Genomic DNA, 144,179 nt, shown 5'->3' with positions numbered 1-144,179 from the left:
GGCTTGGTTTTGTTTTTTTACATCACAAAAACCTGACATTTTTTTGGGGGGGTAGACTTTTTATATCCACTGTAATATTGATCTTGTGATTGTGATTTCCACCACTGTAACAAAATTAGAAAATCTCAGACCCTCTGGCTATTCTTCATGTCCCCTGGGGGTCCCCAGATTCCACTTTGAGAACCACTGCAGCAGATCTTTAATTGAAAGTGATGGCACAACTGCACTAAGATGAGCTATACACCCTTGAAAATAGTACCTCAAGGGTTCTTTAGAAGGTTAGGGCACTTAATGATGTTTAAAGCTGTTTCTTTAAGTGTCCTTAACTTCCTAAATGGGTACCTATTGTGTCTTTTCTACACACATTCAACCTTGGCGAGGCTCAAGGAACACTCTGGCTAATTTAGCCACCAACAGAGCATGCAGCTTTCTTTTTCTTGCACACACTTGCATCTGTCAATTTATACATTTGCATCACATAGATATAGCAATGCACACTACTGACACAAACAATAAAATTGTGTATAATAGACCATACACAATAGTACTGCTTGGAACCCCATCTGATTGGGAAACATACTATTGCAGAGTTATACATAGAACCTTTAATGGTTCCTCCAAAAGGGCAAACAAAGAATCATACGTTTTATTGATTTATTTATTTATCTCCAGAGACAGTGGAGCTGGACCTTATTTAGAGCAATTTAGAGTAGAGAATCCACCCACACCTATGTTTATGGGAGGTGGGAGGTAACTGGAGAACCCTCAAGAAATCCACACAGACACAGAGAGAACGTGCATCAACCCGGGTACCCTGTAGCTGGGGAGTTCATGATCAACCCGGGTACCCACTGCACCACCATTTCACCTATAGAATTTTAATATAAAATAAAGTCAAACACAGGCATATCACTCATGTTCTGTGCTGTATTCTTTCACTGTGTTTCATTCAATTTAGTATTGTTCCACGAAACTTCTCTCTGCACATTTACTAGAACCTGTTGGAATTAAACCTGTAGTTTGAGGAGAACAGAGTCAATTTACTATAACATCTTTCAAGATCAATAGATGTTTTTGGTTTCTATATGGTTAAAGGTGACATAACAAATACTGCTTCCTGCCTTTATTACTGCACTCATAAAAAAAAAGTTCTAGACACCACAGGTCTCCTTTAAAGCATACAAAGGACAGGCTGACTTATTAGTGGCACAGTAGTTAATGGTTATTGGACCACATCCATCCATCCATCCATCTTCTACCGCTTACTCCTTTTCAGGGACACGGGGAACCTGGAGCCTATCCCAGGAGGCATCGGGCACAAGGCGGGGTACACCCTGGACAGGGTGCCAATCCATCGCAGGGTTATTGGACCATAGTCATTTTGAATTCTCAAATCTGACTGGTCAGAAGGTGTTGATTAAGCTTTATGATATATATGATATAAGCTTTATATATCATTGCAAATCATAGGTTTATATTTAATGTGTTTGTATTTGTAATTCATAGGGACTGACCTGGCAGATGCTCAATTTAATCTAAATCTAATAATTTCATTTAAAATCTGTTGTTATTTAACAAAGTAAACATATAATTGTTGATACTGTGAAGCTTTCTTTAAAGAGCCATTTAGTTAACACTTTTTGGGACTAGTCTCCAGTGTCAGAGCTTCGTAAAGTTTATATATATATATATATATATATATATATATATATATATATATATATATATATATATATATATATATATATATATATATATATATATATATATATATATATATATATGTATTGCTGTACTTAGTCTACTAAGATGGTTCTAGACTTCTACTTACAACCTTTAAGGTTCCCCCAGGAGGGCAAAATGAAAAAAGCCTGTTAGGTTTCAAAATAAAAATTTTCAAAGAATATGTAGCCCTTACTCTAGCACAGGGGCAAAATTGACCCCAATGATGGGCTGTTTTGTTTTCTATCAGTAGTCCCAACCTTTCAACTGCTGTGCTACCATTTGCTGGAACCTGTGGGAATTATGGCTACACCCTGAGGAGAACAAAAAAACCATTTGGTAATTAACTACCTTCAAGATCAGTAGGAGTCTCTGTTTCACTCTCTCTGTCTTTCTGGGGTTAAAGGTAACAGACCACTCACTGGCATATACTCTGTAGGAGCCAGCAGTCTTCAACAAAATGATCTGTTTCTAGGACAGGACAACATTCCTTTTTTTCCGTTGGTTCCTGCGGTCACGAACGCTGCCATTAAAACCTAAAGAAACCCTCACTTTCAATTCATTGCACAAAAAACAGCCATGTGGGTGTTTGGTTTCTATACATTCCCTCTGTTTCTGTTGACTAGAGAAAACAACACAATGCATCTGTTTGTATGTCTCTGGTGCTGTTTTTTCATAGTTCACATTGTGACTCCTTTAGGATCATGAAAACAATGAGGTGCCTATAAAAATAGACTACCATGCTGGAAAGATGGTCTTATGCCACAATGGAAGAAATACACACACCGCACACATACACACAAATATGAAAGGTAACTTTTTTTCAATCAAGTAGACGTTTACTTAAAGTGACATTTGAAAAAGCAATGTGGCATGCTACATTCATGATTTCATTAAATCAAAATCACCCTCAGAGAGTGAGCGTATTAACAGAATTATCTGTATTTACATGGAGATTGACCTTCTTTAATCTGGTTGTTTAAATGCTTTTGTAGGTGTGCATGTTGAATACACCTGACGTGGAATGACTTTTGCATGGCGGAAGATGATCATAAGCCCACACTCCAGCTTTTAAAGTAAATGCATGACAGGACCATATTGAGTACATACCCTGCCTTGATCATGTTAATGAATTCATAGTGTCTAGCTCTGTCTTTCCACTAGTTTTTAGTAATATACAACACCTACTCTTTAGTTCAATAGATTTGATGTCTTGGGAATGCATTTTTATACAGTGTTGCTAAGAATATCTAAGTGAAATGTGAGAACGTGTGAAGACACCGTGTGAACTGTACCCAGAGGGTGTATTTAGCACATTCAAAACCAGGTGGCTTGTTTTAAAGCCCTAACAATGTGTTTCTTGCTTTTTGTTATTTTTGTTTGTTTGTTGTTTTTTTGTTTTGTTCCCTGGCTTTTTCATGTTAGTTAAATTAATATTCATAAACTGTTATTTACAAAGTGCCGGAGTTTAAAAGATTTATTTAAGCAGATCCAACATATTCCAGCACACAGATGAAACAAGCGGTGTCATTTTCCAGAGATGCACAGCATGACCCAGGTGTCAGAGGATTTTATCCTGGTCTCTGCTCATCCCCAATTCTGCCTTTGAATTCTTGTCTTCACCTAGAAAGATTTTCCTGTGTGAACTTGAAGATGCTCCCAACTTTATATCGCATAAACTCTTATAAGCATAAATGCCAGAAAATTTGACTAAAGCCTCATCAATGCAGTCAAGCTCCTGAGGAAACATTTAGCTTTTATTTACTATAAAGCCTTTTAATGTAGCCAAAATGTTATATTCCTCTGTTTAATATGGAGAGAGTTCTGGGTTTGCTTTCTTTTGTCACTTGAGGCTGTTGGGAATCTAGCAGCAAGCTTTAATCCCACAGTTCTGAAATCCCCCTGTGAAGTGTTCTCTCTCTCCCCAGAGGAAGGCTATAAAATTCCTGCTCTTACTTAGCAGGCTGCAGTTCATCAGCAGCTGCACACAGCACTGGGTAAAGAAACATTGTGTGGTGGTTTTGTGCTTTAGGACCCTCAGGGCCTTTTTGCATCGGTCACTTTTCCTGAACCAAATGGTCACCTCTGGGGTCGTTTGGTCACTTTATAAAGAGAGTTTTTAATGGGCTGTGTGTATTTTTTATGTTCTTCGACATTCATGGTCAGCAATATGTAAATAATGGTGCTGTTTTTTGTTGCTTCTGCATTAAATCTATGTTGAGTTCACTGAGTCATCATTTACTTCCACGTTGACCAAAATGTCCAATTTTTCTATGTAGGATTGTTTAATTATTTAGAATGCCCTAGAAACTTCTAAAACAGGACTAAGACCATCTCTGCACATTACCCCTGTAAAAAGGCTTGGCTCTGTGTATTTATGAGTAGCAATGGGGTGGTATAATGGCATGCCTAAAAATGATCACATTATCAGTACTTATACCACAGCACTGTTAAATTCTCAAATCTAATTGGTCAGAAGTTGTTGATAAATTTTCTATATCTATTAATACGTTTATATTAATATGCTTACTCTAAGACGTTATTTAACAAAGAAAAAACATTTAGGATATGGTGGAGTTTTCAGTAACAACATGTTTATTTAACTTTTATGGAAGGAGTCTCCAGTGCCAATGCTTTGTAATAGACAATAAGTTTTCCACCATGGGAAAGTCCTCAAAATAGAAGATTTGTGCCTTCTGGTTTCTTGGTTTCATTTTGAAGCGCTAACTGCTCAGACGGAGATTCAGTAGTTTATCTACAACTAAAGTAAATGAGACACTCCTTTCGTGACATAATTTAGACATAAGACACAACTGGTTTGGAGGAAGTATGAAGGAGGCCATGTATCTAAAACATGGCTGAAACATGGATACCTGAATGGGAGCACCTGACCGTGCATCTCATCTCATTAGAGGTAAACTGCCTCCAAAATTATACCATCATAAGTCCAGGCATTTTACCGAACATTTCAAATGATCTGGATGACATACATGAATAGAGACAGAAGTCTGCAACACCATGTATGATCTGCTTATAGTGCAATCCAAACATGTTCACCCTGTTTCACAACCCCCCACACTAATGACTATCTTTTGACCATAACAAGTTTCATTTCAAGTTTCAAGACTAAAAATATTGAATATTGAATCTTGTAATGATAAGCTGGATGTCTTATTAACTTAAAGAAAAAAAAAAAAAGCTGGTGAGAGAATGGCTGTTTATAGCCATGTGGTAATAAGAACTAACTTGTATCACAGTTGTTCCACAATGTTAGATATAACTATAAATGGCTAAAATGCACTATAATAATAAATTATTAATACATTTTTAATGAATTGAAAAATTGAAACATTGGAAAATTGCTGTGGTATAAGAGGAATAAAACTGTTTGGGACACGCTATTAAAGCACGCCCTGTCATTGATTATTCCTTACTTAAAGTTGAACCTGTTGTCGAATAAATATTTGAGATCATCAAATGAGAGTGATGGATAATTTGCTTTGGATAAAAGTGTCAGGCGCATGTAAATTTCTGATTTGGTGTCAAAATATAGCTTTGCAAGATAATGATTCAACTGTTCTGCAGTTTGTTCTCATCCAACAGGGCAACTGGACTTTTGAAAAGATAATAGACACCGCCAAAACTCCCAGGGTTTCAGAGTGGATTAAATGCTATTCCACTGAGTCATGGGATCTGAGTAGAGCATCCAACAGACCCTTGAATCCATAGCTGTGCTGGTCAGAGGCTGGTTTGGACAGCTTGGGATGCCTGCTGAGCCATGCTGTGAATGCACACACTCAGGAAACCACTAAATTATAGATGCAGAAACAGGAAATTCCTCCAGCCCTCAGCCACTGTCATTCAGCCAATGACCTTCGACCTAATCAATTACCCAAGCCAGAGGCAGGCAGCAGGGTTACTCCTGCACCACACTGAGCATAGTTTTAATTTATGAGAGACTCGTGGACCTCACTGGACTGACTCTGAGAGGTGGGTGGCCACTCTTAACCAGGGATAAAACCATGCATTAAGTATTTCCATTTGCACAAATTTTCCAAAATTAGTTTGATTATACTTTCATCTTTGTAATTTACATTAATGCTTCTTCACGCAGGCCTTGAGCATTACACAAGTTCCCTTGTTTACTAGAACATTTTACAAATATGGCTGTAACAAAAGATTACCAATTAATATAATTATCTAGGATCTAAAACAGCGCATTAGCAGCCAGAGTTCATCAGAGTTTCCTAAACAGCTACTTAATTGAACTGGAAAACATAATAACATTGTGAATTACCCCTGTACTTCAGGCTGTTTCTCTACCAGCAAAGTTTAATGCTAGTGCTTCATTTTATCTAAGCTCAAGGAAACAGCTCATCAGTGATTCAAATCTCCAAGCACAGAGGTCAAAGCCCTGTAGAATACTCCGAGACCAGATGTGAGCAGCGTTTACTCGCAGCTCAGAGACCAGCTCGTTTTACAAGGGGATACGAACAATTGACTATACAGCTTTACGGTCTTTGTGTGAATAGACATAGTTTCTATTGATGACCAGTGAGCCTCTGTAGTTTGTTGTGGTCTCAAAGCTTCCTCTAAACACATTTTCAAACACAGGCGAGGAGCAGGTTGAACAAACTGACACATTTCACCATTCAGTCATAACTAAATATGGTATAATAGATGTCTTTTATGGAGCTGATCCTGAATTGTAAAGACACAACAGATGAAAAGAGACTCTGTTGTGGGTGTGTGGTTAGACATGATCAAAGATATTATCATCAAGAGAAAGTAAATACTAATAGGAGTAGACTTAGTAACAATCAGCTTAAGAGTTTTGTAGTAATGGAGAAATAACTTTAATGCATGTTTAAAAGCCATTTCTTCAGTAAGTAAAATGTCTTTCTCATAGGCAGCCGAAGGTGAGAAAAAATCTTCCATTCAGGACAAACTCTGGATAAATGACACAGTTTCAGCAAAGTCTTCTCCACCTTCAAGAGCTTAATGAGGTTAATTCTCAGCTCGGCGCTAATGCACATTGTGTAATTATACCAATTAGTTGTAATTGGATTGTGTACTAATAGTTACTCAAGGCGTCTGGACTTAACGTTTCACCACTTACCCAAGTGTCCACCTCTTGATTGATGTCATGAAACTCGTTATGGTCACATGATAGTCATTAGTGTGTGGGGTTATGAAGCAGGGTGAACATGTTTGGATTGTGCTATAAGCAGATCATACATGGTGTTGCAGACTTCTGCCACCATTCATGTATGTCATCGAGATCATTTGAAACATTCAGTAAAATGGCTGGATTTGTGATGGTATAAATTCAGAGACAGTTTTTGTCTCTTTTGGTTTTGTGCCAAAATCTTTCTCAGTTAAATGTGGAAGGAATGTACCTGGTCAAAATGAAGATTGCATGGATTTTATTTTAAATGATGTTTACCTTTGAGCTTGTTTTGATCAAAGGTGTGGAAGTGGGGCTTGAGTGAAGTATTATGGGGGAAGACATGCAGAGTTTGATTACTTGCCGCGAATGCTGTGTTTTTGACATCTTTGATGATTACTTGCACTATTGTGCAGGACAGTGGGGGCAGGGGACCAGGGACAGGGGCAGACAGAAGCTGACAAGCATGCTGTTTAATAGGACACACTGCAGCATTTCACTTCAGTTCAGTTCAATTCAATTTTATTTGTATAGCACCTTCAACAATAGACATCGTCACAAAGCAGCTTTACAGAAATCCAGATGCGGATTTAGATCTCTAATGAGCAAACCAGAGGCCACAGTGCCAAGAAAACATTCTCTGATATGACATGAAGACAAATTTTGTGAGGAACCAGACTCAAAGTGAACTCATCATCTTCTGAGCGACACCGGATAGTGATAAACTGTCATATAGATAAAGTGCCAGGACAAAGCTCCAACTCTAAGACCGGCATTAAATATAAAAAAAAAAAATTAAAAAAAAAAACAAATTTGCATGTGATCACCAGTCTTTTGGAGGAGTGTTCTCAGATCAGATGAAACAAAAATGCAAGTGTTTGGCAATAATTATCATGCCTCACCCTTTTTATGGAGTAAAAAGGGTGAGGCTTTTAACCTAAGGAACACCATCCCAGTTGTGAAGCATGGGGAAGTAGCATCATGTTATGGGGGTGTATTGCTGGGAAAGGGATGGGTACACTTCAGGAAATAGATGGCATCATGAGAAAGGAGGATAATCTACAAATACTGAAGCAACACCTCCAGCAAGACCATGATCCTAAGCGTACCACCAACATTGTAAAAAAAAAAAAAAAAAAATGGCATAAAGACAACAAAATGAAAGTATTATATTGATCATCACAAAGCCTTGACCTGAATCTCAGAAAATTTGTGGATTGAACTGAAAAAGAAAAAAAGAAAAAAAAAAAACACGTCTGTGCAAGGAGGCCCACAAACCTTGCTAAGTTACAGCAGTTCTGTCAGGAAGAATGAGCAAAGATTTCCTGCAAAGTATTATGAGAAGCATATGGAAGGCTAAAACATGGAAGCTCAAGCAATTAAACAGCAATGTCACCAAATACTAACTAGGTGTATTTAAATGTTTGACCCACTGAATATCTGATATAGTAAATAAAACCTGAAATAAATCTGTTGTGTTTTCAACAATACTTTTTCCATTAGAAGCTGATTATGACTACTTATTCATTTATTCATCATCAGTAACCACCTAGTCAGGGTCATGGTGGATCTAGAGCCTGCTAAGATAGGAGCACACACTGGATGGGTCGTAGTACTACAGGCAATTTAGCATTGCCAATCCACAGACCAGCATGTTGTTGGTAGGTGGGATGAAACCAAAGAACCCGAAGGAAACCCACAAGGACATGCAAAACTCTGCACAGGCATAAATCCAAGCTTGAATCAAGGACCTGGAGCTGTACGGAGGCAATGCTACTTGTTAGCACTGCACACCCCAATGATTAAGCAGACATTAATTTAGCAAAAACAAACCAATCAGGCATTTTCCAAATGTTTTTTGTCCTGAACATGAATAGGCCACCACCTAGTGTGAGCCCAAGGCTGAAAAACTGGACTTACCCCTGGCAAAAACACAAAAATTAGAGGATTTTTTTCTGTAGTTCAGGAGGAATGATACATTTAACAATTATTTATTTAAGGTTGTAGAAGCAGATAGCCTAAGAACATTGGTTTATTATTTATAGTGCTCCGTACTCAGCAGTCTGGAAAGTTTTCTACAATGAGTTTTCTGCTTGGCCCGTCAAGAGATATTTAATGCACCATGTATGACCTGCTCTTGTCCTGCCCATGCTTCTTCTTTCCCACATCGATCCACCTGGATGTGCAGTCCTTTTTTAATATTTGTTCTGGTAAACCAACACACACAGGAAGCTGCTAGAAATGGAGTGCACATGTAGCACAGCACCCTATTTTAACCTCACCATACCAAATTAATCATTGCTAGGAATCTGTCTTTACAGCCACCTGGGTATTTTAATAACCTTCTTGATATTTAATGAAATCAGCCATAATGGATGGAAGGGAAACAAGGGGATGGAATGGATAAAAAAAAAGGTTTATGTGAACTGATTAAATGACTGTTGCAATGTGAAGGCCATCTGAAATCTTAGTATAATGCATCAGGTTTTCGTCATCCCTCCATGTTGAAGGAATTGCAAAGACACTTTGGCAGCATTGCACATCACATCATTCATGAATGTGATTCTCAAAATTATATAAATGCTCTGGGAAGCTGAATGATAATTTGCTAGCTTTTTTTTCTCTGCATGGTTTGTTAATCAGAAGCTTCTGTAAATATGCTGATGAGCAAAACCTCTGTTTGGGTACTTTGTGGCATCCACTTCAGGATGGCAGACTCATTATAAAATGCAAATGCATCTTTCTTCTTAAAGCGCCGCGGCTTTCGTCTCGTTCGCTTACTCGCGGGTCTATTAAAGACAGGGAACTGGAAAACAAAGAGGGGAAAAAATGACATTTTGAAATGATGTGGCAAGTGAAACATCAATAGTTTTGATGTCAAAGAATGAAATCGAGTGTTCTTGTGAGGATACTTTAGCCAAAGTGTAATTGAGAGTAGGGACATTTACAAACATTTATTTCAAAAGTCTCATATTATTTTGGGTAAGTCTTGGTTCCAACTTTCACCAAAACCACATGCTTTCTTCCTTTGCGTTGCGGTTATGCTGTTTGCTCAGCACCCTGTGCTGTCCTGATCATGTTTCCCCTCTGACCTTTGACTCTACATGCTGTTCTCTCCTAATTTGGATAATTGCAACATGCACACGGACACGCAGGCCCAGCCCACCCTTCTTACTTCACACAGCTGTGAACCCAATTCTAGGTCAAATCAGTTGTTCCACATTGACCACCATGATGTCCACGAATGTGTCCTGCAGCTAGTGACCTATAATTCACAATCTGGGTTAGTATATGCATCTGCCATTGTACAGCATGGCCTCTGGGCTTTGGATCAGTTCAGGGTCTTGGCCCTGATGCGTCCCGTGTAGATTTCTTATAACCTTTAAAATGGTGACTGGTGTTGACTCAGGTGCCCTCTGATTATTTTCAGCCTGAGCATGATCCAACCTTTACACCTCCTATAAAGACACTGAGGGTCCCATTAGAGAATATCTGGCCTGTAATACTACTAGAGGAACCTGATATGTCTGAAAATGCCCACGTCATGGTTAATCTCTTATTAGATGTGCAAAATCTGAAGAAACTGAGAAGCTTTATAAACCATTCAATGCTGAGACATGAGACAGAGCTTTTATGTTTTATATCTGCTCTCCAGCTGAGACAAAGAGCCGTTCTGTTTGCAGTAAAGGACAGACGGAGTCAGCGTTCAAAGATCTGCATCACCACAGCTGCCCTTGTACAATGCCAATGTTTTATGACTGCTTGTGTAATTGCATGGTGTCCTCTATTTCACTATATAGGTGTATGGAGGAGTTATGTACTCTGTAGATGCCTGTGTGCTTAAAGAACTATACATGTGCAAGTGTAGAAGTGTTTATCCACAGCTGAGAGTCCTTGTGTGTGAATTTAGGGTGCAAAAAGAAGACTATATTTAAGGACAAACACAGCCAAGGCACTGTAACCCAATCTTCCACATCCCGTATGTGTGTGTGGCTAATATGCGCTCCATCTGTCTCTGTGGGAGGTGAAAAGGTGATTACATGCTTGGAAAACCAGCAAGAAATCTCCTCACATTGTAGGCACAGTTCTATCCTTAAAGTAGGTGTTTAATACGTTCTGTATTCTTTAAGAAAACGGTAAGAATAATGTAACCTCTTCACTAAAGAGGGCAAGAAGGGAAACAATGGCCCTGTTTTTCTCATCCATGAGCAGGCAAAAATATGAAATTAATTTCCCTCACGTGACAGGATCTTCAGATAATTTGGGAAGAAAATGCATATGTATGGGTTAAAATGGCGGGTGAGTCATTTACAGAGTGAATACTGATTGTGTTCGTCTTACACAGCTCCGTCAGCAGCTCTGTTGCAGAGAGTGTAGATAAGAAAGTTACAGATATTTCACACTGTGAGTAGAGAGCAGGCACCATGCTGGGTGCAAATGATCCCTTTCTGTGACATCATCATCGTGGGACACAAAGACACGCTCCAGTGATATTATGAAGCCCTGAAATATGCCTGTCCACACTTCATCTGCTGCTTAAAAGCACATGTTCCATTTATTTTCTCTTAAAGCCAGGAGAAAATATCTGCGATTTTAATGATTATTGAGACCCGCTTTCTGAAAGGCTTTGTACTGTTGACATCATCTTATGCATTACGATTCACATTCACAGTGAGTCCTCTACCTTTTTACATTAATCCATGGGCTGTCATGTTTTGAAAACCTGGCCCCTTGTTGCATTCATTTGCCCAAGCAATATTAAGAGAATTAACTCTCAACTTTAAAGCGCAGAGTTGAGGACATGGTAAAATAAGTGTAGCCATCAATAATCCTGACATGCTCACATCTGCGCTGGGTAGAGCAAAATGGATCCTGAGGGGGAAAAAAACTGAAAGAGTTCATCATCTATTACACATAGTAAAGTTGTGCAGACTTTGAGTGTTTCACGTCAGGCTGTGTGATTGTGTATTGTATCTTTTGTCTGGCTTTTGTTGAATACCGTATTGGAGGTGATGAGGTCAAGGTAAGTCACATGTAGTAGGGTTTGAGACAAAAATAAAAGCTTCAGTATTACCACTTAGTGAGGAGATGGCGTCTGCGAGGGTTGCATGAAGACAAAACCACCGTCACCACTTTACAGCTCGCGTACTGCCTGCGGTTTTGTATTTACTGTTGGGTACGAGTGCTCCAGTACTGCAAGTGGCGCTATTAAACTTTCATGACAATTTCCATGACTGATAGAAGATGTTTACCTACCGCAACGATGTAGGAGTTGGAAGTATGTACAAACAAATGATAGAACATGAGGAAGAGGAAGATCTGCTGCTCCATATTTACAAAAAGAAAAGGAAATGAGAATTAAGATGCTTGCAGTACTTGAGAACTACTTGGAATGAATTGTCTTGGGCTTGCCTAGTTTGTAATGATCAGTCACTGGCTTGGTCATGCAGTGTGTTTTACAGCAGAGTTCTCGCAGCTGCCATTTGCACGAGATGGCCAGCAAAGTCCCTGCACAATGTCCGTTTGCTTCACAATTACACCATATTTCTGAATGCTGTCTCCTCACAAAGAAAGTTGAGGCCTTTATCTAACAAACCTTCATACAGCCGTGTCAACTTCTTACCAATGTATAAAACCAGACCATCTCTGAGATTTTAGAAAATGGTTTGTACCTCCTTGAAACTTTTACCATCAATTTGAATTACAAATTCAAATGTATGCTACATGTTTGGACCCATGCTGAAAGATCCCAAAGGCAGTTTTTAATAATTCATATAATATCCTTAGACCTCATTTAGTACTGTGTCAGTGAGGCTCACCACCTTGCTGGAACTGTCCACTTGTGTTAGAATCATCGTGTGTGTTTTACATAGGTGAGTGTGGTCTAACAAAAGATTAAATACTTTAAATGGTGAAATATAGAAGGACAAGTATCCATTCACATCATAACAACTGTTATGATCGGTTTAACAGCTTATAGGAAACTGAGAGCTGGGTGTACATTCAATGTGTGTAATGTACTTTAAAAAAATTTCCTTGTAAGTCCATTAGGTTCCTGACGTGAAAGAAAGTCTGGTGTTGAGTGTAGAATTATTGATGACTTCACCAGTTGAACAGTCTTAAAACAAAACTCTAAGGTGCTATTTTTTTCATGCAATCATTTGAGCTCAACTGCACTTAGCACAATAAGGCAGCTCTTTTCTACACTATTCACTAAGCCCTGGTGTATAACACTATTCTGCAGATGCGCCGTTTCGATTTTCAAGTAATTGCTTATATATTTTTTTTAGACCCTCTTACAACCTGCTGCCGCACCCCTCTCCTTTCATGTTCAGTGCCAGCTTGAAATACCACCTCTTATAAACCATCCAATTTCGCAAGATGTCTCCGTCTCCTTTCTCTTTTTTAAAAAAAAAAAACTCCTTGTCAACCAGCAGCCGAGTCTCCAGCACCCGTGTCCTTGTGCCAATTCAAAGCATGGTACTCTACAGAGAAGACTCTCATTCAGATCCTTCCTCTGAGGACTGGCAGCTGTGCTCAGCTCTGTGATCTTCTGCTTCAATGCATCTGCAGTGGAAATCTCAGGGTCGAGCTCAATCCTCCATGTAATCCTTTACTGACCAGTAGTCCAATAATCCAATCCTTTTTTTTTTTCAATCCTCTGCTGTTGGGTTATATTTTGTAAAATGGTCCTATGGCTGATAGTCTGGAATATTCATTTTTGGGATTGTGAAGACAGAGTGAACACTGTTGTCTTTGCGCCAAATGGTTTGGTTTGTAAAACTCGCAGATGTGATTAGGTGATTATCTGCAGTGAATGAAGCAGATGCTGCCGGCCCATCCCACACCTCTGTTATTCAGTCAATGACACACGGTGAATACGTGATGGAGAGTTATTGCCAGAATGGTCCACATGTTGGCAAGAATTAAATCACTGAATACGAATGAACTGCACTGGCGATGCATTAGACTCTGGTTGTCTAGTAAGACCTATACCTTGATAACATCTAATATCTATTAACATATATTAATCAATTCTTTTCTTGACTGTTTAGCTCTTTTCTTAGATATACAAAATGTTTAGTGTGCATGCACAGGTGACTCATGCTCAGCTGCTGTGGATCAATTTACCTTGTACCTAAAATCTTCTGCTGTAATTATAAACACTATGATTCTCACATTGAACATCTTTTCAACTCACTTAGTATTGTTGGGCTTTATATTATACAATAGCAGAAGTGTATTCATTTATAATAACTTTCATAATAGCACTATTCAGTATCAACAAGAAGGGAAAAGGGTTCATCTCACCTTTAAGTTTTTTTCCTCATATGCCTCAGGGAGTTTTTCCTTGCCACTGTTGCCTCTGGCTTGCTCCTTAGGGATCTAAAACTATATCCAGAATTCTGTAAAGCTAGTTTGGAATAAGTAGACTGGGTGTGGGGGCATGGTGGCTTAGCACATTTACTTCACACCTCCAGGGTTGAGGATTCAAACCTAGCCTCTTCCCTGCATGTGAGTTTGAATGTTCTCCCCATGCTTTAGGGGTTTCCTCTGGGAACTCTGGTTTCCTCCCCAGTCCAGCGAGATTTTAGGCTGACTGGCACTGACAAATTGTCCATAGTGTGTGAATGTGTGTGCAATTGTGAACACCCCCCCCACGACCTGTATATGATTTGACCACCACTAACATGAGTCCATTAATATAACAGTGGTAGCTCAGTGGTTAAGATGTTGGACTGCTGATTGGAAGGTTCAAATCTGAGCACTGCCAAACTGCCACTGCTGGGCCCTTGAGCAAGGTCCTTCTTCCTCAACTGCTCACCACAAATATATCCATGCTGTGTGGATTGCCATGAATCTGTCTAAATGATAAAGTTCTGCCTATTGTTTTGTAGCAAGCCTGATATGCATTGGCAAAACCTGGCTCGATCTATGTGTTGTGACAGCAATATTAGATTGTTGCAGCATCAGTGTTTAACATATGCTGATGTTTTTGGACACTCTGTTTAGTGCATTGTTGAACCAAAGAGCAATGGATTCAAGTTTTCAGTATTTCTTTATATTCTTAGTGTCTACATGTCGACAACTGCCTGAGTCCACAGCTAAATTATGTGATGTTTTTTGCAGAACAACTGAAACATGGGACAAAAAGATATAATACTCGATACACAGAGCAATAAGAAATCCATGGGTCCAATAAACAGATGTCATGTCTCTGTCACAGTTGATCTGTAGTTGGAGCAGCATTGGGTTAGTGCAAAACTTTAAAAAGGGGCGCATTCTTGCTAGATGCATCTGTTTAGTATAAATGTATTACAGACAGTAGAAATGTTTGATGTAATTGACTATACACAGAGCCCAATCTTGTACAAATTATGAGAATCCTTGTTACATTTTATACACAGTCGTGACAAAGCAATGCTGATCCTGCCTCTTGGCCTCTTGACTTTGCATATGTTAACCCTTTAAAATCAACTCCTTCAGCAAGTCCAGATTTACATTGATCACTCATAGGTACATAGCATTTCCATTTGTTTAAGGGTTTAAACCTGTGCTTATTACCCAACAGCTTGACCAGTCTGAACTGGATGCAACAAATAGGAAACAGACACAGCAGGATGTAAATTCAGACCTTTTTTTGTCTAAGCTGTTCCAAAAATCAAAGAAGGGTATCATTGTAGTGTAAGAGTGCAAGAGTCCATGTACATCCCTATCCTTAGCATAGGGTCTAGATCCTTCACATCCCTGACCAGGTTAAAACGCTATTTCCATTTAAAGATTAGACTAACAACAGAACAAAACACAGGTGAGACAATAAATTAAAATTAATGATCAGAAGGTGTGGCCAAGGCCAGGCTAGGACACTGGCAGATAGAAACAGGTGGGTGATTCCATAGTTGTGGTGCCATTTGTGTCCCACTTAATTAGAGTACATTACATTTACGAATATATAAATGTCATTTTAAACATTGGCAAAGTTTCCTTCATGACAAAGTAGGTTCATCTATCCATCCATTCATTTTCCATACCACTTATCCACACAGGGTCACGGGGAGCTGGGAACCCATCGCAGGGCACAATCACACACACATTCACACACTACAGACAATTTGGAAATGCTAGTCAGCCTACAGTGCATGTCTTTGGTCTAGGAGAGGAAACTAGAGTACCTGGAGGAAACCTCCAAAGCACAGGGAGAACATGCAAACTCCATGCACACGGAGCAGATGCGGGATTCGAGCCCCCAACCCCAGAGGAGTGAAGCTAACACGCTAAACTGTTAATGTGTGAATCCTGTTCACATCTCACGCTGTAAACATCCTTTTCCACAAATCATCCATTATAGGTTATGAAAAATTTACCTTTTATTTCCACAGCACTCACTCAACCCTATTACATAGACACATTCAATATGTTCAACAGGATGTTGCATCATATGAATTTCCTGGAAATGATAAGAAGAAGAAAAGTAAACCCTTTCATTATTTTTTATTTATTTTCAATGATATTGTGTTATTGACTGATGAGATCACTTGAGAGAGTATATTTTAAGTATATCATTAGAATGTCCTTAACATACACGGATGCTAGTTAAGCACTAATTCGATGACTAAAACACTCAAACTTGTTACTTTCAATCCTGGTATTATTGTAAGAGCAAAATGCAGCCATTGTCAGCAAAGAAACCTTGTTAAAAAAAAAAAATGAGATTTTGATGTTTTCTTAGATTCAGTGTTGAAATTTTTTTGTTAAAATTATTTTTCATTTTCATATGATTCATTTTCTTGTGATTCATTTTCATGTGATTCATTTACATGAATTCATCTAAGTTAGGAGCGTATACAATACCTGTCTTTGCATTAGAGTACCAGCAACTATAATATATCTACCATTCGCATCAGCAATAACGTTAGTGGACGAAAACTGTAAACCTTTTGTCAATTAAAATAGCGACCCCTCCTACTTTCAAATTAAAGTTCGAGTGGAAGACGTTTCAAATATGTAAAAACCTTAGATCTCTTGACAGGATTACCTCTGACATTCCAACAAATAAATCTTAAAGGCGTGCCTGTCCCAGCCGGAGTGGGACCCCCCCTCCCCCCAACACACCCAAAGTCTCCATAAAACAAAGGGAGACAGCAGTGTTTCCCACCAAGAGTTGTCCACAATGTGAAAACAACTCAAACAGTAAGCCGAACTAACCAACTAAATTACCTAAACAAAAAAAAAAATTCCAGTAATAAAAAAGTCCCCTACTGACTTCAAATCTGATAAATAGTCTGCGCACTTTAACAAGTATAATTTCCTTACCTTTTAAAGACTTGTAACAAATAATATAACACGGTGTACCACGTAAAGATGAGGAAACAACATTAATAAAATGAAATAAACTCTAACCAAGTCAGAGCATCAAAACAGAGAAGCACATTAATACAGAAGTAAATCTTAAAATTATTATTTTTTTAAAAAGACTTTTCATTTTGATGAGTAGCAAGGCCTAGGTGGCACAGTAATGGTTGAATCACCCAGGAGTATTACAGTAAGGTTTTTGGACCCTAAGACCTACCAGCCCAAACCATTTGTGCCAGGGCCCTATTAGCCCATCATTTCTAACAAACGGTGGCTGAACTGTTGAGTCCTTCAACACGCTCAGAGGACGACATTCCAATCTGCTGCAGCACTGTGCAGATGTATAGCAATAAGGAGGACAAAGACTGCTCTCTTTCCTTTCAGATGAGCTTTCAGACAGTCACGTTTCCTGGCTGGCTGCACATGAAAATGAAAATGCACGACTTTAACACAGGCCAGTAGTAGTGCAAACCACTGCACTGCTAAAAGCAAAAACACATATTTCAAGGTGTCACCAATGACAGAAAGATTACACGGAGTTGCTAGTTTATTAGGTACACCTATCTAGCACATAATAAACTGGGAACTCCGTGTAAATGAAAAAATAAAAAGCTATAAAAACAGAGTTGACGGTTTATTAGGCACTAAATATGTGTATCCAATAAACGAGCAACTCACTTTGTTTCAAGTTGTCACCAATATTGATTGATCGTGAGCTGTTTTAAAATGCTGAGATTGAAAAGTATTGCCAGGTTTTGTAGTTGGATTTGTTACATTCATTATAGAAATCTTTGTAATACAGTACATAACAAAATGCATATTCATGTAGTTCTGCTCATCTCTGTATAAAATGAACAAGCTGTGGCTAGACAGATGGAACACAGCTTAAGGGTTCTTATGCCAAATGCACAATGGTATGTAAGTTGTTGTTTCTTTTTTTTAATTTTTTTTTTTAATTTTTTTACTGAATATGACTATGGACCCTCCTCAACCCCCTCACTAGCTACAATTGTGACTGTAAGTTTCTATAGCCTTCTGGAGTGGCTGTGGCTCAGGTGGTAGAGTGGGTTGTCCACTAATTGTAGGGTTGGCGGTTTAATGCCCGGCCCACATGACTCCACATGCAGAATTGTCCTTGGGCAAGACACTGAACACCAAGTTGCTCAAGATGGCAAGGTAGCGCCTTACATGGCAGCTCTGCTACTATTGGTGTGTGAGTGCATGGGTGAATGAGACACAGTGTAAAGCGATTTGGATAAAAAGTGCAGACCATTTACCATAGTTAGTTACACCAGCTGAAGTTTGATTGTAAATCAGGGGGTAAAGTAAAAATCTTAATTCATACATTGAGAGTAGCTCGTTTTTTGGAATTTTGCTTGCACCACAGACACCGAAAGAATGCTGTAAATAGTACTGCAAAAAATTATTGTAGATCAAAACCTTTTTGCACAGACTCACATATTTCACCATCACCTGCCAATCAGACACAATCCGAAATCAACAGGAAATACTACATCCATAATTGGGAAGCAGGGAACTGATTAGCGGTTTGCATCTGTCCTTCTCAGTATAACATTTAGGCTACTTCCAACATGGCCTGTCTGTCACTTGAGTGAGTCATTTAATCAAAATCCGAACAGATTGTGCTTTAAAATAATGTGGAGACTCAAATTGCAATTAACTCACCATTGCAACAAAGCGGCTGTAATCTAAATCAGAATTCATGTAAACTTGATTTTGACGTAATTGTAAAATTGATTTTGACATTCACGTAAATGTGACAAAATAAAGTATAACATTACATTAAGAGTACAATGTTTTACATATTTTCTGATGTACCTTTCCAGGAATCTCAATTTGACATTTTTATGCAACCTGAGTATAGTTATAAAAAAGATATATATCTAGAGATCAAAGAATAAAATATATATTATATATTATACATACCCGTGACCCTGAAGGAAGGATAAGCGGTATAGAAGATGGATGGATGGATGGACATTATGCATACATTTGTATGTGCTGTTACAAAAAAAAAATTTAAGGGGTGAGGTGGCCATGTCTGGCGATCATAATCCACAAAAATACTGTTAAAAAAAAAAAAAAAAAAAAAAAAAAATCATTTTACTCTGCACAACATAATAATTATAAAAAAATGTTTAATATGTACTTTGGACAGTATAACTGGGTAATTTACAGCAGATGTTGCAAGTTTTAAAATATAATTTAAGGCTACATTAAAACTATGCTACTTGGTCCAACAGTTAATTAATTGTAGTTCATTAACCTGAATGTAGTGGCCATTTACATTCAAACTAGGCTACGACAGAGCTTATGTTTTACTAGTGCAACCATCTGTTACTTGAAGTCTCAAGTCAATTATCCTGATTTGTAAATAAATCTGTAATATTCCCCTTTAACTGCTCAGTCACAGCTCTTGTTTCACAAAGACATCAGCTAGAGAACATTATTCTCTAACATAGCTAGCTACAGGTCATGCTAATAATGACATATGTGTTATGCTAATGTTATTTGCTACAATGTTCCTGCATGGTGGTGATTCTGTGGTATCCTTGTAAACTGATGTAATGGTAATGAACAAGTCAAAATTCTTTTCCCAATAAACAATCACATAAAATTGACTTCCATAAATTGTATTCCAGGTTCTCTAAGAGGTGGACACATTTCTGTATTCTCTCAGGGTTATTTAGCATGGAAACAATAAGCGAGTTATGGATATAAAATTAAACTCTTCACCCTCCTGCCATCTAGTAAAAGGTACCGAAGCATTCGGGCCCTCGCGACCAGACTATATAACGGTTTCTTCCCCTAAGCTATCAGACTTCTCAATACCCAGAGACTGGACTGGACTGACACCAAACTAGACATATATACTCATACTCAACTGAACATCATTCCACTACCTCTGCAATTTGTGCTCATTTCTTTCTTAAATTGTTGCTACAACGCAGTAAAAAAAATACTGTATTGACCACTTGCATTTTTGCTGCTAATTAGTATGTTATGTTTACATTTAAAACATTTATTTTTATATTGTCATATCTCTTTACAACGGGGCACACGGTGGCTTAGTGGTTAGCACGTTTGCCTCACACCGACAGGGTTGGGGGTTCGATTCCCACAGCTCTGTGTATGCGGAGTTTGCATGTTCTCCCTGTGCTGCGGGGGTTTCCTTCGGGTGCTTCTGTTTCCTCCCCCAGTCCAAAGACATGCATGGTAGGCTGATTGGCATGTCCAAAGTGTCGGTAGTGTGTGAGTGTGTGTGTGATTGTGTACCCTGCGATGGATTGGCACCCTGTCCAGGGTGTACCCCGCCTTGTGTCCAATACTCCCTGGGATAGGTTCCAGGTTCCCTGTGACCCTGAAAAGGTTAAAGGGGTATAGAAAATGGATGGATGGATGGATCTCTTTACGCCTTATTCCACACAAGAACTGTATACTGGTCGGCACCGCACTGTCTTTTACTGTGACTTGATATAAACTCATCTGTGGAACATATGCAAAAAAAAACAACAACCCAAAAATCCAAACTAACAAAACAAAACAAAAAAAACAACAACAAACAAAACAACAAGCCAGTGAGTATGCATATGGCCTTTACTCTGAACTCAAACTGGTTGCAACATGTTTCTTTATGGACTACTGGCAGGAGAAAGAACAGCAGCACACTTTGATTTGAATGCATTTTAGCAACTCCAGTATTCAATTATCACTTATGAATAGGTGATTTTTGGAGAGAGATTAAACAGTTTAATGTTTATTAATTCATGGAATAGTTGAAGAGCTACCTACTCAGTGCACAAAAACCAAAAGGACAAGAACTCATACAGCTAAGTCTTGTTTGCTCTTGAGCCTTCATTATTAAGCCTACTTGGTCTATTGCGATCTACCAGCTGTAATTATAAAACTGCTCATCTAAAAATGAGACAGAAGGACAGTGAACAATTAGTATATTTGTATTTCTTTCCCTATGTTGGTGTAAAAATCAGAAAAATATCTTACAATCATGTTGATATGCAACTACAAGTTGCACGGTCATGACATTTGTAGATATGTTTTTTGGAAAATAAAGTGAACACCATATAGTGTACAGCATATAGTGAGGTTTTGTGATTTTTAATTGATTTCTATGGAGTTTATTCTTCACTCATGCCCACAATAAAATAAACAAAATAGACACAACATGGAAAACAGGCACAGTCTGATATAGAGGCTCTAGCATGATGCTAACATGGCTGGTGTGTATTGAAACACACGTTAAAATGAAAACTGAATGTGATCTTGAGATGACTTGTGATATCCAGTGTGAACTGGCCTTTACACCAAACTGATCACAAAAAACTTTGCACTAATTCAAAGGATTAAGGGTGATGATGTGCAAATGCAAACAATACCTTTAAGACTAAACATAAATATGTGTAATCTTTTCATATAAAATGAGTCATTCGAGGAGTTGTTGTTGTTGTTGTTATTGCTGTTACAAACTTAAGCTATATAAGACCTTAAGCTATGTAAGACCTTATTAACTACATCACTGGGTCTACATAACAAAAAATATACATATTCTTCAGGGACACTTTATCTATAAATTATATTAAACAACTTTTTTTTTTAAAGACATTCTTCTGAAATTTTAATATATTTAAATGCCTGCTTAAATGTGATGCCTTATTTGAAATAAACTGCATTTAAATGTAACCCATAGGTAGATGTTTCTAGGACAAACTGTTAATCATCACTTAACAACCAGCAGACTCAATATTTTTCTCAGTGATATTGCAAAATGCACACTTACTGTATTACACAGTATATTAGGACTCTAACCTTGAGGAAGTAGTATCAGTAGCAAGGGTAATCTTTTTGATGTCGTGCTAATGAAGAATGATGGTATTTTGTTAGAGACATATAATTTGGCAAGACATTTTGTGTTGTTTTTTTTCTTTTCAAAGCTGATGAAATTAGAACAGTTATTGGTAGTAGACTCAGATTATTGGACTGCACAATAAATTAACAACCAAGACAGGCATACTGAAATACACATCCACACTCACATGTGCTATCCACTTCTGGCTAGAAATCAATTGTAGACCCACCTTTAAAAAAAACAAAGCAATCAATTTAGTTGCCTAAGGCTGAACTTGCAGAGCAGTTTTATTTATGCTACCCCACAGCAAGGAGACTTAACTCCATACAGCAGCAAGTTTAGTTCATAATGAAGCTGGTCTTGTGCTACAGTGGCCTAAAACCGGTGCTGATTATCAAGGGTATTCAATTTGAAAATGTAGCACATTCTGCTTCTGCGTTCTCATAAGTACATCAGCAAACCTTTTCATGGAATCTGGTCTCCAAATCAAGATCCAAATCACCACGAGTTGTCAGTGTAAATCACATGGGCTAGATCCAGACCACTTCAGCAGCTGTCCATTTGTACGTATCCAACGAACCTCATCAAATGTCTTCAGCAGTTTTGATGTGTACTGCTGACACATCTTTCCTAACCCTTTCATCATAATTATAATTTGCAAGCAATAAACATGCATTGAATTGCAAAGGTACTTGAGACATCTGCCTCACTGAAAGCCCACCAAGGACAGTATAGGAAGACGTGAAAATGTAAAGTGTGGGCGGAAAAGGAAAAATGTTTAGTTGCTAAACATATAGAGATTCAACATAATTCGGATTTACACTGTAGGATTTCACTGGACATTTAATATTGTACGAAATTATCTCAGTAAAGGTTTGGCTGAATTCTATAACAGATAAAAAATGAAGAAGTCTTTATTTGTCACATATATATTATAGCACTGTGAAATTCTTTTTTACATTAGGAGGCTGGGGTCAGCCATGATACGGCACCCCTAGAGCCCATGGGGTTAAAGGCCTTGCTCAAGGGCCCAACACTGACAGCTTGGCAGTGCTGAGGTTTTAAACCCCCAACCTTCTGATCAGTGACCCAGAACCTTAACGGTTGAGCCACCACTACCTATGTCAGCTTATACAATGAAGATCCACTGGTAGACCTGTGATTTAAGAACATCACTATGTTCTACTTACATCATTACAGAATGATCTGGGCTTGAGAAAATGAGCTTGAGGTAATAATGATATATTGTTCTCTCTGAAATTGACCATCAGTGACAGAAAGATGCAGAATTGTCACTGGGGGACATGTGATGTGTCTGAATGGTAGTTAATGAATTATAATTTGTAAATACTACAAGGTGTTCCAAAAGTCTCCACACATTGTGGACTATGGTTGCCAGCATCATGTCGGTTGTGCCTTCGTCAGTGGACATTCGTGGACGTCCACTTCTTGGTTGGTCCGCAACACCGGCAGTCTTTTTGAATTTGTTAATAAGTTTGGGAACAGTGTCTTGTGAGATGTGCTCGCCCTGTTTTCTGTTAGAGTCCATCGCAACTTTACAACAGCTTCCTGATCCAGCAATGAAAATGATTTCAATACGTTCTTCTTTGGTCAACGGCTATCTGAAAAAAAATATAGAATATGTACTAAGTATGGAAAAATTTTGGAAGACATTTTGCTAAAAGTCTTAATGTCCACTATGTATGGAGACTTTTAGATCAAACTTTAACTGAGCAGTGTTTCAGGTGTTCATATTACCATCTGACATCTCTGGTTAATGACTAAAATGTAGTGAAATGTAAATGTAAATAAATGGAATCTTTAACATAATTAGTCTTAAATAGTAGGCAACTGACAAATAGTAATTCCTTACTCTTACTGATGGAGAAGCTCCAATAGTGTTTAAAAACAGACTCACATTCTCCATCAGTCTGCGGTAGCAAGACATTCCTGGCATCAAACAGCTTCAAGTTGGTTAAACACTCCTTCAAAACATCACTCCAGCCATTTTCTCTACCTGGAAAAAATGAATAGTGTACAGGAAACTGCTCTGATGAACCATGGGTATGTCTCAATCAGCTACCTAGTTCAGTTGTCAGGGCACTGATCAGGGAATCGGCCATTTTAAGCTCTGTCTCAACCGCAAAATCCTTCCAGTGCAGTGGAACATTCACTCCATGAAGAAAAAAAAAATCACTATGTTCACTTATTGGAAATAACCATGTTTTCTGAAGCCTCTCAGTTTGAAAAAAAAAAGGGGGTACAAACTCTCAGCCAACTTCGTCTACAAATGTAAGTAGCTTATTATCATTGTTGTAGCGCTCAAACGATTACTTACGCTAGCCATTTTTAAGTTTATTTTGATATTCTATATACGGTTTGTTTGAGTCTAACGACTTTTAAGTGTTTAATGATTTTTTAAAAATTTTAAAAATCCAATAGCTAATCTACGATCCTGCATGAAGTACAGTACTACGACAGAAATCTGCGTGTTGAAGCAAACAAATTTATATGACATGTAAAACTGAAATGTTTGTAACATTTTTCAATTTTCATTATGCAAGTACGTAAACATGTCGCCAGAAACTGTGTTATGAATGTCCCAACGTGTAGTGAGGCAGGATCCTTACCAGTTCCGACCAGTTCATGTAAACAATATATTGATTCACGATCTAGGGAGCTAGAGGGCTGATCAAGACACACCCCATGTTTGCTGCTAACAAGCTGCTACTGTAGAGCAAGTGGGCGGGGCATATGCCTGCTAGATAGCATTTAACTAGACAAACACAAGACTAGCACAGGATGAGTCATAAAAAAAAAGCATTTTCTCTGAAGTGACAAATTAAACAAGAATATGTCCAATACTTTTCGTTCTTCTTTAAAAATTTATATATATATATATATATATATATATATATATATATATATATATATATATATATATATATATATATATATCTTAATTCCAGGTATTAAATTGGTGTCTAAAACACTTAGGGACTGATACAAAAAGCCCTGAAACACCTATTATGATTTCAGGGCCACTTTCAAAAAATTTGCAGTTTTCGTCTAAACTTGCTACACCTGTCTTACTTTCTCTCCCTGCAGTCACACACGCTTTCTGTCTCTCGAGCTCTCACTCTCTCACATACTCTGCTTATGCTCTCTCTCTCTCTCTCTCTCTCTCTCTCTCTCACACTCTCTATCTCTCACTCTCTCACACACTGCTTGCTCTCTCTCTCTCTCTCTCTCTCTCTCTCACACACACACTTTGCTTGCTCTCTCTCTCTCACACACTCACTCTGCTTATGCTCTCTCTCTCTCACTCTCTCACACACTCTGCTTGCTCTCTCTCTCACACACACTCTGCTTATGCTCTCTCTCTCTCTCACTCACATACTCTCTCTCTCTCTCTCTCTCTCTCTCTCTCACACACACACACACTCTGCTTACTGTCTCACTCTCACACACTCTGCTTGCTCTCTCTCTCTCACACACACTCTGCTTATGCTCTCTCTCTCACTCTCTCACACACTCTGCTTACTCTCTCTCTCACACACACACTCTGCTTAGCTCTCTCTCTCTCTCTTTCTCTCTCTCCCTCACTCTCTCTCTCACACACACTCTGCTTGCGTTCTCTCTCTCTCTCACTCTCTCTTACACACACTCTGCTTGCTCTCTCTCTCTCTCTCTCTCTCGCTCTCTCTCTCTCTGTGATGAGTTTGACGGCGTTGCAGCTGTGATGTGCTGACAGTATGAGATTCGCCTCGTTTGTGGCTCTGTGTATCATTAAGAGTTCTTTTTAAACCCCAGCATGGGGAACTTTCAGTAAACCTGTGCAACTCTGCAATCTTATTCCGTCAGAGAGTCGCGTGCGTCTGCTTCGAAGCGCTCGGACTCCGGAGCGGCTCCAGTCTGTTTCTAATCTGAAGCCAGTCGGACTTCAGCCGGTGTCGTGATTATATATGAGCGGGACATATATGAGGATTAGAGATCCTCAGTGAAGCCACAGAGAATGGACCTGACGGGCTTGTGCTTCATGCAGCTGCTGTTCTCAGGTGAGTGGCGCGAGCGCTTTCTGTAGAAATAACCACGATACGAACAAAGTCCAGCACCTGAAACACACACACACACACACACACACACACACACACACATCGTATATAGTTCAGGATGGTTGCTCATGTGATGGCGAGATGCACCACAAATGTTAATGTCAACGCAAATAATCCTGAACTCGTTTCTTTAAATAATCATTTTGCAAATGAGATTTAAATGTGTCCGAGAGGTTAAGGGAAGTCATTTATTAGAAAACAAGTTTATGATTGTAGCTGGACTGTTAAATTACAGTAATAAAAATCCTTTAAGATAGATAGATAGATGGATAGATAGGTTACAACAACAACAACAACAACAACAATAATAACAATAATAATAATAATAATAATAATAATAATAATAATAACAACAATAATAATAGTAATAATAATAATAATAATAATAATAATAATAATAGTATGGTGAATTGATGGACAGATATAGTAGACAGAGTCGACTCCAGAATTATTGGCACCGTTAATGATTTCTCATCTGATTTGATAATATATAGGAAACAAGTTTTCTGACAGCTTTGTGTCATACACGATTGATATATAGATAGATAGATAGATAGATAGATGAGGTGAATAATGATGATGATGATGATAATAATAATAATAATAATATAGTGAGTTGGTGGACAGATAGCTATAGTAGATAGATATAGTTGACTCCAGAATTATTGGCACCCTTACTGATTTCTGAACTGATTATATAGGAAACAAGTTTTGTGAAATAGCTTTGTGTCATATATGATAGATGAACAAATAGCGAGATAATAGATGTGAATAATAATAATAATAATAATAATAATAATAATAATAATAATAATAATAATAATAGTGCATTTATGGACAGATAACTATAGTAGATAGATATAGTCGACTCCAGAATTATTGGCACTCAAAAATATTCAAAGAATGACATATTCAGTGAGTAAGGTTTTGAGGTTTTGCACACAGAGATGCTGTATAGTTTAACATGTATTTCAGCTCAGCTTTTTCTTTTTTCTCCAAACAAGTTTCTAAAATAATGCAATTTACTCTGCATATCATTGCGCTCAAATGATCAGCTCCATCATAATTTTTTTTAGTAAGAATCATTAACAGCACTGAGCTTCTTTCTTTGTTGTATAACATGATTGGAGACACTTGTGGAGGACCTTGAAGCCTCCTCCATGCAGAACATTACAAGTTCATTTATATTCTCAGGTCTGTGCATATTCAATCCACAGGATTTCAGTTAATTGAGAATGAGTGACTGAGATGGTCATTGCCAAACATTGATTTTGTGTTCCTGTGTTGATTTAAATGTATGTTTGAGCTCATCTTCTTTTTGAAAGATGTGTGGTGACATTAATCTCCTCAGAGAGGCAGTAACATTTTCTGTTTTGTGTTAAAACCTCAGAACATATACAAGAGCTCCTGTCAACTAGCTGCAAAACAGCTCCATAGCATCAATGTTATTTTACAGTAAGGCTGGGTGCTCTTCATTGTTGTTGTTTTTTTTGTTTCTGGTTAAATGTGCTGATGGTGTTCATGGTGAAAAATGTCTGACACATGATTCCAATTGTAGTTGTAATGATGCTTGTTGAATTTTACATGCAGAGTTTTGCAGGTATTTATTTCCTGCAACCATTTCAAACAGATTGCTATTATGTATAGTAGTTGATTTAGAAACTTTGAAACAAACTCAAGAATCAGCTAAACTGTACAAACTGACTTTGACTTTATTGCACATACACACACACACACACACACACACACACACACACACACACACACACACACACACACACACACACACACACACATCAGTTTCACAAAACTGAAATATGAGCACTTACATATCCAAATAACAGATAAAAGAAAAGCTATTTTGTAACTTAGTTCTTATTAAACATTGTGTTAGGTAATTTTCTTTACCATTCAGTGCTCGTTTTTGGGGATCTGTAATTGAGTATACTTCCTGGTTTGCCAGAATGGCATCTAGCTCTTAAGGGGAGTATTCAGCATGCTTTTGGGTCCAATTTCTGGCACTCTTCAAGACTTTTGAAACTTCTTATTATGGTACCATTGTGTTTAATGGTGTCTTTAACTACCTACCTACCTACACACACACACACACACACACACATATATATATATATATATATATACATACAGTATCTCACAAAAGTGAGTACACACTTTTTTTTTAAATAAATTTTTTAAACAAAAACACACTGTCACCCAAGATTATCATAATTTTTCTCTGTAACCAGAAACTTCATTTTTGCCTTTCATAGAACATAACGTTGCAAACATGTAAAATCTTTTTGTCAGCCATTACTGACAGGAAAACTAAACAGCTTTCAACATAAGAATTACAGGTGGTTTTTGACCTGCATACGTTTGATAAAGGAATATTTAAAATATATATACAGTATCTCACAAAAGTGAGTACACCCCTCACATTTTTGTAAATATTTGATTATATCGTTTAATGTGAAAACAGTGAAGAAATGACACTTTGCTACAATGTAAAGTAGTGAGTGTACACCTTATGTAACAGTGTAAATTTGCTGTCCCCTCAAAATAACTCACCACATTAATGTCTAAACTGCTGACAACAAAAGTGAGTACACCCCTAACTGAAAATGTCCAAATTGGGCCCAGTTAGGCATTTTCCTTCCCCGGTGTCATGTGACTTGTTAGTTTTACAAGGTCTCAGGTGTGAATGGGGAGCAGGTGTGTTAAATTTGGTGTCATTGCTCTCACACTCCCTCATACTGGTCACTGGAAGTTCAACATGGCACCTCATGGCAAAGAACTCTCTGAGGATCTGAAAAAAAGAATTGTTGCTCTACATAAAGATGGCCTAGGCTATAAGAAGATTGCCAAGACCCTGACACTGAGCTGCAGCATGGTAGCCAAGACCATACAGCAGTTTAACAGGACAGGTTCCACTCAGAACAGGCCTCGCCATGGTCGACCAAAGAAGTTGAGTGCACGTGCTCAGCGTCATATCCAGAGGTTGTCTTTGGGAAATAGATGTATAAGTGCTGCCAGCATTGCTGCAGAGATTGAAGGGGTGGGGGGTCAGCCTGTCAGTGCTCAGACCATATGCCGCACACTGCATCAAATTGGTCTGCATGGCTGTTGTCCCAGAAGGAAGCCTCTTCTAAAGATGATGCACAAGAAAGACAGCAAACAGTTTGCTGAAGACAAGCAGACTAAGGACATGGATTACTGGAACCATGTCCTGTGGTCTGATGAGACCAAGAAAAACTTATTTGGTTCAGATACTCTCAAGCGTGTGTGGCAGCAACCAGGTGAGGAGTACAAAGACAAGTGTGTCTTGCCGACAGTCAAGTGGTGGTGGGAGTGTCATAGTCTGGGGCTGCATGAGTTCTGCCGGCACTGGGGAGCTACAGTTCTCTGAGGTAACTGTACTGTGACATACTGAAGCAGAGCATGATCCCCTCCCTTTGGAGACTGGGCTGCAGGGCAGTATTCCAGCATGATAATGACCCCAAACACGCCTCCAAGATGACCACTTCCTTGCTAAAGAAGCTGAGGGTGAAGGTGATGGACTAAACCCTATTGAGCATCTGTGGGGCATCCTCAAATGGAAGGTGGAGGAGCACAAGGTCTCTAACATCCACGAGCTCCGTGATGTCGTCATGGAGGAGTGGAAGAGGACTCCAGTGGCAACCTGTGAAGCTCTGGTGAACTCCATGCCCAAGAGGGTTAAGGCAGTGCTTGAAAATAATGGTGGCCACACAAAATATTGACACTTGGGCCCAATCTGGACATTTTCACTTAGGGGTGTACTCACATTTGTTGCCAGTGGTTTAGACATTAATGGCTGCGTGTTGAGTTATTTTGAGGGGACAGCAAATTTACACTGTTATACAAGCTGTACACTCACTCCTTTACATTGTAGCAAAGTGTCATTTCTTCACTGTTTTCACATTAAACGATATAATCAAATATTTACAAAAATGTGAGGGGTGTACTCACTTTTGTGAGATACTGTATATATATTTTAAATATTCCTTTATCAAATGTATGCAGGTCAAAAACCACCTGTAATTCTTATGTTGAAAGCTGTTTAGTTTTCCTGTCAGTAATGGCTGACAAAAAGATTTTACATGTTTGCAACCTTATGTTCTATGAAAGGCAAAAATTAAGCTTCTGGATACAGAGAAAAATGATGATAATCTTGGGTGACAGTGTGTTTGCATTTATTTAAAAAAACAAAAAAAACAAAACAAACTAGAATACTAAAAATACTACTTTGGTTTTAATAATTAATTTAGTCACTTATGTAAATATGAAATTTTATGAAATGTTACCTTTTATTGTTTTTACCATTTCTCTGTAAGGGAGCAGTAATGATGATAGACAGACAGATAGACTGACTAACTATTACCCAAGTTAGTGAAAGTTTGTCTTTGACTTCTCCATACATTAAAAAGACATAAAGCACATATTACAACCATACAAAGCATTTTGTAGTGCAAATCAGTAGTCAAGCAGCATCACAATAGTGTACTCAGTATTCAAATGTCTTAGCTATAGCTATTCAACACCTGGACAATGTGGTGAACAAAGAGACTTTTATATATGTCCCTTCTGGTCCTTGGAATGTAAAAACGTCAGCCAGATGGGAGAGACTCAAACTCCAAGGAGCTGAGAGGAATCTTAAATTATGCACATTGCTTTCCTGTGCATATTGCAAGAAAAAAACCACTCAGCTGTTTCTGATCACCTTTATTATAATGGGAAACTTTGAATGTCACTGTGGTAATAATGTCCAAATAAATTGTGGATATGCCCTTGAGTAGATGTCCAATAAACAAATCTGATCATAAATCAGCCAACTTGGGTCTTAATTAGGTAACAGGTTTAATAAGGTGTGTCCAATCAGGATTTAGTCTCATGCCTTTTTACTGTAGCTATAGTGTTCCTAGTTTTTGCTCACATTTATCAAACTGTAAAAAAAATTTACACAAGAAATGTGGTGTTCATGAAGATCCAGTTAGTTTGTAAAAACGTTTGTGTTCTATGAGAGCTCATCAATTTACGTACAAGGAGACTCACTAATGTGAAACTTGAACAATTTTGAATTGTATAACTGGCAATGAGTTACTGCTAGGCTTGTGAGATCATGTACAAGATGCCCTCATTCTATCGTGCCCCCTAACTATAACAGATTTACAGTAGTATCACAGTGGCTTTGGATGGGTGTAGGATGTAGTGACACCGAGGAAGCAAAAAAGGGGGCGTGGCCAGACATACATGCTGTTACCTCATTGCAGCTAAAAAAAAAGAAGGTGTTTACAAGTTGACTGTAGCTGCTAGATTCTAGCATTTGCATATAGGCGGTGTTTTGTAATACTTTTTTTTTTTTTAAATTAGCCAGTAACAAGGTCAGCAGTGCTGCAAAACTGAAGCTGGAAATAGCTAATAACCTAATGAGTTATTAGCTCTAAGTAAGCTCATTATAACATGGAAAGAAAAAAATATATACACCACACTGACTACATTTACATGCACATCATATATATCAGATTTTAATTGGAATTTGGAAATATTCTAATTAGTGTTGAGTCATGTAAACGCCGCAATCCAATTGCAAATCAAATTAAGACAATATTTTGATGTGCGTGTAAACGTAGACGTTGTTTCATTTTTCTCAATTTAATCCCCTGTTCACTTTTTGCAAGCAAAGACATTCACAGCTTTATTTCTTTGGCAGCATGGACAAGGGAAGCTAAGATGCATCAGAGACAGATGTTTTGTTGCTCAGATCCAAAGTCAGACAACAGGTTATTAAGGTTTGCATAATATACAGTGAGGGAAAAAAGTATTTGATCCTGATTTTGTACGTTTGCCCACTGACAAAGAAATGATCAGTCTACAATTTTAATGGCAGGTTTATTTGAACAGTGAGAGACAGAATAACAACAAAAAAAATCCAGAAAAACGCATGTCAAAAATGTTATAAATTGATTTGCATTTTAATGAGGGAAATAAGTATTTGACCCCCTCTCAATCAGAAAGATTTCTGGCTCCCAGGTGTCTTTTATACAGGTAACGAGCTGAGATTAGGAGCACACTCTTAAAGGGAGTGCTCCTAATCTCAGCTTGTTACCTTTATAAAAGACACCTGTCCACAGAAGCAATCAATCAATCAGATTCCAAACTCTCCACCATGGCCAAGACCAAAGAGCTCTCCAAGGATGTCAGGGACAAGATTGTAGACCTACACAAGTCTGGAATGGGCTACAAGACCATTGCCAAGCAGCTTGGTGAGAAGGTGACAACAGTTGGTGCGATTCACAAATGGAAGAAACACAAAAGAACTGTCAATCTCCCTTGGCCTGGGGCTCCATGCAAGATCTCACCTCGTGGAATTGCAACGATCATAAGAACAGTGAGGAATCAGCCCAGAACTACACGGGAGGATCTTGTCAATGATCTCAAGGCAGCTGGGACCATAGTCACCAAGACAACAATTGGTAAGACACTGCGCCGTGAAGGACTGAAATCCTGCAGCACCCGCAAGGTCCCCCTGCTCAAGAAAACATGCCCGTCTGAAGTTTGCCAGTGAACATTTCAGTGATTCAGAGGACAACTGGGTGAAAGTGTTGTGGTCAGATGAGACCAAAATGGAGCTCTTTGGCATCAACTCAACTCGCCGTGTTTGGAGGACGAGGAATGCTGCCTATGACCCCAAGAACGCCAACCCCAACATCAAACATGGAGGTGGAAACATTATGCTTTGGGGGTGTTTCTCTGCTAAGGGGACAGGACAACTTCACCGCATCAAAGGGACGATGGACGTGGCCATGTACCGTCAAATCTTGGGTGAGAACCTCCTTCCCTCAGCCAGGGCATTGAAAATGGGTCGTGGATGGGTATTCCAGCATGACAATGACCCAAAACACACGACCAAGGCAACAAAGGAGTGGCTCAAGAAGAAGCACATTAAGGTCCTGGAGTGGCCTAGCCAGTCTCCAGACCTTAATCCCATAGAAAATCTGTGGAGGGAGCTGAAGGTTCGAGTTGCTAAACGTCAGCCTCGAAACCTTAATGACTTGGAGAAGATCTGCAAAGAGCAGTGGGACAAAATCCCTCCTGAGATGTGTGCAAACCTGGTGGCCAACTACAAGAAACGTCTGACCTCTGTTATTGCCAACAAGGGTTTTGCCACCAAGTACCAAGTCATGATTTGCAGAGGGGTCAAATACATATTTCCCTCATTAAAATGCAAATCAATTTATAACATTTTTGACATGCGTTTTTCTGGATTTCTTTGTTGTTATTCTGTCTCTCACTGTTCAAATAAATCTACCATTAAAATTATAGAATGATCATTTCTTTGTCAGTGGGCAAACGTACAAAATCAGCAGGGGATCAAATACTTTTTTCCCTCACTGTACATAATAAGCTAAAAGGAAACACATATAACATGATACAACACAATTGATCAGACATTTAAATTGTCATGATAACCATTGTGATAGTTGGAATCTATCAGCGATTCCCTGATGCTATTATCAATCAACCCAAATCTACTGCAATACTATATACGTTAAGTTTATTCTTATTGCATTTTTATTCCAATTGCACATATGAATTTAGTAAACGTTTTAACATTAATGACTTGAAAGAAAGCAAATCCATAAATAAAGACAAACAATACTAGGTATTCAATAAGGAGAAAAGTAATGGCACCCTGCAAATGGTGGAATTGTCAATTGTGTCTACGCCAGCCGATGCAATACAATGGATAAGGTGCATTACAGAAAGATTCAGTCCATGCCATGTTTAAGAGGTGCTCTTTTATTGTTAATAGTGAAAAGTAGTCGATTGTCATTCTCAGCTCTCTAGGATCTTCTTCTTTTTGAGACATTTGTGGGTTTCACTAAGTGTGAATGAGTTGTGCTGTGAATGAGCTTGCTAAATTTCGGGTGATTTGCATTTATCAACATAGAAATAGCACACAGGTATGAAACGAAATCAGTATTACTGGGACTTTTTAGTTCGGATTGGCCTACGAAAACACACACATTTTCACACACCTTTACTGAAATATTTATAAATAAGGCCAATTTCAACTATTGAATATACTGCTCTACATTCCCCTCCAGAGTGTTCCGAACACTGAGGTCTGTAATCTGACCTGAATGGGTATGTGATTTAGGTGTGTGCGTGTGTGCGTATGTGTATGTGTGTGTGTGTGTGTGTGTGTGTGTGTGTGTGTGTGTGTGTGTGTGTGTGTGTGTGTGTGTGTGTCTTATGTTTTCTATTGAAAAATAAGTTCAGTGGGGACTTTGGAAAATGAATGTTTGACTATAGTAATTGTGTGTGCACACGTTTGGGGCTTGTAGACCGTATGGTTTATCACAGTACAGCAAAGCCTCCAGTAATTGCATACTAACATTAATTTAATCTGTGTTTAAAACATGAAGAAAAAACCTTGGAACATTTTATTCTCAAATGTATTTTTTTATGGAGCCAGAGTCATTTAACTAAATGATAAAAATTAAATAACTTCTCATATTAAACTCTATTGTTGACCATTACAAGACCTGACATCTCAGGAGGTTACACTTTATTTCCATGTGACTACACAAGGCTGTGGCAGGGTGAACACCGAAGGCAGAGTGGAGGCAAAACAGGAGGTGCTTTTATTTTTGTATGTGGAAGAAGGGGAAAAGTGCGGGTGTGATGTCCCAGTGTGAGGGCTGTGCATAGCATGGTCTTCCCGTAGTGGGGAGAGCGGACTTGCTGGAACAGGCTCGAGGCGGCAACCAGAGAGTGTTGTGTAGGCAGCGGGTATCAGCTGGGAGAGCAGCGGAGCCAGGGAGTGTCTTCATTGGTGCTGTCGTCTTCTACATCAGCTTCTGCACTGTATATGGACAAGAATATCAACATGACCAATATCGGAGATGTTTCTCTCCTCTCTGTGCTGCCATGGTCCTTTTATTCTCTCTCAGCATCTGCTGGATGGTGAGCAGCTGCCACTCCACTTATTGATTGCTAGCCATGTGTTTCTGCTACCTCGCCTCGCAGCCATGTGCTTTTGTGCTGTCCAAAATATTCACAGTGCTGAAGTGGAGCTGTCCATTCAGCTCCCAGGTGGCAGTCGTGCGAGGAGCACACAGAGGCGTCAGTGTGGACCGTGAAGGGCATATCGAACTCTGGGTTCTGTAGAATGGGGGAGCTGGTGAAGGCCTGCTTGTGGGTTTAGAGTGCCTACTCCGTGTCCTCTGTCCTTTTTTCGTAAGGTCTGAGCGGGTGGGGGCTAGAGAGGAGAAGTTAGGCACGAATCTTCTGTAGTATCCTGATAACCCACAAAAGGCACATACCTGTTTCTTTGAAGTGGGTTGGGGGTACTCGTTCACTGACTCTGTCTTGTTCTCTTGAGGATTTAGGAGGCCCTGGTTGATTCAGTACCCCAGGTACTGTGCATTGGTCAGCCCCAGATGGCACTTCCTTGGGTTACCCATCTGCCTGGTTTTTCAGAGGCTCCCCAAAACTTCTTCCAGATCGTGGAGGTGATCTGACCAGGTGGAGGACTGGGTGATGACATCATCCAGATAGGTGGCTGCAAATGGCCAGTGTGGTTTTAGGACGATGTCCATCAGTAGCTGGAACGTCGCTGGGGCTCTGTGGAGGCCAAAGGGGAGAATCCGGTACTGCCAGTGGCTGCTGGCGGTGCTGAAGGCAGTCTTTGGTTTGGCCTCAGGAGCTAGGGCCACTTGCCAATATCCTTTGATTAGGTGCAGGGTAGAGATGAAATGGGCTCTCCACAGCCTCTCCACCAGGTCATTCACTTGGTGAAGGGGGTAGCTGTCAAAGTCTGAGACCTGGTTCAGCTTCCAGAAGTTGTTGCAGAACCTGATACTGCCATCAGGCTTTGGCACTATGATGATGGGGCTAGACCAGTGGCTGGCGGACTCCTCTATGATGCCATCATGGAGCATCAAGTTGAGGATGGACCGGGGGAGGATGCGAAGATGTCGGCAAACTGGTCTAATCGCTTTGTCAGCTCTTGGTGCTGCATGGGGTAAGGTCCTCTCAGAGAGCACTCAGACACCACTGGGGCAGGTTCAATCCATTTTTTAATAGATTAATGTGGTACAGTTGGGGAGTCTGCATGCTTTCCGGGCTGTTGCAGTCGGTAATTGACTGGGCCAACTCTCTTGAGGACCGTTCGGGAGGCTTTCGGGAGCAGAAGGAGCACCTGGTCACCCGGCCGGAACTCTGTGGGCTGGGCTGGTCGGTTGTACACCCTCTGCTGGTCCCATTGGGTGGCCTCCATATGCTCCTGAATGATTTATGTTACTCTGTGAATTTGCTCCTTCATTTCCTGCATATACTCTACCAGGGAGCAGAAGGGCCATGTCCAACAGTCCTCGGGGGTGTCATCTGAAGAGGAGCTCTAATGGGGTGAAGCCGGTGGATGTTTGGTGGCCTCTCAGACGACGAAGAGCATGTAGGGCAGGAGGAGGTCCCAGTTCCTATCATCATCATCTACCACCCATCACAACATCCTCTTGAGGGTCTGATTAAACCTCTCCACCAGGCCATCAGTCTGAGGATGGTAGACGGATGTCTTTAGGTGCTTGTCCTGCAACAGCCGGCAAAGATCGATCATTAACTTTCGCACAAATGGCATACCTTGGTCTATCAAGATGTCATTGGGGATCGCCATGTGGTTGTACAGGAGCACGAGCCCTTTTCTGATGTTGCAGGAGGTGGCTTTCTGCACCTCGGGGTACTTGGTGGAAAAGTCCATGATGAGCAGGATGTACTCATGACCCTGGGTGGATTTTAGCAGTGGCCCTATGTGGTCCACACCAATCCTTTCAAAGGGGACGCCAATAATGGGCAGAGGAATAAGGGTGGCGGGTGCTGGGTTTCGGGGCTCAGTCCACTGACACTGGTGGTGCCTTCTGCAGAACTCTCGGACTGTCACATCCATACAAGGGCACAGGAACCTGTCCTTCAACTTCTCCAGAGTGTTCCATGCCCCCAGGTAACCCTGAAATTTCCTTCTCAAGTGACCTGGTGAAATACAGACAAAGCAGGCTTAGTGTGTGTGGGTGTCTCACCTGAGGCAGCTCTCTCCATGGGCCAGGTAGGTCCACCGGACCTGCAGTTGAGGAGCTGTTGGCTTCCAGTGTCATCTGTTGTTGGTGGGCTGAGGGAGGGTGGTCATGGGGAACCTTGGCCAATCTTGCCCAAGTAGTAATGGGACGGGGAGCCCTGGGATAAGCCTGACAAGGAAGGGCCATTCTCTTGCTGTGGTTGAGACCCTGACTTGAGCCACTGGAACTTCACGGTCATCCCCATATATGCAGGAAACCAGGAGAGTTCCAGTCTTCCGGGGGCCCTGGCCTAGAATGCTGGGCTGGGCCAGGGTCACAGTGCTCCCTGAGTCAAGGAGGGCAGAGACGGGCTTGACATTCACCCTGATGGCTAGGGTGGGGGCATCTGGAGGCTCTAGAGCATGGAATGCACACCCAGCCAGCCAGGGCTTGTAGGTCCATTGTATCATGGGCGGGTCTGGCTCAATGGGCATGAGCTTGTCCAGGGGCATTCAATAGGCAGGGCAGCTGTCCAGCCGTCATCTCTCACACTGGAGGTCCACTTCCATTCATTGAGGGGGCAGACCGTGGCGAGGGCCTGGGGGAACCTCTCTTCATTCTTCCATGCCAATCTCCAGGGTGGCTAAGGCACAGTCTAGCAGTTCCAGCATCTTTTTTGGGGTGGTGGCGCCTCGCATACCAACAGCCAATAGGCGGCAGAGCTTGCAGGAACTGGTCCATCATCACCCTTTCAACGACCTGGGCTATGGTGTGTCGGTCTGTCTGGAGCCGCCTCTGGGCAATGCGCAACAGGGTGTCCATCTGGGCTCATGGGGTGACTCTGGGGTAGGACTATTTGTGAACTCGGCCATCGCTTTGGTGGGGGGTAGGCCACAGCGGACCAGAGTTTAGTTTTTGAAAGTCTCGTAGTCTGCCACTGTGGCCAGAGAGAGAGAGTAGTAAGCCAATTGTGCTTTCCCCAGGAAAAATGGCATGAGGATGTTGGCGCAGGTGTGCTCCTCCCACTTTACTCTTAGGGCGACACATTCAAAGATCTCCAGGAACGCCTGAACGGCTCGATGCTTTGTGATAGGAGTCTGGAAGAGGGATGGTGGTAGTGTAACAGGACTTCTTTAGCTGCAGGAGCTCTTGTGTGGTGGTCCACAGACTCTGGGCCAGGTAATGGGTCACCACCTGCTGTTGGAGATTAGTCAACAGTAAGCTTTGCAGAATGGGGTCCATACAGGTGGCCTAAGCAGGTTCCGTGGCCATGGGCTCCATGCAGGGGTTTGGTGCTGGGTCAATGTTCATGCCCACATTCTCCACCACTGTGACTACTCAAGGCTGCATCAGGGTGAACACAGACACACAGAAGGCAGAATGGAGGCAAAACTGGAGGTACTTTTATTTTAGTATGTGGAGGAAGGGGGAAAGTGTGGGTGCTGAGGTCTCAGTGTGAGGGCTGTGCGTGGTGCGGTCTTCCCATAGTGGGGAGCGGCGGACTGGCTGGAGCTGGCTCGAGGCAGGATGCAGGGAGCCTGGCACAGGCAGCATGTATTGGCCAGGAGAGCTACGGAGCAGCGGAGACAGGGAGTGTCTTCGTTGGCGCCGTCGTGTTCTATGTCTACTTTTGCAAGTTCAGGAATATCAGACGGACAAGAATATCAGCATGACCAATATCAAAGACGTTTCTCTCCTTTCTGTGCTGCCATGGTCCTTTTATTCTCTCCTGTCGTCTGCTGGATGGTGAGTAGCTGCCACTCCACTCATTGGCTACCAGCTTTGTGTGTTTCTGCTACCCTGCCTCGCAGCCATGTACTTTTGTGCTGTCAAAAACATTCCAGGTGTTGAGGTGGAGCTGTCCATTCAACACCCGGGCGCCAGTTGTGCGAGGAGTGCGACGATGCTTCCCTCACCAAAATCAGTCTGTCACTTCAGCAACAGTGAGTGATTTGAATTAATCAGTGTGCTCTGAAACAGTACAGAGGCAGATCAGTTGGAGACAAAATTCGAAACAGGTGGTGGAAAAATCTAACGAAGCATAACAATGGCCGAAGACTGACATACAATTATCCACTCTGAAGGCCATTTCTTGATGGGAAAACCCGTTTTTTTCCAATTTGTCTTCTCACAACTGAACAGTCAGTTTTCATTCTGTTGTTTCCTACAAGAAAAAATATCTATTAGTCTAGGTATTTGGTCACGGGCTGAATTTTTAGAAGAATATAACACTAACCTTCATTTACACCCATCTATTCCAAAACTAGATATATAATGTAATAAATAAATAAAATAACCGTAATGTTAACCAATCATTAGGTTTTTTTTGATACCACAGTGATGTTGAATTCCAAAATCTCTAGGGGATTCATTTTCTATAACAGCAATTCTGACAGTTGTGCCAGCTATAATCAACTTCAAGGGCGAGAAAAAATTAGAGTATGTTGAGAAAATGACTGTTTATATCTGTTATAAAGTTATAAGTACAATAACAGGAACTGACTTGAGGACTTTACACAACATTAAATGTAACCATAAATGTATGAAAGTATGCTGAATCATTCATTGATAAACTTAAAGTGTAATCATTCGCAAATCAACATGGATTATGAAGAATAATACACTTCAGGTCATGCTGTTATTGGAAAATGTTCATGACAGTACATTTACAGTATACAGTACTTCCATGAGCATGAGCCAAGTGAAATAAAATCTATTCCCATAACGCTTTTACAAACAACTTTCCCTGAACAAACTGCTGTACAGCCGTAGCTAATTCAAGGATATGGAGATTATACTTGGAACGCCCAAAAAGATAACACCAAAGTCCCAGTGTTTTGCTTTTTTCATCTCAGGTTCTGAACTTAACCTGGATGTAACCTGTTGTCTGGGTCATCTCTAAGTGCATATGTAGTCAATGAATAGCCATACGTGCATGGAGGATAGATCACTCTAAATGTGTCGTTCATCCTGAACAACATATAGTCAGACTCGGTATAATTAGCCTTGCAAGCTGATGCTGAGGCAGGAAGTATTAAACACCGGAATGCCAATAACTGTGAATCTGTATAATATATCTTAGTAATGAATTATTCATTTCACTTATTCCCTCCTTATTTTCATTAATGGTATAAATAAAAAATGGTTCTTATAATATCCTAGGCTTTGCACTATAGTCTGTAATTGCACCCCTGAGTAAGGTATGTCCCTCAGCAATGATGCAAAAATTTTGTGAACTTTTTGGTGGTAGTTCTTTAGTGAATCTCAGTGAAGGCACAAAAAAGGTTACCTTTGGACAGCTTTCAAACACAGACACCGATTTGCCAGCTATTGTGTGAGATGAAAATCCACAAATATCTGCGTGTCTCTAGTGTAGTAAGTTGTACTCATATAGAATTTCAACATTTACATTTTATCTTAACATGGCAGGCATCCTTGGTCCTGATATTTATCAGTTTGTCAAGTGCATTCTATTATTTACATTATATATATATATATATATATATATATATATATATATATATATATATATATATATATATATATATATATACATGTGTGTGTGTGTAATCATCAATAGCGTAGCTCGTATAGTCCTTGGACTGCTCACTTCCATGACGTTTGCAATCAATCCTAAACTCACCACTAAATGGGTTGAACTAAATAAAGAAAACCAAAGGAAGAGCTTATTTTAAGCTTGTTTTCTCTCTGCCCAGCTTGAGAGATTGGATTAAAGTTAATGCCTACCTAATATAGGATTTAATTCAATTTGTCTTGAGGTAATTCCATTGTCAGCAGAGAAGACAGACAGGCAGCCACTTCCCCTCCAATTAGCTGAGCCAGGGGTCGATTTGTGCTAAAGGAACCTGTGAAGAAGAAACTCTATCAGTGTCCATTATCCAAAGGAATGACTGTCACATGTTAATTCTGACCTTCTTATTTCATTATTGTTAAGTACACCAATATTGATAGCTTTTTTCAGCTTCTTGCAGCAGTGTATGCTATAGCATATATCACACTGTTGTTGATGGTCCCGTAGTCAGAGGAAGAAACACTTGTATAATAATTAGGAAAGTATGAGATCTTGCTGTAGGGGAAATGCATTCATTATATAAAAAAATAAATAAACACTTATCCAGTCTCACTAAAATGTGTTGTAGTTGACAAGATTTAGTACATTAGTACTTTATTTACTGTAGTAAATAAAGGTTTTGCTGTAGTACATATGTCCATTAACCTATTTGTGTTACATATTTGTAAAATTATAATTAAATATCTAGAGTAAAATAAGTAGATTAGGTTATAAATGTAGAGATAGGGGGGGCTTGTTTAGTTTAATTGGAGTGAAATATTTAAATGTGATTTTCCCTTTTCACCTTTGGGGTTAACCAGACTTTAAAATGCTAAAACTCTGCTTCTGGTTGAAATACAAACATATGTCTGTTCTGGAAAACCTGTAGTTTTTGAAACTGTATATATACACACTATATGGCCAATTGTTTGTGGACACCTGATGTTGACACCCATATGTGGTTCTTCTCCAAAGTGTTGCCACAAAGTTGGAAGCACACAATTGTATAGGATGCCTTTGTATGCTGTTACATTACAATTTCTTTTCACTGAAACTAAGAGGCTCAAACCTGTTTCAGCATGACAATGTTCCTGTGCACAAAGTGAGCTCCAGGAAGACATGGTTTGCCAAGGTTGGAGTAGATGAACTAGAGTGTCCTGAACAGAGCCCTGACCTCAGCCCCACTGAACACCTTTGGGATGAACTGGAACACTGACTGCACCCCACACTTCCTCTTCCGACATTGGTGCCTGATCTCACTAATGCTCTTGTGGCTGAATGATCACAAATCCCCATAGCCATGCTCCAAAATGTCTTCTTACCAGAAGAGTGGAGGTTATTATAACAGGAAAGAGGGGATTAAATTCAGAATGGGATGTTGAGCAAACAAGGGAGCACGGTGGCTTAGTGGATAGCACATTTGCCTTGCACCTTGGGGATTCAATTCCCGCCTCCGTCCTGTGTGCGTGGAGTAGGTGTGGAGTCTCCCCGTGTTTTGGGGGTTTCCTCCAGGTACTCTGGATTCCTCTCCCAGTCCAAAGACATGCATTCTAGGCTGATTGGCATTTCCAAATTGTCTGTAGTGTGTGAATGGGTGTGTGAATCGGTGTGTGATTGTGCACTGCGATGAGTTGGCACCCCATCCAGGGTGTCCCCCACCTCGTGCCCAGAGATCCTTGCAAACCCTGTGTAGGATAAGCTGTAGTAAAAGTGGATGGATGGATGTTTAACAAGAATGTATGAGTGTAATGGTCAGGTGGCCACAAACTTTTCTCCATATAGTATAGTAGAAAATGTCAAGATTTGATTCGTTGAAGGGTTTTCCCAAGCGGCCACACATTTATTACCTTATTAATTTATTATTTTTTATTAATTAATAAACCTTTTATTTTACTTTTATGCTCCATGTTGGTAAATAGCTCTATATGTGCATTAAACTTCTGTTATGATTATAAATGCAGTTAAATGAAATTGTTAATTGGAATAATGCGTTCAACAATGAATCAGCAGTGAAAAAAGTATAATTACTTAGTTTTAGACTGTTTCTAAAGAAACTTGGGCTAAACAAACATTCCTGTAGTATGAAAAAAAAACATTGTAAGCATCTGCCTGCCCATACTCGAAAATCTGAAATATAGTCTGCATTTGAGTAGAGTTTCTCTCATCCAATACAGCATTTCCACAGTGGTTACCCAGCGGATCTGTGCTGGAGAATTCACAGCTGGGAAACGCAGCCCGTGCATTGATCTTATCTGCATGACAAATGTGCAGTGGAACTCATCATGACAGACCTCCAAACGTTGCATGATATAAAACTAAACGCGTTCACATAAAGTGGGCCCTTCTTGGTTTCTAATTATTTGTCAACCTACTATAGTTCATCATAGTCAAACCATGGCCATTTCGTCTTAAACAGCTAGTCTAACTTTAAGGTGAATGTGAGTGTATTGAATATTAATGGCACCGTCTGCAAGGATAAGACATGATTCTTGGTGGGATCCAGGAAAAAAAAATCCTTCATCAAATAAGTGATAAGAAGACAATCCTAGGTGAGATCTATGGCAAAATAAAAGGATTTTGCTGAAATTTCCCCCTCACTGATAACATGACTGACAGTGATCTCTGATGGCTTGGCAAGACTTATCTGTATTATTAAAAAATCTCAAAATCAAAGTACCATCAGCTGGAGAAAGGACCGTTGTCTTTTATAATTCCATTATAAAGGCGTCTTTGTCCTCACATTTTCTACAGTGGATGGTGGATTGAGATCTGTATCTGTAGCTTAGAGCAATAGGGAGACAGATAGACAGAGAAAGAGAGAACGGTATCAGCGAGTGTATTCTGGCTCCTTCTGGAAGGAAAGTGCAACAGAGATCATTAATGAAGGGTGTATTAGATGTGACATGTTCTTCAAATGGCACAGCTATTAGAGTCACCTCACTTTAGGAATATATAACATGGATAAGATATCTACATGGATCAAAGCTTATAACCTACAAATGTAAAACATTTATTATGCACAGTATAGGCTATCTTTATGTTGTCATTTCGAGCAGTATCATTTTTCTTCTTTTTTTTTTCTTTATGGGGTTAATTGTGCTTTATTAATGGAGTCATTTAGCATTAGGATTCCTGATTTACTTATTTTTTTGTTTGACTTTCATAGTTCACTTTGGATTTTGGCAGGGGAACTGATGTGTCTTAACTTCAGGGAGTACTTTCAGACGTAATAGAGTTTGATCATATTGTTTGCACTAGCAGAGAGGTGTATTAAAAACCATAGGGAACCGATGTGCAGCACTGTGTACTACCTCACTCACACTGCCCCTTCTGTTCCCCTGCTATATCAAGATCCTTTAAATTTTTTTCCTGATGTTTAATTATAGATGCCTTAAACCTTGCTGTTGAGCATGCTCTTTGCCATTCAACTAATGCCAGTCAGTTTGATGGCTTTGACCTTTCATCCTGACATTATTCAATACTGCACACAATCATCTGCCTACAATATTAAACTATAATAGCTCCAAACAGTACATAATGTTGGGAGTAAGATGGAGTCACAGTTGAGAAACCTAAGAGGCCTTGGCCAGGATTAATCTTGGTGACAGGTCATTTAAAATGTTCGCTGCGCAGTGGGCTGGAAATTACCGCTACAGACTGAAACAGTGCTTTCAGAAGTGCTGGCATTTGGTTGGGATGAAAGCCAGGTCTTTTCCCACCAGTTGAGAAATGCAGGGGATGCCTTCAGGATTTGAGAACTATGATGTCCTTGGAGAGCCAAAAAGAGGTCCATTAATTGACTGACTGCTGCATGAAAACATGTCAGTATGTGCAAAAAGGAAAGAAATGGGTGGTGCCCTGGGATAACCCTTCACATGGTGAAATTTTTAATTATACAAAGTTCTGAAAACTATTTTCTGAACTGAAATTTGCTTTTCTTTTGCACATACAGCATCTCGACTGTCGTTCTAGCATTTTAAAACTTGGTTACCTCCGAGAATGGAAAAGGAAGAAAATTCCATTTAAGGATTTCAATCCAATTCCACTAACTGACACAAACACACTGAGTAATGTAATAATAATAAATACAATACCATATGTAATAAATACAACATAGAAATAATAAATATGACCATTTATAGAAGCCTTTATTCATAACTTACACACTAACAGTCTATTCAGAAGTCTCACCCATCCATCAGGCATTCGATGTTTAATAATAATATCCTTCATTTTCTTTTTAATAAGGGTAAATACATTTTATAGATTATTATAACTCATTATAATATTTATTTTAGCAAATAGATTTGGCATCCTCTATAACTCCGATCTCATTTCTATATTTTCTCAGTTGAAATCTTAACACGATTTAATATTAAAACAAACGACTCTTCTTACTCTAAACAACATTTAATCTGTTTATGAAAAGCATTAGTGACACTTTATCAAAGATTAGAAGGAAAACGACTCATCAGTATCATCCACATCAGACTTGCTAGTCTCTGCCATTCATGACATTTGACAAACTGGAGCCTCACTGTTGCTCTTCACATGACTGATCACTGTCTGTCTCTTACATACGCGTTGAAATAATCACCGATTTAACTCAGTGAGTTTTGTTCTGTTGGCTAAATTTTCCATTTTTGAAATCTGGCATTCAAACATTACAACTTGTCTACTGCCATCTCCACAGTGTGAGCAATGGCGCACGTGCATCATGCATAATTTGACAGCTGGAACTTATACACATATATCCTGCAAGCTAGCAATTAAAAGATCTTTAGGCAGACTGAATGTTTTTACAGTCGCATTTGTTAAACTGTCTCCTTATAGGCAGATAGTGTAGACTAGGTTAGAACGTATAAAAAATGAAAACATTTCTGCAACATCCATCCATCCATCCTTCCATCTTCTACCGCTTACTCCTTCTTCAGGGAACCTGGAGCCAATCCCAGGGAGCATCGGGCACAAGGCGGGGTACACCCTGGACAGGGTGCCAGTCCATCGCAGGGCACAATTACATACACACTCCCACACCCATTCATACACTACGGACACTTTAGACACGCCAGTCAGCCTACCATGCATGTCTTTGGACTGGGGGAGGAAACCGGAGTACCCGCAGGAAAGCCCCGCAGCACGGGGAGAACATGCAAATTCCCATTTCTGAAACATACAAAATGTATTTTTATTTTTTAAAGCAGAAGTATCAATGTGTGTTATAGGCAGGAAAACCAAATTTTAGTCAAAAACCACGGCTGCATACGAAATCGCATATTGTGACACTACCTACTGCATTTGATTCAGTACTTACTGCTTGGTCGTTGATACAGTACGTACTGATCAGTAAGCATAAATACAATTTGGACATACTATGTGATGCAGATTCTGACAGATCTTGTAGGCTAGTCCCATTGCATTATGGGATAGTGCAGTATCCACAGTGTCCAGTGGTTCCATACTGCAGAATCAAAGAGGAAGCAGTAGGTCATCCATGTATTTCTCACGTACTGTTTTATGAATACTGAGAATTCGGACATACTACTCCTTTGGCGTAGTATGCTTTTTGCCTACTGCAGGCATGGTCTGGCTAGTGGGAAGTTCGGGAATTTTCCCAGTGGGCCGGTCTTGTGAAGGCCGGCCTTTTTTCCCAACCCCGCCATTATATAGCCTATATACAGATATTACATTTTTGCTTCCTGTACACACAAACATGGTGAGGAAAACCTTTAAAAAAAATTCGTTTCATCGTTTTACATATTAGCTTAACACAAACAATACAAATGAACAGATTTGTGTTTTTTTTTTTAATGAATGATTTGTTGATTGAGAAGCATGTTGTGTAAGTTTGAATATGGTGTATCAAATTGGGTCTGCTTGACAGCAAATTCCTGGGCTGCTTTTTGTTGCCAGTCCGCCCCGGCCTACTGTGCAGTAGGGTAGTAGGAATTTTCAGACATAGCTCAAAATTCAGCTGCAGCAACATCCAGTAGATTTTCCTAGACCACCACACAAACAGGAAATCGACTTGGTGTCTTCTGCTGCATAGTGACAGCATCTCATCAAATCAAATAGAGGGCTTTAGCTATTCCACAGAGAACGTGGCAGTTTAATGAAAACAAACAAAACATGCTTGGCAACATCAAGCTGCACTATTTGTTAGCATAACTATTTGTTAGTTATGAACATCCTTCATAGGATGTTTGGGATTATGCATCATTCCAAGGATCATGTTTTTCCAGGTGGTCACAGTGGAGAAAAAGTATATTTTAAGTGTAGTAAATCCTGACTTTTACCTGTGATGAGCCCTTGTCTCTTAAGTTTATAGCAAATGGCAGGACCTCCAGGTCTCTAAGCTCTTAAATTAAGTGTCAGACTTTCCTCAACTAGAAGCTGTCAGTTTTATTTGTCAGATGTACACAGGGGTCAGTTTTCACTTCAGCTGCCTTTTTTACACTTGGTCAGCCAGGGTTTGGGCTGTTGGCCAACTCTTTGCCTTTTTGCTGCCCTTATGAAGAGTTGTTGTTTCCCAGAATCATCCTGACACAACCTTTTGCTCTGTCACTCATGCTTGAGCTGATCACCAGTTCATGTCCAACCTAGCCTCTGTCCAGGACAACTATCTGATGTATTTTTCACCTGGTTGTTAAAGAAACAGATAGTCATGTCTGGCAGCACTTTCCTCGCTAGATATTTTCAAGTGAAATAGACTGGTGTGTGTGTGTGTGTGTGTGTGTGTGTGTGTGTGTGTGTGTCTGTGTGTGTGTGTGTGTGCGTGTGTGTGTGTAGGGCAACAAACTTTAGAAGTGATATGAAATGACTGAGCATAAGAGCGTGAGAGTGAGTGTGAATAAGAGTCACAGAGAGAAAATAAACTAATAGAAAACACTAAGTGGATGCCACTAGTAAAGCAGTGATGGATGTGCCTGTCTGATTTCATTGTAGTCACGGCACGGCATGTCCGACAGCCAGGATGAATGAGCTCCTCACACAGAACAGGTATTATATCTGTACGATATGCACGTGTTATTTCCGTTTTAATTTTTTCATTTCTTTATTATCCCTTCCTTTAATAAAAACCAATTCAGGTTCAATATCTTTAGCATTTAATTACAGCCGCCTATTCAAATGTTTGCTCATATTTTCAGGAAGGTAACAGCACTTGCAGAATCAAACACCGTTTTATCAGCTGGTGCAGGCCGCCATATATACAGCCGTATGTGTTGGTGCCGGAGTAAGTCGAGTAAAGGCTAAAGTCTGAGAGTGCTGCTGTTTCTTCACTTTTATGGATGGACTTTTAATGAAACAAATCAATAAAGCCAGTCCTCCCATGTGATAAACTCTGCCTGGAAATGTTTCAGTCTCAGTGGTTGTTTGACAGCTGAGCCGACCTCTGGGACTTGTAGGCCCTTGGAGAGATCCTGAAAACTGGTCCCACTAACATTATTTTACCCCTATAACCCATTGCAGAAAAATATCTCCCAACCCATAATCAATGAATAATCAGTAAGCATAATCAATTAATACCTAAACAGTAGATTTGTTCTTTCTTATTTTATTAATGTTGCATATTCAGTACAACTTTATTTCAAAAAGAAAGGCAGAATTAGTGTACGTGTGAACATCACTTTCCCATCAGTGCCAATTAACAATAAAATGTATACTATTACTATTATATAAATGTGTAATATTAATATATGTATTGGAGCTACAATATACAACACGTTTATGAGGTATACCTATCTACTATCTCAGTCACTGACTACTGAATACCTGTGCACCTACTCATTTATGCAATTGTCCAATCAGCCAATCATGTATCAGCAGCGCAATGCATAAAATCATGTAGATACAGGTCAAGAGCTTCAGTTAATGTTCACATCAAACATCAGAATGGGGGAAAATGTGATGTCTGTGACTTTGACTGTGGCATAGTTGTTGGTGTCAGATTGACTGGTTTGAGTATTTTGGAAATTGCTGATCTCCTGGGATTATTACACACAACGTTTTCAGAAAATACCCAGAATGCAAGAAAAAAAAAATCAGTGAGGGGCATTTCTGTGGACCGAAGCACCTTGTTGATGAGAAAGATCAACGGAGATTGGCAGACTGGTTTGAGTTGACAGGAAGTCCATGGTAACTCGAGTAAACACTCTTGACAATTGTGGTGAGCCGAAAAACATCACAGAGCACACAACATGTCAAACCTTGAGGTGGATAAGCTACAACAGCAGACGGCTACATCAAGTTCCACTGCTGTCAGCCAAGAACAAGAATCTGAGGCTACAGTGGGCACAGACTAACCCACACTAGACAGGTGAAGATTGGAAAAAACAAACAGGTGTTTTTTTTTTTCCAATCTTCAACTGCCCAGTTTCACTGAACCTGTGCGTACTATACTCTCAGATTCCAGTTTGTGGCTGACAGGAGTATTTGAAAAAAGTTCTACAAAATACAGCACAGTGCAGCACAAAAACTGTTATATAACTGTTATATAACACAACAGCCAGTCAGTATTTCTTTATCAGTGTTTCAACCACAAACATCTTTGTAATATTTTCAAAATGTGAACATCAATGTGGACACAATGAAAAAATTAACAACTAATTTCCTCTTTCGCCTGCTCCTGTGTGGGATCGCCACAGCAGATCACTGTTCGCATATTTTCGCATATTCCGGCACAGTATTTATGCTGGATGCCACTTCTTGTGCACCACTCCAGTGGCTGGGGTTTGTTGGGAATCAAACGGCAATGAGAGCACCGCATGCAAGCCACTAGTCCACCAGGGAACAATTAACAACCTATAACCTTTTTTTTTTTTTTTTTTTTTTTTACTAAATGGCTAAAAGACAAGCCGGCCTTGCATGACTCAAAAACTGACATCCATCATCACATCACATATGCTCAGACCTCTTTAATGATAAGAATGAGGAATAAAGGGGGAAGGTTGAAGTTTCTTTTAAACCTCAAAGGCACTTTCCTGCTTCCAGGCTTTTTTTTTTTTTTTTGGAAACCATATCATGATGCAATTCAATGGGGAGAAGTGACACTTCAGTCTAATTCATGCTCAGCTGAAAATCTAAAATTAGTAAAGATGAGATGATGGGGCAACAAGGGTTTGGGGTTCAAGTTGATTTTCCAGAATACCAAGAAACATACCATTAACAGAGTAGTAGACAGGAACCGGCTGGAGGGCACCTGTCTCACTGTGACACTGTGGATTTACAGCTGCTGCTCTGCTGGAGAGAGCCTGCCACCTCTTGTGATTAATTATTGCAAGCAGTAGCAAAAAGAAGAGCACTACTTGCTAATGCCATGCACACAGTGCTTGTTTTCAATTTCCACGCATTTAATTTTATGACATCTGTGATTGAATATTTATTTGGCATTTCCTTGTCCTGGCTATGTCCTTGAGGACTTTCTATCAAAGCCAATTAATACATCTTCAAAAGCCATATAGTATGTATGAGACAGTATTAATATCAAATGCATAACAAACATAGCTGAGTGCAAAAGTTTACATAGCCTTAGGGGAAAAAATAGGAAGGCAAAATAACTTGCAGCAACAATTTGTGTGGTAGGTTTCACAGATGTTTCTTCATTATGACAAGCAAGAAGAGTGGTTAAATAGTCTTTGTTACAATATAGTGAATATGGTATCATAGTTTAAATGTCCATCTTTTCCTGTATAGGTTTCCTTTAATAAATTGTATTTTTTATCATATGAGCAACGTTTGAATCCTCTCAACTGTAGTATTCACCCCACACCTCCCCTGCACATTATGTTTTATAAAGCTGTTCGAGCGCTACCAGACTGCTTGGCAAATCTTCACTATTCTTCTTGACATATCTGTTATAACTCTGCTAGATGTCTTCTGCTTTTTGAAGACCAGGAAGACTAGATTCATGGCAAAACTTCCTTTTTATTTTTTTGTGTAGATTTGGCATTATGCATTAGATTCGTGTCTTGTTACTGAATACAGCTCCATTTCATTACTTTTTTATCAATTTGGAATTGTGTTTTTGTAGATAAAATTTAAATATAGAGGTATGTTTCTGGTCTGTGCATGTAGCACTCATTCGTTTGTTTATTTTTTGTTGTTTTTGTTGCTTCAATATGAAAATAAAAAAATAAGGAACACACTAAAACAGGAAATTATAATTTTTTTCATAAATTAATTATTTTTTGAAGTCCAAGTCTAGAAATCCAATATTCATGAATCCAATTTTGAAAACTCCTCACTGCAGTGTATTTATGGATAAACAGAGTGGACCTGGAAGTACACTACACAATTTTAAATGTTCTTTCTCTGGTTAAGATGTGTTCTCTGGACCCTTATTCTGTTTCTATTAAAGATATGATAAAGATGGGATCAGTACATGCAGAAATTATTTTGGGGCAATTAAAATGTTCAGAAATTGCATTTATTGGGTCCACTTACTTTTGCGACTCACAAATATGAAATATTGACTAATTTTCCTCAATAAATAAATGACCAAGTATAATAGTTTTATCTCATATATTTGATTGAGTTCTCTTTGTCTACTTTTAGGATGTGAAAATCTGATGATGTTTTAGGTCATATTTGTAAGAACTCCTCACTGGACTGCCTTGGACTATGTTTGTAAGAACTCCTTACTGGACTGCCTTGGACTATGCCTCATCATTCAGTCTTGAGACAATGTTAATAGTCTTGAGACAATGTTCTTTTTTTCCCTTTAATGTTGCTCTTTTCGTCAGTAAAGACTCTATTGTGGATTATCTTTGTGCATTATTATTGGGAATAGCTCTGCCAGTAAACTCAGTGACTTTGTATATGAGAGACCCAGGTTTGATTTCCCCTTAACACAGCCTTGTTACAGCAAAACTGAACCAGAAACATGAATCCAATGGAGACTTCACCACCCTCTAATGTGGATCGCATTCTGTCAGCCATAGTAGAGCACGCTGCAGATCCTGTCTGAGACTTCAGTGCTTAACTTGACACAGTACTGTATATCACCCCCAGGAAGCCACCACCACTGTTGCATCACCTGGGAGACTCAATGATTTGGAGGAACCCGTTAACCCGAAAGGGAGCAGCGGATGAGGGAGCGGCATTGTTTGTACTGTGCAAGGACATTTCTGATTTGACTGCCCTGAACTGTCGGGAAAAGCCAACTCTCATCTGGGAAGGGGGGAACTGGAACGGGAACTCGTCCTGTCTCCTCTGGAGTTATGATCGCAGCCACTGTCCTCCACAAGAACCAGCATCACCAGATTGGCTCTTTCATTGACTCTGGGGCTGCTGGAAATTTCTTGCATCTAGGTGTAGCCAGAACTTGGGGCATACTGTCAGTGACCCTCCAAAGACCTCTAACCATCACGGTCCTAGATGGCCGACCTCTGGAGTCGGGACAGGTCACTCACTGCACTCCATCACTTCAGTTTGTAATTAGAGGTCATAAAGAATGAATGCAATTTTTTTCTGCTTCAGTCACCTGAACTACCTCTCATTCTTGGATTTCCCTGGCTAAAGTTATACAACCCACATATTGACTGATCCAGGGGGATGATTAAAGGGTAGGGAACTAACTGCCGTGTTTATGCTTTCTCCTTGTGTCACTCCTAAAAGATACAGTTGGTGTCCCCAGGAGCTTTGTCAACTCCCCCAAGGGGCCTGCCACGCTCAACCTAGACATATCTAGCACCCGAGGGCTACTGGTTTCTCAGCTCAAGTCTGCCAACCACAGGATCCCAGTCCTTCACTTGAACCATTTCAAGTTCCACAGTCTAGAGTTCCCCCAGAGTACATGGACCTTGGAGAGGTCTTCATTAAGTCCTGAGCCACCACCCTTCCACCACATAGGCCATATGACTGCGCTATAGACTTGATTCCTGGAGTATGCCCGCCGAGGGTTAGAAATTACTCCCTCTCTGCCGCGGAGAGGGCTGCCACGGGGAAGTACATTAAGGAGACCTTGGATAACCTTGGGTTCATTCATCTGTCAACCTCACCTGCTGGAGCAGGGTTCTTTATCGTTGAGAAGAAGGAGGAGGACTTCAGGCCCTGCATCGACGAAAGGGGCCTCAAGTGCCTCACCATTAAGAATCGCTAACCCCTGCCCCTGATGGCCACTGCCTTTGAGATTCTGCAGGGTGCAACCATATTCCCCAAGCTAGATCTCCATAATGACTACAATCTGTACAGTATTCAAGAGGGAGATGAGTGGAAGACAGCATTCAACACGCTAACAAGCCACTATGAGTACAGGGTAATGCCCTTTGGCCTGGTCAATGTCCCAGTCTTCTAGGCATTCATCAATGATGTCCTGTGGGAGATCCTGAACAGGTTTATTTTTGTCTATCTTGATGACATCCTCATTTTCTCATGTAACTATCAAGAACATAGAACCTGTCGGACATGTTGAATATCTCAGTTACTTAAACACAGCCTCTTCGTTAAGCTGGGGAAAACCAAGTTTCATGTGTCATCAGTCCCATTTCTTTGCATCATCGTTTCCAAGGGCAGCCTCCAGATGGACCCTGGCAAGGTGCGTGCAGTGCAAGAATGGCCTCAGCCCCGTTTGGTGAAGCAGGTACAAAGAGTTGCCCTTTGTGGTAGAGGTGGATGCTTCAGATGTGGGGGTAGGGGCAATCTTGTCCCAAAAAGCCAAGGTGGACAACAGGCTCCACCCATCTGCGTACTTGTCTTGTCAACTAACAGCAGCAGAGAGGAATTACAACATCGGCAACTGGGAGCTTTTGGCAGTCAAGGTGGTTCTGGAGGAATGGAGGAATTGTTTGTAGGGGACTACACATCCATTCTTTATCTTGACAGACCACAGAAACCTTACCAACATTCGGGAGGCCAAGAGACTAAATTCCCGCCAATCACACTGAGCTTTGTTTTTTCACTGGTTTGAGTTTGACCTCTCTTATCGCCCAGGTTCCAAGAATTTGAAGCCAGAGGCACTCTCCAGGCAGTTTGATTTCCTGGAGGAATCCAGACCAGAACACATCCAACCCACCTCCAGGATAGAAGCAGCCTTCCAGTGGGCATTGAGGCTGCTGTTAAAAAGGCCCAGCGGCAGCAACCTGATCCAGGTAATGGTGCACCTGGACATCTCTTTGTGCCTAACCAACTATGCGAAGATGTGTTGCAGTGGGCGCATGCTTCCCTTCCCTCGGGCCACCCTGGAGCCACTAGAACCTACAAGCTCATCGGGAGGAGGTTTTGGTGTCCAAAGCTGCAAGAGGAGGTCTGGGAGTTTGTTGCCACTTGTATGGTGTGTGCCCAGAACAAGGAGCCTAGAACCCGCCCTCAAGGACTACTGCACCCTCTGTGGATCCCTAAACGCCCTTGGTCACACATATTCCTGGACCACATCACAGGTTTGCCTGAGTCCAAGGTAATGCAGTCATTCTGGTGGTGGTGGATACATTTTCTATAGCATGTCACCTCTTGCCATTACCCAAACTTCCCACAACAATCCAGACTGCAGAGCTCCTACTGGGTGCCTGCTCGAGATATTCTGGACCCTACAGTCATTACGGCCTTTCAACGCCACACCCAAAGACTCCATCAAGCAAATGTCAGGAGCTGTTCCTAGATGGGGGACTCCTTTGAGAACTCCTCACTGGACTGTGATGCCCCTCCTGGTTGGCAGGGGGTGCCTCTCTCTAGACTCATGCTGAACTCTGCAACTCATTAGGCCTGATTTGCTGCTCCTGAGTTTTCTCCTATTTAAGCAACTTTTGACTATGCCTCATTGTTCAGTCTTGAGCCAATGTTACCTGTTGCCTGCTGCAAGCTAGGTCTGTGTAGTTCATGTTTTTGGGCCCTTGTGTAAGTTTGCTTTTAATTTTTGTCCCTTTATTGTTGCTCTTTTTGTCAGTAAAGACTCTACTGTGGATTATCTCTGCCTCCTTGCCTTTTGCCACCTCTGCTCTTGGATTCATTACTTGGGGGATAGGTCTGACAGTATACTCAGTGACTTTGTACAATTACAATATTTATGTAGATATAAGAATATACAGTATCTCACAAAAGTGAGTACACCCCTCAAATTTTTGTAAATATTTGATTATATCTTTTCATGTGACAACACTTTGTATACTGTATATTAGATACTATATATGTATATATATATATATATATATATATATATATATATATATATATATATATATATATATATATATGTGTGTGTGTGTGTGTGTGTGTATATGTGTGTGTGTGTGTGTGTGTGTGTGTTTCAAAACAAAGAAAGAATAAATTTATCGTATATATGAAACAAACAATTTCTCTTTTTCAATTCAGAACCTATGTGAGATGCTTACTCTTGCACTCAACCATATTATCCCTTCTCTAACCTGTTGAATATATCCTATGTCATTACGAATTTTTTTTCTATTAATGAATGACTCAAAAGTCTGCATTAGGTATTAAATTTATTTCAAGCTCCAATGATCTACCCCAAAATGCTATCAGTGCTATCTTATTAGTACGTAAATGTATTGCTGCATGCGAGATGACGCATTTGTCATCATTTGAGCCTGTGACTCTCCCTTGGCTTGTTAGAGCCAAATGAACTGGATGGTGGGAATGTCAGTAAGCATTTGACAGCTTCCTGTGAAGAGTGCTTAAAAAGGCAGGGCTCCGTGCCAAGAACCTTCCCCTGGAGAGAGATCACTCTATGTTAGGCGTGTTTACACTCTCTCTCAAACGTCAAGGGGAATTAGACCAGGTCTTAAGTTAAACATCTGAATAAAAGTGTGCATTTTAAAGGAACACTAGCCATGCTGACCTTTATGCTAATTAGCATCAAACAGCATTCACTACTGAAATATTTAATGACCACAATCGTGATAACATGACCATTATGTTAGACTTTCATCAGATTGTCCCTGATGGGAAGTCTGTCCCAGCTTCAATGCTCATCAGGTGGGTAATTGGTTGTTAATTAGAGTAATTACAGTGTATGCAATGGCTAATAAAAACTAACCAGGGTTGTTTGCGCTGTTGAGTACCCACAGAATTTTTGTACCTGTGTACTTTAACCTAATGGGGTATGTGTTTAGCCTTGGTTATCTTCCCATTGGCTCACTTGCTTGTAATTTTTTGTAGTCAGGTTTCTGTGTCTGTTGACTGGAGCACCTCTTTCAGTACTTTTAGTGCATGTTTGCCTTTTACTCCAATACCCATCCGGCGTTCGTGGGAACCTGAAGGTTAACACACGCTTCCGTCTGAGACAACTGAAGCCAACAACTGCGTCTACTCAGAGCAGATGAACATGCTAGAAGGAGAGCATTCAAGGAAAAATCCACCCTAAATGACATGTATGGCATTGTATAATAATGACATGTATTATGGCTAAATAATTTTTTACCATTTACAGTGGCATTCAATCATCTTTCAGTGACACGTTGCTCTGTTTTTTTACTTCCACACATTACCCACAATGCCATTTCAACTACCTGCTGCTTGTGCTGAGAAAAGAAGCTCCTGCTCTTTTTTTCTTAAGAGTTGTGACTGTTATTTATATATGGGAACATTGAGATTTTATAATCCTGTTGAATACCATTGCAACCGCGCTAACAATGTCCACCTGTGACATCAGGGCAGCAGAGAACTCATAGGAATAACAAAATAACTGCAATGACCAACAGTATTAACTAATTAATATCTACAATTGGCAAGCTTCAGAATGATGGAAAAGGGGAAAGGAGCAGGGGGCAATTAGCCTGGCCCTGGACTTTCAGACATGCTATTCATGTTATCCGTTATATTTTGTTGCATGACATTTTAGTTAAGGTTGTAGATTAGAGTCACTGGTATTTATTCTGTGCAGGGCTGCTTTTGTTCTGGTGTGCAACTACCAGATTGACTGAAACAAAATTTAATATGTTCAGGTTTTTGTATGCTGTAGTATTACAATTTCCCTTCACTGAAACTAAGAGACCCAAACCTGTTCCAGCATGTCAATGCCCCTGTGCACAAAGCAAGCTCAATTAAGGCAAGGTTTGCCAAGGTTAGAGTGGAAGACCTTGAGTGGCCTACACAGAGTCCTGACCTCAAGCCCACTGAACACCTTTGGAATGAACTAGAATGCTGATTGTACCCCAGGCCCAGCACCAATGCTTGATCTCACTAATGCTTTTATGACTGAATGAGCAAATCCAGCCACAGTCACACTCCTAAATCTAGTGGAAAGCCTTCTCAGAAGAGTGGAGGTTATTATAACAGCAAAGGGGGAATAAATTTGGAATGGGATGTTCAGCACAAAACTTTTGGCTGTGAAGTATAGTGTAAATTATGTAAATTCAGAAATTCCAAGGCTATATTTAACTTGGTTTCAACTCAGACAGCCATGAGTGGTTAATGGGGGTTAAAGTTTGACTTTAAGCTTCATGTTCAATTTCTCTGGTACAACACTGGCTTTACGATACTGTTAGTTATAGTCCATGAACATCCTTTCATGCCTAATAGTTAATGCATGATGTATTTGTGTATGACACGAGTCTGAAAAAGTCAGTAGGCTGGAGTACATGCCTATAGCATGGATTAATTAAATCGACTGTGTTAGTGCTTGGCTCATTGCATCATGAAAGCGCTGCTGTTTTGCTTCTCTAAGAAGTCTTTGTTTTGTCTCCTTAAGGGCCTTACATTTTGCCTCCTTTAGCCCCTCTTTATGGAGCGTAGCATATCCTTTTCCTCATTTAGAGGCTCTTGTTTCTATCTTTAACAGGCTATTTTTCACTTTTACTGGTTATTGGTTGGCTTTGTTCAATATTGGTTGATCTGTTATTTTTTGGATTCCCTGAATGTGTTTGGTATTTGTAGCATGTTTCACAGCTCCTCCAGGCAGGGTTTCTACCTTATGTGTTTTGTGACCAATTGAATCATTGTTATGAGTATTAGCATATAATGCTTCTATTGCCAGAAGCAATAGGCCAGGAAACAACATTTGCTTTAATAATTATTTTATGCTTTGTGATGGACTGGAGTTGCATCTAGAAGTGTAGTCCCACCTTTAGTTTTCCCAGTATAGGCTCTAGCTCGACCCTGACTGAAGATGAGTGAAGAATGAAGGAATGAAAGAATGAATGAATGTTTGAATGCGCTGCTACCTAGATTTTTTTTGCTTTGCCTTCCTAATTATAGTAGGAGCTGAATGCTTCTAGAGCAGACTCTAGTTTCCTTGGGTGCATGAATCCATTTGTTCATTTTGCTTTGCTATGCATACACATGTGGTTGGCGTGGTTCTGGAATATGTCCCTGGATATTCTGGTCCCAGCCTCTTTCCTTTTTTCCTTCCTTCCGTCTTTCCTTCATTCATTCATTAGTTTATTTATTCATTTACTTTTTTCCCTTTTTGGACTTTACTAGGCAACGATTTGGAAACACCAGATCATAAAAGGGTTTTCTTCAATATTTACTATTTTCTACTATTTTAGAATAATAATTAGAAAATAATAATGAAAACATTGACACTGTGGAATTGTGCAATGACCAAGAAAAGTGCTAATCAAACCAATTAAATACATTTGGATTCAGACATGGACATTAACTTCACTAATAAAATAGGAAACAACCCATAAAGGCTTCAACCATAAGCCTTTATCAAAATGTCTTTAAGACAGTAAAAATATGTCTACTGTGTCCAAACATATGGCTGGTAGTGTACATTAACAATGCATTCAGTCATACAGCCATACCCTTGTCAGCCATTCTAATTAAAGAAGCTGTTTTTGTGAATTACTGGTATATCTTGAAGTTTAATTCCACCACTACTTTCTAAATTATATTAAAGGTTTCTGAAACCACATTTCTTTCTTTTTGGTATAATGAGCCATTGCGACCTTAGTTTCCCTGGATGCAGTTCCCAGCATGGCCGCATAGTCAGCTACGATTGAATAAATGTCTCAATTTACACCCTGTAAACTTAAGTGCGGTCTATAAAATTTAAAATCAAATTTCAGCAGATCATAATAAGCACAGAAGCCAAACAAATAGCAATTAATGAAAACACCTCAACATGATTAAATCCTGGTCTCTTTCAACAACAAATCTGCATCCAAATCCTAAAGACGGTAGAGCACTGACATATTTAATTTCTCTTTTTTAATGGACTAATGAGGCCAGTTTGTTCATTTTCCTACCTTCTAAAACTAATTGCTAATGCTCTCAATGTCGCAATTATCTGTGTAGAAGTCTCATTATTGCCTAAATGAAGACCAACTAATGTTTTGGCCAAGTTAATATTCACAGTCAGTGACATATCTTTCAGATGCTTTCAGAAGGCCTAGAGTGACAGATTTTCCACCAAATTCTCTTTCCCATTGGAAATAAAGTAATCATGATTAATGGAGTTTGCTAAACTTGCTATCACACTTTGTGTGTGTGTGTGTGTGTGTGTGGGTAGATATTCAGATGTGGAAGTCCTTCTGCTCCTGAAGGAAATATACTAAATGGACAATTTTCTTTTGGCTGTTTTTTTTTTTTCCAGGCAAAACTTGAATCTATTAGCACAATTAATTTTAGTGAGATTAAATACAAGAAGCCTTACCTGAAATAAAAATGACGGGATACTACAGATACATATTACAGTCGTCACTTTTAAGATTTTAGCTCCCGGAGAAATCATTAGGGTTTCTCTGAAGGTCTGTCACTTCCCCTCTGGTAAACTCCACCTACCCACACCACAATGGGAAACAAGTGCCAGGACTACATGTAATTAACTAGCTACATTAGTGACCTTGGCTATGTCTTGATCAGCTCCCTAGCTCTCTAGGCCATGAATCAGTATATCGTGTACATGAGTTCGGGCACTGGTAAGGACCCTGGCTCACTACTGCACACATTGGGACGCTGATAACTCAATTTCCGGCAATGTGACTACGTACTCACATTGTAAAACATCACGAAAAATTAAAAACTTAAAAATATTTGTTTTATATGTCATATATATGTTAACGTAATGACATGCATTTCTGTCAAGGTACGTCTGGTAGGATTGTAGGCTAACTAGTGGCTTTAAAAAAAAAATCATTAAACTCATTAGGCTCAAGCATCAAATAAAGTTAAAAATGTAAGTAATCATTTGAGAGCTACAACAATAGTAACAAGCTACTTACTGTTGGCTGAGAGTTCTTTTGCCATTTTTTTTTCGAGCTGAGAGGCTTCGGAAAACATGGTTATTTCCAGTAAGGGAACATAGTGAGAAAGATTGGAAGGATTTTGCGATTGAGACAGCCCTTAAAATGTCCGACTCCTTGATCAGTGTCTTGACTACTGAACTAGGGAGCTGATTGAGACGTACCCCTTGGCTCAAGCGGGGTTGTAGTGCATAAGAATGGATTTTGTTTCACTTTGGAGAAGCACTTCTATCCGGCTGTAAGTAAAGTACGTTTCAATGTCTTCACCGAATCAAAATCCATCATTGTCAGTGATGGAAAAGACAGGAAATGATGGTGGCTGATCATCAAGAGCAATGTACTCCTGTTATTTTCACTCACCTAGGGTTATCTGTACAATTTTTTCTCACCAAACTAGCTTTCGCTGCACAGTTGGTTTCCAACTTATGTTTAATATGTTTTTATCAGGTGTTGTAGGAAGATGCTGTAGTACCTTCTCTTGATATTTTAGTGCAGTTTGTAGTCTGCTGTCTGCTGTATAAAAGCTCTAAAATAGGTATGCACTGATACTTGGGTATATAATGATACATTTATATATTGGTTATCCCTATGATACCATGCTCATAAAAATAGTATGTAAAAATATAAAAAATAGTATGCAAGATGTTAAATGCATTCACAGCAACATCACTATCAACAAGATACGACGATTGTCATCATTAATCAAAATACATCCAGATCGCTGCCATTAACTGTTTATGTATGTTTCTTTTATTCAATATACTTCGCATAGTATCACATCATATTGGCCTTATACTGATAGAGCATACTTTTATGACTAAAAGTATGAGTAAATGAGCATGTGTTAGACAGATATCCAATACTAGTATCAGTATCGATGCATCCCTACTTTAGAGTTCTGCAAAATTAGACAGAAGCTGTGAGTTTACAGAAAACATACACTGAAAACTTGGATGAGGAGTTTTAAGTTTTTAACACCTACTGTAGCAGAAGAGTAACGCTAGAAGCACCATATGTTTCAAAACGTTTATAGATGTTTCTGTTGATTCAGATGAATAGGCTGCAGCTGCTGGATTCTACCTTCTTATGCAGGAGTGCAGAGGCATAGCAGTCCCGTGCCATGCAATGCTTACCCTTCAGCATAGATTTGCTTGAGTCAAAGAGCAACATATGGTGCATGGTTGCTACCACAATCCACAGCCTTTAGAATTCTCCCTGTTTTTGCTTAGTTTGTTTGTTTGTTTGTTTTGTTTTGTTTTGTTTTGTTTTTATTTAAACTTCTCAAAGAATCAATGGCATAAAATCAAGAAGGTTCTCAGTTCTAGTAAGAACTGTAAGTAGATGTGAATTTTAGACAGAGATCGAGACTTTAGAAATGCACATATCAAGGGGTGTACACACATACACAGATTGGGCTGAGCAAACAACAACAGTCTGTTAAAACAAACTAGACGCAGATGATGCTAATAATAAAAATGTGTGTGTCTGATCCAAGGAGGGTTCTGCGACAAGGATAAGTCCATCGTCTCTCCCAGCTTGGAGGCTTTTTGGCCAGCACAGCCATGTTTCCTAAAACGTGACAAACTGTTTCTATTAGGGGCCTGTCTCTCCAGGAGCGTCCAATTCTTAAATAAAGGCCATGGGTTGGAGGTGACACGAGAACTGGCGCGGAAGAGTATAGACAGTGGTCATATTTTATTTGGTTGCTACTAGCTCATGAGCAAGACAGGATGATAATGCCTGCCTTTCTGCCTCACACACCAGCCATTTATCCACCAATGGATTTTTCCATTAAGCAAGAGAAGAGGAACAAAATTTCCCATTAAGAATATAGAGCAATGGCAACTCATTTACCAATGACATTTGTGCAGAGCTAGAAGCACCCTGGAAACCTCATTACAGTAAAGGCTGCAATATGAGAAATTTAACTAGCTACTCTAGTTAAAATTTATGAGCATATTTCATATTTCATAAGTAAACTTTGGGTTATTTAAATGAACTGGCTCTCTGGATCCCAAATGCCAAGAAATACCAAAAATATCAGAATGAAACAGTCAGTCCCAGACCTTCATTATTCAGTCAGTATCTGTTCATCAGGTCAGCAATTGCCTTGGGCCCAGAGCTACCAAGGGCCCCCAAAACGCTGCATAAACTTTTGGTTAAGAAAGTTTTTTTTTTTTTTTACCTTTCACAAATTAATTATGTTTTTCTAAAAATCCATATGCTAAAATGCCATCAGAATGCTTACTTTATGAGTGCATCAAACAACCTCAATCCCCCCCCCCCCCATCCCCCCATACCCACTACATTGGATATTAGTGTGTATCTCGAAAATAATTCAGGAATAAAGTAGCCAGCGCATGCAAACGTCGACGACATCACGTGTAGTGTACATACAGAGCAAAAATGAAGTGAAGCTACCCCAGCAGTGCTGAAAAAAGGAGAAAGCGTGAGGAAACCAAACGTTTTTATTAAAGCCTGTGAAGTGTTTTAAATGAACAGATTTTGCTTTTGGCGTGAAGGCATGTTGCAGTTCTGCAGGCGCTGACAGCTCTAGCATTACAGCCAGAGAACAGCGAGGCTGGGATAGGCAACAGGGTTCATTCTCTCTCTCTCAGCAGGGTTCACTCTCTCTCTCCTCATTCCTTCCAAAGCTCTGCTCACCTGTTCCCAAATGAAGCAGTAGGTGAGTTTAATGTCACATGATGATAGTGGGCCATTCAGATGTGGATTAATGTTCAGTGCTATTTCAAATAAATATGTTTAAATATTACCACAATTTAGAAAAAAAGAAGAATATTTTATTAAGCTGTCCTACTGTACCATACAGTGACTTTGTTTGCTCTTGGTTAGTGGTCGTAGTGAAACAGACTTGTTTATGAATGTAGGTGTAATATCAAGATTAATTTAATAATATTAATATTAGATAATAAAATACATTATTATATTATTCTTACAGTAGTAGTACTACTAGTAGTAGTTGTAGTAGTAGTGGTCTATTTTGGGGGGCTAAAATGATCAGATGTGGACTCATGTTAGTGCTAAATTATAAAGTTTCAGTCCTGATTCAGGATTGTACAGCTGAGTGGTGCAGCTCTCCTAAACTGCGCCCAGATGATGCCCCCTGACTAGCTAAGATGCTGTCTTGATTGTTTTATATTCTTTGTCACACTGTTCTTCTGTTTCTGTAAGTCTGTTTTCCAAATATGACTTCATATCTGTTCAGTGCTACTTTAAATAAATATATTTAAATAGCATGTATGTTTCTGTATTCTCGTATATTTTTATCCTAGTAACTGGTGTTAAAAATTGGTCTAAAAATCAATGAGCCGATGTGGTATGATGTGACGTATTGTTGGCCGGGTGTGGTGGTCCGCTCAGGGCCTGAAAGTCCAGGGCCACTTTTTGGACCCAGGCCACCCCTGATTATTGATATTAATGCTAAATAAGGTATGGTGAAAATTTAAATATCGATGTTAAAACACTGAAATGAGGGCCTCATTCCAATATTTTGCCTAGGGTCCCCAAATCACTAAATCTGCCCCTGTATCCATCCATCCATTTATTTGTCCATCAATTAATCCATCCATCCCTCCATCTATCCATCTGTCTATTCATCCATCCAGTCATCCATCCATTTGTATGTCCATCCATCCATCAGTTTACTGTATATCGTTTACTGTATATATTTGTCTGTCCGTCCATTCAACTATCTGTACATCCATCCATCTATTTATGCATTTTCATCTATCCAACATCACTTATTTGTCTATTCATCCATCTATCCAGTTCAAGATAATCAAGATTCAGTCTGCATTTTTACATGAGACCATGTAAAAAAGGACATTTTACATAAGTGGTGAATAATAATGTATGCAACGAGTTCTATACACCAAGCTCTGTATAGACACATATGAAAGGCTTAATGAGTTTTTTCTCTCGATGGTCCTAAAGTCTGGTTTTATGCAGAACACTGTCATGAGCTGGGAGGCTGCCTGAGTTCACTTAAGTTATTTCAGCCGATTTACATGGCTATTATCTTAGCCAGGAGCACTGTTACTGGCTTTTTATCATGGGAAACATTGTACATGTATGACAGCCTTCATGGAAAGTGGGTGAAATCAAGCATGAACATTGTGAAAATTTATTTTAAATCTTGTGCGCATACACACCCACACACAAACACATATGTAGAGACGTACGTCCTTACAGTGACCTTCATCAGTCAATTCAAGGCAGATCACAGAACAAGCTGGGTGAGGGGGCAAGAAAGAACTGAGAGCAGATTCAAAAGAATGCTCTACCTCCAGGCACTATTCATTTATCCATCATTCTTTCTTGGTTCAAAACAAACTCCACACTTTGTTTGCCATGATTCTGCTATACAATTTGTCAGACATCTGAATGAGTGTTTTCAGATGTCTTACTGCAACCTTGACACAACACAGCCCAAGTGTTTTAGTCCATTGGTGCCATCATAAAACCTTTTAGATGATGATTATAGCCTTAGTAATAATGAGACTTGGCATTCTTAATTGTGTTCATCTAGACAGACTGACCAGTGAGTGCAGCTTGAATGTTGGCAGTCTGGTCTTTCCGGCTTTCCAAACAGAACAGCTTGCCATGTGCATGTGGAATAGGTTATGACAGGAAATGCAGGTAATGTCCTTCACAAACTCTTCATCATATGTTTACAGCAACGGAATGAGAACTTCAAAGGACAGAGATTTATAAAGTCTTTGCAAACAAATTAAAGAAGAAGCATAAAAGAATTCAGATAAATGTGAATCATGGAAATTATTCTCTGTTACCCTGGCTTTACTTGTATTTATACAGACTTATACTGTCGGAGAACAAATGATCCTTTTAATACCACTATTAATGTTCTTTCTCTAAATGGTTCATTAGACGGTTATAATTTGAACAGACCACCTGTCCCGAGTTTTCAGGTGGCTGCTGCCACTTTTTCTCTTGCAAGTCACTGTCATAATAAGCAGTCATGAAGCATGTATATGAGACAAGGTATCTACCCATCTATCCATTTTCTGTACCACTTATCCTACACAGGGTCACAGGGAGCCTGGAGTCTATCACAGGGGATTTGGGGCACAAGGTGCGGGACACCCTGATCTCATTCTCTGATCTCAGGTGGTAAATGTTAGGTCTTATAAAAAGGACAGAATCAAATATTGTAGAAGAACTGACCAATGATTTAAAACATAGCAACTCTAGTTTTGTCAACATTAACCAGTTTGGCTTCTACAGCAGATCCTCTGTTGAGGCATTTATGTACATTATGTAACTGAAGTCAGGAGACTAGCTACAGGGTTAGAGATATTAAATCTGAAAAGGGAGATTTGTCCTCTCTGGTCTGATTAGTGAACTGATGACATGGCTTGTTGAAAAAAAAAATCAGTGGTAGAAAAAGACTGTTTAAAGACAAATAGACAAAGAAGTTCAAAACAGATGTCTCTTCTCATTATCCATGGCATTATCCAAAAATCTTAATATGAAGTGCCATTCCAAAACAAAACATAACCAATTTGAATTGTCTTATTTCTAGCCACCAATGGTTTGGCATTGAAAGGTAACTGTTATCGCCATTTAGTCATGCTAGTTGCTTATCAGGTAGCTTTTTCCTATAATACTGTTTTCCTCTATGAATCTTTATACAGTACATCAACAACCTTGATGTCCAGTTATTCTCGCTGTTAATAGAGGTAACCAAATTTATACAGGTCTTTGCAGAGTGAGTTTGCATTAAATTCATCCAGCATCCCACAATCCCAAAAAATGCTGATTGGGTCAGTATGATTGACGACCAGTGTATCAACACCTGGTCCTCCAGATGTCTGCTGTTAATTCATCTCCAGTTGCTGATGTGTGTGCAGAGGATGTCCGGATACAATCCAGACTGGTGCAAAAGTGATTCCAGTGCAAGTCTGTCTACCTTGAAAGCAAGACGGCATGACCCACTCAAATTCCAATCCCACATGCATTGCTAGCAACTAGAAAAATGGGATCGTGGGATGTTGGATGGTTATTCAGGGGTTACTCTCTGCCTCATCTTTAGCCAGCTGATGGAGAAGGCCTGGATGAACTCTTCGAAATCCATCATCAGCTTGACTTAAATGCATGCTGTAACAGGCATGATACCAGTTAACCACATTATATATATATATATATATATATATATATATATATATATATATATATATATATATATATATATATATATATATATATACACATATTATAGGCTATAATTGTATAACTTTGGCTGGGTTACAATGAGCCTGATTTATGGGATTCAGATCAGATGATGAAGGTTCTAATAATGGATAACTTCAAGATCCAACTTGAAGTAAAAGGTCGCATAGGCCCTATTGACTGTTATCAGTGCAAGACTACTAGACTATTGTTCAGCATATTTATTAGCTGTGTCTTGGATTTACATCATTGGGGTAGAAACTTTTTACGTCATTGGGGTAGTAACTCTGAAGTCTGTTTTTCTTTTCTTTAGTTATTTATTTATTTATTTTTTGCCTTACCATCCCATTTTCTTTAAGTATCCTGAAATTCCAAACATTATAAATTGCCTTCTTTTATCATTTTTTTCTCAGGTGACTGATCATATCTTTACATTTTGAATCAGGAATGCTCAAGGCAGTGATAATGTTCACATTACACATCTTGCTTGTTTGCTTACAGCCACAAATAACACAATACCTCCTACCCAAAATACTCCTGATTTAATAAATCATGTCCATGGTAGACTTTTTGATGAACAGCCATTGCTTTTTGGAGCCATAACCCCATATTTATGTCAGTATTTCTATCAATAAAATATTAAAATAGATTATAACTTTAGAATTTTATAATTAAACCTCAACTTAACCTCTAAAATGGTGACATTGGAAAGCACAAACTCAATGGGATGGAATTAACAGAAGGAAATCAAGGCTTATCAAGGGGTGCCCATCCTCCTTTGTCCAGCACACTAATCTAGGGATTCTGGACCATATTGAGGATGGAAGTGGGAACTTGTAAACCTTATAGACTGCAGGATTGAAGGAGATGTTTGTATAATAATGAGTCTTTATTTGTCACACATACATTAGAGCACAGTGAAATTCTTTTCTTTGCATACCCCAGCATTGGGGTCAGAGTGCATTGTCAGCCATGATACAGTGCCTTTGGAGCAGAGAGGTTTAAAGGCCTTGGTCAAGGTCCCAACAGTGGCAGCTTGGCAGCTTGGCAGTGCTTCCGACTGACCTTCCGATCAGTAAGGCTTTGTAGACCAAATGGTGGAAGCAGGAGCTTTTAGACCTTGTAGACTTCAGGATGGAATCAGGGACTTGTAGACTCTTATACCTCAGAATAGAAGCAAGTGGGAAGTGGGAGCTTGTAGACTCTTATACCTCAGAATAGAAGAAAGTGGGAAGTGGGAGCTAGTAGATTTTGTAGACCTCAGGTTGGAAGCAGGAGGTTGTAGGTGTTGTAGACTTCAGGATGGAAGCAGGAACATGTAGCCCTTTTAGACCTCAGAAGAGAAACAAATGCTTGTAGACCTCAGGATGGAAGCAGGAACTTTTAGACCTTGTAGACCTCTGTATGGAAGCAGGTGCTTCTAAACTCAAGGATAGGAGCAGTAACTTGTAGACCTCAGAATGTGTGAAGGAGCTTCTAGAGCTCAGCCTGGGAGCAGGTGTTAGGTTAGAAGCAGGTGCTTGTAAACCTTTAAATCGGAGCAGGAGCTTGTAAACCTCACGATAGGAGCAAAAATGTGTAGACATCAGAAAGCAAGCAAGTTTTAATCTTTTAATGTTGTAATCAGAAAGGAGTTTTTAAACCACAGGATAGAAGCAGGGTAGGATGTAATACCTTTGCAACAAGGGTCCCTTCAGTAATATAATATTTATTAGCAATAATTATTGAAGTCTCCAGGTATAAATATTGGAACTTGTTTACCAGGGAAACATAATATAAAGCTACCTTATGTTATGTTACCTTTGTAGAGCTTCAGTATGGAAGCATTGTGGCCCTCAGGATAAATATTGAGGTATGAGAAACCAAACTGTTTTATATAGTGTAGTGACGTATGCATAGCGTCTTTTAGTATTTTTAAAGGCCTAACTTATGCAGCATAAGCCTAAAAGAAGTGGCCTGCAGTCATGAGTGGTCCCTGAGATACCAGCAGCTATCTGTACCAACAAACCCGAAAGTAACATCATACCAATGCTTCTAAACTGCATTATTAACTACTCTGGTGTCCACTGCTAAGGCCTTGCAGCTTCTCTGATTTCTGATGTCTGCTTGATCCTTGGCTGTGAAGAGTTGTGATAAACTCTGAGGAATGCATGTAATCCAAATGGGGCAGATCACCAGGCCACCCCAGGAGACCTCTGTGATTGATCATGTCCTGATGGAACATTTACCATTATGGGACCTACCCACTCAGCAGGATATGACCCAGTGTGATGGATGGCTAACAATGATTCAATCATATTGACAGAACTTACAGTTATGCCCACGTAATGAGTGCGGAAAATATTTAAAAAGAGTCAGATCCTGTAGCCATGTGTTAATGATGTGTGGTTCAGGTAGTAGTATGACACAAACATTTGGCAATACGCACCTACCTAATGACCAGCATTTTATAAACTATCTGCGCTTAATTGTGTTGCTACATTATTTCATACTGTAGCTATGACTTGGGTCTTGACTTGTTCGTAAAATAGTTAATGGATTCTCATGCTTCACATATTTGCATTATTCTGAAAATACCCTCTGCGTATGGTTTCCCTCCAACCCGGACAGTTACTCATTAAAACTATCTGATGCTAATGATGTGTTGCTTTGTTTGGCAGCGAGCGCATGAGTCACACTGCTTCTTATACTCACACACAGTGAAGGACAATATGCTGATAAGTTAATTGCTACTCTTATGAAGCAACAGACACTGTTGCTGCCCTGCTGTCACTCAGTGCATATCTGGAGATAACCTGCTTTTGTAATGTTATGTTGAGGGTGAGTGTGATAGCCCATCAGGGTGAATGCTGAATCTGTCACCATCTGATTTTATCAGACAGCCCCATTAAGGCCTATTTAATACATTAAAAGATATGAAAGCTGTCTTCTTGAGATTGTACTTCCTTTCATTCATGTAGGAAAAGCATTAGCTCATGTTTGGCAGCTCTTTTTGTTCAGATATAAGTATGTTTTTTGTCATAGCATGAGAATGGCTTCAAACACAAATATATGTGGATTAGATATTCCTTGGTTGAGTGCATTTCCAGCATGCATTAGTTGTGCTTAAGCTGTAACTTGTCATATTTAGAACTTCAATCAATTCTCAACACAAATCTGGATGTCACTGTATTTATACAGATTCTGCTTGAATCTGTCCGCAAAGCACTTTGGCTCTGCAGATAGCAGATGTTTTTGTAATGTAAACCCCATGCACTCTTCTTGCATTAATAGTGGTTTATACAGTACACACTGACAGTATAGATACTGACTCTGTCCCTATGCATAGTGTCTCCTTCCATCTTCCTGCTTTTGTTTTGAGGCTAAGAGGCTGGGATAAATGCTCAGCTCCTACCTATTACCTTGGCTAAATAGCTGGAATGTTTCCTTTTGCTTCCTGAAGTGGCAAATTGTGTGTGGATAATTGTGAACTTGCTGCGTTTTTGTATCTGTGTGTGTCCTGCTTGGGGCTTGTCTCTGGCTCTTCCAGGTCAATAAATAAGAAAACGTGCTATGCCTTAAGATGGTAGCTGTTCAGATGGTGGTGCCTGTGATTGCTGTCCTACTCTTTCTATTCTGACTAGGGAATTTGGCAACTTGCCACAGGCCTTCCCCAAAAGCTATGTTTTCTGAGCCTGCTGTTTTGTCAAGGCCTTTGGGGTGACCTACAGTACATGAGAACTCGGATGCTCACCTTTGTCACAATGTCCGGTCATAAATAATTCCAACGGACTGCATTTATTTTTTATACTTGGTTTAACACGTTTTACTCCATTCCAGATTGAATTAGTTTTATACGGGGAGGTAATGTAAGTATTCCCAGAATATCTCAGGGATTTTAGTCCCATCTAAATCAGTCATGTCAGTAATTTTTATGGACTGTGAAGCACGCTTCTGGAAAGATTATGCTGTATTTTACCTTCTATAAAATGGCCTTGGGTGATATATATCCCGTCCAATTTATATGTTAGTAAAAAGTCACTCCAGGAAAAGGCCTCTCCCACTGAAACCAAAGTGAAACCAAGTACTGACTGAGTGTTAATACGTGTGCAACAAGCAGTTACATACAAAAAATGATATCTAAGCAAGTGTAAATATCTTAAATATGGGCAAGTTTATCTAATATTTCTTATTATGAGATTATTATAAATCAAATATAAGATTATCCATCCTGTTTCTCAATGATTTTAACAGCTTTGTTCAAGCTTGAAAGTTTCTCATAGTATAAACTAAATTTAATTATAATTTTTTTCTACAAATTATTCTTGAAATATCCAGAGAATAGAACCAATCGGAACAATTCAAGCTATTTCTAGAAATAGGTTTATTCGTCATTTACGCCATGGTCGGTCAGAATACTTGACTGGAAGGTGTTCGTTCAAACCGTATATACCCCAGATAGTTCCAGTGAGTCTAATTACCGTTCTAAATTAATGCGCCTTCTATAAACAACTGTAATGATAGTAACATACAGTTGCAGTTGCATACAGTAGTTAAACTCGCAGCTTCATTATTAGAAGAGACGTGGCACAGACGCACAGTCTCTCCCTCTCTCTTTCTCTCTCTAATAACTATTTACAATAATTCATTCAAATAAATCTAATCTTATTGCAGTACATTATCTGCGTGTATGATTTAGAGCAGGCAGAATTCTAGATCTTACGTCCCATATATAAAATAACTAAAGAAAATTAACCGCTATTTTTTATACTTTCAGTCAAATTTTACACTAGAGACATCAACGATAGCTTTAACTTGTCAATGCTGGCAAGTGACCATGGTATAACCAGGATAATCCATGATAATCCAAGTGTACGTCACACGATTTTAATGCACTCCGCTTCACACTGAGTGGTTCTTTGCCTCGACGTCATGTACTAAAATTGTGTAATGCACACCTAGCCGTGGGTTATCCCTTATATTAGATAAATATATATAAATATGACTATCTTCAAGATATATTTAAGATAAATCAAAACACTAGATAATAATAAAGGTCAAAATACTCAGTTTGTATAAAAGATGTACTGTATGTAGTACACATATAATTTTTTCCATGTGATGAACATGTGTAAATTATGAAGACACTCATCTCTGTAATTTATACAGAGATTGGTTACCCAATCCAAAACAATCAGAATTTCTGAATTACAGAATTAGATGTCTTCCTAACAGACATATATCCAGAAAATGTCTCACATCTGAACTGGACTTTATTCCGAGTTGTATTATATTCTCAGACGCTGTCTTCGTTGTGATGCATTCCGTTGTTTACTTTCACCTGCCCCACATTCCCAAACAACACTATAAAGCAATATGCAAGGTATTTGTAAATGTGCACTGAAGCTTCCCTTCTGAGTTGCCATGAAGCCTATCAGATTCAGGATGCCCTTAAGGAAATCACAGGCCATGCCAGATGGTGTTTCATACAGAAATGTTTGTCTTTGCATCACTCCCAGGGGGTAGCAGGTTGTGCATTTGTTATGGGGAGCTGCATGCCTGCATGCCTCTGTGAAAGATTATAGACGCGACATGATTCTACCTTTAGTGACGGTTACTGATAAATCACAATAAATAGCAATCTGCAAAGAGTAAACAGCAATTTGTGAGCTGATTGTGTGGATTCAGGGAGGCCAAGGTGTTCTTTGCATAGCGGCAGATCTATTAACCCATGTTTTAGGATGATGTGCTATGATGATATCCATACAGTGTGTGAGTTGATGTTTCTTGACAGCAGAACTCATGACCATTGCTGATTGTTTACTGCCAATACTCTAACTCACAATGGAGTCAGTGTTTCGGAATGTAGACTTGACTTGGTTTTCCGCTTCGTAGTTCATGAAGGAAATCATTCCTGTGTGTGTAACACATGCTTCTAACAAAACACCTGGCTTCACAACAAGAGACAAAAACATTAATAGTTTTACATTTCACTTTCTTGCTTAACATTCATGAGGCACTGTTGACACTGGCTTACTTCCTGTTTGATTGCGCATACTTTTTGAATATTAGATGCATTCCATTAGAACACTTTTCGTTTTAGGTTCTGGGTTTGCATATGCATTTATTTTTTCCCATCCCTCTTTTCAGTTACAAACCCAACAGCATACAGAATCTGAGACCATCTAAAGTAGTGGAGGCTGATTATTTTAATGATAACTCAGAGGCCAAGCCAAGTGGGTGGAAATGAAGTTAAACTTTCTTAGTGTGTGGAACAGCTGATAAAATATCCATTATTTTTCATCCTTAAACTGAGGATGAGGAAAAGAAGGACACATTTCCCCTGAAACTGACTTTCGCAAATAACTTTTCTATCAAAACATTGTACAAGCAAACCTGTCTTTGCTTTGGGCTATATCTGTAGTATACAAAAAAAGTGTTTGATGTCTTACATACAGATTATTTGAGCTGGGATTAGTACATTTTGGAAACAAAGTGAAATGTTTTTCTGTGTCAAATTTCCGAGAGCAATCTATTTGCCTTTGAAGTCAGTAAGTAGTTTTTGTGCCAAAATGACTAATTGTGTCTAGGCTCCCTGAAAGTGACAACTTCATTTCAATTTCTTAAGTTTTCCAACTTTGTTTTGGCTACTCTTCAATTTAATGTTAAAATCTGAGCCTGAAGCTTGTCTGTAACTTTTTAAGCTTCAGGGTTTTTTTTTTTTTTTTTTTTTTTTTGACTGATAGAATCAAACTACAAGGTCTGATTAGTATTAAGACTGAATAGTTAAAATGACATTTCAGACACCTGTAATGTCCTTCTATCTTCCGACTCATTGTTGTCCATCCATCCATCCATCCATCCATCCATCTTCTACCGCTTACTCCTTTTCCAGGTCACGGGGAACCTGGAGCCTTTCCCAGGGAGCATCGGGCACAAGGCGGGGTACACCCAGGACAGGGTGCCAATCCATCGCATGATACTGAAACTTACAACCGAAACTCTTACAATAACTACACACATTATTCATTCTTATCAATAGTTTTTACTTTTTAATACAGTTTATTAGCTTTTAAAGGGTTTTTTATTTTATTTTATTTTATTTTATTTAAAAAAAAAATTTTTTACCAGAAGGACAATCCAAAGTGCTTTAAATGTAACCTTTTTAAGAGTGTATAATCTTAGGCTGTTTTCACACTTGTATTTTATTTTATTTTTTCAGACCCAGGGCCATTTGGCCTGAGATTTCGTATATTTAGTGAAGTGTAAAAGTTGTTTTCAAGTCTGGGAGCTGAAAATCAATCCCTGATCCTCTTGAAAATGGTGGCCTGGGGTTCACATCCACAGAACTGTGTTGCAGTCCACATCAGGTGTGGAAGCTCTCTGCACTGCATGCCAAGTAATGTGATTACATGACAGATACCAAACGGTGAGGGTAAAGGCTAACACATGCTTCCTCTGAGACATGTGAAACCAGCCAACCAGATCTTTTTTAATTCAGGTTACCTCACAGGGCAGCGTAACCCACTCAGAGGAAAGTGCCGTGTGTCCTCTTCTGCATACATGAGCTCATGGATGCCCATGATTGACTGGTGTCTTTTTAATTTGGCAGGGGAGAGATCAAAATGCCATCCCTCACAACCAGAGAGCACAGACAATTTTTCTCTCTTCACTCCTAGCCACTGATGGTTTTTGGCATCATGGCGATTCAAACTGGTGACCTTCAGGACAATAGGGTGTCGCAAATTTGATAGATAAATATTCTCTTGTAAGGTTTAAGAATGTTGAAGGTTCTAGTGGGGAAAACTGATGAACCTTTTTTCCTTGTCTCCTGACTTCTTGAAGAGGTTCTACTTAAATCACACTGTTGCAACAATCTATGGAAAATCTGAGAAGAAAAAAAAGGTACTTCCATAGGGGTAGGCCAAACACCCCTACTGAATTCTCTAACCATTTCTCCCTAAGAATAATTTATCTTTCCAGAACAGTTCTATAATATTGTGGATAAATTGTGTAGAAGTGTTGCACCATCACACTGCTACATCGCAGTACTGTTGACACCAAACAGCGTGGCTCCGTGGACTCGCATTCTTTACACCAAATTCTGATTCTTCCATCAGCATGACACAAAAGAAACCTGGATCCGTCTGACCATGAAATACTTTTACACTCTTAAATTATTTCGCAACAGACTTGGCTTTGAGACAAAGTTTCTTTTGACCTCTCTGATCCACAGGGTGTTTTTTGGCTGCAGGGTTCATTGTTTTTGGCTTTTTGTCTACAGGGTGTCTACAGTTCATGGTTTGTGTTTCGTGATGAACGTTTAAAACTCTCACTCTCACTAAGAGAGTGATCACTCTCATTAAGATCACTTGTTTGGTCCATTTTGTCCAACTCTGAATTGAAAGCTAACTGATGCTAGTCAGTGCTTGTCAATTTGATCTTAATCACGACACACCACTGCAGTGTGTACTTAATAAACGTACCTCATTACTACTGTATTCCACTGACCTTATTAAACCATTTGGTAGTGTAATTTTTTTTTATATCCCTGTCATATGTTCTAAGCTTTTAAAATGAAGCTTTCAAGCAACAAAGTGTATTCACGTTTGTTCCATAACTTCACCATTTTTATGTAAGCCTAAAACTGAAGTACTTTTTTTTTTTTTTTTTTAGAGAACTCTGTCCCACACAGGCCTTTAACATAATACACACACACACACGCACACACGCACACACGCACACACGCACACAAACACAGTCAGCTGCACTACTTAAGGATTCTGGTCAGGCTTTGGTTTAGAAAGAAGTGTAACTCTTCTTTCCAGTATTATAAAGCAGGGAGCAGTATATCAAGTCCTACAAACAGTAAAATAAGAAACACGAGATTAGCTACTTGCTGAAGATAATAAATCTTCCACCGGTCACTGTAGAGCAGCATCACTGTATTTTACTTGCAGGAATTTTTCTATGGAGGTATAAAGGCAGTTTGTTGGTGTCATCCAAGTAGAGTTCATTAACTTTCATATCCAGCTTCATCTTTTCTAAAGTGGGCTATTAACTCCATGCATCTGGGTAACTGATCAACTAATCGGTGCGTGATTTATGTGCTAGGATACAGTAAGTAAGGATTTATCACAGGCTCAGAAAGTATTGATTACTGACATGGCTAATTGGCTAAATCTACCAGTACACTGAAACAGGCTTATTGGAGATGTCAAATCAGGCACTTCATTTGCATTCATGATGTACAGCATCCATTCTATCTCCTGCCAATGCAGCATAAACTGACACAAATTGCAGTGGAGATGGGGCTGAGGTTTCAGTCTGCCTTCTCAATCTTAGGACTGACCATCTGTCCTTGCGAGAGGTTTGCTTAATCACAGGCAGGGGTAAATTTCTAATTGCTCATCCAGATGTTCAAGAAAGGGGGAAAAAAGTTTTTTTTTAAAACAAAAAAAAATATATATCTTAGCACACTTGGTATAGTATTGAACAAACCCAGCAGATAGGATTTGGCATTTGCCCACCAGTGAAAGGAGTCTTTCTCTTTTCCTTATCTTCTTTTTATTTCTGGAAATGAATTGTTTTTGAAGGATGCCAAGAGGACCCATGTGGATTTGAACTGAATAATGAATAATTTTTTTAAGATTACGATATTTACATAATGGATAAAATTGTACAATTTATCCAACCACAGATCCCATGCTTTTTGCAGATACTGATGTGTGACACAGTTGGTAGATTGGGATCAATACAATTCTAATGGAGAAAGTTTGCATGGCAGCTTTCATGACTAAGCTAAAAGCATTGGTGGGTCTGTTTAATTATGCTGCAACAACATATGCAAATTTAAAGTGCTCTCATGTAGAAAGGCTGTGATTGATATGGTTCTGTTGGTGTAACAGAAAATAGATTACAGCACAATGTGAACACCCTCGCTGTTTTGCCTGGATTATTTATTGACAGGTTTGTCCCCTGACATCAAGCACTTTTAGGCGAGACGACTATAGGAGTCATGAAGTAGCCATAGCGTCAAATTCGGGCCAGGCATCACTCTATCAGTGATCTTGGGATATTACAGAGAATGTTACAGGAAGCTGATTACAGTAGATTATATATATATATATATATATATATATATATATATATATATATATATATATATATATATATATATATATATATATATATATAAATGCAATATATTATACAGTATATTCTGTCAGTCAAGCATTTTTTTCCCAGTTTTATTCCAGTTTAATCACTATTATTTCCACAGACACCCCCCCACCCCCCAACAGAAAGGGAGCAGAATTAGATTTAGTGGAACTTATTAACCAGTCGCTTTCAGCTCCTGAGGGACTCTGAGTGCTTTATTAAAAGCAGGTACATTTGGAGGATAAACCTGCTATAGCCTATAGCTAAAAGACTCCCACGCTGGGCTATAATTAAGTGTAAGTTATAAATATATGGTGTGTTACAGTGCTTAATTAGAGCGATACAGATTTTGGCCTTTTCTGATTAGATTAGATCAAGATTGTTTCAATAAAATTAAGTCATGTCTAACATTTCTCAATTCACCCAACAGTTAGTAATAAATATTTCTCAATTTGCTAATACCTTATTCTTAAAAATATATATATTTTTAAATGTTATTTAAAATGAGGTCCGTTAAACAAAAAAATGCCTTAATGTAAGGTGTTCAAAAGCTGTACATATATTGTGGTCTGCCAGTCATACTAAATTTTCATACATATAAAGTGAGCACTAATATATATGGAATGAACATAAACAATTGGACAACTATCAAATCATTATCCGTTTTAAGAATCAACTGGTTTCCAGTTCTACAGACAATTTGTGTGCACAGCTGATGAACGGCTTTTGTGTGAAGTGTCCTGTTTCTCTGTGAACTTTCTGTACTGTGCTTACCTTTAACTACATCACTGTATAAGAGGGTAAATCAAATGAAAACCTTGAAAAAGCAACATAGTACAATAGAGAAACAGACAGGTTAAGCTGTGGAACGCTTGCTTCCAGATAGCAATCAGCTAGTGTTGAATAGATACCAAAAGTCATCATTTTATTTAATAACCCAATTGTTTTTAAATTGTTTGGTTTGAAGAATAATTATGCAGGTACTGATCTGAGGCTGCACCACTTCTGAATCAGCTAACAGCTCATCTTATTAATGAAAATAACGTTAAGAATTTAAATTTATGGAATGACAGGTCACTGGCAGTTGCTGAATGTGAAAATTTCCATATCAGTACACCTGAATACACTGGCCTTGTCATTGTGGGCTTGGAAGATTTGATTTAATCTGCAATTCGATATGACATGCTTGGTATTATTTAGGTTTGCAGTTAGTCATTGACCTGGCAGAAGTCTGTGAAAGCCTTGACAAGACTGCAAACCTTTTCCCACTTTTTAAAAATTAATTGTATTAATAGAGGAATACAGTCCTTTTCATGAAATGTGTATAGAATTGATCTTTTTTGCAAGACTATTCAATTTAGAAGTTATTACAGTGATAGCTACTCTAATTACTTAATTAACTCTTTCCACTTGTACCATGTTGCTTTGGGTAGAGTATAGGATGTTTTCACAGTTTGGCAAAGGGTGTTGGCTGTTTTCAAAGTCCGGGAGCAGTACAGTAAACCGATCACTGATCCTGTTGAAAAATGTGGTCTTGGGTTTGTTAATTTATAACCGTGATGCGCTCCACATCGTTTGAGGAAGCTATCCACTGTTGGCACCACATGCAGAGTATAACCATTGGTTCAACTTGTCATAATATTTCCTGTTTCAAGTTTTATGGGGAAATGGTTGTAATACAAATATATTTAATAAAAAAGGCATTCTAATGCTGATGGATGCAACTCAGAACCTTCTCAGTGCTTGCACTGAGAACATCAGAGAAGCAAGCAAACAAATGAGAGGCTCATTGTTTACACATATTCCTGCATTATGACATTTCATGCATCCAAAAAATGCTGGTATTTATTGCTTGAGTGAAAGGAAACTAATACAAACTAGTAAACTGATTTTAGATTGAATGTCTTCCGTTTTACAAAGCTGCATGCATAAAAGTCATATATATATATATATATATATATATATATATATATATATATATATATATATATATATATATATATAAGTATGAGCAATTCTTCTATGTGAAAGCTAACCTGAGCTTATAGGCCCCTCCACCTAATGACCCAGAATCGAAAACACTCTTAATCATTAATGCCTTAATTAACATCACACATTAAAGAAACCAAACCCAAGGTCTCATTCTGAAGCACTTAACAAACAAAGCCCCCGCTTCCTTATTGAAATTCTGCTACATGTCTTTCTTATGAGCACATTTTCATTAATTAACATAACGCTCAAATAAACAGAAGACTGCATGAAAAAAAATAACAGTTAAAATCCAGATAAGGGGTTGAGCTGATTTATATCCCTCTATGTGTAAGATGGCGAGCAGGGAAGCTTAAGGGTCTAAATAATGCATTTTCTCATTGTGTCTTGTTTGATCGAAGTCTTGCTAGCCAGCTTTGTATCAAACACATTTATCCCTCCCTTAATCCCGTTCAACTGCTGATGCAGAACAGCGCTCAAGCACAATACAAGGTCCTATTTTGCCTCCTGTCATCTCCACTTATTCTCATGTGTGTAGTCATGATAGCTAAGCGTGTGCTGCCTCCGCAGAAATGTCTACACGTGCCTCCTCACCTGATAGAGGCTCTGGGACTTTATTCAATATATGGGATATTGAGCCTCCCTGGATGTGTCATGTCTGGAAATATTGAGCTATCTGTGAACAGTGAAACAAACTGTTTTTTTGATTGTTTGTTTGTTTTTCTTAGGATACAAACATGCAGAGACACATCTGTCTGTTCGGAAGTGCACACATGCATTAACATGTTTAAAATAACACATATTTTGTCATTCCTTTTGAACTTTTGCCCAGAGCTCATTTCTGATGCAGTTAAATTTATGAGGTGAATGATGGTGCTCCTGCCTGTAGTTATTTAGTATTTTCCGCCTTACTCCTGGAAGAAGCTGTTGTCTCACACTTTGAATTAAACATCATTAAAATGCATTAAAATGGGTTCTCTTTTGCAGAGAGGTTTATTAAATTATGAAAATTGCCAAAAAAAAATAAAAATCGACATACTTTACTCATGCAAATGTGGAAATATGCTCAAGAATTTACATGTCACCCATCTGTGAAGGACAAATAATCTCTATAACTGGCTTTTAGTGATTTTTTTTTTTTTTTTACAGATCCCTTGGGAGACCAAGAAATGAATCTTTTTTATTTTTATTTTGAGTACACAGTGTGGCCATGAGATTTGAAATTGATGTCACTGAATCATAATGCATGCACTATTTGCTTTATTCATGCTCTCAATTTGCTATTTCAAGTTCCCAATTAACAGAATTGTGCCTAGGTTTTGGTTCATTTATGTACTCCTTTAAAGATAACATCACCATGGAGTGCTGTGGTAGGTTACTGGGAGCAGTGTGCATAATAATAAAATGAATTTGCCAGTGGTGAATGTTTATACACCCCTAATATCTCTGTCCTCTTGTTCACAAAGCCAAAGGAGGTATGTGCTCTGAGTATTTCTCCATAGGGAATCCCAATGGAAAAGTATACATTAATTAAACAATACATTACAATTCCATTACAATAATTAAAGAATATAAAACATAATATTAATTTAAAAAATCTCTGTCCATAAAGGAGACTGATGATCTAAATTTGAGTCGTAGCCCACAGATTAGTTTGTCCATTAGAATAAATCATGGGCATGTTCTTTTTAGAGGGGGCACATATTAACCTAGAAAGGCTGCTTGTTGGAAAATGGAGCGTAAATGGCACCTTACTGGCTTGAAGATCTATTGTCAAGCTTGGATGGATCTTCTGGGTGACTACAGAGCATTAATTGGGACCGAAAGATCATCTTATTTCTCTCAGATTATTGTAAACAATCAAGGAAATCCCAGACGCTTGTTCCAAACTATAAATAGATTGCTTCAAGTTAATGCTGTTATCAACTTGCCTGTTTCTCAACAGCTATGTCATTCTTTTCTTCAGTTTTTTAATTCTAAAATCTATAATGTTCACAAAAATTTTTGTCACATCTGATTCCACCGCTTCATTCTTTCGTCCATCTGGGTTCGCTGGTGTTTCCTTTTCTCATTTTTCACAGCTTGATTCTGAGGCTCTCACAAGGGAGGTATCTAGCATGAAATCTACCACTTACTTGCTTGATCCTATTCCCATAAGCTTATTTAAATCTTGCTTCGACGTTTGGTGCCCTGCTATCCTCAGTATTATAAATGAATCATTGGAGACTAGGGTTGTTCCAGCACCATTAAAGTTTGCTGCTGTAATACCTGTGCCAAAAAAAAGAAAATGCTGCCCTGGATGATTTTAAGAATTTTTGTCCCATCTCAAATCTTCCGTTTTTGGCAAAAATATTTGAGCGCGTTGTTGCCTCTCAATTGTGTAATAATCTTAAGATTAATAACCTCTTTGAACCCCTTCAGTCAGGTTTTCAAAAATCTCATAGTACTGAAACAGCTTTGGTCAAAGTTACGAAAGCTAGACTTGTTGATGGGTTCTAATTCTGGAGCAACTTCCATTCTCATCCTTCTTGATCTTAGAGCCTCATTTGATACTGATGATCATGGTCATTTTCTTACCAGCCTTGAAAGAGTTTTTGGTGTGTCCGCGGCAGTTTTAATCTGGTTTAAATCCTATTATACTGCCAGTTCCCAGTTTATTTCTATGGGTGGTTAGAGGTCTGACATTATCTTTGTAATCACTGGTGTTCCTCAGGGCTCAGTTTTAGGCCCTTTACTATTCAATATTTATTTATCTCCACCTGGGCATCTGCTGAGATCACCAAATTTATATACAGTCAGGGAAATAAGTATTGGACACGTCAACATTTTTTTTCAGTAAGTATATTTCCAATGAGGCTATTCACATGAAATTTTCATGTGAAACATCAGTATTAACTCAAGAAATCTGGAAATATAAAGAATTCACTACATTAAAGGCCGTAAATAAAATTGTGTGTAATAAAGTGTAATGACACAGGAAAGAAGTATTGAATGTGCTAACTGAAATTTATTTAATACTTTAAACATGGATGAATAATAATTTTTCTCTGACTGAATAATAGTAAAACTGAATTTATGCTTATACGTTCCCGCCATCAAATTCTCAAAGCTGGTTTATTGTCTCTGTTGGTTAATGGCTCTGTTTTGGAGACTCAAAGCAAATTGAGGAACCTTGTAGTCATTTTTGATGCTAGTCTTACATTTGGTTCTTTTCTACAGAGTACTGTTAAAGCATCCTGTTTTTCACCTCTGTCTCTCGGATAGATTCCTGTAACACTCTTTTAGCCGGAGTATCTAAATCTACAATCAATAGACTCCAATATGTACAAAGCTCTGACGCCAGGATCCTGACTGGGACCAGGACATGCAATCATATTACACCTGTTTTGGGGTCCTTGCAATGGCTCCTGGTCAGGTTATGTGTCGATTTTAAAATTATGATGCTGACCTACAAAGCATTAAATCGCTTGGCTCCTCATTATTTATCTGCATTGTTAATCCCTTACCTCCCAAATCGCAGGCTGCGCTCCTCACAGTTTAATTTGTTGACTGTTCCACAAACCTGCTTAAGATCTATGGGTGACAGGGCTTTTTCTGTCTGTGCTCCTACCCTTTGAACTCTCTTCTCTTGAATTTAGGGAAGCTCAGACCTATGACATTTTTAAAGCTCAACTCAAGGCATACTTTTTTTTAACTAGCATTTGCCTGTTGATCTTTGCTTGTATTTTTATTTATTGTGCTATGTACTGCTTATTTTGTGTACAGTGCTTTGATAAGCCGCTTTTAAAGGCACTCTATAAAATAAAGTTTACTGTTACTATTATTATTATTAACCAAAATGTGCAAACAATTTTTCTAATGCAAAAACTTCAAATGAGTTGAGAACATGGATCAAGGAAATCATGTATTACAATTTCATGTCCTTTTTACCTATGGCCATGTAAAACTAAACTGTGCCCACAATTAAGTACATCATGTGCACCAATTAAAAAGAAAACTCTTTTGGGGGCCTCCCCAGAGGTCATTAAAAAGTTCAGTATTTTTTATTTTTATGCAGAGAAAAGAGATTTGTATCATAGCAGTAACTTTTAACTTATAGGTTCTGCACTGATGACATTATGTGTGTTTATGTTACAGCCCTGCAGGTGGTATTATGTGTAGGAAGGGACTGCCTCCTGGCTGGGGACTCATGCTCCAGTGATGAGACATGCAGCCCGCGCCTCAGGACCCTGCGTCAGTGTGTGGCCGGAGACGGCAGCATGAAGCTGGGCCCTGGTGCACGCAGCCAGTGTGCCAATGCTGTGTCTGCTCTGCTGTCCAGCCCGCTGCATGGCTGCCAGTGCCGACGTGGCATGAAGAGAGAGAAGAACTGCCTGAGTATATACTGGAGTCTCTACCAGTCTGGCATACATGGTGAGATACTGTTTATTGCCCATAATTTCTACAGTGCTACTTAGTATAAAAAAAACAAAAACACTGCATTACTGTAAATAAGTGCCTTGTACTTGGAAATTCAACGTAATTCATTTAGTTATAGAGGTTTTATAGTTAAAAAGGTTTTTTTTTAATGTCTTAAGAGTAAGTCCTTGTTAATGATGAGTTGGTGTTGATACACATTGGTGTGTATTTGATTGGATGATGTAAATATAGTTAATAATAATGATAAAATTCACAGCAATTTAAGTGATTGGATTAGGAGCTGGGCAAAAGAAAAAAAAAAGTTTTGCCAACAAAACAGGGTTATTAGTGTTAAAAAATATAAACCCGCGATATCTCAGCAAAGTGTATTGTGACATAATTTATCACAGTGACAATATTACAACCCCAATTTTAAAAAAGTTGGGACAATATGGAAAATGTTAATGAAAACAAAGAGGAATGATTTGTAAATGTACTTTGACTTGTATTTAAACAAAAAATGTATAAAGACTAGGTATTTGATGTTTTACCTAATCAATTGCATAGTTTTTTGAAGGTAAACGTTTATTTTGAAATTGATGCATGCAACATGTTCCAAAAAAGTTGGGACAGGGGTGATTTAGGACTAATACTGATGTGACAAGGGGAACTAAGAAGGTGATGTGAAACAGGTGAGGCAATCGTGTAATCATAGTACATAATCAGCCTCCAAAAAAGACCTAGTCCTTCAAGAGCAAGGATGGGTTGAAGCTCGCCAATCTGCCAATAAATGTGTCAGCGAATACACATTGAGAACAACATTCCCCAGACAAATCGGTAGGATTTTGGACATTTCACCTTCTACAGTGCAAAATATAATTAAAAGATTCAAGGAATCCAGTCAAATCTCGGTGTATAAAGGGCAAGGCTAAAAACCACTTCTGAATGCACGTAATCTCCAATCCCTCAGACATCACTGTCTTAAAAACAGTCATGAGTCCGTAATGGATATCCTGACATGGCTCAGGAATACTTTGGTAAACCTTTGTCAGTCAACACCATTCGCCGCTACATCCACAGATGCAAATTAAGGCTTTACTATGTAAAGCAGAAGCCATACATCAACACTGACCAGAAGCGCCACTGACTTCTCTGGGCTCGGTCTCATCTGACATGGACAGTAGCACAGTGGAATCGTGTTTTGTGGTCCGACGAGTCAGCATTTCAAATAGTTTTTGGACAAAACAGCCGTCATGTTCCGCTGGTCAAAGAGGAAAAGGACCATCCAAGCTGTTATCAGCATCAGGTCCAAAATCCAGTATCTGTCATGGCATGGGTAACTTGCACATCTGTGAGGACATCATTAATGCAAAAAGATATGTACACATTTTGGAGCAACATATGCTGCCATCCAGAGCAGAACAATGTCAAAACTGCCTGGAATACAAGCGCATGGTAGTGTAAGCAGAGAGTGCGGGTGCTAGCATGGCCTGCCTACAGTCCCAACCTGTCTCCAATTGAGAATGTTTGGCGCATTATGAAGCGCAAAATAAGGTAATTAAGACCCCGTACAGTTGCGCAGTTTACGCATAATGGATGAATGAGGGAAAATTCCACTTACTAAACTTAACCAACTGGTGTCTTCACACCAAACGCGTAATAAGTGTTATTAAAAGAAAAGGTGATGTTACACAGTGGTAATCAGTCAACTGTCCCAACTTTTTTGGAGTGTGTTGCAGTCATCAGATTTGAAATGAGTGTATATTTTCTAAATTAAATTAAATTCACAAAGCAAAACTGTAATAATGTGTTAAAAATGTGTTTTTGCATTTTCCATACTGTCCCAACTTTTTCATAATTGGGGTTGTATATAGTCACTTCACCCAACCCTGTCGTTGCTGTCTAGCTGGATAAATCATACTTCACGTCTAGAATTTTGTCATACTGACATACTCATCAATCTGGAGATTTTAGCTGCATTTCTTTAACCCTATAGTAAATGAACTCTGTAAACTAGGCCTACTTGACCTTCTTATTTTATTTATATTATCTTATTTAATTATACAGTTATTCACCTTCAAGCATAGTATTCAGTAAATACTGTGAATTATTCAGTAACGACAATAAAATGAATAGGATAGATGTGTATTTGTGACAGAAAATATAAATATAAATCTAGGCCTGTTGACAAGTTCTGTGAGTTTAAGAGGTAGAACTGTTGCATTTTTCTGAAGTGTGCATAGATATCAAGTGCTATCATGTCTCTCTTAGGGCTCAATCTGGTGGAGAGCTATCCGTATGAGACAGTGGAGAAAGGATATGACTACGTCCGTCTAGCGTCCATCACTGCAGGTAAACTTCTATACTTTAATAAGAATATGCACATTTAATCTCCCATGATTACAGAAGTCTGTCAGAAGTAGTGCATTATAGAGAAATGCCTTATGTTTGCTAATAAATTGACGAACAATGTCCAAAGAAGATTCTTGATAAATAAGTATTTCCTCAGGATATCATAGTTTGTGGCTGACTGCAGCATCCACGATAACTGTACATAAATTCTGTAAGGTATAAAAGCATCCAGTAAGCTTTACAAGAAAATAGACTAGTATTATTGCAAGTACGGCTTCAGGAGAAGTTCGACCCAGACCACGGCCAGTCCTTCATTCTCTGTGTATGAAAATAAGCGAACCAAGTAATTGCGAGCTGTAAAATTGACATTTATTAATTTGGCAGACACTTTTCCCCACTCTAACCTACATATAAGGCAGAATGAAGATTAGCTTGCTCAGGGTTAGGAAAGAAATGGGTTTGACATGTCAAAATCTGCTATTACTCAAATGTAAAGCTCTATAAGAATAAGTGTGGGAAGTGATAATAATCATTGTCATAAAATCAGATTGACACATAGACTACCATCAGAAGGTGGAGATAATTTTGATATGTATAATTGGTGCTAGGCAGGAGAACTTTAGCAATTACTGAAGCTGGGCAGAAAAGATATGGGGTGCTAGTGTCACTACTTTTACAGAGTAGAAGTGTAAGGCTCATATTTTCATTTGGTGTTACATTATACAGTATATTCTTGATAATTTTAGGCATGTTACTGTGAAATCCATGCACATTATTATCTTAAAAACAGTTATAGGTTTTGCATCAGTATGTTGGTGGTAGAAATAGCCAGCTGGCTGACTAAATGTTCAACAAATATTTGTATTTGTGTACTTTTTTGGTGTGAATCTCTAGGGTTTAAGGTTTCATTCAGACAATTCCTAATCTCTTTGATTGCTATAATTTTGGAATTGACTTATTAATATTCAGAGGTGCATTATTTACAGTTTAGCGCTACCATTTGCTATATTTGTCCCGTTGATACAGTGATTTGGAACACACCTGAAAACTATAGTTTCTGCTTTTTCATGGAAAGTAGAGATCAGATCAAATGAGAATAAAATTAATCCAGTGGAAAAGCCAATTCACAGAAGGGGAAAAGTATGCAGTATGTTGACAGAAGCATTTGCAGTTACCTTAGTGTTGAATATATCTGGGTGAACTTCTGTCTTGTGAGCAAATAGAACACTAAAGGGCAAGTATTTTGCATTTAAATGTCAATAAACTGGGTGCAGGGTAATGTGCTGCCATTTAATATTTTCTTTTAGTACATATTGTATAGTTGATAATGTCCTTTTTCATGAGATATTTTGTATTACAGTGGTGCCTGAAAGCTTGTGAATCCATTAGAATTTTCCCAATTTCTGCATAAATATGACCTTAAACATCATCAGATATCCTGAAAGTAGACAAGGAGAACCCAGTTGAACAAATGAGACAAACTATTATATTTGTCATTTATTTATTGAGTATGTGAACACGTATGTGAACCTTTGCTTTCAGTATCTGCTGTGACCCCCATGTGCAGCTATATCTGCAACTAAACATTCTCTGTAACTGTTCTGCACATCGGCTTGGAGGAATTTTAGCCCGTTCCTCAGTACAGAACAGCTTCAACTCCGGGATGTTGGTGGGTTTCCTCACATGAACTGCTTGCTTCAGGCCCTTCCCCAATATTTCTATTGGATTAAGGTCAGGACTTTGACCATTCTTTGGTAGAACGACTTGTGTACTTAGGGCCGTTGTCTTGCTGAATGATCACTTTCTCTTGAGATTCAGATCACAAAAGGATGTCCTGATATTTTGCTTTAGAATTCACTAAGGTAATTCAGAATTCATTGTTCCATCAATAAAGGCAAGTCGCCCAGGACCAGATGCAGCAAAACAGGCCCTAACTATGATACTACCACCACCATGTTTCACAGATGGGATAAAGTTCTTGTGCTGGAATGCAGTGTTTTCTTTTCTCCAAACATATCACTTCCCATTTAAATCAAAAAGTTTTATTTTGGTCTCATCCATCCACAAAACTATTTTCCAGTAGTCTTCTGGTTTGTCTATGTTATCTTTAGCAAACTGCAGAGGGGCAGCAACAGTGGCCCTGCCATGCACACCATTGTTGGTCAGTGTTCTCCTGATGGTGGACTCATGAACATTAACAATAGCCAATGTGAGAGAGGCCTTTAGTTGCTTAGAAGGTACCCTGGGTTCCTTTGTGACCTTGTGGACTATTATACGTCTTGCTCTTGGAGTGATCTTTGTTGGTCGACCACTCCTGGGGAGGGTAACAATGGTCCTGAATTTCCTCAATTTGTACGCAGTCTGTATAATTGTGGACTGGTGGAGTCCAAACTCTTTAGAGATGATTTGTAACCTTTTCCAGCCTTTACTCTTAGGACTTATGTGAAAATCAATTCAGCCCATGCATGTTTGTTTTTATTTATTTATTTTTTATCAGTGACGCTTTTTTCCTCTTCCTGCTAGGACTTACTTGGATAGCAATGCTGGCAAATCTCGATATAACTAATGATATGATGTTTCATCTGTAATGATGCATCAACTGTCTGATCCAAATTTAGTACCCACAACTGAGTTGTTGGTTCTTATTAGTCACAGATTTAAAAAATTAATCAGTAGTTTGGTTAGTAGGTAGTTGAAGTAGCTGTTCATGTAGATATAACAATTTTAAGCAATGAATGCTTGAATGCCCTTGACTGCTTGAAATCAATTTGTACCATAGGTAGATTTGGAAATTTCGGCTTTTTGAATGTCATAATCCCTGCTGTGCTTCTCCACCCCTGTCAATGCAAATGCTTTCGTTTCTAACAACAAAACTAGCAATGAGCACAAACAACAAAACTGTCTCACGCCCAAACAAATTAGCAAACCAGATAATTAAGGTTTTGCAGGCATGAAAAAAAGGTGGTTTACATCTTCTAAATTAAGCAACTCAATTCAGGTTTGATTATCATAAACATACAGTGGAACTGCTTATGTGACTCCTCTTCTATATAAAACACAATTTCCATCTTCTATGTAACCCATAGGTCCTGTGACAGTGAGACTTCACAAATAGAACATAGCAACAAAGCCTGTCTAGATTAAAATCACCCCTGGTTAATATCGCTGATGCTGTTATAAGAGCTGACAATACCTCAATTATTATTAATTAGCCAAGTTGCTGAGAGCTGAGATCTAAGGTGATGATATGCACCTACAAGCAACCCGCTGAGATATGTAATCTTGTTTTACAGTAATACTTAACAGCTCAATTGATCTTCAAGCAATCTGAAAGTATTTTAAGACCTGAGTTGTATGAGATAAAGATCTAAGCACACAGTTCACTGAATATGACAATACTTTGTTCATTTTTTTCCCCAACAACATAAAGGCAAATCAAGTCTTTATTTAGAGACTTGGAATTTAGCTGTCTGAAAAGCACTTGTTGGCCTTCAGACCAACTGTAGGCTCATTTTAAAGCAAAAGGGCTTTACATTAAGATTCCTAACATTATTTACTGCATTATTCAACATTAACAAACCATGCATTTCAGAATTAGCAAACCATTTTAATTGTCTTTTGTTTAAATGTTAACTAAATACACTTGCACTGACTGATGTTTATTCAATACATGACTCCACATAAATAAGCAAAAAAATAATGTACAGCATGTTTACAAATGTTGATAGCTTACTGAAGTCTGATCTCCAGGTGTAAAAAATATAAATATTGTTATTTGCTATTTAGCCGTGCTTCTGAAATTTACCAGTTAACAAGCACAAGCATGCTCATTAAGGTGTAATGTTAGTCCTTTTGGTCAGTGCAGGCATAATTTTACTCACTAATGGTAGAAACATTGATTGATGTTCGGGGTGATTATTTGGCTTGTTTGTTTCATTGTTAAATAAAACAATTGATACAAGTGGAAGTATGGTGTTTAGTATATTGATACTGAAGTTCATAATTTGTTCATGTTAAATAATGTGTTAAATAATGTCCGTTCAGAGAACCTTATGCATAGTGTTACCAATTAAAAATGATGTAGCATGTAATCGTAGATCTATACATACAATAATAAATAGGTGTAAATACTATCACATTTCTTTGAGTCGTTAAAACACGGATTTACTAAAGATTTGCACAGGTAAAAAAATGCAAACTTGACAAAAGCTTTAAAAAGGCTTATTGGTAAAAGCATATATAATATCATTGTATTATTCATGTGACTAGAATGGCATGTCTTGTCTGTTTTGCATGTTTGTCTTAATGAATGTTCAGCATTTCTTCTTAAAAATGCAAAATACAGTGTGGTGTCTATGTAAATAGATGAATCGAGCATGAGGAGTGCAATTTACTGCAGCCTAAAAGTCACTTCGGGACCAGCAACTGCTTGTGTAAATGCCAGAGAAGGACACGTATTATATTTGCAGAAGCCACTTTGAACAATCAATTTGAAATCATATTTTAAATGTTATTTAAAAAAAAAAAAAAAAGGTTATAGGAAAATAGTCAGGAGGGGTGGTTAATTTACTGCTGATGGTGAAGTTACTGCTACTACACTAATGTTGACACCCCCCCCCCCCCCCCCCCATTACAGCATGTGCTTTATTTCACTGCTACCACAGCAATTTGCTAAGGATGATATTTTATTATTAATTAAAGATTCTTTTGTAGTTAAATTTAGTGTTGTGGAACATCTTTGAAACAAGTTAGTTCCTGTTATCACTTATGTTATATCAGCTATCAACAGTTATTCCCTCACCAACCTCTCTGAGATAAAAATGCTTTTAAAAAAAGCATTTTGAAATCACAGTTTGTCATGTTAATGAGAAACCCGAAAACACAAAGTCCTCTGTCCTTTCCTGTGGTAGAAAATGCACTAATCCTGTCCAGGGTGTAGGTGTACCCGCCTTGTGCCCGATGCTCCCTGGGATAGGCTCCAGGTTTCCCTTGACTCTGAAAAGGATAAGCGGTATAGAAGATAGTATAGAAGTTAAATAAACTTCTCCTTATAGAAAACTTATCACCAAATCAACAATTGAACGGTTCCTCCTTCTTTAAATATGTTCTTCAAATATATATTTTTTAAATGTTTAATGTTTTTGTTTATTGTTAGGCTTAGATTATGTGACGTATACGCCATATGAGTTATTTTGAATGAACGCTTTCTATAGAAACAATAATGTATGAGTATTCATAAACCTGTGATTTGTCTTGCACCCAGAGCTACTCTCAGTGCTACTGTTATAGAAAACGAATCGATTCCTTTTGACCAATCAGATTTTATAATTCAGCATGTGGTATCATAAAAAAAAAAGATAACACACACATTCACATACACACACACACTTTAAATTTCTCTGAATTCTGTGTCCAAATCGTAATAAGATACTGATATTAAGACACGTAAGGGACATAATATTACTGTAGTGAGTATATTACTGCCCACAGCATTTAAAGAGCCTGTAAAAAGGTTTTGATTTACATATCCCTTATGAACAGAACACATTTGATTTTCGATATGTGCTAGGGCAAGTTCTAGTTTTACTGTTGTGGAAAGACAATTATCATATGCAAACTTATTTAAATATTGTTTCCTCCTCATATTTTGCATGCGACATCCTTTGCACAATTATTCTTTGTAAATGACATGCAAGGTCCTGACTTTGTAGATCAGGACCTCTTCGATGGCTTAATCTTATGTCACATGAATATATTTCAAGCATTATATGTTGTAAAAGTGCATGTGTATGTTGTAAAAGGCATTCTTCAGACATTACTCTGTTAATAATGAGGACTAATAGTTCTCTAATCTCCCATTGTTGGCTGTAAGGATTGTTGGAGTCTCAGTAGTGCTGGACTGCTGGTTTGGGTTGGACTATTTATGTGTGTGATGTGGCTAGGGGCTAGAACAGGAATAGAGTTTGAATACTGGAGTTATTATGGAAGATATTTTAGACTTCATTCTGTAAATATATTTATGTGCCTCTGATGCTTGTCTGGATCTTTGAGTCTCCACAGATGCAGATAAAATGTGCAATCTTAAATATGTCTTTTTGCACAGTTAGCTCTGCTTGTGTTCAAATATCTTTTAACATTTCATTTAAGAGCAAAATGTAATACAGGCCACTGCTGCGAGGGGACACGGCCAGCACCTCGAATATGTATTTGCTTTATTTATTTATTTATTTATTTAATTTCCTTTCGCTGCATTATCTCCTAAATTATCCCCCTCGCTTTCATTCAACCCCACCACGAAACTTATTTGTTGATTCTGCTTCATAGCCATGTTTCTCCACAGCTCTGCAAACACCAACAAAGCCGCTTCCTTTGAATGATGCAGATAGGCTTCGTCTGCGTTTTTTTTTTTTTTTTTGGGCTAAAAATCCATCTGCTAACGGATTCTAAAAGAGCATGTAATGAAAGAGCAAGGCAGGCAGAGACAAGAGTGGATGATTGATTTTTATTATTATTTTCATTTCCCTTGGGTTTTACTGACCTTAACTTCTTTCCACTTTTCGACTGAGATGTGGAAAACTTCCTCCGTTCTATGTTTTTTCTCCCAAGAATGTAGCGAGACCCTACAACAGAGTGCCTGAGTTTTGTGTCAACACAGTATAATGTCAGGAGCAAAGGTTAGGAGTAATATAATCAGACCTCTGATCACCACACAACGTTCATTACTGCCCCCTGCTCCTTCTCTAACCCCTTGCAGACTCTGATCTGGGCCTCTCAACTGCAAACCGGTGCTTGGATGCGGCCAAAGCCTGCAATGTGGACGACCTGTGCCAGAGGCTGCGCACTGAATATGTGTCAGCGTGTATCAAGACTTCAGGCAAATCAGGCCTGTGCAACCGTTCCCGCTGCAACAAGGCTCTGCGCCGATTTTTTGACCGTGTGCCCCCTGAATACACGCATGAGCTGCTCTTCTGTCCCTGCAGCGATATGGCATGCTCTGAGAGAAGACGCCAGACCATTGTGCCTGGCTGTTCATATGAAATGCCAGAAAAACCCAGCTGCCTGACGCAGATGAGGAGCTGCAGAGCTGACTACATCTGTAGGTTAGTACGTGTGAGTCAAATATTGTGTAGGTGGTGAAAAAAAGAGTCAATGTACTTGAACCCTGCTGAATAATCAGGTAGGACCTTGAATTCTCAATAGGCCTCCAGAGAAAGCAGTAGACTGTTACTTTTTTTATTATTTTTTTTCCTTCAAGTTTATCATCTTAAGACTTGGTTAAATAAGCAAAAGCTGCTGGCGGGGGCAAATAAATCTCTCAGAAAGTTCAAAACTTCAGGTTTGGAGTTTGTTAAAGTTAAACAATCATACATTATACATTGCATAGTAATATGCATTATTAAAACATTGTACATTGTCAAAATTGGGGTTTTAGCAGTCATATGCCCTGAAATCCAAGTTTGATGGGAATTCATGTGGATACTTCTACTTAGCTAAATAATAAATAAATGGGAGAAACCATTCTGTTAAACTGATCTCAATTTCCATCCCATTTTGACTAAAATAATTCGAGTTCATGTCTATTAAGAGTACTGCGTGGCTGTCCTTCAAATAAAATAAAATTGTGGTATTTATGGATTGTTTAATTGTGTTTAGTTAGATTTTTGGCACCTGTCATGAATTTCCTGAGCAAATTGTCAAAAACTGTGCTACCTAAGCTGAAAAGGCATGTATCATGTATTTAAAAATATATATATTTAATCAAAGTTAAACCCCCTATTTATCAGTAAAATTAATCAACTTTCATTGTTTTGTGTCATCTCTCTCTCTCTCTCTCTCTCTCTCTCTCTCTCTCTCTCTCTCGCTCTCTCTCTTATTTTATAAAAATGTTTTTTTTACAAATCGACCACTGAGTTGCAGTACCAGAGACAGAATATGATTCAATAGCTAATGATGAAATAACTGATGAGCTTGACAGGTGCTTCTGTACTGCTTTACTCTTTTGTTATTGGATTTGGTTAAAGAATTTCTCACACAAACTGCAGTTATTACTCAGTGTTGCTCGAGATCTCATCCTGAAAATCTGTTGTGGTGAAGGGGTTTTTGCACTCTGGTGAACCTCATATCACTGGGAGCTTAACGCTTCCAATATGGCCACATTTGGTGAACAGATCTAAAGGACAGAGGTCAGACAAAGAGTGATAAATTGTAGCCTGACCAGATTAGGGTTATCGGGAATCACCCCTGGAGCCAGCCATGGACGTGGTGTCCGTAGGCAAGTGTCTGGCCACCCATGGAACCCAGAAATGGCAAAGTGGAGCCATCTTTTGAGCTCAACACCTGCAAGATGAAGTGTGGGGGTCAGGTGCAATGCTAGTCAGGCAGCAGGCATATAATTGACAGTTTAGTCTTGGATTAAATTGCCCCTTTGTAATAGAAACTGGCTATGGGCTGTGGCTGGGGATAAAGAAGTCTGGTCTGACCTTCTCAGCCTGTTTCCCCTGTGACCCCCACAAAAGTTGTTTTTTTTTTGTATTAAGTATTAAAAGTGGAAGGAGAACAATTGTTAAATGTGCTCTATAAATAAAATGGAATTGAATTAACTTGAAGTTCATAAATGTAACTATGGAGACATTGATGCACCATGCTGTTTCGAAGTCAACCATTTTTCTGTGTCAGTAGTAATGATTGGGCCGGGAGTGCTGCTCTGCATCGGCCAGCATGATGCCTGCCACTTTCATTATCCCTTCTCTGTGTGTGTGTGTGTGTGTTGTGCGCGTGTGTGTGTGTGTTGTATGTGTGTATTCAGCCTCTATTAACGAAGATCCTGTGCTCTCTGGTTGTCCTCCAGGTCTCGTTTGGCCCAGTTTCAGTATGACTGTCTGCCAGAGGAGCAGTCCTCCAGCGGCTGCAAGCACGGCAACTACGCTGCCTGTCTTGTAGCCTACACTGGCCTAATAGGTAGGTACAAAAAGATGGTGGGACGAGGCTTGACTTGACATGTGAAAGAGAGAGAGAGAGAGAGAGAGAGAGAGAGAGAGATATGGAATGGGATGCTGTGGAGAAACAAAAAAAAAATGTTTTGGATAAATATGTATATATATAAAAAAATCAAGCTATATGAATAATAAAAAGGACAAATAACAGATACAGACAGAAACTTCGGTGTGTGTGTGGAGGGGGGGATATGAGAGAACCAGGAGACAGAATATTATATTAGAGGATTGGATACAAGACCATCCAAATCCAGTCTGTGAAGTGCGGGCGTTGTTATTTCTCTCTGAAATACCTTTGATGGCGATTGGCTTGAAAGGCACTGTTTTATATCACCTCTGGAAACGAGGCTATTTTTTCATGGCCTCTAAAACACAAACCTAGACAGTCTTAATGCATTTCAAAGGTATTGCCACCAGCCTTTCATAGACCAACCACACCAATCTCTCAAACACACAGACAGACAGGGGTGGTTTTATTAGTTTACCTGCAGTTAAGGAGCAAAGAGACACTTTGAACCTTTCATGACGCATTTAACACTAAGAGTTAGCAATCCAGCTTCTCACCTTGCCATGTTATGGCACTTTATATGCAGAAACAGTGTGTATTTGTGTGTGTATTATCAACAGCAAAAATGCAGGCCACAAAGACTACATTCAAACTGCAAGTCTAAGTGCTCAATCTCGGCTTTCATCTGTTTGGTTGTTTACATAATCTATATAATTTGATTCCAACAGTAGTCCTGAACTGGTCTTGTATCTTGTTGAATTTTGTATGTGTACAATGAAAGTACAGGTAAAGGGGGAAAAAGTAAAGAGATGGAAGGTTAACATTTAAAACGTAAGAATATTCGTGTGAGAGAAGGAGTGAACAGTGTTGGTTTGTGTATTCATGTCATTTCTTTAACGTTGATGTGTCACAACTACACTAAATTGTGTAAATACATTAAATATATTGAATAAGGTCAGTGTGACAGCTTAGTGATTGTTTTTGACAGGTGAGAGATCAACCTCCCTTACAGGCAATTTCAGATCTTTTATCTACTGTGAATAAAAATTGTTGGAGAAAGAAATACAACAAGAAATAAAACAAGACAGGGTGTGCTATTTTCCTATAACAGGAAGTGTTTTATTCCTTACACTGCAGCAATGAGCCGATGCTAACAATTTTTTTCTTTAGTAAATAATGGCATGTCATACTTTTGATCCGTTTCTTGTCGTCTAAAATGTTGTCCCACTTCTTTCGGTCTGTCCAGTGTGAAACTCTCAAAGCTGATTAAATGATTAAAGTTGCTACATGATGGATTGGTATACAGTTTTCATCGACGTTGAGTGTAAAAATGCAAACCATAACTAGTTGCATGAAAGTTTCACATGCAAATGCCAACCAGAGTGAGGAGGCTGTTTCTATGGTAACAAATGAACAGCTCCAATTAAAGTACAGGCATGAGATTCAACACTCTGGAACAACTCTGCTCCAGAGATTAATGTAAGCACTTCCATCTTAGTTTCTATCTTAGACGTTGCAAAGCTTAATGAATAAGGAATGCTTGAAGGTTCTATGTAGAACCTTTGTAGAAAGCTTAACCATCCAAAGAAGTCTTAATGAACCTGTTGCTCAAAAAGTGTCGTTGTGTGAGAGTTTTACATGTAGAGCCAGCCAGAGTGCGAGTCCAAGACTTTGATCAACATTCATTAACTGCACAAGATTTGACACTTGATAACAGTTCTCGCTGGTGTGAAATTATAAGATATATGTTGGTACACTGGGTAGAATTGCACCCTCACAGCTCCAGGGACAACTGTTCGATCCTGATGATGTCAGTGTGGAGTTTCACATGTTCTTTCCATGTTTCCTCTGGGGTGTCCGGTTTCTTCCCACTGCCTAAATTCAGGCCAGTTGGTGGATTGGATTCGCTAAGATGGTTTTCACACTGGCCATGTTTGCTGCAGTCCGAATCCGAGTGCGATTGTTCCTGGCTCCTCCCGCAATATTGGTCTGGTTTTAGACTCACTTGATTCTGTCGAACCCTCAACTTAGGTCATCACAAACGTGCTATTACGCACAGCAGTGGACCTCTTCTATGTCCCCCAACGTTCCTCACATGGTACATGTGTGTTGTGGAAACTAATGATGTTGTCAACGCCTAAAACACATGCACAGGTTACTGTACAGCCTGACCAAGTGCAGACCCGGGTACGAGTTGCATTGACATTTACGGGAATGGTGGCTCAGTTCCGGTGCAATCGAACTCAGACCACCTCCTACATTCAGTCTCGGATTTGGTACTGCGGTGCGCTTTATGATTTTGTGTGTCATCCTTGCGCAGGGGCCATGCTAATCTTCTCTGTATCGTTCCAATTTTAGTATGTGCTGCTGTAGAAAGCATGGTGTGCTTCCTGGTCTGCATGACAGCTTTCACAATTTCACCAATCTTTCATGAGAACCCTTCTCTGTTGTGGACTAAATTGCCAGCTTGAAAGCCCCCTAAATTGCCCTTCTTTGTGAATGTGTGTATTTTGTCCTGTGATGGGTGATTGTCATCCCATCAAGGATGTATTCCCAACTCACCTCAAGTTTTCCTGGGATAGGATCCGGATATACCTTGACCCCGACCAGGAAAAAGTGATAACTGGAGATAAATGAATGCATGAATGAATATCCAATGTTATTTTTGCTGTTCACACTATAATGACAAATGATCAGGTTCAGGCTACTTTTGCCTGCGAATGAAGATTTCAGTACTGCAAACATAAGCAAGTTTTTCGGCAGCAGTATCTGGCACTTCATATTAAGCATGGTTCGGGTAACGTGGGCAAAATCTATCAATTTATTTTAGTGATCTCAGAAATGCGTGTTTGTCTAGAGAAAAATGTTCTACAAAAATGTCTCTTGTGTGCAGGCAGTCCCATCACTCCAAATTACGCTGAAAACACCACATCCAACGTGTCGCCGTGGTGCACATGCTCAGCGAGCGGCAGTCAGAGACAGCAGTGCACACAGTTTCTGGATTATTTCACCAACAACATCTGTCTCAGTAAGTCTCCCGTGCACTCTTCTGATTATTATACTCACTGAAGCCTGATATGTCTTTATTACAATCGCCACTGATGCCACATGTGTCCAGTGAGCTCATCTGCGTACTGCTGTAATTAATGATGTGAGTTTATAACTGTACAGTGACTCGTACATTTTCAGTAGGGTTACATTGATACGTACATCCTCATTTGATCAGAAATGGCAGAAATACATTTTCGTTGCTTTTATAACAATGTGTGCGGCAGTGCTCCCGTGACTCAGAAATGCACTGATGTGAAAAATATGCGCATTATAACAACAACCGTATTGCATTCATAATTATGACAGAATAACCTTGGTGTAAGCTAATGCTTGCTTTAAAATCTCAAGTGTGGGCATTGTAATGGCATTGTAAAATTTATTTAATGATCTGCTACTGTGGAGGGACTGTTGCCCTTCTTTGCTTTCTGTTATAGTGCTGAGAGATGTGATGGCTGCCTTTGTATCACAAGTACATGGATGAACACGTGTGCAGATCAGAAAAGATGATCTGTGAAGTGAATACTTAATTTGAATGCTTCTAATTAGCACAACCTCTAACAAGATTTGATGTTACGGTAGGATGAATTGCAGGTAAATGGACTGCAGGAATGAGGTCTGCTTTCAACTTTTTGAAAATAAAAAACACTGGCTCATTTTCATAAAACATTATGATTTTAAGTGGGTAATGATTCCTTGCAAGCATATTCATAAACTTTAATAATGCCTCATGAAACTCTAATTACTAGTGCTATAAGTCATTCCAGTGACACTTTCTATGGAGGCCATATGTGCTCTATAATGACCTATGCATACATTCATAATATGTTGAAGTGCATTCATAAAGAATTGCACACATCTTTGTATTTACTTCTGAAAAGGCATTACAGTTCAAAGCAATATTTATTATGTAATATAACGTGGTAACAGGTACTGTTTATCACACATTATAAATCAACAAAACCAAAGAAACCCAGACCCACTTTGCTGAGCACAGTATGTTTAGTCATAGATACACAGACACCTGCTGAGATTATTTCTAAAGCAAGGGATTAGAATTTATATAGTGTAAACTAGTGTAAACCATTGTAATATGTAGTATTACAAGCTAAATATAATAACTTAAAATATATATAAAATCGACAGTATTTCCACAATAGAATATCTCACAATTCAAACCCAAACTATGTTTTAGTTATGTACATATTTTAAAGCACTAAATTATCCATTTTATGAAAAGAAAAAGGTCTAAAGTTTTATAATATGGTCTTCTTTAAAGAAAAGGAAAAAATAAATAAATAAAAAACACTTTTATGATGCACTACACAAAGCTTAGCTTGAGCATTACATAATGTTAGCAACTCATAATATATAATAGTGTAATGCATTTTCATTAGTAATTATATCATTACCAATGAATGTGTATAATGTATAATTATACACATATAATTGTGTATAATTATGTGTATAATTCCTTATGAATGGATTATGACATGTTATGAAAGAGTTCATGGTTCATGACCTTCATACTGTATAATTGTAATGCTCTGCTAATTTTATAATACCAGTATCGCTATCTATTATAATGCATTGCTACCTAATAATGATGTGCAAAATTGTGAAACTATTGTAATATTTATTAAACATATATGGTTAATTAACAATTCTAAAAATGTAGTACCTAGCTACATGTACGCCATCCTTTTTAATGATGGTTTTGAACAGAACATCCATCAGTGTGCCTTTTTTATTTTAACATTAAAGATCTTATGTATGTGCTTTAATAATTCAAATTAAAATTCAGCCATACACAGTACGACGTGCAGTGAAATGCTTTTTCCGACTGTTTGTGACCTAAAGATAGAATTTACAGGTAATTAATCTAGAATTAAGTGTTTGCTTATAATTTATTTTTATTTTTTTATTTTTTTATTTTATTTTTTTTTTTTACATTGCACTCAGTGGTGATACTGTAAATGTTTATAATGTTTTAGAATTGTTAATAAATATTACAATTGCTTTACAGTATAATTATGCACAAGTTTTATTTATTTACAATGGTTAGTGGCACCTCCATTATCAAGGAGTTACTTACAGGTACAGTGTAACACATTATCAAACCAGGCATTATTAATGATTTATAATATGGCCTTCTTAGAGAGAATTAGCAAGTCGTTGTTTTAATGCCGAGACCAAATAGCTCCACATGAGCATGTTCACGCTCTACCAAACAACAAACGCATGAGAAAAAATCAGCCCATCTGTCTTACATGCCTTGTGTCCTCATGCATCATTCAGGCAGGAAGGATTTCTTTTCCCGTGCTTTCATTCATGGAAATGTTCCTTGCTATTAATATTTTAAACAGAGCAAATGCATGCATTTGTCAATGTATCATGATGAGACATATGAATCACTGGAGGATGTTTCGCTCTCGCTCACTCTCTGCTTCTCAATCAGATCTTTTTTTTCTCTCATTCTCTCTCTCTCTCTTTCTATGTTTCTCTTCTCATTTTGTAATAGCTTGTCATGATCAGAGACAAGGCAAATGGGCAAATGGCTGGGATCCATTGTGGCCAGTGTCTGAGGAATGCTTTTTTCCCCCCTCTTAGTCCCGCTCAGACTCCAATACTAATGCCCACCTCTCTTCCTCTCTTCACTGTCACTTTCACACATACTCATTGCAGACCAGCCTTTTTTTTGCATTATAAACCATGATTCATCTCTATTATTGATGCCGCGAGCCTGTTCAAACAGAGATGTCTCATGCAAACGAACTCTCCTGCTCGTCTCTGAAATGAGGGATGTGTGCGGAGGAGTTTGTGGATCCTGAGAGCCATTTAGCTGAGCCACTTGTGAAGGAGTTAATGAGAGGAAGTGGAGAGGCAGGTGCAGCTCAGGGACCTCTGAGGAATACTGAGTGTTCGTCTTGCCTATTCGAGGCGGCCCGTCCGGCTGCCTCTCTCACCCCTCTGAATTCAAATATCTGCCTTATAAAAGAACCAGGAGTGTAAGTAAAGTGGGATTCAGGACGCTACAGGGCATTTTGCTGTTCTAAATCCAAAAAGTCTCTGACTCTCGACCTGTTGTGTGTTTTTTTTTTTTTATATGAATAGACAATGCTCTTCTGATGTTCGGGAATGGGATGGACCAGAGTCCCACTGCCAGCCAAACAGATCGCCGAATCTCTGTGACAGACAGAGACACACGAAACAGTTCTTCTGGCTTTGTCTCCATGGATACAGAAGAGAACATTGCAAGCCCAACCATTTCCACACAGGTGAAGGTTAGGGAATGGAGAAGAGAGAAGGCACTTTGCTGCCGCTCTCATCTTGGCATGTCTATAAAGCAAAAGATCACCTTTCATTTCTGTAGATTCAGAGATGTTGTGTATTGTCGAGTCTTGAAATTTCACACAAAGCGATTTAGTAGTGAAATTTAAGTTTGCTGTTGTGATAGTAGGATTAAACGTTCACTGATATCCGGTAACACTTTACAATACTGTTCAATAACTCATAAATAACTATGCAAGGACTAAGCAGGAACGACTGAGTAGTTCTTCATTACCACCGGTCTTATTCCTATTTCTATCTATCTACGTAAACTCAACTCCAGACTTATAAGCAGATGAAAAATGAGTAATGCATATTCTGAGCTTAAACGTAAATAGTTCATTTTTTTTCTAACATAAAAAATATTGCATTTTTGTTTTGCACAGCACTGGTCTGAAAATTACTGGCACCCGTCTCTAGATAAAATAACAGCATTGAGTCCGTATCTACAATATCTAACAGGCTAGAGACACTTGTTTTAAGCTCTTTTATATACTTAGGATTGCATCCTCTTCAAATCAGGCCACAGATTCTCAATAGTGTTCAAATATCTGAGACTCAAATATCTGCAACCAATGTTGGAGTCATTATCTTGTTGACAAAGGCAACCCGGTTTGTGGTAAAGTATCCTGGTACTTAACAGAAGTCGTGAGGCCATCAATCTTCACAAGAGCTCCTGCACCATTAACCACAAAACAGCTCCAAATAATCAGTGATTCACCCTTATATCATATAGTGCATTATACACATGGGTCCAATTTATGCCATTTTTAACAGGTTCAGACTTATTCAGATTTATTCATATACATTTTTTATTAATTGTTAACTGTGACCCTAATTATGCTTAATTGTCTCTTTTACTGCTTATTCATTCATTCACTGATCATCAGTCACCAGTCCTGGTCAGGGTCTCAGCTGATCCGGAGCAAACCCCAGAAAGACTGGGTGCACTTGGAGAATTTAACCCGGATGGGAGACCAGGGCATTGCACAGCTTTTACTGCTTATATATTTTTAAATGTCTATTACCATTTATAACTTACTTGGGTCAAAAACCATCTGTCTTTTTTGTGTTGGAAACTCTTTGGTTCTCCTCATGATAATGGAGCACAAATGGATCTTCCATGTGTGCACCTACATGTGTATACCCCAGGCAAACCCGACATAGGATCAAACCAACTTTTTTTTTTTTTTTTAAATAATTGTATTATTTTATACTAATTATATAACACATACCACATTGTAGTACTTCTGAGAGACTTTGCCTCTCTAAGATACTCTTTTTATACCCAATCATGTTACTGACCTGTTGCCAGTTAACCTAATTAGTTGCAGAATGTTCCTCCAGCTGTTTCTTTTTAGTAACACTTACTTTTCTAGCCTTTTGTTGCCCCGTCCCAATTTTTTTGAGACATAGTGCGGCCATCAAATTCAAAATTATCTTATTATTTTTCCTTAAAATGGTACATTTCCTCAGTTTAAACATTTGATATGTTCTGTTGTGAATAACCTATGGGTTTATGACATTTGCAAATCATTGCATTCTGTTTTTATTTACATTTTACACAGTCACAACTTTTTTCGAATTGGGGTCGTAATTAATTATATTATACGGTCACCTGATCTGTCTTTCAAAGCCCACCATCCTACACACCTTGCTAATTTTATCCAGTATGAGTTTAATCCTTAGTCTAGCAAAGTATGAAAGTTAATAAGCTTGCAAACTATTTAAATAAGTAATACCCTAATGCTTATAGTGCAATAATGCTATTAAGGATTAATTTAAACCTGGTGACAAACATTGGAAACTACAGCAAACAGAACATTTTGGGGTATATGGTAATGCTGAGTTCGTAGCTAATTTGCCTTTTATGTTTTATTCCTTTCTAAGGACACCGAAAGGGGGAGACTTTGGGGTGACTCCACCATTCCCTTCAACACACACCGTAACTCTAGCCAGGTCTCCACTCGTGAGTGTCTGCCAATACTCATCTGTCTGCTGCTCATCCTTCTGCTGAGCTATGATCAGTAAAATACTTGTGTGGGACAAACACAGAGCCTGGGCCTAAGGACCAACTGCAATGTTATTTTTTTTAATCAAGACTGTGGAAAAAAAGCTTCCTCCAACATCCCCCTCATGTTTCATTGTGCTATCTGTGTAGTTCTGTGGAATGGTTGGATTTGGAGAGACAACTAAATAATGGACCTGATGCCTGACGTATGGTTAATCTAATTGGAAATCATCCTTGTACATATGTACATATCATTATGCAGAGTCGATATCAGAGTTTATTGTTTGTGAATAATTTCAGCTCCAAGGCCTACATTTTCTAGGGACATTTATGAGTGTGGTGCCTGCAGTGTTTGATAACCAAATTAATGTGCAATGCTCTAAACTAGGCTGAAATGTGTGGAGAAAAGAATGAAAGCCAAATGTTTCTTTTCTATAGCTCCTCATGCATCACTTCAAGTGTTCAAAGGCGCCTGTGGAGGAAACAGCGATTTAATATCATTTTGTTCAAGTTGACTGAAGACAAAGACTAGGGCTGCCTCTGATCAATATTCGGACTGCAAAGCCTTTGGGTGAAGGTAAACAAAAGTCCTGTTGACGTTTGAACCGATATTTTGGATATACCCGTTTCTAGATCATTCCAAGGTATTTTGTGTGTGTTTTCAGGAACGTAAGCGCTTTCTCTTTGCCTGACTGAAGAACAAATATAAACCAAACATTTGTGATTTTTGTTGCTTTAGTCTTGTGCAAGCACAATGGACTGTTTGAGACAAAAACAGTGGCCAATTCTACAATGTTATTTACCTTTGAGTTTACTCAAATCCTGTATAGTTTAATGTTTTGTTTTTTCTCAGACACACATGACAAAAATCTGATGTGTCAAATTATGTAAAGCACAAGAAAATACTAAACTGTCCAGGAGCACAGAAACATAAGCAGTGCTGAATCAGTTAAGCATATTTGCAGTGTATTGAATTAACACTGGTACATTCATTATCTATAAGCAGAATTTTTATAGTGTTCTTATAGCTACAATGCATTTGAGGAAACTTGGCTTTGATTTGCATTTTGTGTGGATTTCTCTCCCAGCATAATATCTTTGGGCCATATTCAGAGTTGACTTATGTGCACGTAGTGAGAAGTTAATACAAAAAAGCATACATCAGTATTCACATTTCAGAGTTACACATATGGCCTAAAACAGAGGCATGTTTTAGGATTTTGTGCAATTCTGGATTTACATTTTTGCTGATTTATTTATAAGATATTGGCTTGAGATGGAAGCAGTATTGAGTCCACTGCCAATATGTCATATTGAAATTTATGGAAAGTTTGGGCTGTATAATACATAAATATTAAACTATTAATTCATTCATTGTATTGTCTATGTAAAGTCCATGGATTAAAAAAAAGATACTTTAAAAAAAAAAAAAAAATTTTGCATAGAGGACATCGGAGGAGACATCATCTTCAGATTATCCTTCAAAACGTGGGCAGGAGAGTGCACTAAATTAACCAAAACATTGGGATTTTTTAAGTGAAATTGATAACTCAATATTACGGATTAAACGTTTGATAAAATAGCCTACACCCAGCAGACACATTATAATTTGATTGCCTTGATTTAGTATCTCATGGCTACATTAAGTTGCACACAGTTTTTCGTGACTTGTACAGTCTCTGAACAGTAGACATGTTTTTTTTTTTTGTTTGTTTGTTTGTTTGTTTTAAACCCTTATGTAAGCATGACACTTTCTGCTGCTGTACTTCCAGTTCATTGTGCAAAATACAAAAGGCTGTTCTGGATCAAGTGCTATTTTATGAGCTGTTGAAAATTGGTGTCCAGAATAGATGTTTATTTCAATGTTTGCCATCTTCACATTCATATAATATATTGATCTTTTTGATTGTTTATCACCAAGTAGAAGTCCCTATTCCTAGGAATTATCCCTAGAATTATCCTTATCACCAAGTAGAAGTCTTTTTTTTTATTCAATCAACACTAAAAGAACCACTTTTTCTTAGAGCATGCTTCTTGTACACCTCTAATTTACTTCTTTTTTTTCTTTTTTTTTTTTTTTTTCCAAAATCTGGCAACATCGGATATGTGAAAGTTAATATTAATAATCCGAATGGGACACCTAGAATATTAACTTCATTTCCTGTGTAACCCAATATTTTAATATGAGGAACTTTCTTTGTGTTAATATTGACATCTTTTTGATCTTAAGTCACAAGTCTGAATACGGCCCTTCATTCGTAGAGTTGCAACTTTCTTTGGGAGTCACAGTGTAAATGTGGACGTTCATCTATGATACTTGAGAAAGCTTGAGGTGACTGCTGGGGGACTTGATCATATTTGCAATCGGGGATGTGGCCTATAGTTGGTCACATGGTACTCTCCTTTAAAGGTTGTGGAATTTCATTGTCAGTTGCTGCCAATAAAAGATGCTGGATCATTTAAAGCCTTGTGTTTTCTTTTGGGGGGAAAGACGCACAATAATGTGAAAAGTGTGAAAACATTTGTCAGATGAAACTTCAATGAGTATGTGAATCCGTCAAAAATGACATGGTTAATTGTTGTTGTTGAGAGGGTGTGTTAGTCCTAGAAATAAAAGACCTGACACAGATTCCCAATATGACGTGTGTATTACTTGGAAATCGTAACTGCCACGTCAATTGTGGCATGGGAGTAGTTCTTTGTATCTCAGCAGGGGAGATCTTCAAAATGGAAATAATAAAAAGGTCAACCAAAATTAAAAGCCCATTTGCACATGTTCATTGGCACAGCATCCAGTAGATTATAAAATGCACTTTGCATAAGCATTTGTTTTTGGTGGGCTTCTTGGTTACTTGGTTGGTGTTTCAGTTGCTGTAGTGCTCGTTCTCAGTTTTCTGTTTGCAAAATAGTTAAATAATGTATGAAGCAGAGATTCTTATAGAAAAATAATTGTTCCATCAAAATGCTTTGTCACTTTGCGGAAAATTCCTATTCTATGTATAGTTCTATGAAAGTAGCAAATAAACTCTCTTTTGAGTCAGTAGAAGTCACAAGATGATATTATAGACTAATTTGCTTATTCTTTGACAACTCATCATAATTTGTAGATCAAAAAATACATGAGAGATGTATCAAATTGAATGGAGCAAAACAGAATAGAACAGTAAAGAATTGAATATAATAAAATTGAATGAAATAGAATAGATTAGATTAGATTAGATTAGATTAGATTCAAACAGAAAATAATGGAATAAAACAGAAGAGAATAGAGTGCAATGGAACAGAATATAATAAAATATGGAACATAATGGAATAGGGCAGAGTAGAATAGAATAGAACAGAATTATTTATAGAACTTCTTGTAGAATGGCATTTTTGGTTATGACACAACAAACTATTTACATAATTACAAAATGTAGTCAAATTGTTGTCAAATGGTTGTTGGGAACAATGGTGATAAGTGGGGGCTTGATGGCAACATTAGTGACCAGTGATCATTTGTTAGGAACAATGGTGATCAGTGGTTGGTTTTAGAATCATGAACTATCCATAAGATACATTATGAGGCCTGTTTTTTTCTAATTCTAATTTTTCTCTCTGCCATTGATGCTGGTGCTTAATCTTTTCAATTATCCTCCACAAAGAGAAGACAATATACAGCCATTCTTATACTTCAACATTTCTAGAAAATTAAATATCATCTTTACTTTTATGATTTCAGCTCGAAGAGTTTGCTGTAAACATTGCTTTGTTCTTGGTAAGTGGTTGTTTCGAAATAATAGGTTTTCGGCAATTTTTGAAAATGCCACCAACCAGCACCTTGTTCTGTCAATCAAATGACTCTATTGGAAGTAGACTGCAGTAAACATTTGTAGCTCTGGTGTAGAACTGATATAGTCTTTATCTCTATAAATTGACATTGGTTAGCATTTGTTAATAAGTATGAACTTATTGAACAGACAGTTTTTTTTTTTTTTTAAGAACTCCAAGTATTTTTCATGTCAACCATTTTTTCCATGAATAGTGGAAAAAAAATATTTTCTGGATTACTTTTGTGTTTTTATTTTTTTTAAATGCTGTCTTTCTGGAGAATTATTTGTTTTCATGGGTTTGTTGTTACTTCATTCAACTGCACTACTCCTCAACATGTTTGATTCCTAAACACTCTGACTGGACCTGAAACAATCTGCATTTGAAACCAACTCTCCCACCTACCAGCTGTCAGCTGTTTACCTATGAGCATGTGAGGTGAGTAATGATACATGTCTCCTTGCACATTCTGTCATTTCTATGACAATGAATACAGTTTGTTTATGGCAAATCAAAAGGCTTCCTTAGTTTAAAGACCTCGCTAAATTGTCTAAACTCCATGCTGCCGAAATCATCACGTACCTTATACAGTGACCTCCACTAATATTGGCACCATTGGTAAATAAGAGCAAAGAAGGCTGTAAAAAATTGTCTTTATTGTTTAACCTTTTGATCTTATGTTTTAAAAAATCACAGAAACACTCTTGATAGCAAACAATTGTAAACAAAATACAGGTTTAGCAAAAAAAAAAAAAAAAAAACTGTTAAATATAGGTGTGCAACAATTATTGGCAATGTTATGTGTAAAAAAGTGGAATGACACAAGAAAAAAGTATTGAACAGGTTAAGAAAAAAGCAGTTCTCCAAGGCAAGATAAAACAAGAAACCAGCTGGGTTAGCAAATTGATGGTCTATAAAAAGGCTTTTTCGTTTTCGTCACACAAGAAACATATGATGGGTAAAAGCAAAGAGCTCTCCCAAGACTTTTGCAACCGTATTGTTGTGAAAAATATTGATGGAATCGGATACAGATGTATTTGAAAACTTCTGAATCCTCCAGTAGGCACCATTGGGGCCATTATCTGCAAAATTGAACTTTTTAGCTGTCCTACTACACACCATGTTTGGAAAAGAAATGGCACTGCACATCACCCTTAAAACACTGTACCAACAGTGAAGTTTGGAGGTGGAAGCATCATGGTGTGGGGCTGTTTTTCATCACATGGTACTCGAGGACTTCATATAATTGAAGGAACGATGAATGAAGCCCTTTTACCAGGAGATTCTTGAGAAGAATCTGCTGCCATCCACCAGGATGATGAAGATGAGACGTGGGTGGAACTTCCAGCAGGACAGCGATCCAAAGCATACAGCAAAGGAAACTCTCAATTCATTTCAGAGAAATAAATCAAGGCATTCGAATGGCCCAGTTAATCACCTGACTCGAATCCAATGGAACAAGATTTAAAGACAATATGTTTAGAAGAACGGGCCAAAATCACACCTGAATACTGCGGCTGATTAATTTCTTCATACAGGAAGAGTCTGGAAGCTATCATTACAAACAAAGGCTTCTCCACTAAGAATTAAATAAATTTCAGATAGCCTGTTCAATACTTTTGTGTAATTCCGCTTTATTACACATAACTTTATTTATTGACTTTAATGTCGTGAATTCTTTATATTTCCGGATGTCTTGAGGTAATACTGATGTCTGGTGAAATTTTTATGTGAATAGACTCATTGGAAATATATTTATGAAAAAAAAATATTGATGCATCCAATACTTATTTCCCCCACTATAACTGTGGGCATGAGGTACTTTCCCATATGGCTACCTCTCTGTGTGCGCCAAAACCACCTCTGGTGTTTATTGCCAAAAAGCTCTATTTTGGTTCCATCTGACCCTAGAACCCGATCCCATTTGAAGTTCCAGTAGTGTCTGGCAAACTGAAGACGCCTGAGTTAGTTTTTGGATGAGAGTAGAGGCTTTTTTCTTGAAACCCTTTTTTTTGTTTGTTTGTTTTTTTTTTTTTTTTTTTTGTAGTTTTGGAGACTTTCTGACCCCAAGACGCAACTAACTTCTGCAGTTCTCCAGCTGTGATCCTTGGAGATTTTTTGGACACTCAAACCATCCTCTACACAGTGCATATTCCTTGGTCTTACCCACTGTTATGAATGAGTAGGCGAATTTGGCCTATGTGTTACCTCATTTTTATACCACTGTGAAACAGGAAGTCATTGTTGAACAATTTCCTGTTCCTAGTCAGTCAGGTGTGAAATATCAGTGAGAATATGCTTCAAATATATTTTTCTCATATGACTTCATAGGGGTGCAAATAATTGTTCCACACCTGTATTTAACAGATATATATATATATATATATATATATATATATATATATATATATATATATGGTTAAACCTGTGTTGTGTTCGCAATTGTTTGATATGCGTCAGAGCAGAAAGGATTAAACAATAGGTTAAACAATAAAGGTTAAACAATAAAGAAATTTTTTTCACAGCCTTCTTTGCTCACATTTGCTCACATTTTCAAAGGGTGCCAATATTAGTGGAAGTCACTGTAAATGCAGCAGACATCTCCATTGAAATGAATAGAATGTTCCATTTCAACATAGTCTACATTTCTACTTTCCCATCACCTGTCTAGTATTAATAAATGATTAATAGATGATCTGATTCAACTGATGCTGATTCCAATACACTTGGAGGTTTAGCGGTAACACATTAAATTCTCATTTAACGTCTCAAATTATTATTCTGTTGTACAGTAGGCTATATGTAACCAAATTGGGGGAAAGAGATTTTAAATGAACATACTGTTCCTGAAATATTAAAAAGTTTATACTTTTTCATTTTATTTTCAAGCGTTGTTTGGTTTCGGTCGACTAATCTCAGTTTTACTATCAACGCCCTTGTAACAAACTGCTCTTATCTTTCCTGACCGCAAATCTTTCGACCTTTCCTCCATCTTGACAGCTGTGCAGTCTAACCTTCTTTACTGACACCAATGATCGCATCAATCTGGTTGATATACTCATCTCCTATAATCATTTATTTCTGCCATTTTCAGTGACCTTGTGCCTCTTAAGACTTGACTGATCTCATCCACTCACAACTACCTTTTGTTAGACCTAAGATCTATGTTATGAAATGTGCAGGTAGGCATATTGAGTTCTTATATAAGAACACTGACCTTACTGGCTTACTGCAAACATTTATTCAAGTAAAGGGATGCACTACATGCTGCTCACTCCTCTTATTACTTTAGTCCTCTATTATTAATAGGGGCAGTGAAAAGCCCATAAATCCTCTTTGCTGCCATAAATAAACTTCTTAGTCCAAAGGAGTTGTCTTTAGATTTGAGGACCAAATTTTTCTTCTGTGATCAATTTAGTGTTCCAACTCAGAATTTTCTGTTCTTGTTTACTTCTGCTCTATTTCCTCTTTGAACAATAAGTCCTCTGAATCTTATTCTGTTCTTTTTTCCCCCCAATTCTCAACAAACCTACCACTGATGCCCTTAAGTCTCAAACTATATTTTTAATTTTATCTTTTAATCCAAAGTGCTACAAAGGGTGGTGCCCACTCCTATATAAAACTATATATGTTTTCACAGATTCCAGTCTGGTTTCTGTCTACTCTATAGCACTGAGACAGCTCTTATAACAGTGACTAATGATCTCCTCCTCTTTGCTAACACAAGTCATTGCAATATTCTTTATATATATATATATATATATATATATATATATATATATATATATATATATATATATATATATATATGCGCATGCTATGGGCAACCGGCTGATTATATAATAACATCCGATAATATCTGATAATATATTTAATAACATCCGATGATCAGGGCTGATTATATCCTGTCAGTCAAAAGAGGGCAGGAAAACACATCAATTTTGTGATGTGTGTAAAGATGAGGTCTCTTGTGTGGAATAATGACAAAACTGCAGTTTGTAAACTCTGTAATCTCTGCACTCTTAAAATTTTACACGAGAAGTGAGCAGCAGTGAAGCGGGAGTTTCAGTGTTGAGCCAATTTTTTTTTTTTTTTGCCGCGTTGCTCGAGCTGCTCACGTTGAATTAAAGTGGCAGTACACAGTTGAAAGATTTAAATGAAGATAAGTTGACAAAAAATTAGTAGAAAAATATATTTGTAGTGTATTTCATATCCATTTAATGTTAATATATAAAAAAGTGGATATTCTATATTACCAGTTTGATGTTATTGATGAAGTAGAAATACTTTTGTTTGTGGAGAGTGAATGTGAGACTAACAAGAGGTTTTTTTTTTTTTTATAGAATTCAGTCAATTAATTCTGTTAATATGAATTAATAACATTCTATAAGTTAAGAAATCTTATTTTAATCTTCAGAACTAAATGTTCATGTGTTAATGTGAGTAATGTGTTTTGTGTTTATGAGACCAGTTACTGTGAAACAACTTGTTGAAATGGAGAGAATAAAGTTTTTATTTGCATTTCCTTCAGAACTGTGGAATTAATTATTATTCATTTAAAAGTAAGCATAAAAGGCAGATCTATCGGTATCGATTATCGGTATTGGCCGATATCAATCTGAATAATCGGTCATCGGTATCGGCTGAGAAATTTAGTATCGGTGCATCACTAATATATATATATATATATATATATATATATATATATATATATATATATATATATATATATATATATACATACAGTATCTCATAAAAGTGAATACACCCCTCACATTTTTCTAAATATTTGATTATATCTTTTCATGTGACAACACTGAAAAAATGACACTTTGCTACAATGTAAAGTAGTGAGTGTACAGCTTGCGTAACAGTGTAAATTTGCTGTCCCCTCAAAATAACTCGACACACAGCCATTAACATCTAAACCGCATGCCATGGTCGGCAAAGAAGTTGAGTGCACGTGCTCAGCATCATATCCAGGGGTTGTCTTTGGGAAATAGACGTATGAGTGCTGCCAGCATTGCTGCAGAGGTTGAAGGGGTGGGGGGTCAGCCTGTCAGTGCTCAGACCATATGCCGCACACTGCATCAAATTGGTCTGCATGGCTGTCGTCCCAGAAGGAAGCCTCTTCTAAAGATGATGCACAAGAAAGACAGCAAACAGTTTGCTGAAGACAAGCAGACTAAGGACATGGATTACTGGAACCATTTCCTGTGGTCTGATGAGACCAAGATAAACTTATTTGGTTCAGATGTTGTCAAGCGTGTGTGGTGGCAACCAGATGAGGAGTACAAAGACAAGTGTGTCTTGCCTACAGTCAAGCATGGTGGTGGGAGTGTCATGGTCTGGGGCTGCATGAGTGCTGCTGGCACTGGGGAGCTACAGTTCATTGAGGGAACCATGAATGCCAACATGTACTGTGACATACTGAAGCAGAGCATGATCAGTATGCAGTATTCCAGCATGAAAACGACCCCAAACACACCTCCAAGACAACCACTGCCTTGCTAAAGAAGCTGAGGGTGAAGGCGATGGACTGGCCACTGACATATCTATATATATATGCTTGAGCCTCTGAAAATGAGGGGACTCTGTAATATATATATATATATATATATATATATATATATATATATATATATATATATATATATATATATATATATTACAGAGTCCCCTCATTTTCAGAGGCTCAAGCATACAGGTGCATCTCAAAAAATTTGAATATTGTGGAAAAGATTCATTACACATAAAGTAAAGTAATTCAAGCCATGGTCTAAACACTGAGATCACTTTTTTTTCCTATTTTGCTGTTTGTTGTGTAGATTACCTGAAGCTCATGACATGTATCTGTATGACTTTATGTATTGCACTGCTGCCACATGATTGGCTGTACACGTGTTCCTCTTAATGTAACTGGTGTATATTGTCATTTCAATGGGCATCTTGGATTGTTTATAATAGAATCTCAACATAATCTTGGGGTTGGGAAAAATCAATTAAATTTATATTCTCAGCTAAAAGCAGTTTGTTTCAAAAAGAGCCCCTGGACAGAGGATAAAAGGGCATGGGGCTGTAATGTAGTGTGCGCGCACACACAAACACACACACACACACACACACACACACACACACACACACACACACACACACACACACACACACACACACACACACACACACACACACACACACACACACTCTCTCATCTCCTCATTTCCATCTCTTTCCTTTAATTGATCTGCCTGGGAAGAGAAACCCACCACGTCATAAACCATCTAACTCCTGCATTGGCTCATGTATGAAATGGTAATTGGTTGATAGATTTGTTGGAATGTGAATCATAATGCAATTTCCTTTCTATTTCTGATTGAGTTTTGAATAAAGGTGAGACATAAGGGCATGAGTTTCCAGAATGTGACAGATCTGGGGCAGCATTTTGACACTGGCAGAAAAAGACTATTGCCAAAAGAGCCTTAATGAGGTAACATAGCTGGAAAGCCTAACCAGTGTTGTGTATAGCATGCATATTGGTTTGGTTAGATTATTTATATTATTTAAATGTAGCTTTTTAATACATCTATTGAGTGATTATAGCACAGAGACACCTCTATAAACAATGTTTCAACAGACATCTTGACATCTTTAATCATGCTACTGTATATAAAAACAGTATTTATTTTATTATTATTAGAAATGTATAAAGGAAAAACGATACTGGGTGTATTAAAAACAGAAAAAAAAGTAACTAGCTTTACTTATATAACCATGTTGATTCATAAAACAAGACATAAACGAATGAGTGAAGTTTAGAGCCCTATGCAATATCTAATGCAAGCCTCTGCCAGTGGACATTTGATGGTTTTATGGTTTGAATTCATCATTTAATTCTCACTGCTTTTCCAATCACAGTAATGACCAGCGTTGATATCCCTTTAGATATAGCTGATGCTTTTAGATGGCTTTTTAAATGAATATGACACTTTAAGGTGATTTTTCTGTTGAGCTTATCCTGACCCACTTTACTTTGCAGTGACAGAAAGGCTATATGAGTTGTGGATGTATTGCTCTTCATTGCCGGCATTTGCAAATTATATATACTTGACATTTGAGCCAGATTTCAGTAAAAGAAGGGCTGAGAGCATTGGGCAAAGGATTGTTTTGCTGGCTGATAAACATGAAGCTTATTGCACACTGCAAAATGCCAACCTGGTGCTTCTAATATCGTGCTGTTGATGTGAGTGCTGTTATTGTCTATTGCTTGCTGCAGCATAGCTTTTATGTAGGACACTAAGAGTCTTATTTAGAGCTGGCGATAGCATTTTCTCTGCAGAAACCCCATTTTCTCCAAAGTTAATCTCCAACAAGGTCTTAAAGTCTAGCATGATCAATAGGAACAATTGAGAAGTGTGCTGGGGGGTCGAAACCTCTTTCCATTCCAGCTTCATTTGGACTATATCTAGCTGTTCATTCTCCTCTCTCCAAAGAATGTGATGGCATTCATAGGAGCTCTTAGCACACACACAACTATTATTTCCTCAGCTGGAGTTTGCAAGGGGAGAATTTAAATTGATTTAAACATTGTGTTAACATAGGGCACAAGTTCCCAAATGTGCACAATTTATGCCTCAACAATGTCTCAAAAACCTTTATTTTTAATTCAAAGTCCTTTTATATCGCTGCATTCTTTGAACCATACTTGAGTACAATGTGTGACTTAAACCTTTTAACACATCTTGGCAATGATTAATTTAATCTTCACACTCTTGCAATTTGATGAGCAAATTCAGCTCAAGTTCTCTTTTTCTTAGCAGAGTGACACACAATGACCTACAATCTTCAATTGACTAAATATCCATCTTTGTCTAAAGCTATAAAAAGCACAATATTAGTAAGATGTATTAACAGTGATCCAAATCAACATTGTATTAATGCCCTCCCGAAGCAAACAAATTATACATGATGTAGTTGATGATTTTCATCTATAAGAATGTTAGGAAATGTACCCAAATCATCAGTGCCATGCTTCACAGAATCGACCATTCGGAAGAAACACATATTTATTTGTTTATACTTATGATTTATTATGCATGAGATTTATTACTGTAATTCATTTGTTATTGCACATCTATGGGCATGTGTACATGATTTTTCTACATTGGCTTTCCTTGTTTACTCTTAGTGTAGTTTTTCTGTTTGCTATTCATTCTAATTAGCTATTACATTTGCGTGTTCTTTATTAATGTTTTTTGTATCTCTTGATGTATTCCGTTTCCTTTGGGGATACTTGTGAAAGCCTACACTTCTGTGCCCTGTATCCCTGCATACCTTCAGCTTCTTCAGGTTCTGACCCTGACCTTTTTTTTTTAATTCTGAAATTTTGATTTTGTTCATTTTATTAACTGTCAATGGATCCAACCTGGAGTCCTTCCAACTACCTCTTTATTACAGAATCCTTGGGTTACAGCCAAGTCTGGCTTTCTTCAAGTGGCACTGGCAGAATAATGTACAATGGTGAAGAAGAAGATGAAGAAGCTGAGTGAATGAGGTTGTGCTCGATGTACGCAATCTGTTGTGGCAAAAAAAAAAAAACTCCATAACCTTTCACATGTCTCAGGGTCCTTTGTATTTTTATTAAGATCATAAATGGGGAAAAACTATAATGACAGCAAATGATAAGAGAAAAATATATGTAAAAGGAAGAGAAGTTATTTTAGGGGGAAAGAAAGAAGGAATGGTAGTGAATAAATATTCTGCACATGTTCATGTACTCATCCACAAAAAAACATCATTCTGCAGCAGTATAAAAACAAATACTTGGGGGAAAAACACACACACACACAAGGTATAGACATACAGTATACTGCATGTATACAATTCCTGAACATTCAAAATGCATATATATCCCCCACTTCTCAAAGAACACTGGTACACCTGCTTTTGCATGCAGTTATCCAGTTTGCACGTGCCAATGCATAAAGGCACGCAAATATTGCTCAAGAGCTTAATTTGATGTTCATATCTAATATGCTGGACGTAATGGGTAGGCCAGAAGCACAGAGGACAACAGTGGACACCACTCCCATCAGTCTCGCACAAGATTCCAAAGCCCCATCGGGTGTAGCACTGAAAGCAGACAGCCCAAGACTGGAAAAAAAATGGTGCCTTGTCGGATTAATCTGACATACAAGTGGTAAGGTCAGAATCTGCCATCAACAGAATAAATCCATGGGCCCAACCTTAACATGTCAGCAGCTCATTGCAAAGTGCAATGAAGTAGGGAATGCCCTTACAGCACACACTGGAGCTCTGTCCAGATGCCCCAACCCATCTGCACATTTGCTGCTGACCACATATTTTTCCCAAGGCCATAGTCTACTTGTCCTGCAATATCCACTTCCGACCCTGCCCAGATACATCCAAGCCTTAGGAACCCTGTCCATATATCTGCTTCCCTAAACCGTGCCCAGCTACTTCTGATCCCCAGAACCTTGCCCCATAACTGCATCCTTATACCCTGCCCAGCTACTTCTGACCCTCATAAGCTCTGCCTCATAACTGTATCTGTAAACCCTGCCTAGCTACTTCCATCCCTCAAGAACCCTGCCCAGCTACTTCTGACCCTTAAGAACACTACCCCATAATTGCATCCACAAATGCTGTCCAGCTACATAATCCTTTCCTGCTGCTGATCATGGGTGATTGGACCCGTGTTGACTGAGAGACTTACACTTGTTGTTAAACCCTGTCCCATAGGTGAGCTAGTGTTATAACTGCACATAATTTAGGTGATTTCTTGAATCAGTCTTGTCATCTTATGGCCTGGTATGCTGACTTCATAGTGCCACTAAGCCAGCCCAGGCAACTCAGGTAGTTTTGTAAACCTTCCTACTGTAACTTATAATGGCCACAGTTATGGTGAGCTCTAAGAAGTCTTGACCGTTATACCCTTCCACAATTTGTATACCTATTTTGACCACTTTCTGTTCAGTCTCATATATCCTCCTTGTATCCACATGGGTTTCCACCAGGTTCTCTGCTTTCATCCCCAAAACATGCTGGTAGGGGGATTGGCTATGATACATTTCACCTAGGTGTGAATGTATTTGCATGGTGCCTTGACTTACAATTAACTGGCATTCAGGGTGTCTCCTCATGCCCAGTGTTCCTGGGATAGGCTCCAGGTGCACCACAACTCTGACCAGGATAAGGTGATTACTAGAGCAGAATGAATCAATAAATGAATTACTTTAATAAAGTCTGCAAATGGGTTCTGTCAACTCTCCCATATCATCCTGTTCACAATAAATATGTATGCAATACTTGCCTTAATGCATATATTCATTTGTTTGTGTGTTTACCTGTCCCTTTTGCCTGCAATGCCAGATGTGTGCTAGAAGGACTCATATCAGTTGACCCATGTTGTGTGCCGTACCCCATTTCCAGTGGGATTCTGTATCCCCAGCCTATCCTCTAGAGACCACACACCCCTGGGAGCAACACAAAACATGCTATACATGACCACTGGACTGGAAGGTATTAAGCACTCCATTTAACTCCTTTTCAAAATGTGGACAAAAGAAAATGGGAAAATGACAGCTCCATGCATCAAATCAGAAAGTTATTTTGTTTTGTATGCCATAACCTTACTATAGAAAATATGTGTCTTTAATTTTGGCTTTGTGTTCTTTGGATTTGAAATTGTACCTAATACTGAAGAGCACCAAATGTAGAAAATTAAAGTTCCGTAATTATCATATGTGCTTGATGTTTATAGGTATACAGTAATATAACTCTGCAGTAATGGTCTTTGGTCCTTGCACACAATATTAGATTAAATTTAGTACTTGAATCGTGTAGCAATTTGAGCAGAGGAGATATTGGTTTCCTCTGGTGTGTGCTATGTGCAGGTTGTATTTTCAAACCCATTTTAATGTTTTCTATGTTCACACCGTGCCCTTCATTCCACTGTGGAAGATTCATTCTCCATGGCTGACGTCCTCTGCACTTCCTCCCGTGTCATTAAGTAAATAGTTATTTTTCTCCCGATAAGCTCTGTGCTCTTTTCTTCCATGAACTGTGTGCAGTGTGTAAAAGCCACTTTCTGTGTGGATAACGGTGTTTACAAACACATCCTGCACGGTAATTGTATAATACCGTATTCATTTGTAACACTACTCTCTTCCTCCTTTAAGCTAGCCCAAGGTCAGATATACGGTAGCGTTCAATAAATGAGTAAATAAGGTAACACAAATCAATACTTAGGTTGAACAGAAGCATAAAACAAAGACAAAACATGCATTAGCGTTCAGGAAGAAAAGGATATTTCACAGATGGTGTTGGCTCAGCCTATAGAAAAGGGTGCTGAGCAGGAGGTGAAGCGCCTGCCCCATTACATAACCAGCTAATTGGAATGCACTTGGTTGCCAGGTTGATCAAACAGAAACGAGGGATGTCAACAGTACCCTTGATAAGCCAAAAGCATTTTTTTCGGCCTGAATGCATAACAGAAGAGGAAACTTTTATAGGCTTTTATGATAAGTATGACCATGAGATCCAGACTTAAAATAAATAGAGATAATATAATAATAAATAATCTGAATAATAAATAATCAGATCATTTTACATCAAATGTGTCATGTGACTGAGAAACCAGCAGTTTGTCATGTGACTGAGAAACCAGTCCTTTGTCCTGAAAACTCACTCACTGTTATAAAGCAATGACACTTTAATCTCTTTCCATAATTGTTAAATGAACGTGTGCTTACAGAAAACTTCACCATTTCAACAATAATGCATATTTTTATTGTGTTTATGATTAAGCTTAGATTATATAAGGCATCCGCCATGCACTTCCTTGTCCAAGCTGGTACTACAGTAAATTAATCAGCACCTTCTGACCAATTAGATTTAAGAATTCAACAGTGCTTTAGTATCAGTGTCAGTAAGAAATGGAAGGAATGTGTGCCATTTGGTTAATTGGTTTGCCATCTTTTTTTTTTTTTTAACGATAGGCCAAAAAAATAGAATTTCTGCCTGTTTTGGTGGTGTTACAAACAGTTGTATACTACAGAAGCCCTAAGTGGCCATGCATTATTAATTAAAAAAAAATTCTTTGTTGTTTTCTTAGTTTTTCTTAGTTTTTCTTAATTTTCTCGTAATCTCGACATATCAGAAGTTGTTTTCTCGTGATATCAACTTCATTTTCTCATGATCTTGACATAACCAAAAGCTGTTTTCTCACAACAATTTTTTCCAGAGAAAATCTCGAGCCTTGTGAATGGGACTGGTGTTGCATGAACGTTGGCATCTTCGCCAACATAAATTTAATATTTGCCCGCTGTAAAGATGGACTTTATCTCCACATTAAAGGAAAGGGTTGTCCCCTTCTCAAGTGTTGGACACTAATGTGGAAGTCACGTATTTTTGTAAGCCAACCCGGAAGTTAGCATCCCCCGGTTCCCTCGACAAAAATCCAATAGGATTTTTCCATTGGGTTTTGGAATATTGCAGAAAATAAACTCTGTGACTAAAAAAAGTTTATGATACATACATGTTTTGTTCATCAAGATAATATTCACAAATGAACACAACTTTTATGAATTTTGAAGCCTAAATAAAATCGGCAGAAGTAAAAAGCTAATGTTAGGCTATAAACAAACTACACCATGGTCACATGACTTCAATGTCACCACTGCTACGCTTCTGTCAACTCTTTCAATCTTTATTTAAAAAAAACACTACAATTGGAAAATACTATAAATTGATAAATCTACAAGTTTGAGTTGGGATACTTTGCAAGAGCATGATTATAAACACAACGAGGCTGTAGTAGATGAGATTTCCTGTTCGGCGTGATGACGTTTAATGTCCCCGACAACCTCTGTAGTCCCATTTGTCCACTTGTTAACAACCTTCTTAACAAAATCCTGAGTGGGGTATTACCGATGTATTTTATGTTGTAGTGTAAAACGTGAACATATCTTGAGATTATGTTAACCACAGACCTTATTTCAGTCATTTAACCAAAAACCCATTCGAAAAAGCAATTCACTTCGGCATGATGGCTGTCGACACAGAAAACTTAAGTCGCGATACAAGAGAACAACTTTTGTTATGTTGAGATCCTGAGAAAATTAAGGCACGATCACAAGAAAACAAGAAAGAAAAAATTAATAATGCATGGCCGCGTAGGGCTTCCGTAGTATACAGTGTTTTACTATTCATTTTATCTCTGTACCAATGTTATTTGGAGAGGTCATTTGCCCAGCAGGGGGCTCACACCCCTCCCATTTCCCATCACCCTATTCACCAGCAGCTAAACACAGAGTCACAAAACTCTACACACAGAAACCCAACAGTATCCTGACTAATCTTATAACAGAATTGCAACAATTAAATAATTTATTTGTTTATAATGATTGAAAATGTTCAATAAGTCAATTTCCATTCTGCCAGTGGAATGGAAGGCCCGTGTACTGTCACAGATGTATTTCACCTCAGTGCTGTGTTGTAACTTGAACATAATCTATGTGATATTAATATGCGACTTTGTAATATGACTTTTGAGACATTAATATGATCATTTTGACGTGAATGGAACATGAGGAATAAGCATTATTCATGAATTCATGGCCGTATGGTGAAGCAAATATTTGAAACATACTGCCACGATCGGTAAGTTTGGCTCTAAGCTCTCAGACTTGCTGTGCCTCACATCTTACTCAATGACTGGCATGGGTTTGACATCTGTGTTGACTGGAGTGAGGAGAATACTATCTGCAGGAAGATCCTCCTCATGGCCATTATGGCTAGGGATTAGCTGTCGTATTGGCACATTTTCTCTCTTTTTTTCTCTTTCCTGTCTTGCTTTCTTTCTGTCTGGGATTGTGATGCAGTTAAAGCATATTTCCAGTGTAATGGCTCCAGCTGTATATCTATCAGCACTCGTCCATCATCTCTGAGTGGCCAGCCAGACCTTGGGCTAAAACAGACAGAAGCCCTTATGTAGCATTTCCTGACACATAGAGCATGTCATCCTTCCAAACTTCCCCTGAACTGGCAATGACATTCTGTCAGCTGCTTGTTGATGTATAGGGTTGCTGTTGGCCCACAATTTGTCAGTGGACGGCAAAAACATCTCTGATATTAACATCCGATCTCTTGATCTGCTTTCATTTGTTAAATATTTCTGCAGGAGTTGACCTTAGGAGAGGACGTGAGATGAAAGTTTCAGTAGCTTACTGCAAGAGCGTGAGGGATGAGTGGAGAGAAATATATTACCTGTGAACTGCACTGAACCTTTAACTGTGGGTTGCAATCAGACCCTGCGCAAAGGCAATCATCTTAGTCCTTCAGACGCAATCAGACAAAGTTATTAGTTGTTAACAGTCTAATAGGTATTCCTCTAAAAATGCTGACTGTGATACCAAGCTGAGAGTTTTCTTCTTTTATTTCTGTTTAAACTTTTTTTCTTTCCTCAAGCTTTTTTTTTTTTTCTGAGCGCTGCTATTCTCATCAAGGTTCAGAAACTCCGACTTGAATCAAATTGGATCCAGAAACAGCTGAGAACCCTAAATCGCATTTACTAATAGAGACAAGCTCATTATGTCCATTTGTTAATGAAATGAGATAAGGAGATGAAGAGGAGGAGGTGGAGGAGAAGAGGAACAATGCGACATACACAACAATTTTGATGAGTCACAGTTACATCTGTTTAATGTGTGTACGTGTGTGTTTGTGTGTGTGTGTGTGTGTGTGTGTGTGTTTGTGTGTGTGTCTGTGTGTGTGTACATCTGTATGGTGTTTGAAAGTTTTCCCCCTAAGCCAGTTTTCCTTTGTAGATATACTACCCCCTACTGTTTATCAAAGTTACTGCATTACCATTCATTCATTCATTCATTCATTCATTCATTCATTCATCTTTAGTAACCTCTTTATCTGTATCAGGATTGCAGTTATTTAAATAATGAATAATTGCAGCCAGCAGTTTTGCATGTTTTGCCCATGGTTTAATGTCATATCTTTGATCATTTCTTAATCTTGCTCAGTACTGAACACTGGACACTATAACTCCATATACTGTAAATCATCTAATGGTCTCTCTCTGAAAAACAGCATTAAATCCCACCATTTATGCCCTTGACAAACTGACAAAGAACCTGGAAGCAGACCAAAGAAGCCAGGATTTGACTTTATATACATATATTTTTTTTTCCATTTTCTTTGTAGATGATGCAACCTTGAGGAAAAGAGGAGGGAAATCCTCATTGGGATTGGAAATGCTTTAACTCTGAAAGAAACAGTATGTTAATATTCAAGACTGCAGTCTCAGCCTGATTTACACTAACACGCCTTCTTTAATAACTTTAATATTTAAGATCGCAGCACTATGGTCCTAGAGATTAGTTAAAAAATGTTGATTAATTACACTTGAATAAAATGATAAAACTATCAAATAATGATAAACAGACTGTCTAAGATAGCAATTTAACCATATGGAATCAGTGGGTGCATCCCTTCATCCAAAACACATGATGCCATATTCTTACAGAATAAGTCTGAGACAGTGGTATAATACAAAATCTATGGAAAGTCATATGGCAAAAAATACCTGAGACTTCAGAGGGCTAATATGTGTTGTACTAAGCAGTTGTGTAGATGGTAGTAGTATCATTATATATACATTGCAATGATATTCCTTTTGCTTCATTAATGAGATTTATTAACCAAATAACCAAAGCTTATACTGTATTAGATAAGTAGTTATAACACTTTGAAGTTTTGTTCACATAAGTGTGTAAAGTAGCCAAAGGTTTTACTCAATTAAAAGTAATAAATAAATGTTAATCTTATTTAATGAAGAAAATGTAAATAAATCAAGACAAAAAAAGTTTAACACTTATGTATAAATGTATACATTTTCTTGACTCTGACAATAGTACTGTACAATAGTCTGTATAATCCATTCAAATGAATTATATTAATGTACTATCTATAAAACATTATCATTACTATGGTAACTTACACAGGGAAGAGTATGGTGGACACTACACATAAATGGATTAAAAAAAAAAACATTAAAAACACATGTAATTGCTGATAGTTTCAGTGTCAGCACTTTGAAACCATCAGAGGTTGAAAAAATTGTTCCTTTAAGTTTTCTGAAATGAAATTCTTCAGCATGGAGGAGTTTGTGGTTTCTCGGTGGCATGACAAGTGGGTTTTTGTAGTTATGAATTTCAAAAAAGAGAGTGAAAAATGCGAAGGAACGACTGTTTATAGCTGCTAGAATCTAAATTGATAAGACATACCACAGCATTAAATGTAAATATAAACTGATAAAATGTACAATTAATATATAGAAAAACTGTAATAGTAGGTAAATTGCTGGGGTCTAAGAGAAGGAAGAAAAAACATTGGGACTTGCTGTTATTGGAAAATATTCAACTATGGTGTTGGGCTGCATCACACCACTCTGTCTTTGATTTTTTTTTTTCCATAACAGATTTAAAAAAAACCCACAAATAATTCCTTATATATTATACAGAACCATGTAGCTCTTACCTGTAGAATAAAGACAACATTAAGCATAACATTCTCTTCTTGCTAGTTATGTGACATGCTACCACTGTGGTGAACAAGGCCCAATAATACCTATGGTTATAAAATCCAAGTCGCAAACTCGAGTTTCTATCTCTGCTGTCAACAGTCCTTGTTGTCACCCTGTTATCCTTTTCTCTCTGCTTCCATCAGGTAGACAACAGAAAATGTTATCTGCTTCTAGCAATAGCTCAGTGGTGTATATGATTGCTTTTGTTGAAATTGAATGTCCTTGCAGTTTCATTAGGCTTGCTCAGGTTTTCTTACTTTAGTTTGGAAATGTGTTTACTATGTTTATGTATTTACTATGTGAAAAACACTAAGTACATTCATATGCTGATTAATATTAATGCTTCCAATCCATGCCAAGTAATAGACATTCAATGAAAATTCAAGGCTTTATCCCAATATGGATGTTGTTGCACTATTCTGGCATAGTAAAGGCACCAAATTTGCTTATCTATTGAGTTTGCTGGTATACGGTTGGGGACAAAATTTCTTGATACTGAGCATATAATTATCTTCTGCCATTATTTTGAATAGATTAGATTTAGATTTGACACAACTTTATTGTCATTGAGCAAAGAAGTACAAAGCAAATGAATTACAGTTAAGTGTAAAGTGCAAAGGGACAATGAGTAAAGTGCAAATGGCATGTTATCAACAGTGCAATTTGAATATAAGGCATGAAAAAAATGGCATGATGTGTGTAATTGAGTTACTATTGTTTCCTCAGTATTAAACAAGTGTTACACAAAATAATATTATTGTGCACATCAATGTTATAATAAAACACATACTTTCAACAGGATCTTCTCTTTAAGCCACTGTAAGCTGTTACTTCTTTTTGTGTCTGCCTGATCAAGTAATATTTCATGCCTAAAATTGGGGCTTGATGACATTTGACATGAATTACTATTACATGATTGTCAGAAGCTCAGAAACATCATATTGTATAGTATTTATCTTAATAATCAGCAATCACTGTTTCATTTTACACAAAAAACCCCAAAATGTGTACAGTTCTAAGTTCATTTTAAATTTAAGAGTCTGCACTAAATAATTTGAATTAATACTTACTAGCTTTTTACTAGAGCATTTTATGGATGAATATTTACAGTTTTACTCCCATAAGAAATTTGTGTACTTCTACCACAAGTAATGTATTATAATGAATCCATAAATAGATAATGATGAAAGGAGATTCAGATTAGCATAAACTCCATTATATGGACTCTAGACTTTTTTTTTAATTTATTTATAATTGTAGTGAGATAAATATTTGTTCTTAGAGAAACGTTTATGCCACAGAAACAAATGTTTTGTGCCTGATGCACTCTAAACCATGCTGAACACACTTAGTCAATGCTGATGGAAAAAACTGGCCAAGGAGATGAAGTTCACATGTCAGCACACCTGCTTTATCGCTGAGTAAGTTTCATCACGAGTGTTCTCTGTTCCAGCTGCTCTTATTGCCAGTCACATCCATCCTAAAGTGCTGGACAGAACAGGGTCGGAGTGAAAGAGTCCTTTGTGTACTGGTACATGCCTGCTCTACATGCTGGAAACACTTCTACCAGCTCTGTACTGGAACTGAGAGCAATCACATGGGATTCAGACAATCACGTTGAGCCTCAGGGATACTTCTCAAATGTCTGCTGATAAATATCTCAACATGATATACTCCTCTGTAGTTAGATTAACACTCAATCTATTTGTGCCTTAGGGATAGTGTACAGAAAAAGGACTTTAAGTACTTCACCAGCTCCATTGCCAAGAATTATAGAATTATTGCTAAGAATATATATATATATATATATATATATATATATATATATATATATATATATATATATATATATATATATATATATTAAAGGGTCAGGGTCGATGAGGTTATGCAAACAGGAAACCACTCAGCCTTTCATTCATCAACAGAGTTTTAATGACTTTTCAGTTGCACCTTGAGTGCTTGGAGAGAAGAAGAGTGTGAGAGAAAAGCAGTAAGTTTCCTCTGCTCTCTTCATTAGTTCCACATCTGTGAGTAGATATTGTTTGGCAAAATTAAAAAGCTAAACCTTCACCTACAACCCCAATTCCAAAAAAGTTGGGACACTGTGTAAAATGTAAATAAATGTAAAAACAAACAAACAAGCAAAAAAACAGAATGCAATGATTTGCAAGTCTCATAAACCATATGTTATTCACAATAGAACATAGAAAACATATCAAATGTTTAAACTGAGCAAATTAAAAAAAAAAGAAATAAGGTAATGGTTAATTCGATGAATGCAACACGTCTCAGAAAAGTGTTGACAGCACAACAAAAGGTTGGAAAAGTAAGTGTTACTAAAAAGAAACAGCTGGAGGTTAATTGGGAACAGGTCAGTAACATGATTGGGTATAAAAAGAGTATCTTAGAGAGGCAGAGTCTTTCAGAAGTAAAGATGGGCAGAGGTTCACCAATTTACGAAAAACTGCATCTACAATTTGTGGAAAAATTTCAGAATAATGTTCCTCAACATAAAGTTGTGAAGACTGAATATCTCATCATCTACAGTACATAATATCATCAAAAGATTCTGAGAATCTGGAGAAATCTCTGTGCACAAGGGAACAAGGGTGAAAATCTTATTGCATGCCGTTATCTTTGGGCCCTCAGGCGGCACAACATTAAAAACAGGCCTGATTCCGTAATGGAAATCACTGCATGGGCTCAGAAACACCTCCAGAACTCAGTGTCTGTGAACACAGTTCGCTGTGCCATCCACAAATGCTGGTTAAAGTTCTATCATGCAAAGAAGAAGCCATATGTGAACATGATCCAGAAACACCGCCGTCTTCTCTGTGCCAAAGCTCATTTAAAATGGACTGAGGCAAAGTGGAAAACTGTTCTGTGGTCAGATGAATCGAAATTTAAAATTCTTTTTGGAAACCATGGACGCCGTGTCCTCTAAACTAAAGCGGACTAAAGAGGAGAGGGACCATCTGGCTTTTTATCAGCGCTCAGTTCAAAAGCCTGCATCTCTGATGGTATGGGGTGCATTAGTGCCTATGATGGTGCCTTTCACACCTACAAAGGCACCATCAATACTGAAAGGTATATACAGGTTTTAGAGCAACATATGCTTCCATCCAGATTACATCCCATCTTTACTTCTGAGAGACTCTGCCTCTCTAAGATACTCTTTTTAAGATACTCAATCATGTTACTGACCTGTTGCCAATGAACCTAATTAGTTGCAAAATGTACCTCCAGCTGTTTCTTTTTAGTAACACTCACTTTTCCAACCTTTTGTTGCACCTGTCCCAACTTTTTTGAGACGTGCTGCAGCCATGAAATTCAAAATGATCTCATTTTTTCCTTAAAATGGTACATTTCCACAGTTTAAACATTTGATATGTTTTATGTGTTCTAATATGAGTAACATATGGGCTTATGAGATTTACAAATCATTGAACTCATCATTGTTTTTATTTACATTTATTTTACACAGCGTCCCAACTTTTTTGGAATTGGGGTTGTATTTACATATGGTCCTCAGATAACTTTTTGCCTCTGCTGCCAAGAAGAGAAGTCTCTACTTCACTATAGCCATTGAGTGCAGAGATCCATATGTTAGCTGAACTTAAATCCAACCAATAGTTGGAAACAGTCCGTTTCTCCATTTAATGTTAAAAGACTAGGAGCAGAGAAGAGAGCTATTATTTAACCTTTGCAAAGATTTGCCAACCAGGCAGTTTGTATATGTTTTGAGCATTGCTACTGCTGACTGTCTTGTTGATTACTCTGACTATTGCCTTGTTTAATTTTTGCAGTATTTTATTTTTAGCATTACTTAGAAGTTTAATAGTATTATACTTTCAGTATAGTAATTATTATTAGTGTTAGAACTACTGATTTTTTAAATAAAGCTAATCAACTGACAGACAGAAAAAAGGACAAACAAGAAAGGATTCTTAAAGCTCAATCAGCTTTGTTATTTATTTATTTATTTATTTATTTATTCATTCATTCAAATAAACTACACATGAATGGATCTTTAGTTCAAGACCAAAATGAATACATGTAATTAAAACCTGTGAAGTGGAATTGATTCTGTGACTTGAGTAGTAATATGAGCAAATACACAATAGCAACTGTATTCATCGTTATATTTTAATCTCAAAGAATTAATATCAATATATGCCATGAAAACAAACTAAAAGAGTGACAGCAATGCCAGCATGATACAGGGTAGATGATTAGGTTTAAAGAAAGGGGGGGGGGGGGGGGGGGGGGACAACCCTGACTATTACATCTCAAAATACAAATGATAAATCCCCAAATGTTTGCTTTATAAAAGAGTGGTTATTTATTTATCAACCTCCTGAGTGCCAAATTTCCACTCCTTACTCACATATTTGCAAAATATTTTTGCACAGTGTTTTTCAGGACTTGTAAATGAAAAAAAAATGACATTGATGAATAAAGTAATTGAAGATAATTAGAAACTGCTCATTTAATATACAATAAACAATATAATTAACTAGTATTAATTCACAGGAAAAAAATGCAGTGTGCACATGCCTTACATGTTTTACTAGGAAAACTTTTTTAGTAATTATAATTACTATTATTAGTAATTATTTTAAATAATTAGAGGTTTATGATTAGAATCAATTCAAAGCACATGCTCTAAAAACATGAGCACATGCTCATTTGGAGTAAAAAGATAATTTAATAGGAAGTATGTGTTTGAAGTGTAATGTATTTGCTAGAACTATTTGATGAATTTGTACCCCAAAGAAATATTCTTAACAGAAACTGAGGGCCAAAATGAGCCCACATCTGCAGTTTGAGGGTTGAAGACAAGTGAACAAGTGAAATATTTTTGAACCCCTGATTTATTGGATCCTTAATAACTTAATAGACAAAAAGGAATACTGCATCCACAAATGCTTAAGGGTTCATTGCCTATCTAGGGAAAGTACTAGGCATTGAATATGATTAGCATAGAATATGATGTACCCTAATACCCAATAAGCTGAAAGTGAAGCTGTGATAAAGGTATTTTATTTCTTCTTATTATTATTAACATTATTAATAAGATGATGATTGAAGATTGATTATAGATTGTACATTAAATAATTAAATGACAAATTATGAACACCATTACTGTCTGACAATCCACCTCAAAATTTTAATTAATGCAGAACATGTCATATTTATCAATTCAGTTGTACAAATAATTCAGTGATTTTATTTAGCATATTTTCTCATCTTTCCCTAAAATTAATTCCTAGCTTGCCCCTAGTGCAAGCCCCTCGGTGTTACATGCTGAATACACCTCTGGTGCTTTGGTGTTGGTCCTCAGCAGTAAGAATCAGAAAGGCAGATTGGAATTCACAAAGAAATAAGAGATGGGCCAGAAAAGTTCTGGAGACAAGTTTAACCTCTACCAGAGTGTTGCAAATCCAAAGTTTGGAGAAAGAAAGAAATTGCTCATGCAGAATCTGCCATGCAATAATCACAAGCTCATCTGTGAAACATGGTGGAGGAAGTGTCATAGCTTGGGCATGCATGGCTGCTTCTATAACAGGATCATTAATCTTTATTTATGCTCATTTATACTCATGATGGTAGCAACAGAATGAATTCAGAAGTTTCCACGAACATTTTGTTTGCCAATTTACAGAGAAATGCATCCAAATTAATTGGGAGGAACTTTATCATGCAGCAAGACAATATTCCAAAACACACTTCCAACTCAACAAAGGACTTTATCAAGGGGAAAAGTGGATGGTTTTAGACTGGCCAAGTCAATCACCAGACCTTAACCCAATTGAGCCTGCATCTCACCACCTGAAGAGGAGACCGAAGGGAGAACCATATAATGCACATTTTCCCCAGATCTACAAAATTTGGCAAACTTTGCATTACCTTTCCATAACGCTAGCACAGAATAATTCAGTATTTCATTGGATGAAGTCTCAGTTGAATTTAAAGTTGTAATTCATAATGTATAATGTGTACTGGCTGCATCAATGTACTTCTGCACCTTTGCTCAAGTAAATGTGGCCCCAGTGAAAGTCCTTATTCCAACAAGGTCATGGACTATGTGGGAAATGTGACTGTGTTTCTAGTCATAACTGTCTCATTTTATTTCATCTCAACTCAAATAGTTGTGGCTCTTCCATATTTACTGATCCTCACCACTATATAAAATGAACACCACTTTAGTTATTTTGTTGTTGAGCATCAACATTGTGTAATGATTTACTGATAAATAGACTTTGCTATCATAGAAGGGGCTCATCATATGCTAGTGTCCATCTGTTGCTAATGATATGGCTGGAAATCTTTCCTAAAAGATCAGTTATGGGTAGTGAGGTCATTACAGAAGCAGTCCAAGGCAGAGGGCCAATCGTTGACTGAAATCAGCCTCCTGACACTAGGTTAATGATAATGAAATCACAGTAGGGTGGTAAAAATACTCTGACCCTCTTTCAGAGAACATGGAAGTTAGTGGTGCTCTGAAGTTCATCAGCTTCGTACAGTGCTATTGTGAAGCTTCTTCTTCATCATTAGATATATAAATACTATAGAGTGAGGATTAGCCCCTCACTGTATAGTGCATTCACATTGTAATGATGAGTCAGCGAGGTGAGGATCCATGCGCAGATTTATTAAACAAAGCAATGTAAACAGACGTAAAGGCAGGCAGAGGTCAATCACAGGCAAACACAATATCGTAGGCAGAGCAGAGACGTAGTAAGTAAACAGGCTAACGGTAGGTGGCAAAGGTTCAAAACAATGTGAACAGTCCAAGGTCATACACAGGCAGAATACACAACAAAGAAATCAATTAGTAATGTTAGCACAGCAAAACAAGACTTTGTAGTGATGGAGAGTGTGGTAGAATACTATATAGTCCATGAAGATGAGAAACAGTTGTGTGTGTATGATTAGTTCCGGGTGTGGGATTATGGGAAATGGAGTCTGGGAAGGCTGTCAGTACTCGGGTGATGTTGCTCTCTAGTGGTGAGAGGGGGGAACCTCCCACACCCCCGGCGGGTGGCTCCTGACACAAGATGGAACCCAACGCTGGGGTCTCCCTCAGGGTTGAGGTGAGGGTCTTTGTGGATGGTTCCTGTGAAACTCAGTAATGAGTGTGGGGTTGAGGATATCGTCCCGAATTGACCGAGGATCGTTCCTCCGGGCCATACCCCTCACAATCCACAAGGTACTATATTGTCCTACCCCAGCATCTGGAGTCTAGGAGCTCTGATAGGCCTTCTCCCCATCCACAACAATGGGTGGGGGACCCTGGTTGCTGGCCTCCTCCTCCTTCCCTCTTGGGCTACCAGTGGGCTTGAACAGAGACACATGAAAAGTGGGAGAAATACGATGTGGAAGGCAGGGCAAGACTGTACAATACAGATGTGATTTGTTTGATTATTTTGAACGGACCCACGTACCTTGGACTGAGTTTTTTGCAGGGCAGATGGAATCGGAGGTCATAGGTGGAGAGCCAGACCCATTGGCCAGGGTTATATTCTGGGTTAGCTTGATGATGGCCATCGGCATGTTCCTTCTGTCTTCTGAGCGCTCATTGGAGATGAATGTGGGCCTGGTTCCAGGTTGCAGAACACTGCCCATAGGCACAAAGTAAACTGGGGTTCTTGGTCAGAAAAAATGTCTTCTAGTAGGCCATAGAATCGGAATGAATAGTTACATAGGTGCTCTGTTGTTTCAAAGGTGGTGGGTAGCTTGGGTAGTGGGATGAGATGGCAGGCTTGGAAAAACTGTCTATGACGGTAAGTATGGTGGTGTGACCCTGGGAACTGGGAAAGTCTGTGATGAAGTCTATGGCTACATGAGACCAAGGGCACGGAGTTATGGGGTGGCTGGAGCTGAGGAAGGAGTGAACCCATTGGGTGACCTTCTTGTGGAGTGTAAGTGGAACTTAAGTGCCATTAGGAGGACTTTTGTGGGGGTGGTGGATCGTGAGTTTGACTGCGGGTTGTTTCTGTCATGATGTCCCATTGTACAGGAGCGATGATTATTGTGGGTTCCTGAGTCTGAGATTGTTGGGGCTGTTCATGTTGGGGTGAAAGGGCATAGGCTTTGATATTCTTTGAACCAGGGCGGTAGGTGACTGAAGTGGAAGTGAGTGAAGAACAGGGCCCATCTGGCTTGTCTAGGGTTGAGTCTCTTAATGGCGCATAGATATTCTAGGTTCCGGTGGTCCATGAGCACTAGAAATGGATGTTTTGCACCCAACAGGTAGTGGTGCCACTCCTTGAATACAGCCTTCATGGCTAATAATTCTCGATTCCTGATGTCATAATTCTGTTCGGTGGCACAGAGCTTGCGAGAGAAGTAGGAGCAAGGAAAGAGCTTGGGGGGAGTGTCATGACACTGGGAGAGTACGGCTCTGATACCAGCGGAGGTCAGCGGCACAGCGACGGTAAAGTTCAGATAAAGCACCTGTAGAAGTTGGCAAATCCTAGGAAACGTTGCAGCTCCTTTACAGTAGTGAGTTGTGGCCACTGAAGCACTGCCCTTACTTTATTGTCCTCCATTGTCACACCCTCATGATTGATCACATAGACTAAAAATGATACCTGTTTGATGAAACTCACATTTTTCAGCCTTGGCATAGAGTTAGTGAGATATGAGACATTGCAGCACAGCTCAGATGAGTTGAACATGCTCTTCAAGTGTGTTGGAATAAATGAGGATATCATTGACGTAGACAATCATGAACTGGTTTCGCTTGTCGCGGATGGTATTGTTAATGAAGGCTTGGAATTCTGAGGGACTATTAGCCAGTCTGAATGGCATGACAAGGTATTCGTAGTGCTCAGTACTGTTGGAGAAAGCTGTCTTCCACTCATCTCCCTCATGAATTCCAATAAGGTTGTAGGTGCTGCAGGGGTCTAGTCTCATGTACAACCTGGCCTGCAGTAGTTACTCCAGGGCTGCTAGCACCAGGGCAGGGGATAATGATACTTGAATGTGATGTCATTAAGTCCATGATAATCGATACAAGGGTGGAGCCCTCCGTCTTTCCTGTTCACAAAGAAGAATGCCGGACTGATGAAGCCATTGGAGAGCTCCTTTTCCATGTAAGACTTTATGGCCTCCGATGCCGGTTGGTGGCCCTCTGGTGGTGATTGGGAGGAACCACAAAGGCTTGATTCATGACAATTATGTCAACTATGGTGTAGGCAGGATTTTTATTTTTAAAAAATAGTTCTTGATTTCTCCGGATTTAATGTATTTACTTAACTATGTGCACCATAGTGTGAAGAATTTCAGGTCATTTCCTTGTAGGAGATTCTTATTCAGTAGGAATAAGCATTAAACCTGTTTAGCTGAAGCTCGTTATAATGGAAGTCTAAGGGCAGTAGTTGGGAAGTCAATTATGCAAAGAATATGTTTGTAGAGTGCATTCATGAATTCTTCAGCATTTAGTATTTAAGCTCTAAATATTTATAATTTGTCCTTTCAGAGATGGCAGTAAGTTTTCAGATTTTATATATATATATTTAAGAGAGGCAATAAAACAATAGACATCACTGCATAATTCTACAGATTAATTGGGCAGGGATTAAGTAAAAAATAAAAAGAAACTATAGTATTTCTATAATTTCTCAAACGGTACCAGTTATGTTAACGCAAGACCGAAATTATTGGAATCATGGAATAACTTTAATCAAAAATTTGAAAAATTTTGAATTTTAAATAATTCACATGACAAAGATTAATGACATGAATATTCAGTCATCATAAAATCAGCACAAGCTTCATTTTCTAAGTGAAGAAAATCAACATTCAGTTTAGACATGAGTGTATGGCTGCCTGTTACATGATGACATTATTAATCTAGTTTTGGCTCTGGGTGATATGTTGATTATTTCCCACGTCACCACTTATTCAACATGTATGGCTAACTGCATGACTGTGTCTGAAGCAGCTGGCTTCACGGTTGTGCTTTATAAACCCCATGAAGTACCCTCCTGTTGTTCGGGACAACGAATAGAAATACACTGAGTGTATTTCTTAGAAAAGCACTATATAAATGTAACTGTAACTAACTAACAACCTGTTGAGTTATTCTATAGGGCTATGGTGAAAGCTCTCTGGCTTTAAAAAACTTCCTTTATAAATATAATTGGTGATAAATTTGTCCTAGTGATTCAGCCTTTATACAATCTTTCAGTCAAAAGAATATTTGCCTTGGATCCATGTCTAGTATAGTTACGGATTGAATGAAACCCATATTTAATGAGTATTCTTAGGCTCAGTGCACACTAACATGAGGAATTTGAAAGTGCCATTGTGATGTTTTAGCATGATGTTTCACCAAAAGTTTGTGCACCCACAATAAAATGTGAAAAAAGACACTTTTGCACTTTTGAGTTTGCACACTGGATATCTGACCCATATAATTTCCACCACTTTCACTTGTTTTGACAACTTCACATCACAATGCTGCTTGTATGCTCTAACACTATATATATATACACTGTATAACACACATTACCTATTTTATATGAAGGGATAAATGAAATTGTAAATTATTTATGTGCGATGACGTGTGGGACAAAGTATGTTACTAAGTGTGACTAAGTGTGGGAGTGGAGGTAAATCCCAGTGGGACATTACCCTTAATTTGTATGGCTGCTCTCTTGTATTTTTGTCTGTCTGTCATCCAACCTGTCTATCTGTCTGATGTGTAGCTGCAGCTGGGTTATTATTATTATTGTGGGGTTTTTTGTAGTCCTTTTTGTTCCTATACATATTCTCCTTTTACTCGTTAGATATTCTCATAGTGCAACAATGAATGGGCAACAATGTATATGTAAGGGAGGGATGTGCACACAAACTCACTTTTGCCAGGGATTTAACACTCTATATACTGTATGCTTACTTTGTAACTTCTGATTATATGACAATCATAGGTCAGTGTAATGAAAAACAACCGAAATTTTTGATTGATACACTTTTGAGACTGGATTAAAAATGTGTTTTGATCCGTGGTCAAAAATGGCATTTTATTCAGGATGGACAGGCAAAACAGATAAGAGGACATTTCAAATTTACCCATGTTAGTGCGGTGGACTAAGCCTTAACATGCTTAGTAAGAGTTGATTGATTAGAATAGCACATTGTGACAGTAATCCTATTTGTTTGATTTATGGGCACATAAATCCTGACGTAGCATACATGCCTGCTTAAGAGGAGTATCCATAAATTTAAAAAAGAATTTTATGATCAGTTCATCTATTTTAGAACAGCCAGTCTGTTTTTCTGGATTGTGTGAAATCTAATAAACTTCATTTGCATGCAGTGAGATGGTCTAGTAGTACTTATCTGTGGAAACTCCAGATTGATAGGTCTAGACTGGATGTTCATGGAGTCCATTCTGCTTTTATTGTTTCTCTGAAGTAGAATGCACTTTTTTTATTGCTTTTTCTCTCCACTTTCGCGTATCACGAAGGAAAATGAAATAACCCCTTATCTTGTAATGGTTTCCATATGAAGGTCTGATTATAAACTAAGCACAGAGTAAAACATATGATGTGAAACATCTGCATTGTTATTAAATATTATCCACCAGAGAAATATAGGAATACATAACAGAAGTGCATTTGTGAGTACACACATTCTGAGGAAATTTCTCCTGTGTCCCTGAGCGTATGATCTATATGCACCATCCCTGTCGCCCTTGTACGCTGACCCAGAATAGAGAAGCAGTAACCGATAGTGTTCTGCAATAATCAGCTCTGTCATAGTGATGGCTTGATGGGTAATCTCTGTTCCTGAGCTGACAGTGTGGAAGCATGGCTATTTATAATGTCCTGACCTTTTCTCAGCCTGCCTTCTTCACAATGTATGACAACAGGGGGAATCATGAAAGCTAGGTTATAAACAGCTTTTTTTTTTTATTTTTCAATATTTAGGCACTGTAATGATTCCCATTTGTGCAATTTTGTCTGTTATTCAGTGTGCCAAGAGCAGATTAGTCCCATGAAAAAGCCTTTCATGTGTATTGTGTAGGGTCTTGTGTCATATCAGTATCATTAGGGTAACAAAGATAAAAACATTAGAGATAAAAACATTATCTGTAATAGTTATTCATTTTTGGGGGAGGGACATGGCCTAAGGCCTTTATAGTGCACTTCACAGTATTAATAGTATTTTCTATAACAGGATGCATATAGAGAATAAGCTTGCTGAAAGATCATACTGTACATTTACTGTACAAGCTGTACAAGACACTGTACATTCATAGACACAGGATAAAATAAAACAAAATGAAAATATTATTCAGTTGATAATGATAAAACAATATTTAAAATACAGCTTGAAAGTTTGTGAACTCTTTAGAATTTAAAAGTCCTAAAAGTAGATAAAGAAACTCAGTTAAACAAATGAGACAAAATATTAAACTTGGTCATTTGTTTATTAAGGATTATCCAATATTACATATCTGTGAGTGGCAAAAGTATGTGAACTTCTAAGATTAGCAGTTAGTTTGAAGAGGAAATTAGAGTCAGGTTTTTTAAATCAATGAGATGACAATCAAGTGTGAGTGAGCATCCTGTTTTATTTAAAGAACAGGGATCTATCAAAGTCTGATCTTCATAACACATGTTTATGGAAGTGTATCATAGCATGAACAAAGGAGATTTCTGAGGACCTCAGAGTTGTTGATGCTCACCAGGCTGGAAAAAGTTACAAAACCATTTCTAAAGTGTTTGGACTCCACCAAACACTGAAGGAAATTCAAGACCATTGTTTCCCTCTCCAGGAGTGGTCAACCAACAAACATCACTCCAAGAGCAAGATGTGTAATGGTCCATGAGATCACAAAAGAACCCACTGTAACTTCTAAGCAACTAAAGGCCTCTCTCACATTGGCTAATGTTAATGTTCATGAGTGAACTATCAGGAGAACACTGACCAACAATGGTGTACATGACAAGGTTGCAAGGAGGAAGCCACTGCTCACCGAAAAGGATACTGCTACCGCTCTGCAGTTTGCTAAAGATCATGTGGACAAACTAGAAGGCTATTGAAAAAAAAAAAAAAAAAAACATTTTGTGGCTGGATGAAACCAAAATAGAATTTTTGGTTTAAATGAGAAGCATTATGTTTGGAGAAAGGAAAACTGCATTCCAACATAAGAACCTTATCCCATCTGTGAAACGTGACGGTGGTAGTATCATGGCTGGGCATGTTTTGCTGCATCTGGGCTTGGATGACTTGCCATCATTGATGGAACAATGAATTCTGAATTTTACCAAAGAATGATTAAAGAAGAATACGGTTAATGTTTTGGAATGGTCAAGTCAAATTCTGACCTTAATCCAATGGAAATGTCGTGGAAGTACCTGGAGCAAGCAGTTCATGTGAAGAAACCCACCAACATTCCACAACTGAAGCTGTTCTGTACTGAGGAAAGGGCCAAAATTGCTCCAAGCTAATGTGCAGGACTGACCATCAGTTACCGAAAACATTTAGTTGCAGTTATTGCTCCACAAGGGGGTCACATCAGATTCTGAAAGTAAAGGTTCACATACTTTTGCCACTCATTGATATGTAATATTGGATCATTGTCCTCAATAAATAAATGACCAAGTGTAATATTTCTGTCTCATTTATTTAATTTGCTTCACTTTGTCTATTTTTATGAAGTGTGAAAATCTGGTGATGTTCTAGGTCATATGTATGCAGAAATATAGAAAATTCTAAAGGGTTCACAAACACAAAAAAGATTTCATTTAGGACTTCAAGAATTCAAAATAGTTTTTATTTTTTAAGACTTTCCTGGACACAGAATAATCTTTTAACTGGTAGTGTATAGAACATAGGCCCTTCTAAAAATGACCAGGAGTATACACACCTGTCAGTGAGTTTGGGCCATATGCTCTTAAACAAACATAATTTAATATGCTTGGTTGACATTCCATATGGTTTATTAATGCTCAGGTCCATGATAAAGTCAAGAAGCACCTGCACAGCAAAGACAAAGTAAATTATACAAAGTACAATTAAATATAAAAAGTTCAATCTGCACACAAAAACACATAGCTGACCCTTTTCTAGCCCTCAGTCTCCATTCTCCCAGAATGACCCCAGGTAAAACATGGTGTAGTTTTATACCTAACTGAAAGATTTAATATGCTTTGTTTGCATGTTACAGGCTGGAAGCTCTATACAGAGTCTGCCATATGGCTTGTCCTTACACTAGAATATGAAGTGACCTCTAGTGTCAGCTCAAACTCAGTAGAAAAGACAGGCACTGTCCTGCCTCATTGAGTACAGTTGGACTGTGGCCCAGATTTAATAAATTGCACTCATTGCTGTTCAGACCTCAAACATAACTACAGCACTGTTCGTATTGTTACACAAGAGTTACACACACTTTAAAGTCCTCTGAATATTTTTTTCCCTCATGGAGGACATTAGAGGAGCTAACATCCTGAACAAAGACATTGCTTATGTTGAGGTCTGATATATATATATATATATATATATATATATATATATATATATATATATATATATATATATATATATATATATATATATATATTAAATTAATGAAATTACAAACTACACTTACTGAACTACAGTAATCTGACACGGTTGGAGGTCTGATTTGAACAGGGGTGGAAAAAGTACAGAGAAGCTGTCAAAATCTTCCTCCATTAAATGTATGGAGGCAAAAATCTACTTTAGAGAAGGAAAAAAAAGTATCTATGTTTAAAAATGCTAAAGTATTTAAGAGTAAAAATGGGAAAATTTTGACTGAACTCACCACAAGTTCCTCATGCCTGATCCTGAAAATATTCTGCTAACTCAGTCAGTCTATACAGGATGCAACCAGAGTTTTTTTGTGCTTTCTTTTCATAGTAAACTATTGAATTGGCGAAATTGCAATTGCATGAGATTGTTTTGCACGGTCTTGTGCAGTGATGTTTGTTGGTAAATGATACCTTTTAGCTGTACTCATGTTTGACGCACATGAATCGAAGAGGGCTTTGACTGACTGCGTGTTGTGATGATGTCAAATGTTACATCTTGGCCCAAATCTGTGATAATTTTGCAAGCTTCTCTGAAAATGGCAGAGTTTGCTTGATATTGCATTTCTTTTGCATACGATTGCATATGCATTGTGAAATACTGGAGGGACTGCTCAGTCAAACCTAGTTTTTGGCTCACTAGTTTGCTAATCTTTTCTGAATGAATGCTAAGGCACATTACCAAAGAAAACAAAATAAAAGCAAAGTAATCTAATAAACTAATTTACAAAACTTAACTAGCTACCTAACCTATGTAAAAAGCTTTTTGTTTTCTTTTGTTTATATATAATAAAACTTAACTTGTTATTTTACCAAACATACATTTAACTTGTCATATTTCTTTAGATTTAATGGTGAACTTTAAAGGCTGGACATTCATTTTATTTTGCAGGCAAATGAGACATCTTATTCTGTAGTAGCCACAAACTCTTATGTCCCAGAATCCACTGCTGCTGAACAACATTGCAGAAATGCAGTCACCTGACTCATTCACCCTCTCTGCATTGCCAGACTTCTGATTGCATTCACTTGTCACAAATCACACACACTCCATAAATAACTCCATAAAATGGATAGTGTTTGGGATTGTTTCCTGATTATTTAATTAAACATCAACCTGCACCTACATCTGTAATTGCAGCTTACCTGAAAAGCACATGTATTTTTCATACCAAGAATGTATGTAAACAGATTAGAAAGGATGGAAACACACTGCACTGTGAATTTGCAGTCTGTGTTCAACAGGGGTGACAGTTACTGGTAGCAGTTGCCCAATTTCAGTAGTCCACAGGCAACGTGACATCTGTGTGTGTCTGATCCAGCTAATCAAGCTCTCTAGCAGCATTTGAATATTAGAGTCAGGTGTGTTGGATTTGCATTGTAAATCAATTTTGCACAAATATGATTCATGCTTTGATGCTCAGGTTGTCTGTTTATTAGAGAAAAAAGCAAAATGAACGAATATCCAGTGTCCTTATGACCTAGCCACACAGAAACATGAAACGTTTTTAGTTCAGTTCATTAGAAAGTGATAAAAACAACTCAGTTGGTTATCTGACCTATTATCAAGTGATCTAAGCTCTGCATAGTGCAAGTATATTTTACATTGAGCAGGTATACATGCACCAGGGTTGCCAGGGTCATTATTTACACCAAATCAACAGCCACTAAGATTTTATTTTAAATCAAATAATCAGCCTTTAAATCAAATAATCAGTCTTTTTTCCCCAACCAATGAATTAACAAAATATAATTTATATTTTCACTGTTCTGTTATACATCACCAACATTTTCAGGCCAGTTTCAGTTGTTGTTGTTGTTGTTGTTTAGATTTAGTTGGGCTGGATATTTTGCTGAGACATGGCAACCCTTTCTTTCATGAGCATAAGGTGCCCCCTTGTTATCAGCCCCTCACAGAATGAGACAGGACTGATGCTAATCAGCCAAGAAAGCATGTCAAGAAAAAAAACAACAGAGCTAATGTCAATGTCTTAGCCAAACATAAACCTGACTGTGCTGTCTTTGTAACTTCAGGAGGACTTAACAATCATTATCATTCTTGGCAGTATAAAAATAGCGTGTGTCAAAGACAGTGAGAAGAGATTGCATTTGCTGCCGTTTTTAAGCGGCTCAGTTCATGTGTTGCTGTGACATCTGATATATGGTGTGTAGGAGAGTATGGCCTTGCTTCTGTGCTGTGGCTCTTAAACTGATTACCAGAGCAATGGAGAGCTGATTTGCAGATTCCATCAAGTGCTGAATGCTGATGCAAAGTTTACATATACATATACATATACATATACATATACATATATTATGCATAACACTTGAAGGTAAAATGAAACACTGGCAAAACTATCATTCTTAAATGTTAATGCTAAGAGCTAATGACTAAAATGCTATTCAATCTCGAACTAAAGTGTAGTTTGGTACATGGATTTTTATGTCGAACCATTATAGAATAAAAACTGTATTTTTGGGGGAAGGTACTTTATTTTAAAACAGAACCCAAGTAAGACAAGATGATAATACTTGAAAGCTAAATATGCTCTTTTTCAGAGTTTCTAAGAATGAATAGTTTTCCAAGCTTCTTTCTGATTCCAGTGTACCAAAGTACATTTTATGCCTTTAGAATGTCATGGTGCATTCAGAATTATAATTGGTAGAAATCAGGCAACCTTTAATTGTGCCAATTCTGAATAAACACCTTTTGTGAAATGTAGCTCTTTAGCACCCTGAAGAAAACAAAGACAAATGCAAATGATCTATAATATGACAAAGGTTTCATGGAAATTCAAAACAAGCATGAAAGCTGCCAGGTATTCTTACAAATTGTGTTCACAATTATCAGCGATGTGTATTATGTTCTTTTTTTGTATCCAGACAGCATTCATTAATTCATCTTTAGTAATTACTTCATCCTGATCAGAATTGGTCGGAGCCTATTCCAGGAATCTAGGCACAATGTGGGAATACACTCTGGATGGGAGACCAGTCTATCTAAGGGTACCATCAGGATTGAATCGGGGACCCTGGACATACCTTGCCATGTCTGAACTATCCCACTTTCCCAGTTTTTTTTTTCTTTCTCATTTGTCATTTTCTCATTTAATCTCATTTTGTGGCCTCAGCACATCAAAGGACATCAATATGTCCATCTGATCAGATGTTTCGTCCTGGCTGGCTGCAAGTTTTATCTGTTCCACATTCCCTGTGAACACTTCTCCTTCCCAAATGTGACTTTTATTAATTTGCAGATCCACTCTGTGCTCGCCCAGCACAGAGACTCTGCGAGCCCCAGGGACACAAATGCGGAACTGAACCCAACACAGTGGCTCAAGCAGGCCTGAGCATGGTTCAAAAAGCATGCAGCCCTTCCTCCAGGCCATGTAGGTGTATGGGAATGGGGGACATGAGCTCTCTGAGCTGTTCTTAAGGATGAAATCACACAGCAGGTTAAATTCCTGGTTGGATGTAGTCTTTCCATAAAGACTCAATTTGTAAACTCCCGGCTTCGGCAGGGCCACACTGAGCGTGACCTTACTGCCATTGTAGGTGAAGAAGACATGCTGAGAAAGGGGGTGTCCAGACTGTTCTTTGCTATGTTTTAAAATGGCTTGAAGGTCCAGATCACGCTGGTTCTGGAAGGTGATGTTGCACTTTCCTTGCTGTGTGCTCACTATTGCCGCTGTGTGGCTGAACTTTGTTAGACCAGCGTCGTCAGTCCGGATTCCAGGCCCGCAAAAGTAACTGAGATCTGGAGGCAAAAGCTGATTCAAGTTGATTGGGTTGGCAGTGCAGTGAAGAAGAAAGTTTCCCACGTTCTGGAAGCTGTTCCTATCACTCTCATAGTCACTGACAAATACAGACAGTCTGTAATAACCAATGTATGGACAAAGAATGCTACAGGTAAGTCTGTCCGCTTCAATTTGGGTGGCCAGACATCTCATAGCCAGAGTGTCATCCAAATCCTTATGGCTTATTTCACACAGCATCATGAGTGGCCTGCTAGTGTGCAGCACAAGTTCAGATGACCCTGATTTGATTAAAATGGCCTCACTACCATATATGCAGGGTTTCAATCCCAGATCTTCAGCATTTTGTGTCATTCCCCAGTACAAGTAAGGGTTCTCAGGGAGATTCTGTGATGTCTTAGGCTCATAGCACTCCAGTTGAAATGAACACACCCAGCTGTACTTTCCAGAAGTATGTCCGGGTCGTGCAAACAGCATGATGTCGAATGTTCCTGAAGCTGGAGGCATCAGCTGGAGCTTCATGCTGTTCTGTGTGACAGTGAGTAGACCCATAGAGGTGCTCAGCTCCTTCTGTTCACCGCTGTGTTGCTGGGAAATCTCATATGTGAAGTCCACAGGCTGAGAGAATCTCATTGAGATGGAAGCTTCACCATCCTCTGAACACAAATATAGGATAATAATTATAATACAGTGTAATATTTTTTCCTTCCTTTCCTATTGAGAATGGGTCTAGTGTTGTTGAGTCTACTCATTCAGTTATATCCATAATATATTCAGTATTGTTAATTGTACCAGTGGTATATTTACCTTCTCTATGAACATGAATACCATATATAATTAATGTTCTATTTCCACAGCCTTTTATCACAAGGTCACTATCAGAGACCACTAATCACTACTAAGGCACTTTTTAATCCCATTAGGAACCCATCAATGTTTCTGTAATGGTTAATAATGATGTTTTCGGTTAAAAGATGACCTGTTATTGATTGTAAACATACACATTTAATGGATATCTATTGGCTTCAAAGTTATCTATGAGTCTGGTGATGTCTGATGGTCAACTCATGACAATGAGCTGTGGTTTCATAGTTATTTAAATCACAGTGCTGTTAAATTCTCAGTTCTGATTAGTCAGAAGGTGTTGATTTAACTGTAATAACAGCTCAGGCAGTATTTGAGGTTGCAAGACAACATCACAGGTTGATATTAATGCACTCTGTCATATGTTGTCATTTCTATAATAACAGAAACACTGAGACTTAAATGGTGGATGCTTGACATAAATGGATTACAAATGTGTAATTGTTGATATGGGCAATCTTTTTTTCTGTAGCGAGACCTTTATTTAGCATCTTTGGAAGGAGTCTCCAGAGTTAATGCTTTGTAACAGTCAAAAGTAAAGCTCTAATTTAAGATTGTCCACTAATGGAAAGTCTTCAGGAAGAAACACTTTCCACTACAAAGCTGTGATTCTTGTCTTATTTACTGTACTTCAATAGAGAGGAAAAAAGAGCTTCTGATGAAGGAATGGCATTAGAGCTGCTATAATGTAAATTGTTGTTGACATTTCACAACATTAAGTGCAACTACTGTATAAACAAATAAAAAGGCATATAAAAACTGTTAGCATTGGCAATTTGCTGTGGTATAAACAGAACACTTCAAAATGTGGGAAATAATCAACTTCAGAGTGGGAATAGTAACTCTGTTTCATAACAAGCTGCATCATACCATCCTGTAAAAGCACACCCTGTCATGTTTTATCATATACTTTAGATTACAGATCTAATGGCATTTAATAATATTTGCACCTTAAATTGTCTGAAGAAGGAAACAATAAGGAAACAATTAAATACTGAAATATAACAGTCGTCAGTTATCTAGAAGTGGTAAATATTCATTCCTATTATATTAATAAAACAATAAATATAACTTACATCTGTAATCAATTTAATTTACTGTTTGAAACTGTTAAACTCATTATATTATATAAACTCAAAAATTATATCAGGTCATGTTTTTTTTCTCCTTCCCAACAGGATTGTCAATCAATTTCCAAAGTATAAAATACCAAACCATCAGGGAACCATAGATTTATTTATTTATTTATTTTTAAAAAGAAAAAGAAAAATGTTATGGACTGAGGATCATTTTCTGATTTGCATAGAATTTTTTTTTTTTTTTAAATATAGTGCAAGATAAAACTCAGTAGTAGAGACACATTTAAATCTGTGCAAGAGTCAGAGGATAGACCAGGGACCAACCTGTAATGAGTAAGAATTGTTTGGGGTGGATTAGTGTTAACCCAAGCTTGTAAAACTCAGAGGTTTTCAGCACATTCTTCTCAAACTCCTCTAGCTTAATCGGGTTGTCCAGCAGCTGCCACTCCTCTTCATCAGGCCAGTGTGAATTGATGAAGTCCTCTGGATCAGTCAAGAAGTAGAAGTCATTGTATCTAGCAGAGGGAGAGAAGAATCACTAAGTGTCTGTGTTTTTGGTGTTGACTGATTATTTATATATATATATATATATATATATATATATATATATATATATATATATATATATATATATATATATATATATATATATATATATATATATATATATATATATATATATATATATATATATATATATATATATTGGGGGGGCGGGGGGGGGGGGTGTCATTTAGTTTTGGAGGAAAACGAATGGTTAAACAAATAGCTAACTAAAAGCATGTCCTCGGTTTGTCAGATACAAGACTGGTAAAATTCTACACTGAAATAATGTACTGTTGTAAGATTTAACTTTAATTTAAGACCTAAATTTTAAGTCAAGACAAAGAGGAAAATCATACTGCAGTGCTGGATTTTTGAAACTAACACCCATAATCGTGCCACACGTCAGGGCATGTCTGTTCGTTTCGGACTATG

At 38.2% G+C, this 144,179-nt stretch overlaps 2 protein-coding genes, 1 long non-coding RNA gene and 1 other non-coding gene across 4 annotated transcripts in view; 1 reads left to right on the top strand and 3 right to left on the bottom strand.

Moving 5' to 3' along the window:
- The first annotated feature begins 25,798 nt into the window (after positions 1–25,798).
- Positions 25,799–104,984, top strand: gfra4b (GDNF family receptor alpha 4b). The gene is made up of 8 exons (XM_017484693.3): positions 25,799–26,185; positions 82,504–82,779; positions 85,036–85,116; positions 91,871–92,216; positions 93,965–94,074; positions 97,010–97,144; positions 100,279–100,442; positions 102,385–104,984. The coding sequence occupies exons 1-8, from the start codon at positions 26,143–26,145 to the stop codon at positions 102,523–102,525; spliced, it is 1,296 nt and encodes a 431-aa protein (XP_017340182.1). The 5' UTR covers positions 25,799–26,142; the 3' UTR covers positions 102,526–104,984.
- Positions 96,392–96,494, bottom strand: LOC124628925 (U6 spliceosomal RNA). The gene has a single exon (XR_006983694.1). It is a non-coding gene; the product is annotated as a U6 spliceosomal RNA (small nuclear RNA).
- Positions 104,985–116,461: 11,477 nt separating the features above from the next.
- Positions 116,462–117,324, bottom strand: LOC128634914 (uncharacterized). The gene is made up of 3 exons (XR_008397830.1): positions 117,271–117,324; positions 116,680–116,808; positions 116,462–116,536 (listed from the first exon to the last, which is right to left on the bottom strand). It is a non-coding gene; the product is annotated as an uncharacterized LOC128634914 (long non-coding RNA).
- A 21,584-nt stretch (positions 117,325–138,908) lies between these two features.
- The window catches only part of LOC108274483 (kyphoscoliosis peptidase), an 11,888-nt gene continuing 6,617 nt past the window's right edge, over positions 138,909–144,179 (bottom strand). The window contains exons 6-7 of the mRNA XM_017484677.2: positions 143,526–143,716; positions 138,909–141,914 (exon numbers count right to left, since the gene is read on the bottom strand). Coding sequence (XP_017340166.1) covers positions 140,608–141,914; positions 143,526–143,716 — 1,498 coding nt within the window. The 3' untranslated portion in view covers positions 138,909–140,607. The remainder of the gene's footprint in view (positions 141,915–143,525; positions 143,717–144,179) is intronic.

This window comes from Ictalurus punctatus, chromosome 14 (assembly GCF_001660625.3).
Source record: "Ictalurus punctatus breed USDA103 chromosome 14, Coco_2.0, whole genome shotgun sequence".
NCBI lineage: Eukaryota > Metazoa > Chordata > Actinopteri > Siluriformes > Ictaluridae > Ictalurus > Ictalurus punctatus.
Note: the sequence above shows the minus strand (reverse complement) of the source record. Positions and strands in the feature narration are given on the sequence as shown.

Bases quoted from the DNA above. Each gene is read 5' to 3' on its own strand.
- gfra4b (XM_017484693.3), top strand. From the start codon at position 26,143: ATGGACCTGACGGGCTTGTGCTTCATGCAGCTGCTGTTCTCAG. The intron at 92,217-93,964 runs GTTAGTACGTGT...GTTGTCCTCCAG, and splicing joins AGAGCTGACTACATCTGTAG to GTCTCGTTTGGCCCAGTTTC. The intron at 94,075-97,009 runs GTAGGTACAAAA...TCTTGTGTGCAG, and splicing joins AGCCTACACTGGCCTAATAG to GCAGTCCCATCACTCCAAAT.